This window comes from Cryptomeria japonica, chromosome 4, assembly GCF_030272615.1.
Source record: "Cryptomeria japonica chromosome 4, Sugi_1.0, whole genome shotgun sequence".
In the NCBI taxonomy this organism is placed as follows: domain Eukaryota; kingdom Viridiplantae; phylum Streptophyta; class Pinopsida; order Cupressales; family Cupressaceae; genus Cryptomeria; species Cryptomeria japonica.
This window is the reverse complement of record NC_081408.1, coordinates 557,848,029-557,992,207: the sequence shown is the minus strand read 5'-3', so window position 1 is coordinate 557,992,207 and position 144,179 is coordinate 557,848,029. Positions and strand designations below refer to the sequence as shown.

Sequence of the window (144,179 nt, the reverse complement as noted above, 5' to 3'; positions counted from 1 at the left end):
TTAACGCTTTTGTATTGTTGTAAAAATATTTTCTTTTAGCGCTTTTGTAATATTCTAGCGCGTTTGTGTTAAAGTAGCGCTTCTGTTTTCACACAGACTAGCGCTATTGTAACAGAACGTTGTAAAAAAAGGTCTTGTAATTGATAAAATTATTTTTCTTAGGTTTGTGAGAGGCAGAATATATATGGAATATAACTTTAAGTATAAGAGGAAAAGAGAAGAGGAAATGTCACTTATACTTTAAGTTATATTCCATATATACTTTCAGGATGTTTGAGAGGGGTTTCAGACCTCTAGGAGTTGTAATGCAAAATCTAGTTTTTGGAAGATCCTCCAAATTTCAGACTTAGTCAAATTTCAGAGCATTTCAGAATCAGGATTTGTAAAATTTGTAACCAAAATCAGAATTTAGGCTTGTGTAAGCCCACACTAACATTTGATCACTGATTGTGTGCAGGTTCTAATCTGTTTTGTGCAGGGGAAGGAGTTAGTTTAGAGGCTTTAAGTTTCTTTTTTTTAACTTTCTTTCAACAAAAGTTGGTTAAAAAGAATCCATTCTCCCTTCTTGTACAAGTTAAAATAAACCTCACATTTTATTTTGGAGTGCATAAAATGAACCTCAAACTTGTTTTTGGTGCTTAAAAGAAAATTCATCTTTCTTTATTGCAAGGTAAAAAGAACAACAACTTCAAATTTGCTTTCATTGCAAGTTAGGACTCATTTTCTTTTGGTGCTTAAAATCAACAACACAAATTTGATTTCCTTGCATCAATTTGGACCTAAAATTTATAATCCACACTTCAAAATTTTGGTGCAAATAAAATTCACAATCAACTTGTCTCAATTTTGCAAAAGTGAATTACTTCAAGCAAACGTGTTTTTCATTAAGTTGACCAGGATTTCAAATTCTAGAATACAAAACACATTGCTTTTTGAAGTTAAAAAGAACACCATGACTGTTGGAGCAACATCTCCAAATAGTTAGATCACATTTGCAAATGCTGGATTAAAAAGAACAAGTGAATTTGGTGTTTGGCACGCTTGTGCACAAAAGTCAGTCGGGTGGTCCTACTTCTAACACACACTATCCTCTCCCTTGGCTCTCGTGGTCCTAGGTGCAAGAGAAAAGTGTTAGTAACACTCAAATTTTATCTTTTTAAGAGAGGCTTGCCAAGGGATCGATACTCTTGGGAACGACCTCGAGCGGTAAATCCTTCGAGCCGCTATAGAAATCAGGTGAGAGCGAAAGCTGTAGCTTTGGGTATAGCTGTTCCTACAGTGTAACTGGCTGAAAGGACAAATGGGCCCCACCGCCAGTTACAAGGCTCTTAAGTGAGTCACTGCAGAATGAACTTATGTCCAAAACCATCAAACATGACTAAACACCTTTAAGTAGTAGCCCACCTGTTCTATTGATTGAGGATATTTGAGGTATAATTTAGTGCAAGAGCATAGAAGGTTTTGCTCCCAAGATACTCACCATACATATTTCCTTGAGTAAAAACATAGCTTTTTGAAAAGTCACTTGTGGCTTGATAAAAGTGGTGACTCCCCCATCATAGGGATCATCTATTTGTTATGCTCGTGCAATACTTAGTATATCACATCCTTACCTGCCACGACGGGATTCATAAGGTATGTAGTACCAAAGTCGAAGAAATATCAAGATGTGGGCTAAATTTATCACAACTGGCCATTTGACCTTAGGGATAAAAAGTGTTTGAAGTGTGTTCGTTTTACAGACCTAGTACAAATTGAGCCGACTTCAGGCTTCGGAACTACACCTTAAAATAAATCTAAAAAAAGGGTCAAAAACAAGTCCAAGAATTGGGTTGATCTAGACCCATACTCATTTGTGCCTTTGAGGCAACATTCTGGTGTTTGTGTGCTTGCTTTGTTTTTTGTCAAAGAAAAATCAGAAAATCAATCCCAAAAACAAAGTATTCATCCAACCAAACATCTGTCAAAACACAACCAAAAATACCAAAAGCAAAGTGCAAACAACACAGAGTCACAACTTTTATGACCATTCTTCACATCTTGCGAAAGAAGAATTGTCATCAGAATATCAACTTGAAAAGGAGACCATTGAGCTCAAAGGCTTTAATCAAAAAGAGGAAATTCTTCTATATCAATAGACAAATTTTTGTCTCACATAGAGTCTTTCTACATCGCATGCGTCTATACCTTCAAGGTAAAACAAACGAATTTGATTTTGAATCATTAAACCGCAGAGCTTTTATGCAATATAGAGCTCTAAGTTATCACAAAAATCAAGGAGGAAAGATTAATCCCAACTTTTTCCCCAACATCTGTATCACCTACAACACAGCTCGAGAAGTGCCAACAACACCTGAAAGGGAAGAGGTAGAGTTTGTCCCATTTATAACCCAAAGTTTTTATTGAAGTTGAAAAACAAAAACATCCATCATCTCACTCATACATCATCACTTCATCATCAATCCATCCCAACTCTCAAAACATTAAGAGGTTCTTGTCCCAAGTTCTCTTTTAGATATTGCTTGAAATCAAACACATCACATCACTTTTTAGATTGTTTCTACATCTAGGATAAGCTCATCCTAAGAGACACATCTACACAGGTTAAAACTAGTTCATGAGTGAATCCTCTCATTACTAGGTAGTTAAATCTGTAACACATCTCAGATTTCTCTACACCTTATCACACCAAATCTTATCAAAACAAACAAGCAATTCAAAGAAGGAATTTCGGTTACATCTACCTTAAAGTGCTAGAGATCCCCATACAACACAAATCACCAACCATCAATCTTTCATTTCATCACCAACTCATCATCATCTTCAATCAACTTCAATACAAACTTGCAAACAAAATGGCTCAAACCCGATCACGATCAAGGCAATGAGAAATAGAAATTGAGGAAGAAGAAGACAACCTCAATGAATTTCAAGAAGCACTTGGAGGAAATGTGAATGACGAAAACCCAAGTACTCCCACTCCTTCAACAATCGAAAGGGTTCAGCATAACCCTCATTTTAACAGATTATTTGATGAAATACTAAGGAGCAATGCGGATGCTCACTTCTTAAAACTCGCTCAAGAAGGAACCAAACTCCCCTCGGACTTTGATCTTGCCCAATTAAGACAAGCATCAGAAAGACAAAGTCGCCATAAGGAGGAAAGGCGTAGAGATCCCATCAGATATAACATCCCTCGAGGTAACCCACCACCTCCTCCTCCAAATGAAATGGAGATGTTGCGGCAACAAGTCAAGAATCTCGCCCAACAACTTCATAGTGGTGTTAAGACCAATCAATTTTCACTTAACGACATCTGTCCCTATCCGTTTGATAGGAATCTTTATATGCCACCCTTTCCACGCGGGTTCGAAACACCAAAATTCAAAAAATATAGAGGAAAGGGGGATCCCCGTGATCATGTCCAAGAATTTCATTCTGCTTGTCTTGAAGTGGCATATGAAGACACCTACCTAATGCGCCTTTTTCCCCAAAGCTTGGGAGGAACAACCACATCATGGTTTTCCCGACTTCCAGGTGGCATAAGAACATTTGAGGAACTCATCCAGAAGTTCCTATCTCATTACTCTTATAATATTGAACGCGACATCACCATGGCTGATCTATGCAACACCAAACAAAAACCAGGTGAATTATTCTCAGTTTTCCTGCAACGATGGCGCCAAATGTCTAGCAGACGTTCTCTTCAGTTACCTGAACGAGAACTAGTGGAAATTTTCATTTCCAACTTAAACGAAGAAATGGAATTTCACCTGGATGTCAAAGATACAGATTCTTTTAACGATATGATCACCAAAGGTATAAAATGTGAAAGGGCACTCATCAAAAAAGGACTCATCAAAATCTTTAATGAACCCAAAGATGGTCCTCACCCGCGCTTCAATAGTGATAAACCGAACTTCTGGAACAAGAATAAGAATATCGTCAACGATGGAGTTGTGGATGCTCGGACTGTCCAAAATGCACAACCTGTGGTTCGGTTTGCAGGACAAAATCCTCCACCTTAAAATAACACAAATGTTCCTCCTGATCAAGGTCGCATCACGTCTCATGATGAACCAAGACCTCGTCAGCAAAAACAAAAATGAACATACACTCCCTTAGGGGAACCCATTGAAACAGTGTTGCGACAACTCCTCTCTCAAAATTTGGTCACTCTACCTAAGCTATCAAACTATGAGCCTCAAGTCAAACCAGCATGGTGGAGAGATACTGAACACTGTGAATTCCATCAAGGAAGAGGACACAAGACAAGTAATTGTCACCGATTGAAAGATCTCAATCAGGATCTTATTGACCGAGGAGAAATTGAAATTGAAGGACATGACCCAAAAACAACCAATAATGATCATCAGATGTTCAAGAATCCACTTCCATCGCAAGATCAAAGGGGTCCTTCCACTTCCAGACGAGGTCCTGATACCACTGATTATATGCAAGCTGCGTATAATTACACTGTCAATCACCTGTATGATGCCAGTGAACAAATTGCAACTATCACCTTCAAAAATCCCACCTCAAATTGCAATGTTGTTACACGTCGTGGCAAGGTCACCATAAAGGCAGCTCCACAAGGCGCCACCTCCATCCCAAAGCAATACAATCTTGTGGAACAATTAGACAAAACCCCTGCACTTATATCCATTTTGGAGCTTTTGCGTCTGTCACCCTCTCATAAAACAATCTTGGATCAAGCACTCCAAGAGGCGTCAGTCCCTGCAAATCTGAACACGGACCAATTTCAAGCCATGGTTGGAAATCTAAAGTCATCACCTTGTCTCACTTTTTCCGAAAGTGACAACTCTTCATTCCAACAACCTCATAACGCCTCACTCCACATTGAAGGCTTTGTCAACCAACACAGGATCAAGCGAGTCTTGATCGATAATGGAGCAGGCCTAAACATTTGCACACTACAGTTGGTCACAACATTGGGATATGCAATAGAATCAGTGGATCCTCGCAAGAAGATCACCATCAAGGCCTATGATGATGCAGAGCGTTCATCCAAAGGAGCTGTGGTACTACCAATCCGAGTGGGCCCCGTGGTAAAGCACATCATTTGTCAAGTTCTGGACCTTCCTCTGCCATATAATCTATTATTAGGGAGACCTTGGATACATGCCATGCAAGCCGTTCCATCTACCTAGCATCAATGTATCAAGTTCTCACATAATGGTGCAGAGATCACAATCCTGGGCGATGCAAATCCCTTTGCATTTTGCCATAATATCAACCATCAACCAGAAATTATTGTTCCTAATAATAGGGAAGCCATTTCCTCCACATCATATATAAATCCCGCCTCTCTTGCCAGTTCGAACACTACTATGCCCAAGCAAGAAAAGCTTAAGATGAAAGTAGCAGAGGAAGGTCCTGGAGAATATAACTTGAGTCAGCTCTTTTGTGTGGGACAAATGCCCACTTCTCCTAGAACTCATGGTAAACCACAACAGGTACTCCAGCAACCACTAATCATGCTAGCATGTGCCTTGACGCCTTTCGTCCTTGGAAAGAGTCAAGAGGAAGAAACACAAGATGAGGACCTAGCGGACTGGATCTATAAAGATCCCATCACCATTGATAAACCGCAAGTTACACTTCCTATGAAACAATATGGCAAAGGCCTCCTCATTATGCAAAGAATGGGATATGATGGTTAGAGTGCTTTAGGATACTGCAAACAAGGACGACATGAAGCTCTGCTACTAGAATTCAAGCCCAAAGGTAATACAGGCCTAGGTTTTGAAAAAGAGATCCTTCCTAAACTCAGATTCAAAGGAAAACCTAGCAAACCATTTTGCCTGCCTACTGCAAAGAGGACACCTTTCATAATCAAAGCACCATCAAGCGCTATCCCCATTGCCCCATCGAGGCTCACAACTCCACCATCTACAAAACCAATCATCCCACCAATCAAACCAGTAATCCCATTCGCAACAGCCATTACATCCATAGTACCATTAGCAGCAGCAACTATATCAGAACCCGCAGCAGCATCTATGGCACCAGCCATTCCAACAGAAGCCACTGAGGCAACACTGCCAATACTTCTTGTACCAGATCCTTTAAACCCCATCACGGTTCCTGCAGCACCGATCACTACAAAGATACATAAACCAATCACACCTGCCATGTTTAACTCCAAAGACATCCCAGTATGGTATAGCAATCGGATGCTGGAGAGTGATTCAGAGACCGACTCACATGAGTGGGAATTTGATTCTGTACAGCTTAACACTTCAGATGAGGAAGACACATCACCACCTCCGCCCCGCAAAGACATCCCTGTTTACGGAGAAGCACAGATAAAGACCACTTGGGTACCTGAGCTGGAAACATCTTCCACAGACCCTACGTCTCATCCTATGCCTGATTCTGACAGGGAGAGTACCATCAACGACCTTCACCACACTGTCTTAACCCTCACTGATACCTCTAACGAACTTAACCTAATCGATGAAGTAATGCCCATTATCCACCCTGAACTCATTGAATGGAACCAACCAAATCCCCCATGTCTTGACCTCTTCCAGAACGATGAGGCTATCATTGACTTTTTGGAATTACGGGATAATCTACCAAGCGGGGATCACAAAGCTGGATTCGCCATTGAACTTAATAGCGCAACATACTTCGGGGCGGATGCCAAACCTTTCAGCTGCAAAAATATAACAATAAAACATGGATCTTTCAGTGAAAACCACACTGTGGCACTGTTTGATCCAACAAAAGTAAAAAGAAAGAGCGTATCCAATGGTGAAAACCTCTTTGAGGCGCCTGAGGATGAAGGGTTTGACATTCTCCCTGCTAGTACACAACAGGAACGATCTATGATTCTTATTGAGGAGACCAAAGAATACAATGTGGGGACTCCTGAAAACCCTCATATCATACATCTGGCATCTCTTCTCACTACAGAGGAACAACCTCAATTCATAGAGTTCTTCCAGAAGCGTCAGATCAACTTCGCATGGTCATATGCAGACATGCCTGGGCTTGATCCTGATTTAGTCATGCATCACCTCACCGTAGCAAAAGGAGCCAAACCTGTCAAGCAGAAGCTTCGTAAGATGGATCCCCAGATTGCAGTGCTAGTCAAAACAGAACTCAAGAAACTTCTGGATGTTGGTTTTATTAGACCAATTGATTATGCAGAATGGATCTCCAACATTGTGCCAGTCGGCAAACCAAAAGGGGGCATCCGCATTTGTACAGACTTCAGAGATCTGAATAAGGCATGTCCTAAGGATGACTTCCCCCTACCAAATATCGACATCATAGTGGATCTAACAGCGGGACATGCCATGCTTTCACTCATGGATGGCTTTTCAGGATACAATCAAATAAAGATCGCACCAGAGGACCAACATAAGACAGCCTTCACATGTCCATGGGGCACATACTGCTGGAATGTAATGCCTTTTGGTCTAAAGAATGCAGGAGCGACCTATCAAAGAGCAATGACCACCATCTTCCATGACATGATGCATACTATGATGGAAGATTATGTGGATGACTTACTAGCAAAATCACTTACTAGAGAAGGACATCTCCACATCTTAGATCAAATCTTTGATAGACTGGAACAATATCATGTTCGACTCAACCCAAAGAAATGTGTCTTTGGAGTGACCTCCGGGAAGCTTCTAGGATACATTGTCTCAAGCAAAGGCATTGAGGTCGATCCAGCAAAGGTTAAGGCAATAATGGACATGCCACCTCCAAAGAATATCAGTCAGCTAAGGACATTACAAGGGCGACTTCAATCCATCCGAAGATTCATTGCACAATTGGCTGATAAGTGTCACCCATTCACACACCTGCTACATAAGAACATACGCTTTCAATGGGATGACAGATGCCAGCAAGCATTTCAGGCACTTAAAGACCATCTCATGAATCCACCCTTGTTGATGCCACCAGATCCAAGTAGACCGTTGTTACTTTATATCTCAGCAACAAGTACAGCACTGGGTGTGCTACTGGCACAACATAATGCAGAAGATAAAGAGTGTGTTGTATACTACATCTCTCGCACATTGGTTGGCTATGAACTCAGTTACACACCTATCGAGTGAGCTTGCCTAGCAGTAATCTTGGCAGCCACTAAACTGAGGCACTATCTGTTAACACACAAGGTGCAACTCATTGCAAAGATTGATCCACTCAAGTATTTACTCAGCAAAGCAGCATTGACAGGTCGCTTAGCCAAATGGGTAATGATTCTAAGTGAATTTGACATCGAGTATGTGGACCGTAAAGCTATCAAAGGGCAAGTCATTGCAGATCAGTTGGCTGATGCACCACTCATAGGTGATCATCCCCTCATTTCCAATTTTCCAGATGAAGAGATATTCATGATCACAGAAGTACAACCATGGAAACTATATTTTGATGGTTCATACACTAGGCACGGCTCAGGGGCAGGCATTCTGTTTATCACACCTCAAGGTGATAGCATCCTGAAGTCTTACAGGCTCACATTTCCATGCACAAACAACATAGCAGAGTATGAGGCCTTGATCACAGGACTGAGGTTAGCCGTACAATGGAAATTACAAGAACTACAAGTATATGGCGATTCCCAACTAGTCATTCGACAAGCAACAGATGAATATCAGACCAAAGATGATAAACTCATGCCATATAAGCAAATGGTGGACACTCTAAAGACATCATTTACTACTATCACTTTTGAGCAGATACCAAGAGATCAGAATCGAGCTGCTGACGCTATGGCTACCATCGCATCTCTACTAGATCTTCCACAGAATTCAACACGCTACGAGTTCTTGGTAGAACAACTTTGGATCCCCGCTTATGATATCCCCGAATCCGAAATGATATGTCGCCTTGTTGGTTCTGAATCCCCATGGTACGGTGAGTTCTACACCTATCTCCGCGATCATACCCTTCCTCCTAACCAATCAAATAACCAACGTAAAACCTTCATTCGCCAAACTGCTCGATATACCATTATTGCCGAAACCCTATACCGACGCGGTCTTGATGGTACTCTCCTTTGATGTCTGGAACAAGATGAGATAACAAAGGCCTTAGAAGAGATACATGAAGGAATTTGCGGGACTCACTCAAGTGGTCCATCACTAGCCAAGAAGATCATGCGAGCTGGATACTATTGGCCATCTATGGAAAAGGATTCCTACTACTTTGTCAGAAAATGCAAGAAATGTCAAGTTCACGGTGACCTGATACATGCACCAGCACAGGAACTGCAACCAATCACAACACCATGGCCTTTTTGTCAATGGGGCCTTGACCTTGTGGGTAAGATTCATCCATCTTCATCCAATGGCCATAAATTCATTATTATCGCCACCGAATATTTCACAAAGTGGATCAAAGCTGTTCCACTTACTCAAGTCACTGGCAAGCAGATTGCCTCATTCATCCTCAACTACATCATCTACCGATATGGTGTGCCCATGTCCATCATCACAGATAATAGTCTTCCTTTCAAAAATCAGGATGTCCGTGAGCTTTGTGAGAAATTTCATATCCAACACCGCTTTTCCACTCCCTATTACCCACAAGGCAATGGTCAGGCCGAAGCATCCAATAAAAACATATTGAGAATCCTAAAGAAGACAGTCAATGATGCCGGTTGTGATTGGCATGTTCAATTGAATCGAGCATTATGGGCATATCGAACTAGCATTCGAACCCCTACAGGTGCAACTCCTTATTCATTGGTCTATGGTGCAGAAGCTATCTTACCTATTGAGGTTGAGATACCATCATTACGAGTTTCCTTGCATAATCTCATCGATGATGAAGCATACAGACTCTCACGCCTTCAGGACTTAGAGTTACTTGATGAGAAGCGACAAGCTGCATACAATCACCTCAAAGCCTATCAGCAACGCATGAGTAGAAGCTACAATCACCGAGTTAGACCTTGTACATTTGAGGTAGGTGATCTTGTTCTTCGAGATAATCCTCGCAACCAACCAAATAGAGAACATCAAGGTAAGTTTGAATCAAACTGGCTCGGCCCATATGTTGTCACTGCTGTATTCGGGTCCGGGGCATATCAATTGGCTACATCAGACGGAGAACCGCTCGCAGATCCAATCAATAGCATGCACCTCAAACGGTTTTATACCTAAGGTGTACAAGGCATCAGGCTCCCCTGCATATCAGAAAATACCAAAAACATTCAGAAAAATGTCCTAAAGAAAATACCAAAAACATTCAGAAAAATGTCCTAAAGAAAATACAAAAACATTCAAAAAAGTAAAGAAAAATCATGCATCCAAATGGTGAACAACCACTCCAGTGGCACCTTGGGTAAGTACGATGGCGAAAACCTGGCAAACAGGCGCCACTCGTAAAGGCAATGGCTGCAGTATCTTTTAGGCTCGTTGCGATCACATTCATACATACGCACATCCATCCATCTAACCATGGCTTGTTATTTGATCTGTAATCCAAGAAAGTACTTCATGCGTCTGGCATCCCGCTTTTTCATAAATCATGTCCGACTTGGGGGCAATGCCCTTACAATCTAGATGATGGAAGTGGATTCTACATTACTGGTGATTCATTGGCAAAAACATTCAAAAATGTCTCGCAAAATACAAAAACATTCAAAAATGTCTCACAAAATACAAAAACATTCAAAAATGTCTCGCAAAATCCAAAAACATTCAAAAATGACTCACAAAATCCAAAAACATTCAAAAATGACTCACAAAATCCAAAAACATTCAAAAACTATTACACAAAATCCAAAAACATCGAAAAACCCATCGAAAATCACACAAAAACATGGCAACACCTTGTACATATTCATTCAAGCAGATGCAAAACCAACATTAACATAGTACTCACACAATGACCATTTATCAATCGACCACACAATCAACATCAACAATCACAAACTGTCTTCAACAAGGATGCATCCTTCCTTACCAAAACAAAGACAAAAGTGACATTTTCTTTGACACGAAAATTATGTTAAGCTATCAAATGCTTGGTTGATTCGTGAGTAATTCATTTGTTTATCTGTATCGGGATCTTTCAGCATTGTTTTGTATCGTTTGCGCATTATTTCCGATGAAGTTCTGGGGCATGTACTAATGGTGTCTACGTGGGAAGTTCACCAAGCTACGTGATCTTATGCAAAATGCAGTCATAGATCACTACGGCTTGCTGACTACAGCGTATACCTCGACCATATGAGCATGAAACATTACCAAGGATCCTTATTCTTTATTCTTTATGTATATACTGTTTGTTTACAGATACAATGTTCATTCTTTGGTTCCTCCTCATCCAATTTGGATAAAGGTTTTATTTCTTAGTACGGTATGTACTTGTCTCAGGATATGATCAGCCTAAGATCAAGGAGGACGATCCAAGTCATGCATGAACGGAGATAATCCTTGTCTGTTCCGCAAGCAATACTCAGGTCAACTTGATCCATTATATCAAGTTGCTTGTATTAACTTGCTATATCAAATCCATGTAAGAAATACTCAGGTCATCTTGAATCATTATGTCAAGATGCTTGTATTCTCTTCCAACATTTTAAAGCTCAATGATGAAAATAGAGCACTATGGATCGTCATTTCATCTCATCTATTTATATATTGCATTCCGTTGCATATCACCCATCCGTTCACTTATTCATATAGATGTTTTATATGCAAAAATGAGAAAATTAAGCTGGTCTTGGATACAAATCACAAACGAGTACTCTGATACATCATCAATGCATCATGCAAAGTCTTAAAAACCTTGCATTCCTCATGGTCATATCATCATTGCATTTAGGTGCATCTTGCATTATGTCCATTCATGCCATTTTTAAACTTAAAACATTGCATATAGTTCATTATTGACATTAGTTTTCATTAAAAAATCATTTTCATCATTGCATCAATCATAAATAATTAGATTCATTCATGGGATCAAATTGTCTTTGGTTGTTTTAAATCATTTACTAAACATTTCATCTAGTGTAAATTATCCATTATCATCTTATCAACTTATTATTACACACATCCATTTATCCATTTAGTTACAAAGTGCATTCATTCATTCATTAATAAGCATCTTATTATGTTCATTTTAGGATTCATTTCACATTGCATTCATTATCCTCTTTTTAATTGTATTAAGGTACAGTTATTACAAATATTAGTTATAGTATCATCCCACTTTCATATTTAATGCATTTTAGATTCATAAGACCATTTGTTTACAAAACATTGGTTCATACCATTTCATATATCCATTTTACGTATGCATTCATTTAAAACACATTATCATATAAACAATTGTACTTTACATTTGTTTATCCATCTGCATTCATTTAGACATTATCATATAAACATTTGTACTTTACATTTGTTTATCCATCTGCATTCATTTAGGCATCATCATATAAACATTTGTACTTTACATTTTGTTTCTCCATATTGCATTCATCTAAACACATCTAGATGCATATTCATACATAACATCATTCATTCAAACATCGTCACATAAATCATCTCATCATTACATTGCAATAGGAAACATCAAAAATCCTGTTTATGCATCAAGCATAAGCATATATCATCATCATGGCATTCCATACATAAAGCATTACATCACAAATCAAATACATCATATATATATAAACCTGCATTCATATGTCAGTATACAACATCATAAATCATCATAAAAACATGCATAAAAAGAAACATATCATCAATGCATACATATACACATATCCATCTCAGCAATAAATCAACATCATGCATAAACATCCATCCATCATCACATGCATAATCATCACAATATGGGATCTCCTCATATATATCATCTCATATATCAGAGTACAATGAAGTCTACAAAAATCGGCTACCAAAGAGCCATCCAGGATACAGTCCAAAAATAGACAATGATACAATACATATATGCAAAAATGCTCTCTCAAATGCCACTCTGGCCAGATGCTGTACCACCACCACCACCTCTACCTACTCCACCACTGGTACCTGCACCACCTGACCCATCTCTCCGTGGAGGCCTCATCGAACCCCCACTCCCTCCTACATCCCCTGATCTCTCCTGCCGTAGAGGACCCATCACACCCCCACTGCTCTGCATCCTCTGTGATCGCTCGGATCTGGCCTGTCGCATCTGTGAATAGCTGAGAGCTCGCTGGCTAATCGGTACCACCTGCTCATATAACCCCCGCCAATACTCTATCTCCGCCTGAGCTCACCGCATCTCCCTCATAATCTCCCCTGAAGGCCTCTATGCACCAGTCCGCACTCTCTCCTGCAGCTCCGCCAATCTCTCCACCGCAGTATCTCTCTCCCACAGCACCACTGTCAGCTCTGACTCACGTGCAAATAGCTGCACATCCCTAGCTGCTATCTCCTCCTCTAATCTCTCCACCCGGGTCTGCAAATAACCTATCATATACTCCCGCAGATCCCCAGTAGCTCCCTCCCCCATGTCCATGGCTGCCGCACCTGTATCACCCCCTCCACTAGGTCCCTCCCCTGCACCACCCTCCCCTGCACCTGTAGCCATCGGGATCTCTCTCTCCATCCCCCTCCCACTCAGCTGCACTCCTCCCTGCATCAAAGGTCCCTGTGATATCTGAAGAGGTAGTCCACCTCTCCCTCTCCGCTACCTCGGCATCCCCAAACCCCCTCCCCCTCCTCCTCCTCCTCCATCTCCTCCGCCACCTCCATCTCCACCTCCTCCTCCTCCTCCTCCTCGACCTCCTGCTCTCCGTCCTCGTCCCCGTCCCCTCTCATCCTCAAAAGCTGGGATCGGCTCTGCTGGGTCTGATATCCGTAGGATCGGGTGCGCCGCTCGATACTATGTATACTCTGCTGTCACACCTGCATCAACGAACCTCGGTCGTAGGTCCCATGGCCTCGCCTGCAGTGTTCGAAACTCTGCCAGTGCCTGATCATACGGTAGCACCGGACCCCATGCATACCGCTCCCGAATCACTCGTGCATACTCCCCTGATCCGCTAGGCAGTCCCTGCTGCCGTCCAAACTGCCTCATCACCCGTCCCGGCACCTGTCTCTCCACATGATAAGAGGTCCTCCCAATGAGGAATCGGGTCATGAAGCAATACGGTAGTGCCTCCACATCATCCTCCCATGGCTCACACTCCAAGTATGGCCGCCAGATCACTGCATCCAGGTCATCCAATGCCCGCCGCCACCACTCTAACTTCCCCAAGTGGGGCTGACTCATCATGCCACTGTACATAAACATGTATGGCTGGTCCACGGCTCGGAATCTGAGACTCACTGGTCGAGTCACTGGTAAGTGCTCCCATGCCCACACATGCAGCAACGTCATGCCCACTGCAAGAGAACCTCTCCCCCTGTACACTACCTCGTGTAGCTCATGATACATGTGCGCTAGCACGCACGACCCCCATGCAAATCGGGTCCCCTCAGTCATCATCATCTCTATCACCTGTCCCCATCCCACCGCCAATCCATGTGACCGCCTGTCTGGACACAGAAGTCCTCCCATGATCCCTGATAACACTGCTGGAAGGGGCTCATATAGTGCCGCTATATCCTCCCATGCGATCGAACCATGATCAATGTATACATCCTCCTCAAAAATCCTCTGACAAGACACCGTCCCCCAGGATCTATCATATGTCACCAGCTCCCCCCAAATCGGAATCCGAAGGATACGCCACACGTCCTCTAAGGTCACCGTCATCTCTCCCTGGGCTAGATGAAACGTGCACGTCTCACTGTGCCATCGCTCTGCCAAGGCTGTAATCAGGCCGTGATTCATCCGAATCACGGGCATGTGCATCACCTCGTACAGGCCAGTAGCTGCAATACAGTCTATCTCTATCTGCGTCAATTGATCCCGCAACCCCTGTGTCGCAGGGTGGCGCTCGCGTAACTGCAACACGCGCAGATCCTCCTGCACATCGACATTCATCAAATCACCATCAGTTGTTTTGTTATCAAACTTTCTTAAGTTTAAACTTAGACTATCATCAGATACTTTGATCAAGTATCTTTGGGTCTCAACAGGTAAGCAATCATGGCCACCTAGACTTCAACAGGCATTTATTCTAACAAATGACCTAAGTCTCATCGGGCTGCTATGGTTCAAAACAACTCCCACTTCACCTCGCCATCCATCAATCGTTAGGCATCAGGAGATTTATTTTGTCCGACATTGGGGCATCTCGTTATCCTAAGGCAAAAGCGTTATTTTATCTACAATAGCGCTAATTCTACACAATAGCGCTACAACAACATCAATAGCGCTACAACAACATCAAAAGCGCTCAAAAAGCTCTACAAAAGCGCTACAAAAACAAAAGCGTTCAATCCGCTATACAATAGCGCTATTACACATCAATAGCGCTCAATTAACCCTACCATAGCGCTACTTTGTCAAGTGCGCTAAAACTTGCCTACATTAGCGCTAATGAACACAAAAGCGCTCAAACTAGACCACAATAGCGCTATTGCGGCACAAAAATGCTAATTCATAGAGCAAAAGCGCTAAAACCATAGTTCCAGCGCTCTTGCTCCGACTTGACTTTGACTCAGCTAAAAACCTATCAAAAATGCATAAAAAGTAAGTTTTCGAATTTGCGTACCGCTGGTCCATAGTCGGCTAGGCGCTGGAACCGTCGGACTCGCTTGAATCGGTGCTCGGTAATCGGAATCGGCATTGTAGCTCCTCCTTGCTCCTCCAAATGTCACTATCAGAGCTCTCGTTTTCAACTGGTCGCGGTCACAAATGGTCCTGTTTTCACCCCTTTCACCCCATTTATACCCCCCGCCGTCACCGTAACTTCGCCCCGCTCATCGTCGTGGTCCCCGTGAACTTCCCGAGCCCCCCATTTCTCCATGTTTCCCCCGTTTTCTTCTATTTTTCCCCAGTATGCCTAACTTCTTCTCTTCTACCACCCTGCTAATTTTCATTTTTTTTCGAGAGATCGCCCGATTTTTCGAAATTTTTCGGCCCATCTCTCGAGGGGGCATACCACCCATTAAATTTACATTTTATGGGGCATTTCTTCACACCTATTTTTCTTTCTTTGAAACGACGCGATAAACCACACCGTCTCAAAGAGGGGCAAATGTAGTCACATAAATCTGTCCAGCTTAATTAAATAAATATTTGCTATTTATTTGATTAAAAATCTACTAGCCATCAATATTAATATTTAATTAATTCATCCCCAAACATTCTTCTATTAATTAAATAAATTATTCAATTTATTTTAATTAATTCATTAAATCCAATTCAAATCAATTAATTAAATAAAATCAATTTATTTAATTAAAATCCCCCTATTCCTCTTTTAAATAAATTAAATAAAACATTTATTTAAATCATTATCCCCACCCCACTTGCATTTTCCTACAAATGCAACTTGCACACATTTTGGAATAAATGAATTTTTATTTTTAATAAAATCCTATTTTCCCTCACCCACCAAATCCACTTGCAAAATCTAATCCCCTTCTAGATTCTTCTAACCCCTTCCTAATTAGCCTAATCCATCCCCTAATTATTGTCACATTCCTAAGCAAAATGGAGTCACTTCTCAAAGACTCCAAAGTCTTTGAAAAACATTTAATGCTTTGTGTGTTCAACAAATTAACCCCCAAAGTCTTCCAAGACTACTAATGGCTCTTACATAACCATTTATGGTTATTTCAATCTTGTCTCCCCAAACATTTATTGTTTTGACCATATTCATCCATTTCACATTTGCACAAGAGTTTATCCATTTGATAAAAGCTTTATTCTTTGAATAAAGAGTTTATTCATTCAACCAACCTTGACTCAAAATCCCAAAGTCATGTCAGGCATTTAATGCTTATTCTCTCTCCTCTCAACCTATCTCACGTTGACACTTGTCATCCTGGGATTGGGTTGAAAGCCCTCACATGGATTTGAAATCATTCAATCCTGACCCTTGTTGAGATTACTCAATCTCAACCATCCATTGCTCCATTTTTCCTATAAATAGAGCCCATTCCTTCATAATCCAGATCCTGAAAACTTGTATGCATTTAGGCTATAGACATTTTTAGAGAGCATTTAGCATAGCATAACTAAAATCTTGTCTTTTTGGTAAAATCAATCATTTTAGCATCAATAGAATAGTATTTAGCTTTTCATTTCATATTTGAAGCTTAATATTAAATCTCAATCCTCCATAAGCATCCATAGTGCAAAAAGCTGCTGAGAGCTACACTATTTTGGAACTTGGAGAGGAGAGGAACAAGGGAGAAGGAACTAAGAGTATGTTAGGAGGTATTTGGAGATGCCTCATCATGTTTGCTTTGATAGTTAAATATGCTTGCATACTTGTAGTCTCTCTTTTGGTATGCCTTCATAGTTTAGTTTTAGATTGATTAACACTAATGTTTTGTGTGTTTTTGTGTTATTTGATCATAGACTAACCTTGTGCCATTTAGGAGGGCATCATATATAATTCTGGAAAATTTCATTTTCTCATAAATTCACTCAAAAATTTCTGAGTCTGTTGTTATTTAGAGAGGGGAATTTGTTTGTTTTGAATAAAAAAGAAAAAAGAAAAAAGAAAAAATATATTAAAAAAAATGGAGGGGGTTGATTGGAGGGACCATAGCCCTCGACCCATGGTTGGGAAGAGTGGTGGCTTCCCCAAACCATGGGGAGAGGCCATGGTTGTGGAGACCATGGCGTAGTCTCCACATAGCCCAGGCTGTTGGGAGACCACGTCATGGTCCCCACAACAACCATCCCTTTGGAAGGGAAGCCCACATGGGAGACCACGTGGGTGGCTATGGTTTGAAACAAAAAAAATATAAATAAAGTTTTTAATGTTTTTTTTTTTTTTCAATAAAAGTGGCATAGCCACTAAACTTTATTATATTATTTTTTTAAAAAGATTATACAACGGGTTCAAAAAAAGGCATATCCGCAGGAAAGAACCTGCAAGAAAACCTCCGGTTGTTGCCTTGAGAAAGAAACTATACTACCCTTACAAAATAGGAGGATCCTGATGACCCAAAAACTCACCCATACCCATATAGATGCCCTGTGTACATAGACCCCATAGGGCATATATCTCAACTGATTAAAAAAACTCAGTTGGTTACAAAAAGTGGGGCTGAATTGCCAAAAAATATACAACAAGAAGAGCCAGGAGCCCATCAATTGATAACAGCAGCCAGATATAAAAACAAGAGGAGCATGCCGAGATACCAAGAAGTGAAACCAAGGAGGACCAAAATTGGAACAGACCGAAAATCTCCAACTCCATAGAATTGAGAAAATGAGAACTATCCAAAATCCATCTCAAAAACAACCTGCAAAAAATATGAGATATTTGCAAAAGGTGGGAACAGTTAGTCCAAAAACCAATTACTCGAGCTTTCCTCCAGAGGAGAAGGTCAGGCATCCTGAGGAACCAGTGACTGTATAGGGATCGCGGGGAGAGGAGTCGCAAATGAAGCAAAACAAAAATTAATTAGAGCATGAAGACCAACTAACACTTCCCGTGCTCTGACCAAAACCTTAGGAGATATAAAACCAGACAAACTTTCCACAGATTTTAGAGCTTCATCAATAGTGTCACAGATCAGGCCCATTCTAATTTCAGAGAGAAAATGCCCATAGTGCCCATCTTCCAAAAGATTAAATTAGTTATTTTATTTTTTTAGAAAATGGAAATGATTATTTGATTTGGAAATAATTTTCAATATTATTTATTAATTTATATTTTCATATATTTGAAAGTATATAGTTGATTTGGAAATGATGAGAGTAGATAATTTATTTCGAAAAAGAATGGAAATGATGATTTTATTTTGAAAAATAAATATCAATTTTAGTTAATTAATATATAAATTAAATTATATATTTATATGTATAGCATATAAATATAATTATATAAGTGGGATTTTGGTTTGAAAATCATTGTGGGGTGTTGATATTGTTTAATGGTGTATATTGAAATATAGTTGAATTAGAAAACCTTGGCCGACTTATATTTTAAACAGAATGGAAAAATGATTGTCATTATGGATTAATGTAAATGCGTGTTTAATCTCTGTATTCACATTTGATTTCAAAAAGGCAAGTCCTTAATTGGGAGTGTTTGATGTTGTCATGTGGTTGATTGTAACTGGTCATGTCTCTAGTCAGAGAATCATCAGTTAGTACACTTTGTGTGAGGACTTGTTTGGACAAGTGGTTTTTCCTACCGTATGGAACTCCGTATACTTATTCTTGTGTATACCTTGGTTTTGGGAGTCAGTCTAAGTTGTGGTTAAGTGTCATATGGGAGAGTGGCTTTCAAGTGGGGGTCGCACCCAAAGTGGTAGCAGGGTAACCCATCGAAAGTGTGTCTAAATAAGTGATAACTTAATAATATATTAGGGGAATTGGTAGATGAAAACACTAAGTAAGATAATTGTGCCTCACGCACGGGATGTGTGCTAGTACAGACTCAGGATGCAGTGAGAAGGCTTGGAATGGAAAACCAACAACCTTGTCTTCATGAAAGGATGTGTTGGGTCCACATGAGACTTGGATGGGGCCGGAGGTTCGGGAGAGGTTTCCAGGGTAACCCAGTGGATGGGGTCGGGACCTATGGAGGCCTGCCATGGTAACCATACCAAGCTATGTGATGACACTCATCCCTTATGTTCACTAGTGTGTAGTTTGTGTTGTTTTCGCTAGGAACACTATTGTGGAGTCATATCTGATTGCTTATGCCTTTGAGAGTACTTGATATTCATGTTAGACCATGGGATGCTTATGATGGGTTGCGAGGATTTAGTTTCGTTGGTGCTCCAATTGTTCTTTTGTATTTGCTCCATTGCATGTTTCAGATGGATTCTCTTTCTTCTTCTTGGATCATTCTTGTATCTTTTGGACTGATGTGGTCATATGTAATATTTGTTTCTGTACGCCTTGATGGCAGGATGTAATGGGGTCATATGCATTATTTGTTTCTGTACGCCTTGATGGCAAGATGTAATTGATGTGATCCTTATGTATTCTTTACCCTATTATTTATTAGAGGGGTCTTGTAGTTGAAGCAGACCTGGAGATGTAGCCCATTAGGGGTGAACTCCGATATCAATTTGGTGTTGTGTGGTGTATGTGTTTATTTGGTTCCTTTTTATTTTGGATGTATGAATGGAATTATGGTCAAAATGTATAATGTAGATTAGATGATATTAATCTTAAATGCATGTATGAAGCTATCTAATTAGATGTCGTAATATAGATCATGAAGAATGTAGGTTTAATGAAATGCAAAATATTTATTATCTTATAATGCAAACAAAGTTTGTATGGAAATTAAATGTATGGCATATGTTTTAATTTTAAGATTGGATGTAATGTATGGTTAAATTGCAATGAATGAACTTAATCATGTTATCTATATTTTAACCTATTGAATAGATTTAACCATCTATTAAGTGTAATTATGTTATTAAGTTAATCATCTTAATTGAAGTAATTAGTGTGAGTTGAGTTAGTGGTGAATCAAGTAACCACTTTGGGAAACCCCTTAGGTGTTAGTTAAGTCTTCCGCTGTGTAATCTGAACTTAATGTTAACTCAATTTATCATTAAACTAATTAAAGTTTTAAAAAATAAATTATTTACACTCTTATCTAGTGTTTTAGTTTTATTCCTTTGGGGTTGTCCTGGTGGGGCATTACAATATGTTCTGACCATTAATTGCTTATATGGATACGTAGCATGTTGATATGTTGTTGGATATGTTTTGATGATTGCAAATTGGTGAATTGATCTTTAGGAGATGTGTTTTGGTTCTCTCTTTCTCCTAGATTAGATTAGGATGTGTATTTTTGGTCTAAAAAATTATATTTTGGTTCAGGCTAACTTGTTTCAAGATTTGATGATATATCTTGCATATAAGGATGAATGTGATTGAGTTAAGTGTGTGATCAGGTGTGGAAAATAATAAGTGAAAGAGAGAAGAGTGTAGATCCGAAGATAATTAGTGAGGTTCGGTGAAGTACAGAGAAGAAGAGTTGTGTTTGAATGATATGCAAGTTGTGTTGAGACAGTAGCAAAGGTATGAGACAGAGTGTTGGTAGTTGAGGTTTGATTTGTGTGTGTTCTGATGTTGGTCTCTTTATGTAGAGTTCAAGGACAACTTCATGACCAGGAGATCCTTCTTTTCATATCATTTATGTATCTTGCCCTGAGTGTAGTTATCTTCAAGCTTTGCAAGTCCTGTTTTGTATCTTGCGCCATCAGTAGTTAGCCTTGGTTTGCAAGTTTAGAGCAGTGAGCTCTTTTCTTTATAATCTAATATACATAGTGGATATATTATTATGGGTAGGTGGTCACCATGGTTTTTCCTTGTTTGGGTTTTCCATGTAGAAAATATTGGTGTTAGTGTGTTGGATGTGTGTTGAAGTTTAATTGTTTATGTTTTGCATTTAATTTTTGTTTTGGACTAATTCACCCCCCCTCTTAGCCCTACCTTGGGTTCAATAATATTTCCAAAGAAATGTTTTACGTAGTGATATGATTATTACATTAAATTTACCTTTTTTTTTCTTCTCTTTTATCAAAATTGATGGTTGGGTGCATTTCATTATACACATCTCTTTCTCTCTCTTCCTCTCGTGTACCTCTTTCTCTCAATCTCTCTGTGTGTGTCTCCTATTATATCTCTATAAATTTATCCCTCACTTTATCTCTATCTCCCCCAGGTTCATCTCTTTCTTTCTCCCTCCTTATCTCTCTTTCTAGCTTTATATATCTTTATCCCCCAATCTTTCTATTTAATTGTCTCTATCTGCCTTTATCTTTGTTTCTCTTCCTTGATCTCTATTGCTCTCTTTACCCTCTCTCTCTTGCTTACTCCATCTCTTTTCCTCTCTCTATTTCTATATTTCCTCTTTGAATATGTTTTCCTTAGAGGTAGTTCATTTCTTTAAAGAATTTTTCTAATATTGGTAGTTCATTTCTTTAAATACTTTTGCTCACTCCATCCCTATAGTGTCCTAAATTGTAACCCCTTAAAATTTCATACCTCTTTTTGGTCCCTTGCTTTAGCATGCCTCTTTCTAGGTCATTTCAAACCTATTTTAGCCTTCTCTCAAACAAAGTGTCATCATATGCTCATGAGATAACCCAATCCAATGTCCCGAGCCTATGTACTCTACAACCACTTGTAGGGACCCAAATTTGAATATATTAGAGTGTCGTTTCTTGGCATTTGTGATTTAATCTCGATATTTTGATATGATGGTTCAATCAACATAAATGTGAAAATACCTTGAGAACCTTATATAAAGACATCATCTCTAATTCATTTGATCATCTTTTCATAATCTAGCAATTCAATTTCAAGTCCCAATTTCTTCATTCAACAGCAGATTTGAGTACAAGGAGCATCAAGCTACAACTTATCTTCAAGTATGTTTTCATGATGGATTTTGTTATGATTTATCATGTTATTGCATAAACACATGGGGGACTTATCTAAAGAGAATTGCATCACCGCCATTATCAATCCTAAGGTATAATCTTGTCAATTCAACATTTCAATTCAAATTTAGCCTCTATCTTACTAGGGGTAAGCTCTCTTTCATCTATTATTGTTATTATGGAAGTGGAAACACTTACACAGGGCTTGACTTAGGCAAATACCTATACATCACAACTATGTGTGTGTGTAGGTTACAGATCCAACTACCAAAGTGACAAAACTGTTCAAAGCAGACTGAGACACACAATTCTAGACTTTAAACAGGTGAAAACTTCAGGACTAATTTGGTTAGCTCTATAGTTTGATGATTTTTGGCTAATTTTTGGAGAGAAAAAGCTACAAAACTTCCTAATTCTCAATATTTGAAGCCTCACCTTGCGGGTTACCTACCTGGACTAAGGCGCCTAGCTCCATAGTCTGGCTATTTTAGGCCTAGATTTCACACATGTTCCTCTCTGAATCTCATTTCTAGATCTATACTTTTGAGTTGATTTTCAATTTGTATCTGTCCATTTATGTTGATTATTGTCAATTTCCTAGCATTTTACATAGTCATTTCTTATTCATACCAAACTATATCAAATACAAAAAGATGAAATAACCAAACATGGCATCCAACTCTCCTTTAGGACTCAAGTTGGATTTTGTTGGCTATTTCCTCCAATGAAATTGATATTGCTTTGAGATCTTATTTTAAATCTCTAGGCTAGGACCCCGTTTCCCATCATTTCAATTCCCTTCTAGAATATATGCCCAATTTGATCGGAGATTTTTGGTTTTTTTTTTTATTGTAACAAATTCCTTTAGATAAAATTAGAATATAGAAATTTTGCTCTAAAATTTTATTGAGCCCCTTCTCTAAATAATTTTCAAGATACCCCTTTTCAATATTTTTTGGATTTAATTGGTCTACATATTGCTTTATTGTGAATGAATCTAGAAGATCTAGTAAAATTTTACAAAATTCAAATTTAACTACCTAACTCTCATTCCAAAGAAATCTACTCATACTACCAATGTAATGCCCCCTATTCAAGAATGCCATAATTTGGCCCTAAATCTCAATTTCCAAATAAACAAGTTGGGTTATGTTCGCACATATTTTTACAAAATATTTTTGTGCTATATATGGATGCTTTTGCATATAGTTTCATCATAGGAGCATTTATTGCTAGATTGTATGTGCAAGTGATATGTTGCAGTGTCTTCATCAAAAGGCATCACTTGGGCATATTCAAGGGAAGTGTTGAGTATGATGGCATTTTGGCAATCCTCATCTTCAAAATTTGTTTCATTACAGAAGCACTTTTTGGAAGGTCAGCATAGAGAAGGGTTGAGAGCATGTTCAGAGATGTAAATGGTGTGGGAGATATCTTTTAGTATGGTTATTAAAAGATGCATCCATGGAAAGGGGCTTCTTTTGTAAAAAATGAATTTTTTTGCTTATCGACATAAGTTACCTCGATGAGATCACACAAGGAGAATGAAGTATGTTGATCGGAGTAACTCATGCCGATGATGTTTCCTAAAGCGTGAGCAGCGGGAAAAGGTGCGACTAAGTGGAAATCCATCAAGGCGAGTTACAATGATGATATGATAGGAAGTTGGAGTCATCAGAGTAACATACACTATTGACAATGAGGAAAAAATGTTATCCCGATACCTGATGGGGTTATCGGTGGAGCTCTTGCCGACAACCAATGGGGTGATGTATTCATAGCAATGGCATCGGGTTATCGGGAGGTCCTAATTTATGTTACCCCGATACCCGATGCACTAAATGGAGAAGGCGACTCTATCAAAGAGACTTTCTCCGATAAAGTGGTACCAAGCAAGAAAGGGAGCAAGACTCATAGGGATAATATACATTATCGGGGATATACATTTTGAGTTATCCTGATACCCAATAAGGAAGATAAGCTCGTCACAAACAAAGTGACTACATCGGGAAAACCTATGCCGATAGACTGAAGCAACCCGATAAGGAGAGTAAGGTACAAGAAGACTCATCGGGATAGCTTACGCTACTAGAGAAACATTTTTAGAGTTGTGTCGATGCCTGATGGGAAGAATGCCACAAAGGGCAAATCTATCAGGGAGACTATAACTATCAGAATCAAGGAAAATATGCTACGCTGACGCCTGATGAAGTAATCGGTGAAAGTTACGCCGATCAAAAAGAAAGTTAGATGTCATGGGACCATTGGATGAAGTATTAAGTGACCTCATTCCAAAGTCTGATGGAGCGACTGGAGGGATAAAAAGAAGGAGGCTTCATCAGAGAGACATACCCTAATGTAATATAAAGAAAAGCTGACTATTAGAAAGGAAAGGTGGATCCATCGTGATAAGTCAAGCCTTGAGGATAAAAGTGAAATGGCCAGGGCGAGATCCGATGGATTGAACGGAGTGACCTATACCGATTAGAAAGACAAAAAGGTAATTGAAGGAACACAAAATACAGGTGGTGCCAAGTAATTGAATTATCGAGTAGGGTTACGCCAATTAGCCATTAGAATGTCTGATAGGACAACCATTATTTAATGCTCGCGATCAGGTGGGTTGGATCCGCATGAAGAAAATCTGATGAGTTTTTGATCGTTACAGACTCTAGCCGTTGCATATCCAACATAAAGAAAGAGTTTTTGTGCCATAATTATTCACAGTGTTTTCAGCCATCAACATTGAAGTTGCAAACAAGAAGCACGGGTAATTTGAAAGTTCAAACATTTAATCATGGAGGCTTCTAGTTCACAAGGGAAAAGGAAAGCCATAGATATTTCAGACACACAATTTGCTAAATCAAAAAGGAGGAAGTCTATAGAGGGTGTGCAAAAGCAAAAAATGAACTAGGACATGAACGACCAAATGGAGTCATCTGGTGCTAAGTCAAGGAAGTCTAAAGCTTATTTGCTGCCCAAGGATCAATTGGAGGACAAGTACAAAGGGGTTGGAGATATCTGGACAACCATAAGGGGCCACAAATTATTTCTATATCACTACCTGAGGCAGAACAAGGAGATGCCATTGTTGAACCCTTAGACGACAAATTTGGGCAAACTAGTGGTCCCATATGTTTTTCTAAATCTTAGATTATTGGATTTGCTTACTAGGAAGTACAACAAAGAAAAAATATGCATCCAATTTCCCAATGGGGATCCATTCATCTGGATATCTGCCAGGTCTATTCAGGAGGTTTTTGGCATGTCTTATGAGCCCTACATGCCCCTATCCTTTATAGACCTAGAAGGAGAGTATACCCGAATGGACACCGCTCACATAGTGCGGAAGTTAGCAATTCAAAAAAAGGAGAAGGGATGACTCACAGAGCAGGATGGTCCTCCTTTCAAAATTACTCTGTTCAAACAATACTTGCAGTACACATATTGGACATGCGACCAAGTTTGCGGGGAAGAAGTTCCTGATGTTACAAGAATAGGCCCATTGGTGTTGGTTGCAGACATTCAAATGCATGAGCCCAGGCCATTTGATTATGCAACTTACTTGGCAGAGAAGCTGCATGAAGGATTTTTGAGTTTGCAAACAAAGCCTAACCCTACTTTCAAATTTTACTCATTGCTAATGCATATGGTTTTGTTTCATGGTCAGATGCAAGGTTTGTGGCCAAGAGAATTAAAGGTGACTTCCAGGAACAAAGAGGGACAAAACCAGCCAATTCAATTATGGGTATCCCTATGGGACTCAAGGTTCGACAAATCACACTATGTGTTGTTTGAAGAATATTTTGTCAAGCCCTTGTATAGATTGTTTGGAGTGGAATGTGATGGGTCTATCTCACTGAAGATTAAGAGATTCTTGAGACCCCATGCTTTTGGAGACACTAGGGTCAACCACAATTGGGGTGATTGGTTTGTATGCCAGAATTTCACTTTTTTCAGGGTTTATGGTTTTGAGGGTGTTCCATATATGTTGCCTACATTAGTTCTTGACAGGATTGCCTATTTAGAGATTGTTAGGCAACTTAGTATGTCAAATGCAAAGCATTTGGGTGGTGCACACAAGCAGGTATTTATGCCTGGCACTTTGCATTTTGGAGACTTCACTATTGTATCTACCAAGGCTTATGAGATGATAGAAAAGAAGTTGGTAGAGGAGTACAATTTGTATGGACACTAGGATCAAAAAAATTATGATCCAGAGGGGTATATCCACCACTGCAGGAAGAGCCAGAACCTAGGAGAATATTTGCATATACCCATGGAGGGTGAAGATTTATTTAGAAACAAGGAACGGGGCAAGGTTGATGCAATCTTAGAGGGATTAAACCAAAAATTAGAAGAGCAGAAGCAGAGGCTTCAGGAACTAAAAGAAGAAGGAGATTCTGAGAGTGGGTCTGATGAGAATATAGTTGTATCAACCCTCTGTGCACCTGAATTAGAAGAGGTAGCAGAGAGCCAAGAGCAAGCCATGGTGAGAATAAATGCCAACACAGATGTGAGAATGGAAGAGCATGCAAATTTCATTGTAGATGAAGTTTTTGTGCAATCCAAAAAGTTTAAGTAATTCTTGTACCATTACAAAGGGAAAAAGTTGAGGGAAAGCATCCCAAATGTTACCCAAGAAAATGAAGTAGAGATGATTAAAAAATTGAAAGAAGACATTGATGCAGAAGTGGCCACAATGACACCACAGAGAGGGAGACAAATTCTCAGTGACACAGGCATCATTTTGTTCCTAGGATGGGATTTAAGTGCCTCTTTCATTTTGGACAACTTGTTGCATCATGATATAAAGGATGTAAAGATAGACATACAGGGTGTTGATGACATTTTTATTGGATCGAGATATGATCCAAATGAAGAGGAAATGTTGCTTTGAGCCCTATACCCTCCAAATAAAAGACCCAAGATCATAGATGTAGATAAGGCATTTGGGAACATGATGAAGCTGAAAGTGGGAGAAGTTAATCCAATTGTCACCGCAGATTTGGGGATTGACATTGCAAAGTTGAATAAGGCCCAAATCAAGTGGGTGTTAAAAGAAGGTAAAAAATATATAAAAAATATATGAAGACCTGTTGAGAAGTCATGGTAATGAAGTACCACAGATAGCTGATAGTGGTACTCTATGGAAGAAGAAATATGAAGACCAGATGAAGGAAAACATTAAGCTAAAGAGACAAATCAGGATTGTGTTTTGTTGACAAATAGGTTTAAGCATTTGTTGGAAGTTCTCAAATAATTATGGACAAACTGTCAGAAAACCCAGGATAATATGGCTTCTCATGAAAGAAATTTGAAAAGGCTGAAGGCATTGTTGAGAAAATCCAGAGAAGGTTGAACAAGCATAAGGCATTTGGTGTAGACATTAAGCAGGAATTTACCGATTGTAAATATATTGTTAGGTATGGTGTACCAGATATTGTGGATGATGCAGAGCAGTTAAATGACAAAGGGATTTGGATTGCAGAATGCCAGAATGTACTTAACACATCCCTTAATGTTGCTTGAGCATTTTTTTTGGATATGAAGGAGATAGGTGAGCAGATGGAGAGATTGGTTACCATGGAGATCGCTGTCAGGGATACTATATTCAACACTAGCACTCACAAGGACAATAAGTATTTGGAGCACATACAAAAGTGTGATACAATGCTGGATGACCAAAACTAATTTTTATTATATTTTGTGTCTAGTAGTTAAGCAATTAGGTGTTAGGTTTTAGTTAAGCTTAGTTTAACAAGATGAAAGGGTGTATCCTTTCATTTGAATCCTTTGGCTCACATATATGTAGCGAGTCACTTTTGTATCATAAGGGAGATAGATAAATTATGCCGCTGGCTGGGCTGCAAGTGTTATGTTTAGAAGGGTCTAATAGAAATGAGGATTTTATTCTGTGCAAACTAAATATACTAGAGTATTTGTAAGTGCAATTTTTGTGTACATTTGTATTTCAGAAGTTAATATACAAGGTTTCATGTTTTTATCTTTAGATCATTGTGTGCAATTTTGTGTTTGATAAAATCATATGTCCTCTTGATAAATCTTTTGGATTTGCTGTGATGTGCCATCACATGATGTTGTATTGAATGTAAAATTGGGTTTTATTGTTCATGCAACACATAATGAAACCTTCACAGTGATGGTCTTATAACTGTCTCTTGAGTTGATAGCGATTCTTGTCCACAAAGTTATTCATTAATTATCGGATAAAGGCACTGGTCTATTATTAATCTTTGTTGAATAAGTTTGTATGCATTAGGTCCTTATCAAAGAAACAAATCTTCTAATTTCTATAAGTACTACTCTTATTCATAATGGCTTAAAGTCCCAACAGTAATCTTTTACATAACGCAACTATATTCACACTTATTTTATTAGTTTTAAAGGCATTCAATAAAAAGAACTTCTGTTAGCATAGTTGCAGGAAAACCTTTTTTGCCATCCCTGCAATTGCTAGTTCCCATAGTTTAAATTCACTCAAAACATACCTCTTTTGTGCTTGAGAGTGTAAGGTACACCCACCTAGGTCTAGTGGAGCCTAAAGTGCAGAGAGATTTGGTCTTCGACCATCCCTGTTCGTTGGCCAAGGCTGATTGGATCAACTGAGGATTAGGCAAGTCTTTGGTTTCCCAATCTATGGTTTTGGGCACCAACAAGTTAGAAATACCTTTGACTTGATTGAAGCCCTACAAAACAAGTTAGAAACCATTTACAAAAATAATTCAATAAGTAGACCATCTTAATTAAGCATCATTAAGTTTATAACATGAATATCAATTTAATCATAAGGTTTTTAAATATTTTTTGGAAATCTCAACTATAAGTGAGATGGCCTGTGCAATCCATATGAGGTGGTGTACCCAATAAGGTGTCCCACGATCATTCCCCTCATCTTGCCATCCATTTCCCACTTCCTATGATTGGACTTCTTGGTGTGTTGATTCACCATGATAAAGGGAGGAGGTGTATTCACAACAGGGTGCCTTGAAAGCCCATCTTTTCTAAGCCCAAAGCCAATACCCTTTGTACCCCCTTGGCCTAACGGGACCATTTGGTCACCACATGAGGTGGCATACAAGTAGAAGAGTACCCCATCAGTGTACCCCTCTTGAAATACCTCATTTCCTCTACCATAGTTGGCTTTATTAATCATTCAGATCATATGAAGATTTCTAGGATTATGCATGTGTTTTGCATATAGTAAACATACATACACAATAGTAAATCATTAATCAGATACAATTAATATTCACTATGATATACATGTAATCATAAACAACAATGCATCAATAATATGAAAAGATATATGTATGTATACATCATTTACTTTGTCATGTACAAAGAACTCATACCAAATTATAGTATTGAATCGATTATTGTGTATTTCAATATTTTATCAAATGCCAAATTTGATTCCTCCCATGTCCTTCCCTTGGGTGTTGGAGTGGTTATTTGTATCCTTCCATCGGTGATGGGAAGTCATGTCTCTTTCATACAGTTACACTAATAGAGGGAGACATGACTCTTTATTGTTTAACTATTGGTCCTTTCATAACTAAATGCTTACCTTTGGAGTTTCCTTAATTATATGTTAACCAATCTACCTAGTAATAATGCATTTAGCTAATTGTTTTCACCAATTATTGTGTGCTTCTTGTCATATAGGAGAGGAAGCAATTAAAGTATTATACTCAACCATGAACATTATCATCCTCTATAGCCAATCGATCCTTTGTATTGCTATGGTTCGAACTAGGCTTCCAAAAAATTGTGAAGTCTCTAAATGAGATGATTTTCTGCTCATTGGTGTTTCTTTGATTTATTTATTTTCTATTTTTCTCCTTGCTTGAAAATGGTTAAGGGTTCTTAGTAGATGGGGCATGACAACCTTTTAGGACTTCTATCCCATATTTCTTTGTAATATGATTGGTAAAAGTGTCTTGAAAGCTATTGTAGAATGGCTCTACCTTTTTCTGCTAGTTATTATATTTTAAGAATGAGGTGCCGACAAAGATCTTGGATTATATTTTTCATAGTCATGAAGTTAATAATTATATTCATAATAGAAATTTAAGAAGAATGGTGGTTAAGTTAGATATTGTTAGAGCTTGAGTAGGGTGAACTCACTATTTCTTTACCTAGTTCTTAGATCCCCTTGGTGTTGATATGATTTGGTTGGAATAGACTTTGAATATAGTTACATGGTCTTGGTTCTTAGTTTTGATCAATGTCATCCCCTTTTGTTTCATTAGTTTCTCTAGAGGTATTAGATATGGAAATCCTCTCTCTCCTCACCTATTTATCATCATGGTGGAAGCATTGGGCAAGCTCATTTTCCATCATGAAGAAGTGGGTGATGTAGATCAAAAATCAAGAACTCCAAAATGGAGAGTTGATTTTTGCAGCCATCATACATCTCCTTAAATTTTCTCAATCAATAGAAAGTTTATAGGCAAAGAAATGAACCTAAAAAATTATTAATGACCATCCATGATCTTTTTTGAAAATATGTGCAAAAAAAACTCTTCACTGACATTTTCATAAATTAAATTGATTGAGAAAATCAAGTCTTTAATTTAAAAATTTGCACAATAAAAGCTCTCACATTTGTCTACAAAATTATATGCTCATAAATTTTTTTCTTATAACAATTACGTGCTTTATTTTGTGCTAAATATACTAGGAAACCCATTACAAGCCTAAAATGATGCTTTCCAATCAATAATACACACGCACTGCCAAGAATTTATTTTTACTAAATTCAGTAATTTGGGCATTATCATTCTTCTATCTCTATCGTTTTGCAACTTCTAGCTTATTCAATTAATACTCATTATTAGGCATTATGTAATACCCTTCCATGTTTTCTTCCCATTTTGCTTCTGTTGGACTCACAGTTGACTCTATGTTTGTGTGGTTATCTTTTGGATCAATGTGTGGACATACTTACTTGATTCATGTCGATGGAATGTTTCAGGACACATTGATGTTTTTGATGTTTTATTCTACGAGGACTTATGATGATATTAGGGTTTTATGATTATGATCTCTTGATGGCTACATGTTAGATAATGTATTATATTTATGATGTATTAACATATGTTTTGATGATTCTATTTGAGGATTGGTTATGATTACTAGCATTATTTGTCAAATGTATATATGGATATATGTGTTGTGTAGGTGTTTTGTGTTTGAGTGATGCAGGTACCAGTCATCGACTCCACCTAGCTTCATAGGTCTGAGCATGCCTAGAAATCCCCAATTGTGGTAATGGAGATAACATTAAGGTCCACATTGACTTATCCCTAGCCATTGTCTCATGTCAGGGCAATCACCTTGGTCTTGAGATTACCTGTTTGAATTGCCATAAAGGCAATGTTCGTATCCCTAAGTAAGTTTGCCTTGATTATGTGGTGCATGATGTTTCTATCATGGCTATGTTCAAGTGCATTCATAGGTTGGATTTTTTTATAATATTTATGAGTTGGTAGTGTCATTTATGGTGTGAGTGTTTCTGATTATTATTAGTATTTCTATTATTATTATTATATTATTAATATTTTATTATGTGATATTAATGGTCTATGCTAATATTATAATATTTGATTTCATTTTGGGAATTATGAGCATATTAATATGTGTCAATGAATTTGTGGTGGTGGTGTAATTTTTAATTAATAGTTTTAACTTGAGTGATTATTTTGGAGTGGGGTGAATTTTATGCATTGGTCATTGGTATTTATTTATTATTATTGGTGGGACTTGGTTGCATGTTATGTGAAGTTTAATTAATTGATTTATGTATTGATTTGCATAGTTTTGTTTTGGGGGTTGGTTGTGAATTCCCATACATTATTGTGTGACAAGAATTTATTATTTGATTATTAGTTTTTGGAAGGTAAGGCTAGTAAATCCTAATTTTTTTTGGGAGAGATTGAATTTGATGTGATTGGAGAGGGTTTGGAAGGGATTCTTCCTTCAATCTTTAGCAATTTTGAGATGAGACTCTTGTAGTTTGTTTGCATTGTTGATTTGAGGATTGGCTAGAGGAATTGTTGCTATTATTTCTTTGCTTGTTGGTTGGAAACTCTCTATTATTCGTGGGAGTGGATATGTGCATTGTTCCTCATCCATTCTTCTTCATTCTTTTTGTCTTCGCAGGACCAGAGTTAGGGTTTGAAACCCCATTTGAATGTTATTTGATTTTCTTTGCTTTGGAAATGGAAGAAAGTTGCATTAAGTGTCTTTGATTGAAATCTAAAAGTGTTTTGAATTCTGGATATTTATGTTTAGTTTTTCATTAAAATGTTATTCTTTTCCTTGAAGTTTTAAGGGGTTATTTTTAGGTTTTTGATTTTTTCTTTCAATTCACGTTTCTTGGGATCAAATTGAAGGGTTTTTGGAAGGGAGATAGGCATCCCTCGAATGGTTATTCACTTGATTTTTCTTCTAGGGCTTTATTGATGCCCAATTTTGAGCCCTAAGTGGCCCTTTTCCATTTGTGCAGTATCAAACTCAATTGCATAGTTAAAGCCATCAACTATGCAGGTTGAAGCCTCAACTGTGCAAGTTGAAGCCTCAACTGCATAGGTTGAAGCCCCAATTGCGTAGTTACTAGGACAATTATGTAGAAGTCATGTTTTTGCCTTGTTTGGGTCGGTTCTTGTTCGTGGGGTTCTTAGGTGAGTTCCAGAGGCGTGGGATGGGTTTTTTATCTGTTGTTTCTATGTTTGGGGCTCTGTATGACCTTATTTGAGTTGACTCATATTTTTATATGTTTCCCTATGCTTGGATGTTTGGATGTTCAATTGTCATTTTATTAGAAGTGAATTCATTGATGTATCTTGATGAAGGTCTAGAGAGAGGCCTATGTATGTTTCAAATTTTTGATTATGCACTTATGTATGATTAATACATGAGTTATCTATGCTATTGATATTTATAATACCTTCAAATGGAACCATAGGGTAGAGGTGTCTAGGTGCAGTTTAGGGTGAGTGGCTCTCAATGGGGGTTGGGGCCTTAAAGTGGCTAGCCTAGATAACCCATTGTTTATTTCTTAAACAAGTGAAAAATTAATAAATAAATTGGGGTAAAACATTAAACAAGATAATTATGGTACCCCTCCCATGGCCTTGAGTACTCATACAAACTAAGGATGGGAGTGGGAAAGCTTGGTCATCCTAAGGGTGTTGATCTGGCATGATCGAACTTCCTTGTCTTCATGAAAGGATTGTTTGGTTCCACACGAGTTGTCAAATGGGGCCTAGGGTCTAGAGAGACTGCCAGTGTAACCCATGTTGAGGCTTTGTGATGACACTCTTCCCTATTTGTACTCTAGGACCCTTTCCTATGTGGTTGTGTTAAAAGTCTGTCGTGGAACCTTGTTGAGTATCTTACTTATCCTTGTGTATATTTGGTTTCCTTGGTTATGGTGTTGTGTTTGTGAGTTGGCCTAGTTTTCTTGTGTGTGGGGGGCCTAGTGTATCTATCTCCAAAGCATAGTGGGATGGACCTGAGGGTTCCACATGGTCAAGTAGTTGTTGCCAACCTCTATTGGGGACCAGTGGACTTGTTTGTGTGCATCAAATGGATCTTGTTATCTTCTTTCATGTACCTATTTTTTCTTGATGCAGATTATTTGGTTATTACATTAGTACATGACATGTATTATTGGAAATAATTATAATTGTCCCATTATTATTGTATTTGGAAAATCCTTAGGGAGATTGATGTAATATAATTAAAAACCAATGTAATCCTCGAGTAGTGTTTAAGTGGTTCGGTGTTGGTACCAGATACTCTTATGTGGATGGATATTTAATCATATCTTATGCAAAAAGGTTATCATGGGAACACTTAGTTTGGTGTTTAAAATGAACCTAGGGATAGATGTGAATGTTCTTACATTATGTAATGTTATTATTATTTCATTATGGTTTAAGTTTCTTAGAGCTTATTTAGGAGCATTGCATAAGTAGCGACGTTAGGGAACTCGCAAGAGGACTTAGTTTATGTGATTGTTTATCTTCTACTTGTGCATTTGTTATAGTTAATTTCATGACGAGTTTATGAATTTAATGTAATTTATTAAAAAAAATATTTCTATGTTAATTTGGTTAGTTAGTTGTTGTCCTTTGGGGTTCCTTAGCAGGGTGTTACAATTGGTATCAGAGCCCATATTTTTACACTAGGAATTCCGGTGCATATGTGCCCATTATGCTATCTTTTGGTAGGTGTCCTTGGATCATGTCCATTGATTCCTATCTTTATTTTCCCTTTATTTAGTTTCACCTTTAGATTATTTCTTTATGGTTGATTTATATTTGTATTAGGAGTGATGCCTTCTAAGGATAGGGATCGAGGGCGAGGTAATTGTCTAGGCACCTAACTGAACCTGCATTAGGATGATTACTAGGAGTCTCATCGAGAGGACTCCCAAGAGAATTACCATGAAGAGAATCATGGTGTTCATTAGAGAAGTTAGAGGGGAGAGGATAAAAATGATGTGTAAGGAGGTCCTTAGGTGCTTCACCTCTTACAGGAGATTATTGTCCATTTAGGGCCCATGCAGGAGGCTTCTCAACATGAGGAGTCCCATCACTCCCAACATCAGGAAAGGGAGAGGGATCCTACCCCTCCTTGAAGGAGAGATTGTGAGTCTCCTCATAGGAAGGCCACAACATATGATGAGGTTTCCATTCTAGTTGGACATATGGGAGATATTCTTAGGTCTCGACCACCCACCTTCGATGATTATAGTAGTGGTTCTAAGACAGAGACTTGGCTTATTGACTTAGATAGGTATTTTTATATGTACCCTTATAGATGTAACATGAAGGCTAAGTGTGCCATCATGCACCTTAGAGGGTTTGCATCCAGTTAGAGGAGAAAAATCTCCATCTGGATATTGCTTCCATATCTTGGGAGATGTTTTTAGATATGTTTCGAGATCATTTTTTGTTAGATCATTGGAGATAAAGACACATTGATGAGTTCCATGATTTGCAACAAATGGCCATGTCTATAGAGCAATATCAACACAAATTCTTTGAACTTAAGTAGTATTTTGTCATCACAGATGATGAGGCCATGTTGGTTCAACATTTTGTTAGGGGCCTCAATGCCTGTATTAGTGGTGGATTTTTGAGTCTTCAAACTTAAAACCATGGAGGTTGTGGTGGAGAAGGCTTAGTTGGTTGAAGAAAATTTGGGCATGGCTCTTGGAGGTCAAACAAGTGTTCAGATTGGTAGTGCCCCTCCCTTAGGTCCAATGGGTAGGGGTAATCAGTCTTCTTCTAGGAGCCACCATGCACCCTCGAAGGGTGGACAACAACAACATCAATAGAGGCAGAAGAAATCTCAAGGTCACCAGAATGCCAATGCCAATGGTTCTTAGTCTAGAAGGGGTTGCAATTGGTTTCATGCTAGGTGGAATTAGTCTGGTCATCTTGCTCAAAGTGAACTAAACTCTAGTAGAGGTAGCTTCAACTAGTCTAGTGCACCTCCTAGAGGCAAAGGTTTTGGCAGAGGGGGTTGTTTTTCTTGTGGCCAACATAATCATATTATAGTATAGTGTCCTTATAGGACTTCATATGTATTTAGTCAAAGACAAGACACTTCAGAGCCTATAGTGGGTGACATAGGTAGATCTCACAGTGTTTGCAGTGATTGATAACCATTAGGCAGACCATTAGGGCACTGTAATTAAGACTTCAAGTACGTTAGGTGGTATCCCTATCTCTATTTTGTTTGACTTAGGTGCTTCTAATTCCTTTATATCTCCTACTCTTATGGAGCGATGTGGGCTAGTAAAAACAAAGCAAGTTGATAAGGTGGTAGGTTGAGTTGGTTATTGGTTCTAGGGTGGAGGTTAAATTATTGAATATCCAGGAAACTGAGAGGGAGGGTGAATCTGTTGACAATTATAACATTCTTTAAACTTTATTCATAGATCTAGAACAACTAGAAAAGTTAATCAAGATAGATAAAACATGAAAGCATATACACATACTAAATCAGACACAATGAACACCAAGATTTACGTGGAAAACCCAAGAAGGGAAAAACCATAGAGAAGGCCAATTCTCAATATGAAAACACCGGTTAAGGTGAAACTAGTTAAGGTGATTTTTACAAAGGATGTCTCATTGCCAAAATGCTCACTGTAGGAGGGCTCACTGCCCAGAAAGGCTCACTGTTGGAGGGCTCACTACCCAAAAAGTCTCATTGTCTTAGAAAGAAAGACAAAAAAATCCACCACTAAAACACAATATGCACTACCAAACTCCTTTTGATAACTATCTGCAACACACTTAACAACAACTGGATTCTTGTAACCTCTCATATCTTCTACACAATTATCCATTCACAAAAATGCCACACTAACTCATCTAGATCATACACATACATATATTGTCTCTGGAAAAACATAATATTCCAAGTCGTCCAAGACAAAGATCTAAAATAGATCAACACTAAACATTCTGGTGGTGGGAATGAATGGGAAGTAGATCACATCACAACGTTCTTCATCAAACACATCAACACACTACATACATTACCAATACCGAACCCAAATTATTATGCACATACTATATAGATGTCGTTACACAACCTCGACTTCCGGATCAACACCTTCACTTATGGATCAAGTTGGACCCAAAAATAGCACTAACATCAACAACACATCTTGTGAGAAGCCAAATATTCTGGCAAATCACCAAACAACCATTGACATCACATACATACCTATCTTTTACTGTTGCTCAATATATCACATCCGGACCTAACCGAACGACAAGATTTGACATCAATAACAACATATAACATAATGCTAACAAACTTCTCCTTTGTCATTGATGGAAACATCCATCAAGATGATAAGCATATCAATATAAACACATATCATACTCTCTCTCCCCCTTTGACAACAATGACAAAGGCAGACAATACTCCCCCTATGAAACTCACTCATGCTCCCCCTAAGAGGAAGCACTCAAGCATCAGTCCAAAAAAATAATAATATGCAAGCTGCTCACTAGACCAATGCACATTTGTTCAAACTAGAAAGGGGTAATACCCCTAACTTCTATTAGAGATACTCAAAAGTATCTTTACACAATGCCTTCATGAAGATATCTGCAATCTATTCCTTTGTAGGTACATATTCAAATCTTACTTTATTATCCAATACTTTTTCCCTCAAGAAGTGGTACCGAATGGATATGTGCTTTGTTCTGGAATGTTGTATCAGATTCTTTAAAATATTTATTGCACTAGTATTATCGCACATGATTGAGATAGGGCCATCAAAATTTACACCAATGTCCTTGAAAGTCTACTTCATCCATAAAATCTGTGTGCAACATGAATATGTTATAATGTATTATGCTTTAGCTGTAGATGTTATCACTAAGGTTTCACTCTAGCTAAGCCTAGACTCAGCTAACCTGTGACACATGGGACTACTTTCAGGTTGTGGGTGAACTATGATGAAAGTAGACTTTCAGATAAAGGGTTGGTTTCCTTCGAAAATCACCTAAACTACTTGCTCTACAAGGAGAAGGGATAAAGGACGCATATAAAATGAAAACTACAACTACTTGAGGTGATGCACCAGAATACTTGGAAAGATTACAAAAGGATTAGTCAAGATCACCTTGTTCACAACTTATTCAAACTTAAAGGACCACGAACATTTCATATGTAGGCTACCTATCTCAAATTTGCATAGATGATGAAATTCAGACAATAACAAAGTCTACAACAAGATTTCGCACAACATATAACCTGGTCAACTTTAAGAAAACTTGTTTTAAACATAGTAAAGATGCATAGAAATTAAAGGATTCATGCTAAACCACATTGAATTTCATGATTACATACAATACTTATGAAATTGATACAAGAGAACATGAAGGAACAACAACTTTTATTGATCCTGAATAATCTGACTACAAAGAATGGAAAATAGATAAACTCAAAATGTTTGAGTTACAAACAAGTTTCACTGATGTGTACAAAATATGAAAAATGAAAGAATGAATTATGCAAATGAATTGAAGTTGTCTTTTATTGAGAGCTACTCCTGAATTTTAAAATTTGAAAAATTGGCTCTCTTTGGCTTGTTGACTAAACTCATCTGTTGGAGTAATGGTTGTTTCTTGTCCCTAAAATCAGGTGGCTAACTGATTGAAAATTTTAAATACCACTTGAATGACCCTACTTGATGATCATACTTGAAAATCTCTCAAAAGGGAGTTAGAACTGAAGATAAGGAGTTGATTTTGCTCCCAAAACTGCCCTTTGATGATGACTCACCCCTTGAGGCCTTCAAATCAGGAGTGGGATTGCTTTTTATCCCTCAAAGATCTCCTCAAATCATGGATTTCCTTTTTGGATGAACCTTCTTGATTTGATTTGATAATTAGGCTTGTATTGATGACAAATTTGAATTTAAAATTGAATTCTTATCATCATATGTGGGCTATGTTCACCATTAATGATTATGAAAAAACTCACTATCCATTGCCTTTTTAATGAAGACCACTATTCATACTCTACCCTACTTCATCACTGAGAAATACATTTAGCCGCTCTATCTTATATGCTTTGACAGTCTAATATGGGGTTGCACATATTATCAACCTTGATGTTTTCAATAATCCATGCATTATATTCATCTTGTAATATGCATCTCATTGTTGGCTATCATCATATGCCATCTTTTAATCCTTGAAAAATCATAAATTAGGATGATAGACTATCCTAATTTAATCTCTCTACAAGATCACCATCATTATCATTCTTTTGATTATTCTTGAAGCTATATTACTATGACAACCTTTATTGATATGTGATCCTTTGTGCTCTGCTATTAAGGACAAACTGATTGGTGTTGTAACAGTGATTAAAGGCCATAATAATCCATGTTGATGCTTTCTACTAAGGGTGTCTCCATGATTTATTCTCAAACCCTAAGGGTCGCAACTCCAATATTTTGTAGACCTTTGATCTATTGAGTGACAATGATCACTCTTATATTGATTCCTTTTCTCTCTGCTACATTCTTGAAGCAATCCTTTCACCTTAATGAACTCTTGTTCTCAGTTTACTCACTTGGATCTTCAATTTGATTCACCATGTTTGTAGTATTGATTGCATTATTATTGTCTCAAACTTATCCCTCTGAGTTCTTGTAAGTGCAAATGCTTTGTTGATCTTTCGGTGCTTGGAAGACTGCAACTCTTAAAGGATGCTCTCATTGTTTCTTGAAACTGCACTGTCAAAGAATGATCTGTGATAATTGTTCTAACTTTGTTGATCTTGACTGCTATGAGGTCTGCACTTATATTCCTAAGTCTGTACTTGTCTTCATACTATTAGTTGTTCAAGACCTTAGGCATTGTCTTTGATGAAGCTGAGTTGTCTACTTTATGAGACTGTATGATTGGACTTTTTCATTCTCTATTTTAACCTTTATTTTCTCTTCAAGATTTGAGACCTTTATCACTACTATTGACTATGAAAGTTCCTATTTGGTTGGGACTATACCATGTTCTTTCATGGTCTAATTGTAACCTTCCAACTCTCGTCAATTCATAAAAGCATTTATGACTATGCAAACTAATATTTTGGTTCCTTTATAAATTGGTACACTGTCCTTGGGTGTTTTAAGAGCATTGGGGCTTGTACCCTTATATAGAGATATCCTTTGTTGGTTGAGCTTTGACTGTCATGATAGTGAATATCCTTATTTTCCTTAACCCTCCAATGTCTTTTATGGAACTATACTTTTAGGCTTTATTTGTCCTTATGAGTGTTTCGAGGATACTTTTCCACAAGTTTTGAAAACAAGAATAAATGAATCCTCACTATTTTGAATACAAACTTTGATCGACACTTTGCTCAATATACCTTTTGACCTTACCACTATACCTTGTCACTATGATTGAATGGCTTTGTGATTGACATAGATGCTTCCATTTTTGGAGGGCTATATCCTTCACAGATTACTCTTTGTATATGAGCTCTTAGTGCCACCATTAAAATCCTTGGCAATGACTGTTATATTGCAAATATCAAGAATGTCTTTCCCTGGGTCTATGGTTGATGACCATTTGAAGGACAACTCATGATAGGTTTATAAGGACTATGCTTGGTGATTGCCTTTCATGACATGGGAATGACTTAGATGAGGCTTGCAACCCATCCTTTGTTGACTATCTTTTTAGATTGTTTCAAAGGTGATCTTTGTTCATTGCTCTTTGATGCTAATAACCCTTTTGGGTTGTGATCTATGCCCTTTGTGATATGATCTCCTTGTTGACTGACTGTTATGAATCCTTTTCAAGTATCTTGATGCCTTGAGTTGTCTCTTTTGTTTGTGGTCATTGTTTTCTCCTTTTTCCACTATCTTGAGACTAGATTGTGTATGGTTCTTTGAGTGCTCTCATTAGTACCCTTGTCATAGTTTTGAAGCTCTCAATGGACTGTGGGATATCACTGTATTTTTTTTGATACAGTGATTATTCATGACCCCTAAGAATGACTACTAGGCTGTGTTTTCTCTCTGAGGTCTGATATGCAATTATCTTTATGGCTTTTATTGCTGCACTCTTTGGTATGAGACAAAAGATCACTACTTTGAATGATATGAATCAAACTTTTGATCTTCACCAAGGCTAAGAATATTGCTGCATGGGATTGTTATGGTGTTCTAAAACATTTTGACTGCATTCTTTGCCTGTGATGATAGTGCCTCTCTATTTTGTGGTTGCTCCTTGAATGTTCTTAAGGTATCATGGCATTCTTGTTGTGCAAATGTTTGAACTTTCAAAGGATGCCTTTGTATATTCTCTCTTGGTGGAGATTTCAAACCCCTATTCTTCTGTGGTTGTAACCTTTGTGGACTGCATTTTGCTTATCCTAGGACTATATTTAATGCCTATGATCATTCCTTGGATCTTCTCATTGTATATTCTCCATGGATGATCATGTTTGAAGCCTCTTAAAAGATTGATCTATCTACATTACATGGTTATACCTTGGTAGAAAGTGATATTGTTTTCATAGTATTAGTCCACCTGTAATTTTTCCCTTTTAAATATTCAAATTCGCGGGTTGCCTTTTGTGCCTTTACTTCCATTGGGTCATTTGTTCTCCTCATACTTGAACCATTATCTTTTAAAAAAAAAGTTCGAATGGTTCAAGGTTCAAAGCATGTTTTAAAAGAGAGCCGTTTTTGGTCTTTGTCACCGTGCGAACAAGTGCGCTTTTGTTTGTGGTCATTAAAGTTTTGAACCCGTTGAACCAAATTTCAAGCGGTTCAAGGTTCAAAGTTCAAAATGCCTTTTGATGAGTTGTGGCAATGTATCGTTATATGATGAGCACGAGTCCTTATGTTTTAAGTTGATATGCGACCTTGAACCCTGAACCTTGAACCAAATTTCAAACGGTTTAAAAGGTTCAAGGTTCACGTTTAATAGTCTTTTTCTTTTGTCGCTCATTCCCAATGTTGTTTTGTGTGTTGCCCACTCACTTTTATATTTCTTAAGTGAACTTGAATTGATGAACCTTGTTGTCAAACGGTTCAAGGTTCATGGGTTCATTTCAAAACTAACTCTAAAGATTTTTGGTGAAAATAAAAGTGGTGCAACAAGAAGGAATATTCCCTTATTTGGCAATTTAAAATTCTAAAAGTGAAAAGTAATCATGAGAACATCAAATTACTTATGCAGAAGGGATGGATAATTAAGAAGGTGTCAGTTTGTGTCATTTCACTTTTACTTCACATGCTTGGGTAAATCATGTTGAAGCATGTGTAGCTCTAAAGATATTTATTCGTCCGATTGAAGAAAATGTGTATGAATTTATTTCCATATTTAAGAAGGTCACAACTGCCATACTTCAGTAAATTGGAGGCGTTGAAGGTAAAACCAACTTTGTTCTTCGGAAGAATTTCCAGTTTTCATGGTGTTAACAGGTGTTTCAAAGCCCGTTGTAGAGAAAATTCAACCTAGAAGGACGAAAAGGTCACCATCTTCTGGTCTCACAGTTGCTTGAGTAACTCGGTCCAGAAGCAAAAAGAAGAGTAGGGAGCCCATCCTGAGACAGGTTATTGTAGACTTGGACCCCAGTGAAGAGCTTGAACAAACAATGGATTCACAGGATCAAAGTGAGCCCGAGATGCAAGAAATGGACACAAATAAAGAAGTGGAAATTCAACAGGATCCCATGAATACCTTGGTAATTGTTACTTCACCAGATGCATGGACCACTCCACCACCTAAGGAACCTAGAATTGCACCAAGATGGGTGGAAGCCACCATTGGAAAAAAAAAAGGAGTGTGGTGCCGGTCACAATTACAATGGAGGAAATGATTAGCAGATGCTTGGGAAAGACATCAAAGCCAAAAAAGCTCAAAACACAAGCAATGCTTGATATGGATGACACAATAGGTCACTGGACAACCGAAGTTGCCAAACCCATTCCTGGAAGAGATGCAAACAAAGCTACGGAGGAGGATTTCACTGTGGAGAAGATAGATTTGGGGATTGCTTCAAGGACCATAGATGTTAAGCATCTGGAATCCTCCATGAAGAGGATAATTTCAAGGACTTGGAAAGATGAAAAGGATAAAAGAGAACTGAAACAAGTTGTCACACAGATGGCTGAGTACATCAATGCTATCCACAACCCAGACCCCCAACCATTGTCGTAGATACCATTGTCATTTGACCCTAAATCACTAGCAAACCAGAAAATGCTAGATCAGGTTCAAAGGAACAAGTTAGTGACAGAGATGTTTAATAAATGGCTGGACCTGATAATACAACAAGGGTCAGATTATATTAGTAATCTGGTTAAAGTTTATAAGGATGCTGAAACTGTGAGTAAAGAGCTTGAACTAGAAACGATCGCCTGGGAAAAAGAAAGGATTAAGTGGGTAGCAGTCCTCGCATAGATGAATGATGTTCATAAGTATGGAGTGATGAAATTCTCGGCTGAGAAACTGATGGAGAACTTGGATGACAATGTGTTGTACGTGTCAAGGAAAAATGTGGAATGGCACAATTTGATCATCAAGCAGGGCCATGAATAATCCACTAAGCTGCTCAAAGGATTGACTAACTTAATTGACACGATGTAGAAGGACCTCAAGTGTATTGATATTCAACTCATGAAGGCAGGCACCAAGGTAATCGAAGAAGCTACAGACATGACTAAGGTTTTTCAAGAAAGGATCCAGTTCATTCAGACAACAAAATCCTTGACCATTGATGACGTTTCAAAAGTGGCAAGGATTGAATCAATGCTCATTGTTTGTTCGGACCATTTAGAGGTTCACAAGGCGAAAGTTACACAGGTAAATATGGACAAAGAAGTGTGGAAGCAAAGGATCCTGCACATCGGTCTACCCTATTTCCAAGTCATCTTAAACTTCTCAGCAACATACCTTGAATGGCGTGCTTTTGCAGCAAAGCAGGACAAGCCCGTAACCTCCTTTGCCATGGTGGAAGCCTAGCTGATCCGAAAATGGAATGTTATCCTTTTAGTGGCTGCTAATTTAGTTTTCTTTTATGTTGCTTTAAACAGTTTCTTTCACCTAGGTGAAAGTAAATGTTATTTGATTATGTAAAAACTATGGCCTGGTAGCTATTTAAGCTGAAGAGCTTGTCTTTGTATGGGTTCCGAAAACTGTGATTTTGGGAGCAACAGATAAAATTTTGGTTTCTGATATGAATTGTTTTGATGATACAATGACTGGTTATCAATGAAATGTTGTGTTATCTTTGAATCTGTGCGTTCTGAGATTCATAATCTTTCTTAAGTTGTTATGGGCACAATATAACTTAGTGATCAGTTATCTTTGTATTTCTTCTCAGTTCCTGTTTATTATTGATTGTTGGACGACTCGCATTGTATTGATTTGCTTGATCCCCCTTGCCCTATGAGGCATGTGAGAGTATCGATCAAGCCATTAGTTTTTGCTGAGTCCCTATGTTGTTTGGAATTTATACAACAAGTATGTTATAAATCAGAGTCTGTGTACTCTCCTTTGAATATTCTTTGAGACATTTTCCTATGTTGCAGTTTTGAAGGCATTTATTTGTGTTGATGGATAAATGTTGGAGCCTTTCAATGCTTTCTGGTTAAAAGTGTTAGCATATTGTATAATAAATTCATTGTAAATCATACAAGGAGCTGCCCTCTAATGCAGAGGTTGGATTTTCATTAATTCTTCCAACTGTTGGTATAATTGTTTCTTTTTAAAGGGTAAAACAGAGTCATATTTTGCTTTAGGAAGATAATAGTTAAAATTTCAAGAAGGAGACAAATATGTTAACCAACACATAGAAAACCTAAGATTATTGAAGAGAGGTCGAAAAAGGGATGACAACATTACTTAATAGGACTATTACATTCCTCTTAGAACTTCCTATTTGAAAAGGTATTACTACACATGGATGAATTCCTTAAATAAAATAAGTGAAAGATAAAGAACTAACCCATGGCATGTATGAGGCTAGTTCTCAAAAGAAATCTCTTAAACCCATGAAACACGTGGGCTTCTTTTTCTATAGTCTCTTCAACACCCACTTTTGTGCATGCAATGAGCTACTTTATCTTCACTCTTTCAATACTAACATGCAAAAACAACTGCACAACAACCTCTTCTCAACTTTGGCTGCCATTGAAGACCTTCTTTGGACTGGAACTTGCGAGATAAGTGTGAAAAATAGGGTTCAATTGAAGTTCATGACTCAAGTCAAGGATGATCTCGACCAAACTATAGCCTATAATGACAAATTTTGCTTTTTCCCCTGCAAAGTGGAGTCTTCTCTCTTGATTTATTTTTTAGACTCCCTCTAAAGCCATGCATAGCTTTTAATTTAGAAATGCTAATGCCTTTTGGATAATCATTGATTTGTATTCAAGACATGTGCCCATCTCTATTAAAACACTAAGACATAGGAATGTGAAAGGTTTTAATAGTCTATTTTTTTTTACCTTTTATACTTTTTAGATCTACTTGAAACTCTTGGGCCTTTTAAAATAAGACATGCTCAACTAAAAGGCCATTTTTGACCTAGAGACAAAAATTGGATAACAGTATCTATAGAGACATAGAGTCTTGATTCTTACTTGATCAAGCAATCGATCAGGAGCCAAGAAAGAATGCTCCTCCACTTGTACTTTTCTTGTCATCAACACTTTTGACCCAGTATGCATCTGTATAAGCCGTCAAGTTAAAATTTGAGTTCCTAGGATACCACAAACCAAACTCTTATGTTCCTTTCAGTTATCTAGAAATCCTTTTTACTACCACAACATGTGATTCTTTCGGTTCTTGTTGAAATCTGGTTGTCAATTAAACTGCATACATGATATCTGGTTTTGGTAGTAGTCAAATATAATAGTCAAGTCCGATCATTGACCTACACTGACTTTCATCTGCCTTAGGAGATTTATCATCTTTGGTTAACTTGCATCTGATGGTCATAGGTGTACACATCGGTTTGGAATTATCCATCCCAAACTTCTTTAACAACTCTTTGATGTACTTAGATTGAGAAATGAAAATTCCTTTATCATTCTGATTAACTTGCAAACAAAGAAAATAAATTTATCTCACCAATCACGGACATCTCAAATTCCTTTTTTATCTCATTAGAAAATATTCCACACATACCTTCATTTCCTCTAAAGATTATATCATCAACATATACTACAACAATTAGGATTTTACCTGAATCAGTCTTGAAATATAAATTGTTGTCAACTGAATCTTTCTAAAATCCTTGATCAACCATGTATTTGTCCAGCCTTCCATACCAAGCTCTAGGGGCTTGTTTCAGTCCATACAGAGCCTTCTTCAATATGCAAACAATGTTTGGATAATATTTCAACTTGAAACCTTCCATTTGTTAAATATAAACTTCTTCTTTCAATTCTCCATTCAAGAGTGTTGATTTCACATCCATTTGATAAACCTTGAAATCCTTAAATGCTGCAAATACCAAGAAAATCTTGATTGCCTCCATCAGGGGCGTAAGTTTCATCAAAATCATTACCTTCAATCTGAGTATAACCTTTGCAGACCAACCTTCCTTTGTTTCTTACAACCTTTCCATCTTCATCCAGTTTGTTCCGGAATATCCACTTAGTTTCAATTACATTCTTGTCTTCCAGTCTGTTAAGTAATTCCCATATCTGATTTTTCTCAATCTAATCCAATTCTTCTTTCATTTCCTTTATCCAATTATGATCATTACAAACTTATTCTCCTATCTTTGGCTCAATTTCATAGAGTAAACACAACAAAACTTATTCTTGAGCTACTTTGCTTCTTGTGATGATACCTTTACTTTTATCTTCAATAATCTGATCTTCTAAATGATTCTTCTGAATATATCTTGGGGTTTTGGATGTAGATGTCAGAGCATATTTAACATTCATTTCTTCTCTTCTAGTTTCCTCTTCCTTTTTCCTTTCACCACACTCATCAGATTCATATCCTGCCAATATCTTCGAGTCTTTTGAAGTACTTTCATCAACTTTCACATTTTCACTTTCAACAATCTTATTCAACCTCTTGTTGTAACTCCAATATGCCTTACTCTTTGTTGAATAGCCTAAGAATATGCCTTCATTTGCTTTTCTATCAAATTTTCCAAGATTATTCTCATCTCTCCAAATATAGCACTTGCTTCCAAATACTTGAAATATTCCACTGTCAGAATTCTACCATATTAAAGTTTATAGGATGTCTTCCCATATTTCTTCTGGTATAGAATTTTGTTGAGAGTGTAGGCTATTGTGTGAATTGCTTCTCTCTAGTAGACTTCTAGTAGTTTTGCTCCTTTCATCATAGTTTTAGTTGCCTCTTGTATAATTTGGTTCATTCTTTCTACTACACCATTCTGTTGCGATGTTTGGGGGGCAGATAACTCTCTTCTAATGCCATATTTCTCACAAAAATCATTAAACTCATCAAAAATAAATTCTCCTCCTCTATCAAACCTTAAACACTTGATTTTCCTATCAACCTCATTCTCAAATTTTTCCTTGAATATCTTTAATTTTTCTCGTTCCTTAGACTTCTCTCTTAAAAATGCAACCCAAGTCATTCTAGAATAATCAATGTGTCGACTAGAATTTCATTTTCAGAATACTACCTGCAACATATTAGTTTCACAAAATACAAAGGAAATGCTACAGGAAATCCAAACTCAACCAATGAAACTACATGAAATGAATATTAAAATAAAAACCATATTATTACCTTCATGATTTAAGTCTCATTGTGTCCTAACTCCACTGTTCCTGGTTGCAGATGATTTTCTCTCAGACAAGCACTGGTAGCTTCCAAGATGGCATATGAAGAATGGAATGATAACTAATAGTTAACTGATACTATGATATGCAATGCAAATGATTTAAAGCTAAATGATTATGCTAAATGAGAAATGCTAAATTGCTAATTGCTTCAAGATAAAACTCATAGATGCATAAGCTTTTACTCAAATTGTTAACTTGAAGACTAACTCTTTCTCAACTCAAACTCCTAATTTTATAGACTTTTGAGAGGATAAGATGATGTGTCCGAGATCAACGGTCATGATCAGATCTATAAATTTGGATGGTTGTGAGCAAAGGTGAAGGTTGAGAGAAAGGGGGAAGGAGAAGACAAGTGTCACTCATCTCACCTTGATTGGGTTATAGACTGAGGGAATCTTGAGATGGTTGGAGAAGATTTAGGCATGAGAGGACAAGTGGACTCAAGTCCTTCCTAAGATATAGGGATGTTAGAGAGAATATAGAAGAAGGTTAAGAAATATGTGTACGTACACAATATTTCATTTATTTTGGAAGTTGGAGATAAGTGGCTAATAAATATTTTATTTATTTTAATTTTGTTGAATTAATTTAGCCACATGATGGATGAGTTGGCAAAAGAAAGATGAAGTGGAGATGGAAGGTGAGTTGGAAAAGAGATTAGAAGAAAAGGATAAATGAATTAATTAATAAAATATTTTAATTAAATTAATTAATAGAAAGACATGAAATGAATTAAATAAATTAATCTTTTCAAATTAACTATTTAATAGAAGAATAATTATTAAATAAATATTAAATATTTATTTAATTGCTCATAGCCATTTTTATGTGTATACATTTTGCCCCTCTTTGAAATGATGTGGAGACAACATTGTTTCAAAGATTAAATCAAGTCTTGATAGTGTGCTTGATGAAGATAAAAATACTGATTGTGTGCCCCCTCTCAGGAGATTGATCGTGAAATTATTGAAAAATTTGGATAAGCGATTGATCTCGCGATAATTGAAAATGTTGTTCAATTAAATTTATTTGTGAAAAATAAATAAAATTGCCCCCCTTAAAAGCATTAATTACTCTTCCAAATGGTAATTATGAATTAACCTACCCTTCCAAATGGTAATTATAAAATTATCCTACCCTTCCAAATGGTAATTATAAAATTAACCTAGGTTAATTTTATCCTCATTTGCATCCTTGTCAGCTTGTGGAGTGAAAAGAATTGCCTTGGTGAGCTAGAAAAATGGTGATTTCATTTGAGAACCATTGATTTGAGCATGTTCGATGGTATCAGTGACCTCATAAGTATGGTTATCCGGTATGTACCTTATCCCAAGCTTGTTTGCAACTTGTCGTACCAATTTCCTTGTTTTTCGGCACGTTTTATGTTTTGTTTTTAATTTTTCGATTTTCGATGTTGCGTGTTAGCGCTTTTGCTTTGTAGGTTTGCATATTTTCTTTGTAGATTATCACTTTTGTTAATTTAGCGCATTTAATTGTTTGGTTACCGCTTTTGAATGGGATGCTAGCGCTTTTATAGAATTCATGCTTTTGATCCATGTGTTCACGCATATGTAAAAAAGGTTTGCATTTTTGAATGATTTAGCACTTTTGACTTGTCCATTAGCGCATTTGTTGAAAAGGTTAGCTCTTTTAAATGATTTAGCGCATGTATTTAATAAAATAACGCTTTTGTTGAAAAGGTTATCACTTTTGCTTTAGATAAATTTGTTTGATTTTGTCCATGTTAAAATTCATTGAGATGATTTGATTTAGGCATTTTGATGCACAAATGTGATTGATAAGTATTCAATTAATGTCTTGATTGATAGAAATTTTGATAATGTTGATTGATAGGATAAACGATTGATAGATTAGCTCTAAGAGATCGATTCAGTTTCTGATGAAGAGCATTGCAGAGTTTGATTGAACTCATTGATTGATATAAAACCATGATTGATAGTTTTAGGTTGATTTGATAGCCTGATTTGCTTCATTGAAAAGATGTACCAATTATTGAGGTGATAGATTAGCGATCTCTTTGATTTGATAGATAAATGATTGATAGAGATCAAATTCTCTTGTTAAACAGGAGAAACTCGATGTTCTCCAGTGTGGGGAGAAATTCCTGACCATGTGACATTTAGTGCTAGAGCTTACCCAGGCTAAGATTAGACATATAGATGCCTGTGGATTATGTCATTTGTTATGCATGCCTGATATTACCCATAATAGGTGATTGTTGACTGCCTTAGCAAAGAGATGGCATAGCGAGCATAACACTTTCCACCTGCCCACTGGTGAGATTAGTGTGACACTCGAGGATGTCTACAAGATTCTTCACATCCTTGTGACTGGTGAGTTAGTCCAGTATGATTTTCAGGATCATGGTGGGACAGAGGCTTGTAGAGCCGTATTTGGTGATGAGAGCATTTCCAGAGGAGAGATCTGATGGGAGGATATGATTCTGTACTATGAGACTCTCCTAGTGATTCTTGTAGGTTTGATTGACAGATTCATCTGTCCAGATAAGAGATCTCAAGGTTTCGTTGTTGGTTGGGATGAGATTCTTCAGAGCATGATGCAAAATCGAACTCGATATGCGTGGGGTGTTTGCATGCTTGGTCATTGTATCTTGATCTTCATCAGGTTATTTTTTATGATAGTGCTAGTCGATCTATAGGATGCACACTTTTACAGATCTGGTGCTTGGAGCACATTTCTATTACTTGACCTATCCATCATAGAGTTCATGGTGAGAGGCAACCATATGTCTATATGTCTATTTATATGTAGGTATACTTACTCAACATAAGCTGGGTAAGATGGAGTATTGGCGTTGGGTTTTGGATTCACTGGATATCATCATTTGGAGACCTTATATCGATTGTGAGCCATGGATGGATGATGCACGAACATTACCATATATTCTATAGAGTAGATATCTGATTGGTCATACTCCATACATTATTGAGCGGTAGTTGATGAGTCACATTTTGAGACAGTTTGGTATCATTCAACACATGCCTACTGGTGTCACTATATATGCACGACGATACAAGGATAGGCAAGATTGGGGACCTTCTTTGTCTTTTGAGATAGCATGCGTAGAGTTTCAGGCTACTCCTAGGGTGGCTTATGATTTGAGATTACACATTCTAGATCCTAGGGTGATTGCGGATTATGCTCTGTACATGCTTGCACACCCTTTTCCTTGGATTACTGATCCAACAGACCCCCCCCCCAGCTCAGGAGATGAGGAGGATGATTAAGATGATCCCATCATTAGGAGATGAAGACAAAGACAAGAGCTTAGAGATGATTGAGAGGCTTGAGGTGAGGGAGATGAGGGAGGAGATGGAGGCGGAGGCGGTAGGAGACCCAGATGGAGAGGAGGTCGATTGAGAGTCCATGGACCTTTTGGATCAGTTGGCAGGGTTGGGAGACCACTTCCCATGGGTGGGAGAGATGCAGGACAGATTGGAAGGGAGACTGGCAGGACAGGTATGAGATCAGTGAGAGGATTACCCTTTATAGGAGGAGGCAGGAGCATTGGATTGGATGTGGGCTATGGGAGAGGCATTGATTTTGCTCAGATTCAGCTAGACCCTAGGGTTATTGTAGCTCATGGTGGAGAGGAGGAGGATTCAGAGGATCATTTTTTTCTCATTAGATGACGGGTTCTGAGAGCTATTCAGGTTGAGATTCCAATAGGTGGAGATGAGAGGATTCAGGATCATGTTCCTTAGCAGGATGTGCTAGAGCATGATACTTTGGATAGTCTCAGAGCATAGATAGATTAGCTTAGAGCACAGGTGCAGACACTCGTGACAGAGAGAGACATGGCTGTTAGGAGATAATAGGATACACAAGGTCTTCTTGATCATATTCAGCAGGTTGGATCTGCTACTCTCTAAGCTGATACCGTCAGAGCACTATTTTGGGTCGAGAAGGAGACATCACATTGGCGACGATTATATGAGGTATTAGTCACAAAGAGTCAAAGAGCAGGTAGCTATCATACTACTATGAGGATGGATACTAGCAGTGATGGAGTCATGGGACCTCCTCAGAGGAGTGGTGATCGTGGGGGACATCCATCTGGAGGATCTTCTCTCCCACAACCACAGAGACAAATAAAGTCAAGTGGTAGTGGCACAGGGCAACCTTGACTTGATTTATATTGATGAGGCGCGTGTATTTTTTATCTGATATCATTGTATACTTGGACTTTTTATTATTTTATGATGATCTATATGCAGACATGGACTCTATATGATGATCTTTGGTTTATGCATGTTACTCTATATGATGATGATCTATATGCATTGATTACATGGATGATGTTATGATGATCTTTTATTACCTTTATTTTCATGATGATGATGTTCTATATGATGATGCAATGATGATGGAATGAAAATGCTTTTGATTTTTGATTTTGATGATCATGAATGCAAATGAAAATGATTACTAACTTAAATGATATGTTGTACTTAAATGATGCAAATGCAATGATCTATATGAAAATTCTTCTAATGATTATGCATGCAAATGAATGTTGATTGAGTTTTTATTTTTATAATGATGTGAATGTTTTTTATTTTGATGATTTAAAATGCAAATGATGATTATGAAATGCAATTTATGGATACTTATATGTAATGGTTATAATGATAAATGAATCTAAGTGCAAAGATGCAACTAAATGACCTTAAGAACTACAATGATAATGATCCTAATGCAAATAATAATGATGATATACTACATGATTATGAAATGCACTTAATGGAATGTAAACTAATGCAATGATTGAAATGCAGCTAAATGAACTGAATGATGATAATTTAAATGATTCTTAAAGATAAATGCACCTACAATGATCAAATGCAAATTGTTTTTGTTTGTCCAAGTATACTCAATCTTTATTTATGACCATTGATCTCTGAATGGAATGAAATGCAACTAATAATGAATGCTTATAATGCAAATGATAATGAGATAATCTAAAAATGATCTAACTAAAATGATACTTCCATTCTTCATATTTTGTCTTATAACAGTGCTTGATTTCATCATTGAGCTTTAAAATGTTGTAAGAAAATACAAGCAACTTGACATAATGATTCAAGCTGACCTGAGTATTTCTTACATGGATTTTGATATAGCAAGTTAATACAAGAAACTTGATATAATGAATCAAGTTGACTTGAGTATTTCTTGCAAAACAGACAAGGATTATCCCCTTTCATGCATGACTCAGAACGTCCTCATTGATCTTTTGCCGATCATATCCTTAGACAAGTACATACCTTAATAAGAGATAAACCACATACATCAAACAAAGAAAATAATCATTCCCCATCATAGATTCTCTAGTCATGGACATTCTTGAGTCGCATAGAGTACATGATTAGCAATAAAATCAAGATATAAACACTGAATCTTGTATGTCATTCACATGTTCTCATGGTCATTAACTGATATAATCATCTTGATGAATAATCCTTAATAATCTTTTATTACTTAATGGTTGAATATTTGTATCCCGAGTTTCACAATTTAGTTGTTACAAAAGGCCTTGATCTTCGTTGCTCTGTTGCTCATTATTTGTTTCAAAATCCTAGGCGTTTTTGGTTTTTCGAAGTTTTCCAAATGTTTTGGATTTTCGAAGATTTAAAAGATCACCTTAGCAAAAGGAATTAAGAATTTGTCCCTAGCGGAAACAAAAATTTATTATGGATATATGAATTGATCAAGATCCAAACCATGGCGGGATATAATGCAGATTGATTGATTCTGATAAAATCTAAGACAGTGACTACGACAAGTATGTCAAATATTGATAATTGTTGGTAAGCCGCATATTTCCTGCTAAATGGTTCAAAGCAATGGATGTGAAAAATGAAATGGATGAGATAGGATAGATGGAAGCGGTAGATGCGATGGGATGGAATGGATAGGTGTGCAAAGCGATCTCATAGATGGAAGAACTCACTTTTTTAGATAGCGCATATTTACCAGGTTTTTACTATCTAAATTTATTGCATTTTTTCCATATTTTGATTATTTTTTTTCTTCTTCTGTTTTCACTTTTTTTTTTAATGTTTTTTAGGGATTTTCTGCTTTTTAAATTTTTACTGATTTCTTCAGGACTTTATATGCTTTTTACTGATTTTCTCCAGGACTTTATATCTCAAGCATAGAATTTCTTGAGATGGATGGAATTGATAGGGTCATCAAACCAATCACCTTCAGGGGTAGATAACTTGTATGCTCCTAAGCCATATGTTGCTACTATGACAAAAGGACCTAACCAATTTGGTTCAAATTTACCCTTCTTTTCTCGGTCTTGTTGATTTCTTGGATTCTCCCTTAGAACTATATCTCCAATCTGAAAAATGTGTGGCTTGACTTTGTGATTATAACTTCTCGCAATTCTTTGTTGATATGCTTTCAAATGATCTGTTGCATTTTGGCGATGTTCCTGAATCAGCTCAAGTTCTTAAAGTCTAGAGAATCGTTGTTCTTCTTCAGGTATAAGACCTTTCGAGGAAACTCGTAGAGAAGGTGTCTCTACTTCTACTGGTCATATGGCTTCTAATCCATAGACTAAGCAATATGGAGTTTCCCCCGTTGGTGTGCGGATGTTGGTTCGGTATGCCCAAAGAGTAGGATTTAACTGAATGTGCTAGTCTTTTCCAGCTTCAATGACTATTTTCTTCAGGATTTTCAAGATAGTCTTGTTTGATGCCTCAGCTTGACCATTTCCCTGTGGATAATATGGTGTAGAAAACCTATGTTTGATATGGAATCACTCATATAGTTCCTTCACATCTTGATTCTTAAATGGTCATCCATTATCAGTGATAATGGCCATAGGGACTCCATAGTGATAGATTATATAATTCAAGATGAATGATGATATTTGTTTTTCTGTCACTTTCGTCAAAGGTATTGCTTCAATCCATTTAGTGAAATATTCAGTAGCAGTCAAAATGAACTTATGTCCATTAGAGGATGAAAGATTTATCTTACCTACCAAATAAAGGCCCCATTGAGAAAATGGCCATGATCCTACCATAGGATGCAATTCTTGTGTTGGTGCGTGGATGAGATTCCCATGGATCTGGCATTGTTTGCATTTCTTGGCATATGTGAATGAATCTCTCTCCATAGCATGCCAATAATAACCCATACGAAGAATTTTCTTAGCTAGTGTTAATCCACTTGAGTGTGTGCCACAAATACTTGCGTGAACTTCATTAAGAACTTTCCAAGATTCTTCTTGTTCGAGACATCTCAATAAAGTGCTATCTAGACCTCGCCTATATAAGGTATCAACAATAATAGTATAGTGGGATGACTGACGGATACAATTTCTTCTCTAATTGTGGGATAGGTCAGGAGGAAGGATATTCTCTTTTAAGTATTGATAGGTTTGGCGGTATAAGGATTGATCGGTTCCAGATATATGAAAAATCATGTGGGTATGCTAGGATTCAATGGTAGGTTTCAAGATATCTTCCACCAGGAATTCATAACATTGTTGATTCTCTTGATTCTGCAATAGAGATGCTATTGCAGCCATTGCATCTGCTACTTTATTCTCATTTCTTGGGATCTGAGTGAATGATACTTCTTCAAAGTGTTCTTTAAATTCTTCTACCAACTGTTTGTAGGGCATGAGCTTGTCATCCTTAGTTTGATAATCATCATTTATTTGGTTGATTATAAGTTGTGAATCACCATAAACATGTAATTCCTTAATGTTTCATTCAATAGCCATTTTGAGCCCAATAGTCAATTCTTCATATTCTGCAATATTGTTTGTGCATGGAAACCTTAGTCTATATGATTTTGGAATTGTGTGTCCCTATGGTGTGATGAACAAAATTTCTGCGTTTGATCCATATTGTGTATAGGGACCATCAAAGTACAACTCCCAAAATTTTGTACTTATTGTCAGAATGTCTGCATCAGGAAATTCAATGTGCAATGGTATGTCATCTTGTAAGGGTTCTTCAGCTAATTGATCAATAATGACCTATCCTTTGATAGCTTTTCGATCAACATATTCTATATCAAACTCACTTAGTACCATAACCCATTTTGCCAATCTGCATATCAAAGTTGACTTGTTCAACAAATACTTTAGTGGATCTATTTTTGCTATCAGTTTCATAGAATGAGAGCATATAATGTCACAGTTTCTGAGTTGCAAATACAACTGCTAGACATGTCTTCTCTACTGATGTAATAGAGTGCTCTTTATTTACCTTCTTCATCATGTTGTGCTAAAAGAGCTCCCAATGATACATTTGTTGGTGAGATATAAAGTAACAATGGTTTCCCTTTGATTGGTGATACAAGTACTGGAGGATTCATGAGATATTCTTTGATTTGCATAAAAGCCTCTTCACACTTCTGATCCCATTTGAATGGAAAATTCTTATGTAAAAGATGAGTGAATGAATGACATCTATCTGCTAATTGAGAGACAAATCGTCTAATTGATTGCAATCTCCCTTGTAGAGAATGCAATTGACTTATGTTCCTAGGCAACTCCATTTCCATGATAACTTTGATCTTTTCTGGATCTACTTCAATTCCACGACCTGATATAATGTACCCAAGAATTTTTCTAGGGGTTACTCCAAATGCACATTTCTTTGGATTGAATCTTAACTGATATTGTTCAAGCCTATCAAAGATCTTGCCCAAGATGTTCAAATGTTCTTTCCTTGTATGAGATTTTGCAAGTATATCATCTACATAATCTTCCATAAATGTATGCATCATATCATGAAAAATTATTGTCATGGCTCTTTGATAAGTTGCTCCTGCATTCTTAAGCCCAAATGGCATAACATTCCAACAGTAAGTACCCCATGCACAGGTGAATGTTGTCTTTTCTTGATCTTTAGGGGCAATTCTTATTTGATTGTATCATGAGAATCCATCCATTAATGAAAACATCTCATGTCCTGTTGATAAGTCCACAATTATATCAATGTTGGGTAGTGGGAAATCATATTTGGGACATGCCTTGTTCAAATCTATGAAATCAGTGCTGACTCTTATGCTTTTATCTGGCTTTGACACTAGCACAATGCTTGAAACCCATTTTGGATAGGCAACAAGTCTTATGAAACCCACATCTAATAGTTTCTTTAGCTCAACTTTTACAAGGAGAGCGATGTGTGGATGCATCTTCCTTAGTTTTTGTTTAATTGGTTTTTCTTTTAGCTCCACATTGAGATGATGCATGATAAGATCTAAATCAAGTCCTGGCATGTCTGCATGGGACCAAGCAAAATTTATCTGTCTTTTTCTAAATAATTCTATGTATTTTTTCCTCTCTTCATTTGATAATGATGCAGTAGGATGAAGTATCTTGGGATCTTTTGGTGTGCCAATGTTTATTGCTTCCATTGGCTCTATTAGAATAGCAGATCTCTCCTGAAAATATGCAGGGAGGATGTCAAATTTTCCATCTTTTGGCACCTCAAAGAGGTTTTCACCGTCAAATACATCTTTTATTTTTCCTCTTGATTGATCTAGTGTTGCCATGAAATGGTTTTCAGCACTAGGTCTTTTTCCTTGTTTTATTTCAATTTTGCGATTGGAAAGTTTGGCATTCTCCTCATTGCAAGAAATGTTACTTGATTCCATGATGGAAGATATCTTAGGTGTTATGGGTTCGACAACATTAAGATATACAACTAAGTCATGGTCATTGGAAAAGACATTCAGTTCAGGGTTTTCTAGGTTATCCCAATCAATTAGTTCTAGATGAAGAAGGGGTAATTCATAGTCATCGTCAATGTTAGGTGCTTCAAGGTTCATGACATAATAGTCATAGTTTGGCGTAGATTAGGTAATGTCATAGATAGAACGCTCTTGAGGATAGTCTCTCCCAAGTGTTCTCCAACTAGTTCTAACAAAATTAGTATTGGTATTTTGTGGTTCACACTCAAGTGACTCTTCATCTGACGTTTGTCCCTCAAACGAATGAATTATATCAACACATACATCTTTAACACTGCAAGTTCCTTTATTAATTTCAATAGATTCATTTGTATTTTGAAGTTGACATACTTGTGTACATGACATAGAGGATTCTTTTGCTATCTTTTGTCTTCTTTCAAACTCAGCTTCTTCTGGACTAATAGTCAATCCCGCTTGACTATCTATTAGTTCTTCCATGGTTCTTCCATACCTTGGTACATCTTTCTCATCATTTGATAGAAATCTGATATTTCCTGATACTTGATCAACAATTTTTTGTGTTTCTTGTGGTGTTACTTCTCTTTCTTTTTCATCCTCTTTCTTTGGTTGTCTTGTGTATGCCTCTTTTCTCTGAATTCTGAGTTCTTCTTGTCTTCTTTCTAACTCTATCTTTTGTTTTGTGAAAGACAAGTCTTCATTTGTAATAGTTGTAGACACCTAAAAATGTCTCATTGATCATGTACTAATTATTCCTCTAATTGATTAAATAATTTTTTAATTATTTAATTAAGTTAATTAATCTTACTCTTCTAATTTCATATTTCCTCACGATCTTACTAATTATTCTATTTTAATTCTATCATCGTTTAATCATTTAAACCATTGTCTAATGTTAATTAAATATTTATTATTTAATTAATTTTGATTAATCCCTCAATTTAAACAATTTTTATTATTTAAATAAATTCATTTTTAATTTCTATCTCTATCTTTAATCCTTTAATCACTAACCCTCTTCTAAATATTAATTAAATATTTATTATTTAATTAATTATGATTTAATTCCTTTAATTTAAATAATATTTATTATTTAATTAAATTAAATTTCTAAATAATTAAATAGTTTCTTTAAATTATTTAATTGAGTTAATTAATTCTTCTAATTCAAATTCCAAATCCCCAAATTCTAATTTCACATTTCTTCTAATTTCATTTAATTTCATATTTCTTTTAATTTCACCTAATTTCAAATACATGTGCATGATTTCAAAAATCAAATTGGAAATCAAAGTCAAGCTAAATATATTCAAATACCAAATTGAATTAAAATAAATTCAATATTTGAATTAAATCTCATACAAAGATCAAATTGAAAATCAAAGTCAAAGTTCAAGCACATGCTAAATTAATTAATTCAATCAATCAATTAATTAATTCAGTTATCTCTTCAATCTCTATTTCTATCTTTTAGTTAGCTTTTTCTAAATAAAGCTCTCAAAAAGCTTTCAATCGGTTAACTATCTCCTCCTCTTTATTTCCTCCAATCATTCTTTTTCATCCTTCAATCAATTTTTTCTCAATCAGTTGACTCATTTAATCTATTCAATTAATTCCATTTCACCTCCAAATCAGCAGTTCAACTATCAATCAGTATGTGAGATCACCTGAATTCCACCTCTCAATCAATCCTCTCCATTAATCTATAAATCGAGCATTCAATTCCTCACAATTCCTCTGAATCACGAACTTTGAATCTTTGTGTCATTTGCAGGTTGCCAACGTGATATCTGAGAGCCACCATACCACAAAGAAGAGAAGAACAATGGAAGCTACATGCGATCATGAGATATGGAGAATTGATTGAATATTTACATTCCTATTATTTGATTGTATCATTTCATTGAGTTTGTTTGAATTCTATTAGGATAGGGATTTGTAATTTCTCTTATTTCTAGTTGATTACATTATGAATTTCAGCATATGACATTTTGGTGAACCCGACGTGAACTAACAACAATTTAACCTTCTCTGTTTTCTGTGTGATTTTGCAGATTGTATGGATTTTTTTTTCATTTTTTTTGCAAGTTGTACGGATTGCATAACAAAGTCAGAATCATGCAATTGAGCATACAGGGTCACGCATTCATGTGGAACCCATCATGCAATCATCTAGATACTGTCACGCAATCAATTAGATCTTGTTATGCATTCGTTAGCTGGTTTATGCGTTCTGTTTTTCTGTTTTTTCTCATTATCTGCACTATGTTCTGTCTGGATTCTATAATAAATTTATTAAATCTGAATATGGTTTACATTTATTGCATGCTTTAATTATGACATCTTATGGCACGTAAGGTACAATTCAAGATTTCAGGTGCAAGGAGGACGAAGGAACAAAGAAGACAAGCTAGACACTATCAACAAATCCTAAAGGTAGAAAAGAAGATACGAGATCTAGAGGACCAACCAACCATTGACAAATACAACATCCTAGTTCTCTCGTATAGAGTAAAATACAATTTTCTTAACATAGAGTGGATGATGAGAGATCTTGCTAGGGCATCACAATATGATTTGTAGGTTCCAGATCAGAATTAGCCTTTTTTTTTTCTTTGGTCTGTCTGTGTATCACACATTTGCCTAGACAAAATTACGCAATTGTTCTATCGAAATCACGCAATCGTTCTGTTAGAATTATGTAATCTCTCTGCCAGAATTATGCAATCGGTCATACAAGATCACACAATTGCTCAGGTATCATTACACATTCATTTTTTTTAATTGTTAATCTTCTATTTTCTGTGGATTTTCTTGGGTTACTAATTATTTGTTTGCAGCATGTGGTGAATTTATAGAGGATCAGATTATTACTGAATCATAAACACTCATTCTATCACACTTCAATTTTGGGCTTAAAATAAACCTAGTTAAAATGGACATGCATGTTATCACACTTCAGTTTTGGGCTTAAAATAAACCTGGTTAAAATTGACATGCATGTTATCACATTTTAGTTTGGTGTTTTAAAATTGACATGCATGTGCATATCTCACACCTAAACTTTGGGTTTTAAAATTAACGTGAATCAGGCTTATCAATAGAATAACTCACACTTCATTTTATTTAAGGGAAAGAGATTTTCATCGTGTTTGGGGTGGACCTACTGTTGCATCAACTACCTTTCCACCCGCCTTCGGGGTCTTGGGAGAAAGGGAGAAGGTGATAACAACACTCAATTTTTTCATTTTAGTAGTGAGGGGTATCTTTGACTGGGGATTTCATCACCCCATAGAGGTACTTCGAATTGGGATGTGTTGGGGATATCATCTCCCAACGTACTCTTGAGTGGGTTTTTCAAGTTGCTATATAAATATACTGGTCAGGCGGCTAGAGTGTTGAGTGAATTCGACATATGTGGAGGCCTTCCCTGCATCGATAAGCTCAACTAAAGTCTTAAGTGGCTTGCTCTGAGAATCCATCGTTGGATCAGGACCCCTCAAAATTTTACAATAAGAACCAACTTAGTAGCCCAAATCCTACAATAAGTGATTCTGGGAGTGTGGATCATACCTCTTAGATACCCCTCATGTACCTTGCATTATGAGACATAAATCCCTCGGTGATAAGATCTTCAGATCTTCGGGGTAAGAGAGACTGGCATGCCCGACAAGTGTGTGTCATGGAGTGGAGCCAGTGTTGCCAGACTCTCTATCTGTTTGTCTTGTTTTGGTATTTTGCTACGGGGGCCTCATTGAATGGTGTCCACTTTCCAGCCTAAGATTGTATTATGTTCTTTTATATGTATCATTATACCAGACCAGTATTGAGTCAATATTTGGGCTATTTTAGGCCCTATCTTACGTATCTCTGAATTCTCAGAGTTGGTCAGAACACAGTTCAGTCAACTATACCTATCTTCAAACAACTATTCTCAAATTTGGAAAAAAACAAACTTGTCCTACACATAGAATTACTGGAAACAAAGTTCATCTTGAAACATAAGACAGTCCTGTAAACTCAAAATTTTACATACTTGTGACCATAGGCAGTCCTTGCATAGTCCTCATAGTCCTCATTTATGTCCTCTTTATCGTCCTTAGAAGTTGCATAAGTCCTCATTTACGTCCTTATTATCGTCCTTAGAAGTTGCATAAGTCCTCATTTACGTCCTTATTATCATCCTTAGAAGTTGCATAAGTCCTCATTTGCATCCTTATTATCGTCCTTAGAAGTTGCATAGTCCTCATAGTCCTCATAGTTCTCTAATTCCATTCATTGCATTGTCAGCCTTCTCAAAATAGCTTACTATATCTTCTCCTTCTTCCATCTTCAAGTTTTCATACCTTCACTTAGTTGTTAGCCTCTTTGTCAACTTAACTCTCATTTCCTTCATATATTTCTTTTAGCTCCTGCCAAACCTCATAAGCAGTATTTAAGGAAATAACTTTTGTCAATTCAATTTTTGATAATGCATTGAAGATAGCGTACCTTGCCTTTTCATTTTCTTCATATGCTTGAATCTCATTTGGAGTAGTAAGACCATTTTCTTGTTGAACATACTTATTGTCCACCTCCTTCCAAGTTTTGCAACCTAGAGAAACTAGATAACCACTCATCTTTACTTTACAAAAACTATAATCAGATCCTTCAAAGATAGGAATAGATAATTTGTGTGCTATTGGATCAGGATCTACCTCAAGCCGTTAAGCTCTATATCAAGGAACCAAAGCTCTGATACCAATTGTTGAATATCTAGGCAACTAAGAGGGGTGGGGGGGGGGGGGTGAGTCAGTTGACGATTAAAATCTTCTTTAAACTTTACTCATAGATCCAAAACAACAAGCATAGTTAATCAAGATAGATAAAACATGAAAGCATTTGCACATAGTAAATCAGACACAATGAACACCAATATTTACGTGGAAAACCAAAAAGAATGCTAATTCTCAATATGAAAACACCGGTTAAGGTAATTTTTACAAAGGATACCTCACTACCAAAATGCTCACTTAAGGAGGGATCATTGACCAGAGAGGCTCATTGCCCAGAAAGGCTCATTGCCAAAGAAAAAAAGATAGAAAAGAAAATCCACCACTATAAAACTCCTTCTGGTAACTATCTGCAACACACTTCACAACAACAAATGGATTCTTTCAACCTCACATATCTTCTACACAATTAGCCATTCACAAAAATGCCACACTGACTCATCCAGATCATACACATACATATATTGTCTCTAGAGAAACATAATCTTCCAAGTTGGCCAAAACAAGGATCTAAAATAGTTCAACACTAAACATTTTGGTGGTGGAAGGAATGAGAAGTAGACCACATCACAGTGTTCTTGATCGAACACATCAACAGATTACATACATTACCAATGCCAGACCCAGAACATTATGCACACGCTATACAAATGTTGTTACACAACCTCAAATTCCGGATCAACACCTCAAATTCCATATCAGGATGGGCCCAAAAGTAGCACTGAGTAACATCAACAACACATCTTCTGAGAAATCACCAAACAACCACCGACATCACATACATACCTATCTTCCACTGTTGCTCAATATATCAAATCCAAACCTAACCGAACCACAAGATTTGACATCAATAAAAACATATAACATAATGCTAACATATTCCTTTGTTGGTGGTTGTGTGTTAGACGTAGGTTCCTTCACCACCGTAATTGACCTTCGTATTCTTCCTTTGGGGTCCTATGGTGTAGTATTGGGAATGGATTGGTTGGATGCACACCAAGCTTGCATTGATTTCCAACATAAGATAGTATAGCGTTTGGATGATTTTGGTAGGAAAGTGGAGGTAGTAGGTGTCTAGAGATCCATATCTCTCCATATGATTTCAGCCATGTAGTTGAAGTGGTGAATGCGACAAGGTTGTTAGCTGTTCGTACTCTTAGTTAATGATCTTGATGAGGGTGATTTTTGGGAGGTTTCTCTTGATAGTCACCCTATCATTTGGGAGTTTGCAGATGTATTTCCTAGTGATATTATAGGTATGCCACCTAAGCGTGACATTGATTTTCACATTCATCTTGTACCTGAAACAACACCTATTTTCAAAGACCCTTATTGTATGACCACTCAATAGTTAAGTGACCTCTGGTTGCAGTTGGAGGAATTGTTGGATAAGGGTTTCATTCACCCTAGTGTTTCCTCATGGGGAGTACCTATCATTTTTGTGAAGGAGGATGGGTCCCTTAACCCATGTATTGACTACTAACAATTGAATAAGGTGATGGTGAAGAACCGATATCCCTCACTGAGGATAGATGACCTCTTTGATTAGATGACAGGGGCCAAGGTTTTCTCAAATATTGACCTTAAGTCAAGGTACCATCAACTTTGCATTCATGAGGTTGACATTCATTAGACTGCTTTTCATACCCACTATGGACACTATGAGTTCATAGTTGTTCCATTTGGGTTAACTAATGCACCTTCAATTTTTATGAGTTTGATGAATGGGGTGTTTCGTACCTATCTTTATCAATTTGTCGTTATGTTTTTTGATGACATACTAATATATTTGTGGACTATGGAGGAGTGTGAGAATCACTTGTGTTAGGTTTTGCAGTGTCTCTGAGATAATCAACTTTATGGAAACTTGGCCAAGTGTGAGTTCTTTAAGACTGAGGTGAAGCATTTGCGACATGTCATTTTAGGAGAGGGTATCACAGTGGATCCCTCTAATATTTAAGCAATTGTGGATTGGCCAACACCAACCAATGTCTCAGAGGTCTGTAGTTTTATGGGCTTGGTAGGTTACTATAAACACTTTGTTCAAAGATTCTCGAGGCTAGCTCATCCTTTTACTTGTCTTCAGAGGAAAGGGAAGAAGTTTGTTTGTTCAAAGTAGTTTGCAACGTCTTTCAAAGTTCTTAAGGAGAAATTGACTAGGGAATCTATTTTGGTAGTACCTGATCCAACAGGTGACTTTATGGTGTGTACTGATGCATCTTTGGAGGGTTTAGGGGCAATTTTTATGTGGAATGGATGTGTGATTGCCTATGAGTCTCACAAACTCAAAGATCACAAGATGAACTACCCTACCCATGATTTGGAGTTAGCAATTTTCATTCATGCTCTTGTGCATTGGAGACACTTTCTTTTGGGTCATTGGTTTGAGTTGCACAATGATCATTGTAGTTTGCAGTATATTTTTACTCAGTCGAACTTGAATGTTAGGTAGTGTCATAGGATGGAGTTTATTTATAAGTATTATTTTGAGGTTTTCCATATTCAGGGGAAGGAGAATGGATCCTTGGAACACTTCCTATGGGTTCTTGGTATTAGGAGGTAAAGGTAGAGATAGAGTCAAGGAGATTCTTGGAGGGAAGGTTATCAGGGTATTCTTTGGAGGCATATGGGTTGTTGAGACATCTTGGTCATATTTATGTTCCAGCCACATAGGATCTTCATAATTTGATTTTGTTAGAGGCCCATTGTGCATCCTATTCAGCACATCCCAGTGTCAAGATGAGGTATGCAGACCTCAGACAGTTATACAATTGGTCAAGGTTGAGGTGTGACATTGTAGACTTTGTTTCTAGATATTTAGAGTGTTGGAGGGTGAAGGTGGAGCATCAACATCCCACAGGTCTTTTGCAGTTGAATCTTGTTTCGAAATGAAAATGGGACATTATTTCGATGGATTTCATAGTGGGATTGTTGATTTCATATTGGAAATTATTCGAGTCATTGTTAGAAATTGGTTATAGGTTGATCAAGGTGCTACATTTCTCACCTATTTGGTTATCTTATATTGTGTCCATTGTGGCTCGGGTGTTTATGGAAGATATTGTGTGCTTGCATGGGATTCCCCACAAGATTATTTCAAGTCGGGATTCTATCTTCACTACTGCATTGTGGACTTCTCTTTATCATGCTTTGGGAGCTCAGTTCAACATACCACCCTAAGACCGATGGGCAGATGGAGACGGTTAATTAGGTGTAGGAGGATATGATTTGCATGTATGTTATGGATCAATAGTCTCATTGGGAGGACTACTAATACCCAGTTGAGTTTTCATATAACAATGGGTACCATAGTTCGATCGATATGTCTTCATTCTAATCTTTGTACAGTTGTTCTTGTTGTACTCCTTTGAGTTGGGATCATTTGGAATATCAAGTTCTTTTGGGTCTTAACATGCTTCAGGAGATGGAGCAATAGTTAGATCACATTCGTCAACATTTAGTTGTGGCTCAAGATCGACAGAAGAAATTTGACAATTCTCATAGGGTGGATTGCTAGTTCTCAGTTGGTGATCGTGTGTTCTTGAGAGTGCGCCCACAAAATAGTTTGAACCGTTATGGAAAGGGTTCTAAGTTGGCATTAGGATTTGTTGGACCTTTTCAGATTTTGGAGAGGATAAGTCATGTAGTCTATTGTCTTGCTTTGTCACCGAGCCTTCCATGTTTGCTTCCGTTTTTACTTTTTTTGGACTCATGGTTGACTCTATGCATGTGTGGTTTTCTTTTGGATAAATTTGTGGACATACTTATTTGATTTATGTTGATGAAATATTCATAATATTTCTATGTTTCAGGACACATTGATGTTTATGATGTTTTATGCTCATGAGGACTTATGATGATATTAAGGTTTTATGATTATGATATCTTGATAGCTACATGTTAGATGATGTATTATGCTTATGATCTACTAACATATGTTTTGGTGATTCTATTTGAGGATTGATTATGATTACTAATGCTATTTATTAGATGTATATATGGATATATGTGTTGTGCAGATGTTTTGTGTTTGAGTGATGTAGGTCCCAGACATCGACTCCACCTTGCTTCACAGGTCTAAGTGTACCTAGCAATCCCTGATGGTGGTAATGGAGATAGCATTAACATTCACGTTGACTTAGCCCTAGCCATTGTCCCATATTAGGGAAATCACCTTGGTCTTGAGATTACCTGTTCAAATTACCATAAAGGCAATGTTTGTATACCTGAGTTTGTTTGCCTTGATTATGCGGTGAATGATATTTTTTATCTTGGCTATGTTCATGTGCATTCATGTGTTGTATTTTTTTTATAATATTTATAAGCTGGTGTAGACACCCATTTATGTCCACTTAATTAAAAAAATACTTGGTATTTATTTGATTATTTAACCATTGTTCAACTATTAATTAAATTAATATTTAATTAATTCATCTTAGTCCTCTTCTCCTATTAATTAAATAAATTATTAAATTTATTTAATTTAATTCACTTAACCATATATTGACAATTAATTAAATAAATAGAGCATATTTGTTTAATTAATCCCATCTCTAACATTTAAATAAATTAACTTTTATTTAAATCTCATCTCTCACATTTAAATAAATAAATATTTATTTAAATTCCTAAATCCCTCATCCACTTGCATCTTCTAGAAAATGCAAGTTGCAAACTAACCCTCTGTAGCGTCCTAAAATTGTGACACTTGCAATTTCGACTGCATTTCGGTCTTCACGATGGCGACGCAACACGCAACCTGAATGGAGACCCCAAAACTTGTTCGCGACTCTGAAAACTGCATTTTTCAAGCACCCTGGCCTGAACCTCCTTGCACCCTGCTCTCCCGGGAGGTGGGACCAGGGCGCCCAGCGCCCTGGTCCCTGGGTCCTATTTTGGGCCCGGTCTCCTAAGGGGCTCGGGTCTTTTTGTTTGCAATTTGGAAATTACATTTCCTGGTCGGCCTAAGGTCGGGAAAATCAGTCTATCAGCCCTAATTGACAAGTATATAAACTACATTTTTCCTCTCTCATTTGGGAACACAGATGAATGACGGAAAAGGCGTGGAAACTATACTCAAGCATTCAAGCATTCAAGCAATTGATCATTTCAAGTCTCCATTCAAGGCTAAGTGTTGCATTCAAGTCAAGGATTCAACCATTGAAGAGGAGATCACATACTACATGCTACAACATACAACATACAACATCTATACCTTCGCACATAAGGATACAAACATCCTTAGAACAAGGTATTCGTACTTGTTTTACAGTCATTTACATTTACAGCTCTTGCTCATTTCTTGGTTAATTCCAAAACCGGGGTTTGACCTAAAGGCAAACCCCTAATCCCTAACCCCCCAATCGTCTTCGCTTTTCTATGTGTAGGTTGCAGGTACACGGCTGAAATTGAAGATCTGGAATCCTTGTGCAGAGACGAACATATCCCCCTTTGTTTCGCGGATTTTTCGGAGGACCGTGGCGCTGGGCGCCATCGTCCCGACAACTTTTGCTCAAATTTGCAGGACAACGCCGTATCGACATTCTACTGCTAATTCCAGGTCCGCAGCTTCATCCTATAACCCGAACTCAGTTTATAAGCGAATCTTTATGACTTTCTATGCATGCTTAGCTTAATTTCCTTAACAACATTCTTTACAAAAGAGGGTAGCCTTGCTTTCCTAACCCTTGAAATTCATTTAGCATCCAATCTTACATTGTGTGGGATTGGATCTTATGAGTTTCAACCCCTCTTTTGAATGTAAAGTCTCTCCCCTAAGTGAAAACCATCGAATCCTAGCAAACCTCCCTTCTCTCTCCTCGGAGTTGGAAGAGGGGAGAACAACTAGGGTTCGAACGCGATTTTCCGCTTTACACCCTCTTCCTAATCATTTCTAAAATCCCTATCATTAGCCTAATAGCCCTTTAATGGTTTGCACATTCCTAAACCGAAGGTTAACCCAAAACCCATCAACTCAAACCTTTAATGGCTTCTTTTAAAGTCTTTAAGCCTTTTATGGTTTCATTCTAGAGTCTTCTTAAGCCTTTAATGGCTTCCTTTAAAGTCTTTAAGCCTTTAATGGTTCATTCTAGAGTCTTAAGCTTTTAATGGCTTCCTTTAAAGTTTTCAATCCTTTAATGGTTTCCTTCTAGAGTCTTCTTATGTCTTTAATGGCTTCCTTCAAAGTCTTCAAGCCTTTAATGATTTCATTCTAGAGTCTTCTCAAACTTTTAATGGCTTCCTTTAAAGTCTTTAAGCCTTTAATGGTTTCCTTCTAGAGTCTTCTTAATCTTTTAATGGCTTCCTTGAAAGTCCTCTTAAGCCTTTAATGGATTCTTTCAAGTCTCCAAGCATTTAATGCTATGTCCCCCTTTCCTCTCAAGCCTTTCCTTGTTGACACTAGTCAACATGTGATTGGCTTGAAGGAGAGCACATGGATTGAGAATTGACACTTCCTCAAGAAATCCTAACCCTTCCTCAATAAACTCAATCTCAACCCTTCATTTTCCCATTTTCCCTATAAATAGAGCTCATTCTTTAATTGTTGAGGGTCACACACACAAGAGTTATCCATGCATTGTTACTTTGCTTATAATTTTGAAGTCTTTAGAGGAAGGATTTATTATGTTTTAGCTCTTCCACAAGTTAGAATTGATATTTAGCATTAATACTCTATTCACATCTTCAAGCATTCAACACTTCACATAATCAACCATCTCCCATCCTCCATTTGACATCCATTGTGCTAGTGCTCAAGCTGAGGGCAAACTTCACATAGCAACAAGATCTTGTAGAGGAGGAGGACAAGAAGAGCCATGTCAAGGGAGTGTCATGAGGGAGTAGTATTCATGTTTCATTTTTTTAATTTCCTAATTAGCTTCTTGTACTAATCTTCCTTGAAAAGGCTTCAGATGGATTTGTCTTCATGTTTTGCTTATGGTTGAAAGTTCATTAATAACATGATTTCCTATTGGTTTATGCTAACCTCCATTTTCACAATGTTTCACTTGGTAATATCAGTTATTGTGTGAGTATTTATGATTATTATTATTGGTATTATTATTAATATTATTAATATTTTATTATCTTATATTAATGGTTTATGTTAGTATTATAATATTTGATTTCATTTTGGGAATTATGAGCATATTAATATGTGTAAATGCATTTGTGGTGGGGGTGTAATTTATACTTAATAGTTTTAACTTGAGTAATTATTTTTGACTGGGGTGAGTTTTATGCATTACTCAGTGATATTTATTTATTATTATTGGTGGGAGTTGGTTGCATTTTATGTGAAGTTTAATTAATTGATTTTTGTATTGATTTGCATAGTTTTGTTTTGGGGGTTGGTTGTGAATTCTCGTACATGATTGTATGAGAGAATTTATTATTTGATTATTGGTTTTTGAGAAGGGAAGGCTAGTAATTGCTAGAAATTTGTGGGAGAGATTGAATTTGATGTGATTGGAGAGGGTTTGGAAGGTATTTTTCCCTCAATCTTGAGCAATTTTGAGAGGATATTCTTGGAGTTTGTTTTCATATTGATTTGATGATTGCTTGGAGGAATTGTTGTTTTACTTTTCTTTCTTGCTAGTTGGAAACTCTTTTTTGTTCATGGGAGTGGATTTGTGCATCGTTCTTCCTTCATTCTTCTTCATTCTTTTTGTCTTCGTAGGACCTAAGGTAGGGTTTGAAACCCCATTTGAATGTTATTTGATTTTATTTTCTTTGGAAATGGAAAAGTGTTGCATTAAGTGTCTTTTATTGAAATTTGAAAGTGTTTTGAATTCTGGATATATATGTTTAGTTTTTCATTAAAATGTTATGCTTTTCCTTGAAGTTTTAAGGGGCTATTTTTAGGATTTTGGGTCTTTCTTTCAATTCCTGTGACTTGAGATTAAATTGAAGGGTTTTTAGGAAGGCAAACAAGAATCCCTCAAATGGGTCTTCACCTAATTTTTCTTCCAGGGCCTGATTGATGACCAATTTTGATCCCCAAGTGGCCCTTTTCCATTTGTGTAGTATCAGACTCAACTACACAGTTAAAGCCATCAACTGTGCAGGTTGAAGCCTCAAATACACAAGTTGAAGCTTCAACTACGTAGGTTGAAGCCTAAATTGCATAGGTTGAAGCCCCAACTACGCAGTTGCTAGGCCAATTGCATAGAAGTCATATTTTTGCTTTGTTTGGGTCGGTTCTTCTTTGTGGGGTTCCTAGGTGAGTTCTAGAAGATTGGGATGGGTTTTTTCTATGTTGTTTTTGTGTTTGGGGGTTTGTATGGTCTAGTTTGAGTTGATTCATGTTTGTTTATGTTTCCTTATGCTTGTATGTTCAAATGTTCAATTATTATTGTATTGGAAGTGAATTCACTGATGTATCTTGATGAACGTCTAGAGAGAGGCCTATGAATGTTTTAGATTTCTGATTATGCACTTATATATGATTCATATGAGTTATCTATGTTATCAATGTTTATCATACCTTGAAATGGAACCCTAAGTTAGAGGTGTTTAGGTGCAGTTTAGGGGGAGTGGTTCTCAATGAGGGTCAAGGCCCTAAAGTGACTAGCTAGGATAACCCATTGTAAGTTTCTTAATCAAGTGATAATTTAATAAATAAAATGTAAAAATTAAACAAGATAATTATGGTGCCACATCCATGGCCATGAGTACTCGTATAGACTAAGGATGGGAATGTGAAGGCCTGACAGTCCTAGGGGCGTTGATCTAGCATGAATAAAACTTCCTTGTCTTCATGAATGGATTGTTCAGTTCCACATGAGTTGTCAAATGGGGGCCGGAGTCTAGAGAGAGACTGCCAGGGTAACCCATGTTGAGGCAATGTGATGACACTCTTCCCTATTTGTAATCTAGGACCCTTTCCTATGTGGTTGTGTTAGAAGCCTCTGGTGAAACCTTGTTGAGTATCTTACTTATCCTTGTGTATATCCAGTTTCCTTGGTTATGGTGTTGTGTTTGTGAGTTGGCCTAGTTTGCTTGTGTGTGTGGGGTCTAGTGTCTATCTCCACAGAACGGTGGGGTGGACCTCAGGGTTCCATATGGTCAAGTGGCTATTGCAAACCTCCATTGGGGACCGATGGACTTGTTCATGTGCGTCGGATGGATCACGTTATCTTCTCTTGTACCTCTTTATTCTTGATGCAAATTATCCAGTTATTACATTAGTAGATGACATGTGTATATGGTGAAAATGGATAACAACAATATTGAAAGACCAAATGAATTCAACCACAAAACCCTAGCCTGACAACAACAAAGATCCACCATAACATATGAAGATTACCTAAGACAATGCAAATCAAATGAAATCACAAAGATTATACCATCACATGTCCAATAGGGTTTGGATCTCCATTCTTCCTATCTCCATTGATCTTGCTTGATATATTTGCTCTCAGATTTTATATGTGCACAAGAGCTCAACAAAGAACGGAAATGTGGTTGCAAGTAGGATCGCATGTAAAAGGCGTAGTGTAGTCGAGTGCGCAATTGAGTTGGGGTTGATAATAAAGGAAACATCTCCTTATATAGAAGACACTATAAGAAATGGAGGGATAAGATTGAGAGGTGTAAAAGATAAATGGTCGGCTATGATTAGAGGGTAGGTAGAAGAAATAAGAAAATAATGAGAGGGTAGGTAGTGTATGAATTAAGAGATGAATGAAATGTGTCATAGGTGGAAAAGGCTAATGAATTAATTAAATAAATAAAGATTTATTTAATTAATAGAAGAAGTGGGATCAATTAAATAAATAAGATATTTATTTAATTTAGAAAAAGGATAATTTAAATAAATAAAAGTATTTATTTAAATGAGAAATAAGGCTAGAAGAGGATAAATGAATTAATTAATTAAATAAAGATTTATTTAATTAATAGAAGAATTAGGCTAAAGTAATTAAATAAATAAAATATTTATTTGATTAGATCGGAGAATTTTAGGTGTCTACATTTTGCCCCTCTTTGAGACAATGCAGCTTGTTGCGTTGTTTCAAAGAAGATAAGATGAATTGATACAAAGTTGCCCCAAGATGGGAATGATATGCCCCCTCGAGAGATTGGATGAAAATATCTGAAAAGATCGCAGACAATCTCTTGATAAGAAAGAAAGGCTAGAATGGACTGACAAGATAAAGTGACAGAGCAACGGGATAAAGAAGACTGACTCGAGAGACGAGGGCTAGGGCAGTCTATAAAATAGACCACGAGGGGAATGCATCCTCATTGTCATCCACACATCGAAGAGATCAGAGTGCAGAGAGAGAATAGAGTAGCAACAATCAACAGCGATGGCATTGGTGCATAGATTCGATCACGTTCATCGATTTCAGAGGCCAGCCGACGCAGGAGAGCCGGTAAGTACCACAAAACCTCTTTGTACTTTGTCGCAATAAATGTTGTCATTAATGTATGCTAGGTAGTGCAAGAAATGTTCTTTAGGATAATGTCAAAAAATGTCAAAACTGTGTAGGCACGTCTGTGTTGGTGCCAGGCGCGTCTATGTTGGCTAGGTGCGTTTGCGTTGGTGCCAGACATGTTTGCGTTGGTGCCAGGTGCATCTGCATTGGTGCCAGGCACGTCTATACTGGGTAAAGCGTCTGTGCTAGATGCGAGCGTGTTTGCATTGTGCAGGCGCATTTGTGAAATGTGGGCACGTCTGTGCAGGGTAGAGGCACGTCTGTGTATTTCAGGCGTGTCTGTGCAGAGTAGGCGCGTTTGTGCAGTATTTAAGCACGTTTATGTCTTCAAGGTCGAATCGGCAATTCTATGATGAACATACGCTATCGATTGGATAAGCTGCTGAGAGGATACACTCAAGCAGGTCCTCTAGGGAAGACTAGGATAGCGGATAGTGCTAGGATTGATATTTCTATGATAGAACATACGTTGCCAATTAGGAAACTACTCAAGAGGATACACTCAAGTATAGCCCTAGGATAGGATAGATCAAGGCACTTTGTGATGAACAGTGAGTACCAAGACATAGTACTTTGTGTTGAACAGGGAGTATCAATAGGAGCAGCACTTTGTGATGAACAGGGAGTGCAAATAAACGAGCAACACTTTATGATGAACAGGGAGTGCCACTAGGATAGAATGCCATAAGCACTAGTGTAATAAGCAGTATTTTGTGATGAATAGGGAATGCCACTATGACTGACATGATTGATTTGCTTGACTGCAGGAGGACCTACCAATGTTGGAGTCATGAGAGAGATTCCCATTGACTCAGAGTTTGCGAGCAGAGCTGACAGTTGAGGAGAGAGCAGCGGTTCAGGCTATGGGTTTGAGATTCATTCTGTATGTGCCTGAGTTTCGGATGAGCATGGGGTTGTTGACTGCTTTAGCTGAGAGATGGCACTCAGAGACATGTACTTTTCATTTGCCTATGGGTGAGATGACAGTCACCTTAGAGGATGTGTATAGGATACTGCGGATACCGATCAATGGGGAGTTGATACCCTACGATCGAGAAGAAGACAGGGATGCCCTGAGATGAGTGTTTCAGGATTCGGGACCGGAGATGAGGGTTGGACACGTGGCATGGGACACAATGACAACGACAGGACTGGCGCTACCAATAGTGCTAGGAGGAGTGATCAGTGTGTTACACTATTCGGATAGGGCAACACGAGGGTTGGCAGTGTAGCCATATGTATTTTGACATCATTGTATAATGACATGATTTTTGATATATATATGAGTGTAAAGCGGAAAATCGCGATCGAACCCTAGTTGTTCTCCCCTCTTCCAACTCCGAGGAGAGAGAAGGGAGGTTCGCTAGGATTCGATGGTTTTCACTTAGGGGAGAGACTTTACATTCAAAAGAGGGGTTGAAACCCACAAGATCCAATCCCACGCAATGCAAGATTGGATGCTAAATGTGTTTCAAGGGTTAAGACAGCAAGGCTACCCTCTTTTGTAAAGAATGTTGATAGGAGAATTAAGCTAAGCATGCATAGAAAGTGATAAAGATTCGCTTATAAACTGAGATAGGAATACAGTATGAAGCTGTGGACCTGGAATTAGCAGTAAAATGTCGATACGGCGCTGTCCTGCAAATTTGAGCAAAAGTTGTTGGGACGATGGCGCCCGGCGCCACGGTCCTCCGAAAAATCCACGAAACGAAGGGGGATCTGTTCGTCTCTGGACAAGGATTCCAGATCTTCAATTTCAGCCGCGTACCTGCAACCTACACACAGAAAAGCGAAGACGATTGGGGGGTTAGGGATTAGGGGTTTGCCTTTAGGTCAAACCCCGGTTTTGGAATTAACCAAGAAATGAGCAAGTGCTGTAAATGTAAATGTATGTAAAACAAGTACTAATACCTTGTTCTAAGGATGTTTGTATCCTTATGTGCGAAGGTTTAGATGTTGTATGTTGTATGTTGTAGCATGTAGTATGTGATCTCCTCTTCAATGGTTGAATCCTTGTCTTGAATGCAACACTTAGCCTTGAATGGAGACTTGAAATGATCAATTGCTTGAAAGAATGCTTGAATGCTTGAGTATAATTTCCACGATTTGTACACATATCCTCTACATCCCAAATGAGAGAGAAAAATGTAGTTTATATACTTGTCATTTAGGGCTGATAGACTGATTTTCCCGACCTTAGGCCGACCAGGAAAGTTAATTTCCAATTTGCAAACAAAAAGACCCGAGACCCCTTAGGAGACCGGGCCCAAAATAGGACCCAGGGACCAGGGCGCTGGGCGCCCTGGTCCTGAAGGACCAGGGCGCTGGGCGCTCTGGTCCCACCTCCCGGGACAGCAGGGTGCAAGGAGGTTCAGGCCAAGGTGCTTGAAAAATGCAGTTTTCAGTGTCGTGAGCAAGTTTCAGGGTCTCCATTCAGGTTGCGTGTTGCGTCGCCATCGTGAAGACCAAAATGTAGTCGAAATTGCAAGTGTCGCAATTTTAGGACGCTACATTTAGCCCCCACTTTAGCGGGAGTATGTATGCTCATACTTCCGGTAAAGTACAAGGAAACAACATTGAAAGACTTTCACCACGTCAAGGAGGCAAGATACACCAAGCCCCCAGTGGACTAAGGATCTTACGACTTCGATTGACAAAGTAAAAGGGAAGATCACGAGGGAGAACCATGACTGTCAGTAGTAAGGCTCCCTCACTATGAGTCATGCAAGAAAGATATCAAAAATTTTCAAGGCAAAGCTAAATTTGCCAAGAAATTTTCAAGTATCTTGAAAAGATATGAACGGGATGTATGCCCCCCTACGTTAAAGCGATCGCACACGCCTCACCGGGGGTGATTGCTTTAAGGTAGTGATACATATAAGAAATGAGAAAGGAAAGGAGCACGTTATCGCAAGGATTTAGCCCCCAAGTGTGAGATAAGCCCAAGGATAATAGACACAAAACACAAAGCACAAGGTGACTTCGCTTTCCTCGGGGTCAGTATGCTGTATGATAATTCATGTATATCATATGTATGTATGCATAATTGTTCTTCATTCCCCAATCAAGGAAGGTCACCTAGAAGAAGGGAACACATGTGTCTTTTGAGTCAACATGAGAGAGATCGAGAGATCTCAATGCTTTGCATCGTCCTCAAGTAGACAACACTAAGGACAACAAATAGAAGAATGAGAGTAACATATAGAAGAAGTAACAAAAGAGAGGGGGAAAGAATCTGCTATGCTAATGAAACTAGTCTAGCACGTCATCTACCCCCCGATCTTGCTGATCAATGTTTCGGGAAGGCAGGGAACACGCTAGAGGAGGAACATCCAACACAGCAGATGGAGCTATCACAAGATCCAAACAAGGGCTATGTTCATGTTCCGAGCCACATTGTTCTTGTCTAGGAGCTAGGATAAGTGCTTTAGAAAATTCATTAGATAAATGGTTATCAACATCAACAAGTTCATATTCACTATCAGAAGCAAGAGGAGTAACATTTTCATCCATATCATCATCAAGATTTATAAAAATAGGATCTTTAACTCGCACCGGATCAAGACCATCATGCATCTTATGTTTAGGAGATTTCGGCTCAATTTCCGGTTGAGGAGAAAATGGAATAATGCTTGTTGAAGGTGTTTTTGGAGATTGCAAAGTTTGAGAAGCAGCTGCCTGAGCTCTAAGACGACGCTTTCATCGGCGTTCACGTGCAGAACGATTTCGTCTAGTCTTAGTAGGAAGTTGAGAAGATTGAGGAGGAGGAATGTTCTCATCCTTAGCACTTGGGTGTTTAGGTTGTGGTCTCTTAGGCTAGATAATAGGAGAAGAAGAAGGTCTCTTCTCTCTATAAAAAGAAGGAGGAGGAACTGCTCCATACAAAGGAGGAATATTTGGTTTAGGGAGAAGACCAAGTCCATCATGACGAGGAGGTATAGGTCTACTCTTAGGAAGTTTATTAGGCATAGACATAGTCACATCCATAGGGATGGGTTGAGAATCTTCTTGAGGAAAGACATTAGTTTTATCTTTCAAAGGAAGAACTTCCTTCTCAAGAATGATAGGAATATCAAGTTTAGGTGCTCTAGGTTCACTTAGAGATAGGATCATATCTGTTTTCCACTTTTAATAAGATTTGAAAAGATGATCACTTCGCGGAGGAAGAGATTGGAATTGTTTAGGCCAAAAGTAATCAATAGGAACACTAGAGGTTCTTTCAGCTGGTTTAAAGAGACTATGATTGACAGTAACAACTTCACCATTATGGGGAAATTTCAAACACTTGTGGATAGGAGAAGCAATAGCTTTCATGGAAGATAGCCAAGGATAGCCAAGCTTCACACGAAATTGTTCGGAAGATGGAATAATAGAAAAGTTCACATCAAGAGATTTGTTATGGACCTCAATAGGCAATGTAATAGAACCAATTGCAGGAGAAGAAAATGCATCAAATAGTTTCACAATCACATCTGTTTTGTCATATATCACTTGATTCAATTGCAAAGTAAAAAGATATTCTTCAGTAATAACATTAACCATGCACGAAGGATCAATAAGCACTCCACGGCAAGGTGTATTCTTAACTTTTGCAACTATGTATAAAGGACCATCAGGTGCCCTAATGGTTTCACTGGAATCAAATGTGATGGAAGGTTCTTTAGGGATTTCTTGCTGCTCTACGAAGTTAATCACATTCGGAGTCATAGATACAAGACCATCAAATGAGAGAGAGGAATCATTAGCCTCAATTGCATTAGAGGTATGAGAAGGCAATGGATCAGTGAAAATCTGAAGATTTTGGTTAGGAGGAGCTACAGATGGGTTGCCTTTATCATTCACTCCAGAAACAGAGATAGTATTGTTATCAATCAAATCTTGAATTTTACCCTTTAAAGAAAAACATTTTTCAGTATCATGCCCAGGCTGACGGTGAAATTGACAAAAAACTTTGTTATCAAAATAAGGTGAAGTAATCTTTGCAGAATCAATTTGTCTTATAGGAGGAAGAGTAAGCACATTTTGTTCCAATAACTTATTCATAATACTATGCAATGATTCATTCAAAGGAGTATACTTTCTTTCTTTCTTGAAAAATTTAGAAATAGGAGGCACACCTGATGCTGCATTCACATTGTTGTTGATGATGTTTTCATTGAATTTGATGGAATCTCTGTTCGGTTTAAACTTCCCAAATGGTTGTTGACTGCTATCACCCTTATCACTCGGAGCCATAGGATGTGATTGTTCCATTTGACTCACAGTCAGTTGATAATTGTGAAGAGTGGCACACAACTGTTGGAAAGAAGTAAACTCAGAAAACAGAAGTTTGTCTCGAATATCTTTTTGTAAATTAGAAATAAAGATTCTTTGAATATCATTGTCAGGCACTGGAAAAGAAATTTGAGCATACAAATGCTTATATCTACCAATGAAATCAGTCACTTTTTCTTTAACACCTTGTTTACAATGCATTAAATCAATCAAAGTAACTTTAGGACTTATATTGTTTTGAAATTGTTGAATGAAAGCATTTGCAAGTTGTTCGAAAGAAGTAATAGAATAAGAAGGCAACGAGCAATACCATTGTAGGGCTTTGTCTCTTAATGTTCTAGTAAACAGTTTTGCAAGCAACCTTTGGTCATAAGCAAAATCGGTACATATTGTTTGAAAAGTCTTAACATGTGTTAGAGGATCTCCTTTACCATTATAAAGTTCCAAATGCGGGATTTCAACATGTTTAGGAGGGATAGCTCAAACAATGTCAAGAGAAAGAGGGCTCACAACATCAAATGTGGGCACACTAAACTTAGATTGATTCATAGAGGCAATTTGTTGCTGTAAAGAAGAGACAGTTTGTGCAAGATTGTTAATGGTCGCTTCAGTCGAAGATTTCATATTGGATGTGTTAGATTGAGATGGAGGTGTTATGTTATTGAAAGAAGGTAAAGAGTAAGGTGGTGGGACTCTATGATAATTAGTCATAGGAGATGATTGGACAGGAGGAACACTACAAGGAGGGATGGAATGGTTAAATGACTTGCCCCCTTGCGTCATGTTCATTTGTGGAGATATAATAGGGACACTCATTGAAGGAATGAATGAAGAAGTCGGATTGAATGAAGGAAGAGGGTTAATTGAAGAAGAAGGGTTGCCCCCATGACTAGTAATCACGGGAGGAATGTCTTGTATAGAAGTAGCCATGATGTTTGATGTAAAGGTAGGTATACTAGCAATAGGAATTGTCAAAGGAATAGAATGATTGACTTGAGTAGGAGGTTGTGTATAACCTAAGGTTTTGGCACAACTTTTCATAGGCATCACATTCGAATCCACAATGTGTGCAATACCACGCAAAATATCAATTCCATTCTTATCACTTTGAAGCATACGTTTTAGACCCTCAATTAAAGGAAGAGCTTGACTATCAGGGTATTCTTGAGACATCCATTGTCAAAAATCGTCAAATTGGTTATCCAATTTCGAAAGTTGTTCTTCAGAAACCTCATGGAGAGCTTCTTCATCATTAGGAGGATTAGAGGAATTACCCATGTCCTCGTTAAAAAGGCTATTCAAATTAGGTTCCATCTCCTCAGTAGTTAAACCTTGGAAAGACTTAATTCTACGGCTTCGTCTAACGGGAATAGTGTAAGTAGGGCTTATTGTTGTAAAACTCATGCACTAGAAAGAGAGAGAAGATTTTGAATTTAGAGGTAGCAATTTTTAGTAAAATCAGCCGATCTTCTGGATTTAAGCTGTTAAATGCAATCACAACAGTCTCCCGAAATTTCGGAAAAAATGCCCGGGACCGTGGCGCCCGGAGTGCAACACGGTCCTTGCAACTTTTTTCGAAATTTGCAGGGATGAAAGGTATGATGATTTTAGAGCTAATCTGAAAAAATTGAGTGATTTTACGATCTGTAGATAGGCCAAATTAAAGTTGTAATCTCAAAATTGAACCCTATCAAGATTGTCGAAAAATGCAAAAATTTGAATTTTGAAAAAGAGAGGGAAACTGAAATTTTGAATTTTGTGATTTTAGAGGGAATATCCAGAGCAATGCAAATTTTGGAATTTGAAAATTGACTCAATTTCACGCAAAATTCAATTTTGAAAGCGGAAATCAAAGTTGTTGTAATTAAGCACTTAATTTCAAAAGTCACAAAATGCAAGAATTTGAATAAAGCACTGAAATTTTTAATGAATGATAACACGCTTTTCAGATTTAGGACAATAAGAACACAATTTTGACACAAAATTTCAATTTCAATGATTTTTAAATGTTTAGAAGCCTTAATCCAAGCAATCACAAGACCAACTTTGACTGTTATTTTGAAGGTGTTAAAATTGATAAAATCAGCCAAAATTCTGGATTTTAGCAGGAAAATACAGTAAGATCTCGCTCCCGAAATTTCGGAAAAAATGTCGAGGACGATGGCGCTCAGTGCCACGGTCCTCGCAACTTTTTTCCAAATTTTCAGGGATGAAAGATATTGTGATTTTATTGCGGAATCCAAAGTTACAGCTGATTTGGAGATGTTTTGATCAGTGAAATTGTCGGACAAAGGTTGAATCAAGAGGGTTTCAAAAATTAGGGTTTTGACAGTTAACCACTTAATTTTCAGAATTAAAGCACAAATATGAATTGAAAATTTTTAATAGAAGGGCAGATCTGAAACAGGCATTAACATTTAGACATTTCGCAGGTTCAATTACTAAAAAGAAAATTTAGGGTTTTTATGCAATCACCTCTAAAATTTTGCGAAAGATCAAACATGGAAATGTAATCAATTTTTTCAGATCTAAGCATGAAAAATCAGAAAGGATGTTCATGTCGGGTTCACCAAAATGTAAAGCGGAAAATCGCGATCGAACCCTAGTTGTTCTCCCCTCTTCCAACTCCGAGGAGAGAGAAGGGAGGTTCGCTAGGATTCGATGGTTTTCACTTAGGGGAGAGACTTTACATTCAAAAGAGGGGTTGAAACCCACAAGATCCAATCCCACGCAATGCAAGATTGGATGCTAAATGTGTTTCAAGGGTTAAGACAGCAAGGCTACCCTCTTTCGTAAAGAATGTTGATAGGAGAATTAAGCTAAGCATGCATAGAAAGTGATAAAGATTCGCTTATAAACTGAGATAGGAATACAGTATGAAGCTGCGGACCTGGAATTAGCAGTAAAATGTCGATACGGCGCTGTCCTGCAAATTTGAGCAAAAGTTGTTGGGACGATGGCGCCCGACGCCACAGTCCTCCGAAAAATCCGCGAAACGAAGGGGGATCTGTTCGTCTCTGCACAAGGATTCCAGATCTTCAATTTCAGCCGCGTACCTGCAACCTACACACAGAAAAGCAAAGACGATTGGGGGGTTAGGGATTAGGGGTTTGCCTTTAGGTCAAACCCCGGTTTTGGAATTAACCAAGAAATGAGCAAGTGCTGTAAATGTAAATGTATGTAAAACAAGTACTAATACTTTGTTCTAAGGATGTTTGTATCCTTATGTGCGAAGGTTTAGATGTTGTATGTTGTATGTTGTAGCATGTAGTATGTGATCTCCTCTTCAATGGTTGAATCCTTGTCTTGAATGCAACACTTAGCCTTGAATGGAGACTTGAAATGATCAATTGCTTGAAAGAATGCTTGAATGCTTGAATGCTTGAGTATAATTTCCACGCTTTGTACACATATCCTCTCCATCCCAAATGAGAGAGAAAAATGTAGTTTATATACTTGTCATTTAGGGTTGATAGACTGATTTTCCCGACCTTAGGCCGACCAGGAAAGTTAATTTCCAATTTGCAAACAAAAAGACCCGAGACCCCTTAGGAGACCGGGCCCAAAATAGGATCCAGGGACCAGGGCACTGGGCGCCATGGTCCTGGGGACCAGGGCGCTGGGCGCTCTGGTCCCACCTCCCGGGACAGCAGGGTGCAAGGAGGTTTAGGCCAAGGTGCTTGAAAAATGCAGTTTTCAGTGTCGTGAGCAAGTTTCAGGGTCTCCATTCAGGTTGCGTGTTGCGTCGCTATCGTGAAGACCGAAATGCAGTCGAAATTGCAAGTGTCACAATTTTAGGACACTACAATGAGATGATTCATCCTTGCGGTAGCTATATGCATGTGTACCTATGTGATGCTTCTATATGTTTTATGATGCTTATGATATGGATGCAAATATGTACATAATGAAATGCAATATTTTTTATTTTTTATGTTTTATATGTTATGCCAATGTAAATGTGAATGTATGAAATGCAGATGAATATGATAATGCAAATGTAAAATGTGCTCATATGTGTTGTGTACAGGATGTGATGCAATTGTGATATCTATATGTATGTATGAAATTCTTATATGTGGTAATGCAGGTGCAAACTACATGAAATGCAAATGTTTTTGGCGTGTCATTATACTCCGTCATGTGATAACAGGCTACACAGACTCAAGAAGGACGATGGAGGTCAATCAAGATAGGGGGATAGAAGGTAGAAGATATGAAAGTGAAAGAGCTTCTTGTGCATTATCATCATTGAGCTTTATTATGGCAAGTAGGTTATGACAATTGAGGCATATGTTCGACCCAGAAAGTCATTGTACCTATTTGCATGGAGAGTAGACAGTTAGAAACAAAGAATACCCCAGTTCATACTAGACTCTCAGTGTCCCCATATCCTTGGACAAGTCAAAGCATTACTAAGAGATAATCCACAGACATCAAATACAAATAGGTGATGATACCCCATCCTCGCCTTTCTAGTCAAAGACATCCTGGAGATAGAATCTCTAGTCAGAGACATCCTGGAAAAGCTAAAAGACATGTCACCAAAAAGATAAAATCAAAAGAAAACCAAGACTCGACACCAACATCCACTATAGTCCTCAAGTTTAGTGTCTCTTGTCACTTATGTAAGTCATATTTGATTATGGTCACAATGCTTACTTTCACAAAAAAGATAGATAGCACTAAACCATAATGTTGTCTGAGTCTGTTGAAAGATTTGATTTGTTGAAGCCCATTGTTACTACTGTGTCTCATTTGAAACTGACTGAATCCATGAAACTGATACTTTATTGCGGAGAAGACGGAACTTTATTGCAGATTGGCGATGCAGATGTTGCTTTATTGTGGATTGTGTGCGTATAGATTGAAAAAAACTGGAAGAAACCGTACTCCTCGAAACATGTGATGTTCTTAGTTCCACACCCATCACTAGACTTAGGATTAGCCTTAGCCAAAGATAGGATTTGATTTATTATGAATGGAAAGGGATGAAAAGGAATGTTTATTATGAATGGCTAAACAATCTTGGGTAGATCAATAACAAGCCATGATGGGAATGTGTAAGTTTATTATGAATGGCTAAGCTGTGAGCGTGTGCAAAGTGAAAGGATGAAAGTGAATCCTGAAGGAGGGAGAAGCAATGTCTCTACACATGGCGCCGGTGACCCAGTTTTCACCATGGTACTTGCCCAGGGCGCCATCGAAGTGGTTTTCACCGTTGGATGAAATGTTTTTCTGTTTTTTACTTCCTTTTTTTTTCAATTTTTTTGTCACAAGGCGCCTGTTTGCTAGGTTTTCACCAAGTAACGATTTTTTTATTTTTATGATTTTTTTGTATTTTTGATATTTTTTTATTTTTTTTGTATTTTTGAATTGGGATACTCTGAAGAGCTATGTAAAACCTGCGAAGGTGCATGCTATTGATGGGATCCTCCAAAGGTTCACCCTTTGTGGTTGAGAGTTGATATGCACCAGATCCATATGCTGTTGTGATGATGTAAGGACCAAGACAGTTTGGTTCGAACTTGCCCTTCTTCTCTTTGTCTTGCTGGTTTTTAGGATTTTCTCTGAGAACCAAATCACCTACCTCAAATGTGTGAGGCTTGACTTTATGATTGTAGCTGCATTGTTCTTTGACTGAATGATGTGTAGCTCGAGTGATTGTCTTCCTTGATAAAGGAATTGAGATAGAATTACTAGTGTGTGGACTACAGAGGCCCATATGCGTGTCACCTGAAGAAGTTTGGGCATCCTTGATAACAAAGTCTTTCAAGGAAGCTCCATTAAAGGTCCATGATGTATCGCCAAAAGGGGATGGATGTGTGGAACAAGTGGATGAGTTATGAAGGCTTATGACTATGAAAAGAAGTGAAAGTAGGATAGCATGATGGAGACTTAGGATCAACAAGTGTTCTTTTTTACTTGAAATTGTAGAACTTTTGCCCCCAGTTATTTTGATATTAGAGGAGATCAACTCTTGTTCCTTTTCTTTCATAGGATTTTTATCCTTGACTTTGATTTTTGCAGAGTCCAATAGCTTTTGATTTTGATTTGGACTAAAGGAATTCTCTTTATTTTTGACTTTTAGAATTTTATTTTCAAAGCTTGATTTTTATCCCCAATTAGTAAGGGCTTTTCTAATTCTTGTTGATCCAAGTCTAGGAGCGGAGTGGAAATGGAATGAGTGGATGAAATGGTAAAGCTATGTGATTTCTCAAGAGGGTTGGCGATACGCTCAATAGATTCTTTGTTGGATCCACTCTTAGGACTATTGATATCAAGAGTTGCTTGCACCACTAGAGGAGATTTGTATTCAGACTCAGTAGCCACAACACTAGGTGGTTCACATCCAATTCCTTGCAAATTATTTATAGATTGTTCCTGTCGACTGAATACCTTAGGAGATAGTGGGAGTTGATCAATATTGAATATATACTCACCACATCCCATGTCTTTAAACATGAACTTTTCTTCCATCTCTGCTTGTTTTGATGTAGAAGCTTTCAATGATTCTGGATCCACATATGCTGAAGATGGAACAACTTCTCGATTGACTGGGATTGTTATTTCTGATCTAGGTTGCAAATTGTTGCAATATATGAATGGATTTGGATCACCATTAACTGTTATTTCAACTCCATTGTGAGGAAACTTAATGCATTGGTGATATGTAGATGGGACTGCGCTCATCTCATGAATCCATGGACGTCCTAGCAATATGTTGTATGTGAGATCCGGGTCTAGGACTTGACAAACCACATCCTTTGTAATTGGCCCAAATCTGAGAGGCAAGGTGATTATGCCTTTGGATGAATGCTCTTCATAATCATATGCCTTGATGGTAATTTTGTTTGTAGCTTTCACAACTTTATCTGAATATCCCAATTGTTTAATAGTGCTCAATGGACAAATGTTTAGACCTGCTCCTCCATCTATCGGGACTCGTTTTATCCGATGTTTGTGTATGAAGGCTTCAATGTGTAAAGGTGCATTATGTGGTTGACTCACGGAGGCGTCATCGACTTCTGTGAATGTAAGGGAGTGTGGAACAGAAAGGTATCCCACCATGGCTTGAAACTGGTCCACATTCAGATCAGTAGGGACAATAGTGTCTCTCAAAATTTTGTCAAGGATAGCTTTATGCACGAGGGATATGCGTAAGAGCTCAAGGATGGAAATGAGCACGAGTGTCTTCCCTAACTGTTCTACAAGGTCATACTCACGCTTGGTTGTCAAGGAAGTAGTATTTTTAGCTGGAGCACCTTGCAAAGTGAATTTACCTCGACAAGTTGTAACATTACATTCAGGGGTAGGTTCGGAAGAAGATCCAATGCCTTTTAGGACAATCTTGGGTCTTTGGGTAGAAGTCTCAGGCGTTTTGTCCTTGATGATAATGGTAGAGACATAATTGTCCATCAAAATGTGATTGATAGTTGAATCAAAGTTATAGGATGCTCTGGTATAGTTGGTTTGGTCATCTGTGGCTTTAGATTTTCCTTTGTCATGCTTTGGGAATGGTTCCTTAAACATTTCATGTTCTTGGTTGGATGAGTGTCCTTCAATCTCAATGTCACCTCTATCAATGAGATCTTGTATGATGTTCTTCAGTCGATGGCAATTTCCTGTCTTATGACCTTTGCTCTTGTGAAATTCACAATACTCATCATCATTCCACCAATTTGGTTTGACCTTTGGCTCATATGGAGGAAAATCTGGAATTGTGATTATCTTGTTTGCCACTAGCTTCTTGAAAACTGACTCAAGTGGTTCTCCCAATGGAGTGTACTTCCTTTGTGACTTTGAAGTTGTTTGAGTATTCACTTGATTGTTTGTAGAGCTTGATCCAGAAAAAAATGATTTTGGGTCGCATTGTATTGGCATCAACAACACCATCATTGACTATGTTCTTGTTTTTGTTCCAAAATCTTGGCTTATCTTTTCCTTTATAGTCATCTTTGTTTTCCTTGAGTATCTTAATGACTCCTTGTTCAATTAGGACCTTCTCTATTGCTAATCCTTTTTCAATGATGTCCTTAAAAGTGGACAAACAAGCTTTTCTTAGGTCATAACCAATGTCTTTGTTACCATTTTGGGTGAACATCTCTACCATTTGTTTTTGTGGAATTTCACAAGAGCATCTGCTGGCTAGATTCCTCCATCTTTGTAAAAATGATGAAAAAGATTCTCCATCCTTTTGCTTGGTATTGCACAAGGTAGTGACTGATATGTCTATCTCTATGTTGTATGAGAAATGTTGGATAAATGCCTCTGCTAAGTTGAGCCATGACTTAATACCAGGTGGAAGTTGGGAGAACCATTCCATAGCTTGATCACCTAAGCTTTGTGGGAATAATCTCATCAAATATGTCTCTTTTGCTGCTACCTCAATGCAAGCTGTGAAAAATTGTCTTATGTGTGCCTTAGGATCCCCTTTGCATCTATACTTATCAAACTTAGGCGTCACAAAGTGTGTAGGAAATGGAGGCATTGAAATGCTCTTGTCAAATGGATAGGGACATATGTCTCTCATTGTGTAAGTTGGCTTCAGTGTATTTATGTACTCCATTTTCTTTTGTAAATCCTTGATTTGCTATTCCAAATTGTTCTTAGGTGGAGATCGACTTCTTGGACCATATCCCATTCCTGAACCACCGGGTGGAGGAGGAGCATGTTGCATATATGGATGATATTGATCATACACATGCTCATATGGAGGAGGTCTATAATGATGTTGCATATATGGACCACTTGGTATAGAGTCATGATGAGGAATGGAATATATGCTTTGTCCATGTATACCATACTCTACAGGAATGTCATGAGTTTGTTCTAATGTGTTGCCCCCAAATTTGACACGGGGTTTGCTTGTGTCCAAATTTTGAGCATGCCTTTGGATATCCAATTGCTTTGGTGGTTGATCCTTAGCATTGGTATGTGATTGAGTATATTTTTCTGCATAAGACCTCCATAATGGTCTGCGAAGGTGAGTATCATATGCTTGACCATGCGTGTATGGGACCTCTGGTTTTTGAAACAAAGATGATTGTGATTCAGGCACCATATGTAGTCCTCTATTGCCTCCACTATTAGGCCTCCTTTGATCCATGTTCGAGTGAGTTTGTTGCAAAGGTCTATGTTCCATTATTTGAGACATGTCAAAATCATGAGGGATCTTGGCTCCACTTTGTGCCATCACTTGTAGAAAGTATTGTCCATCTCTCGTCATTATTTCCTCAACTAATCGATTGAAATGGGGATTCATAATGGTGCCTTCCACTTCTTCCGAATGTACTGAAATATTGTCCATATTGTCATTATGTGTACCATTGTTGTTTGTAGTGTCCATGTTCTAGATATTTGGAATGTTTCTATAGGCATCCATGTCAGGTAATGTAGTATAATCAGAATTGAAAAAGATATCATTGGCATATTCATAGGAACTCATGTTTGTTGACTCTTGAGCCTCTTTAGTTTCTCTCCTAGATTTTTGGGAACGGGTTTCAACCATGAACTAGATATTGACCAAGATGTGTGAGACTAGATGAAAATGGAAAGAGTATGGAAGACCAAGGGTTGGATGAAATGTAAATGAATCTGAGGTGTACTTGCAATGTCCAAAGTGTAAGACCAAGTATGTATGTAGTAGAGTAGGTGTGACTTCCAAAGAGAGGATAGTTTTTCTTGATGAGGTAAGTTGACCTTGACTCTAAGTAAGACCAAATGAAACCCAAAGGTGATAGACCTTGATGAGGGACCACTTAGCAAAATGTTGTTGTATGTAGTGTGTTGACAAAATAAGATGAGGACAAGCAAGTGACCTTTTGACTCAAGTTTAGACAAATGTGAATGTAATGTAAGGTGTAAAGCAATGATGGACTTTGTGAGACCCAAAGACAGGTTGAATGCTAGATGGAAAACCCAGAGAGATAACCTATGAAGCTCAATAAGTCTGAAATTGACTGTTCTTGTTTGCTGAATTATGAAAGTTTTCAATCCTGAAAACAGACATGCTTGTATACTTCACAGACGCGCTTAAAGGACACAGACACTATTCTGTCAGACACAGACGCGCTTAAATGACACAGACGTGGTTCTGTCAGACACAGACACATTTTTGAGATATTGCAATGTTGCTCAAAAGGCACAGACGTGTTTCTGCCCTTCACAGACGCGTTTAGATGACACAAACGTGGTTCTATCAGACACAGATGCGTTTCTGCAAACTTTGTGCAATTTTTCCAATCTGTGAAGTTGTTTTGTTGTGACCAAATCTAAATGTTTGACTGTTTTTCATGACAAGAGAACACAGTGTTGATGAGGACTCAATGTTTGCAAGTGTTTAGACTCAAAATGACTCAAAGAAAAGTGTGTTGTTTGATGTAAAATTGTTTTGCATACACTTGAAGACACAAAAGACACAATGTTTTGGTGTTTGGTCTTGAATGTTTGATTGTTCAAAATAAGTCAAGCACAATTCTTATGGTTGGCTAGGACAATAATTGTTGATCCCACATGGAGTTTCCCCCGAGGTTATGCTATTCAGCACGGATACTTAGATGCTTGACCCCACTGGCTCCACCCTTGGCACTCACTTCTCGGGGTAGCCAAGCATCAGTCCCCACGAAAACTCCTCATGGCGAACTTTGTATCTCTACTAAGAACTGTATGTGTGTGGGCCACTACCAGAGGTCCGACCTCCTGCCCCAACAACTAGAAGGAGTTTGGCTTCTAAAACAAAAAGGTGCTAGTACTTGGGCATTCGCTCGTGTGGCCATACATGTGGCACTTTCAACTCTGTAAATACAGAAGGCTCCCAGTCGGTAGGGGTTACGCCCTACAAATGATCAAATAAATTTGATCAAACGGGTTTATGAGGAGACATAGTGTCAGTATGAACTAATCAACACACATTATCCATAGTTTTCACCATGAATACAGTTATTTATAGTGGTTTGGAAGAAGATGGTTTTTCTTTTGCTACCACTTGGGTCATTCTCTCCTCGCTAGTAGTCCTAATGACCACACGGGAGACGGACCCTCTAAAGATTAAACAAAAAGAGCCTATTGCTCAAGACACAAAAGACAATGGTTCAATTTTAGTGCACCAATTGAAGTGTTTGTTAATCTATGAAAACAAGGCACACAATGAAAGATCAAAAACCCTTGCTAAGATCCTGCAACAAAGATTCGTTAGTAGTTTGGATTTGTTTCAAATGATCACCCCTTCATGCAAGCACACAAGTTAGGTAAATTTTAGATCCAAAAGACTTTGTGAAAATAGGGGCCTTTGACAAAACAATTTTGCTTTCAAGACAAGCTGCACTAATTTCATTAGCTAGATCTGAAGATGTTAGCTCAAAATAAACCAAATCTAACATCTGAATGACGCAAAACCGAATCAAAGAAAAACTAAAAATGTAACAAATTCACACAAACACGGTTATCAGAAACACAAACACTATAAAATTTCGCAGACGCGCCTAAAGCTGACACATACGTGGTTCTAGAACATAGACGCGCCTGAAAACTCCATAGACCTGACTAGGGAACACAGACGCGACTTTCAGAATCTGCAGCAAAATAAAATACTGTCGAGGACGCAGACGCGATTCCAGATGTTGCAGACGTGGCAGAAAATCAAAAATGCGATTCAAAAGTACGCAAATGCGAAAATATCAAAATGTTGTCGGAAATGTCAGATCTGCAACTTCAAAACACAAAATCTGCAACAAAAGACGTTAAATGCAAAAGGGACAAGAGTCCCACCGGGTGTGCCAAAATGTATATGGTGAAAATGGATAACAACAATATTGAAAGACCAAATGAATTCAACCACAAAACCCTAGCCTGACAACAACAAAGATCCACCATAACATATGAAGATTACCTAAGACAATGCAAATCAAATCAAATCACAAAGATTATACCATCACATGTCCAATAGGGTTTGGATCTCCATTCTTCCTATCTCCATTGATCTTGCTTGATATATTTGCTCTCAGATTTTATATGTGCACAAGAGCTCAACAAAGAACAAAAATGTGGTTGCAAGTAGGATCGCATGTAAAAGGCGTAGTGTAGTCGAGTGCGCAATTGAGTTAGGGTTGATAATGAAGGAAACATCTCCTTATATAGAAGACAATATAAGAAATGGAGGGATAAGATTGAGAGGTGTAAAAGATAAATGGTCGGCTATGATTAGAGGGTAGGTAGTGTATGAATTAAGAGATGAATGACATGTGTCATAGGTGGAAAAGGCTAATGAATTAATTAAATAAATAAAGATTTATTTAATTAATAGAAGAAGTGGGATCAATTAAATAAATAAGATATTTATTTAATTTAGAAAAAAGATAATTTAAATAAATAAAAATATTTATTTAAATGAGAAATAAGGCTAGAAGAGGATAAATGAATTAATTAAATAAATAAAGATTTATTTAATTAATAGAAGAATCAGGCTAAAGTAATTAAATAAATAAAATATTTATTTAATTAGACTGGACAATTTTAGGTGTCTACAACATGCATTATTGGAAATCATTGTAATTGTATCATTATTATTTTATTTGGACACTCCTTAGGGAGATTTATGTAATGTAATCAAATGTAATTAAAAAGCAATGTAATCCTAGAGTAGTGTTTTAAGTGGTTCGGTGTTGGTACTGGCTATGGATATTTAATCATATCTTATGCAAAAGGGTTATCATAGGAACACTTAGTTTGGTGTTAAAAATGAACCTAGGAATAGATGTTAATGTTCTTACATTATGTAATGTAATTATTATTTCATTATGGTTTAAGTTTCTTAGATCTTGTTTAGGAGTGTTGCATAAGTAGTGACATTGGGGAACCCGCAAGAGGACTTATTTTATGTGAATGTTTATCTTTCTCTTGTTCATTTGTTATAGTTAATTTCATGATGAGTTTATGAATGTAATGTAATTTAAAAAAAATAAAAATTATTGTTATGTTAATTTGGTTAGTTAGTTGTTGTCCTATGGGGTTCCCTAGCGAGGCATTACAATTAAAAGACTCTCTCTACAAATTACTTCCTAACAACCCAAACCTGGAATCACTTCCAACAATCCTTTCTTCATGTGTCTAGTTATATATATTTTCTTCATTCTTGGGCTGCAAATTAATAATAAAAATCATTCCTAATGTGGCATTTAGAACCCATGCAACCCACTACTTGCAATCTATCCCAAAAAATACATGCATAAATGTAACTCCCTTCTACCTAAAATCTCCCTCCAGCAAATTTGGATCCCAATTAATGTTTCCAGTTGCAAAATGACATCCAAGAAATGATATCTAACAATTTGGCATTACATTTTGTCCTCATCAATTTTCACAAACTAATAAAGTTTTTCAATATTGGATGTTGGATTTTCATTTCCATCACTTGGTTACATTTTGCATATTAAATATGCATTTAATAAATCAACATTGATAGTCACATAAAAATATATTTGTGTAATCTTAACCCATTAATTCACCCATATATTAACATTAATATGCCTTGCCAATTTAATTCACAATATGCTAGATGTGTGCAAAGAGTGATTGGATCCTTGCATGCAAAGATGAAAATAAAAAATAAAAACAAAATGAATTAAAACTTTTCTTTTTTTGGTTGTGTAGGATTGCTCGTGCACCTAGATTGTTCATGCATGAAGTGGGTTTGATCAAGTATATCTCTATTTATATGTAATTTGGTTCTTCTTTCCTATCTTAATTAATGTATGATTCAAAACTCTTTGGGGAAGCCTTTGTTTTAAACTCCCAAGTTTTTAAATTAATTCTTTAAATTTATGGTTCAATGTCAAAACAATACATTAATGCAAGAACATCTAATATCTTTTTTTTTAATACAACGCCTATATTTAAATGTTATTTCATGAAGTTTTAGGCTTATAACTAGCAATATCTCCCTCGTAATTATCTTAGTGTTAATCTCTTTTTATGGTGTTTATAGATCTAAATTATGGGTAGATACAATAGAGAAAATCTAGGTCAAGGTGGCTTCTTGGAAATGAGATGGCTTAGTTTAGCAAGAAGATTAACTAAAATCAAGGTGTTTAAATTGGCTTGTTATTCATGTTTATTTTGTTTATCTATTCTTTCCATCCTTAAAACATCTGTCATAAGTTTCTATTGTTTATAATCATTTTCTATGAAAAGGTAATACTATGGAAATAAAATTTTGTGGACTCATATTGGTGAAGTTCTATCAAACAAAAAATTAGGGAGGGCTAGGTTCAATGATCTAGAGTTGAATAATTTAGCTCTAGGTGTTAGATTAGTGTTGGTACTTCCTTGCGGAACCTAATTAATGTAATAGGTCCTTTTCTATGTAATAAATATAAGGTTAACCTTATATCCTACATTTGTTTTCATAAGATAAAATTCTTATTGGTTCTTCCATTTGGAAACTTTTAGTTAAATTGAGGGAATTATTTGTGTCTTAGCTACCTTGGGTTCTAGGTGATGTTAACAATGTAGATTTTTGGTGTGATTTTTATGAATATCACCCCCCTATGCAAATTTCTAATTCTGAAGGAGACACGTGCTTGTTTGAGTGAGCTTTGGGTATTTGGGTAAGATTTGGGGATATGGCTTTGATGAGTATTGGGATCAAGTGTGGAAGGATAGTAGGATTCACCAACATTGGAGTTCTTTTGTTTTGCTTTCTTTTCCCTAAGAACAACAATATTTTATTTTTCCATATACGAAGCATATTCAAGTTTTATAGATGACTAGAAAGGATGAAATTAGATGTATTGGTGATCCTTGAGGTTCTTATAAGAATAATTTAGGCTATACACTACTCAATATTAATATTTACCTTATTTGTATGATGGATCAATTTAAATGATTTGACTCTGAGGCTCGGGTTTGCCCAATGCATGTGGCTTGCGGGTGGTTGTGTGCATCCCTAGAGGACTAGTCTCACCTCAGCTCACCCCTTCCTAACCCCAACTTGGCAGTAAATAAGACCAAGGTAAGGCAATTTGGGCGCTGGGCTGGGTCGGGGGGATACCTCTAGAGTAAAAAATAAATAAAAATTAAATGGTTTGAAGTAAAAATTCCTCTTATGATAGTAATTATTTTAATCTAGAGGTTTCTCTCAACAAAAAAATACCTTAAACAATTTTGGGAAGTGAGGTTTTCATGGTTTATGTCAATGTGTGCTATGTAAAAAGGAAAAAGAAGCTACAAACCATATATTGCTTTACTATATGATTTATCCCATGTTATTTAGTTTTATCTCTCAAAGGCTTGGAATGGTTTAAATGTTTTTTTGGAATGATGAGCCAACACATGTGTTGTTGACATATAGGGTCTAATAAACCAAACTCCCTATGGTATGATTTCTTAATTTCCTAATTGTGGGGTATTTGGATTAAATGTAGTAGAATACTTCAAGATAGGTAGTGTGCGTAGCAACAATATTGGGGATCCCATCAAGATAGCTAGTGTACTTAGCAACAATATTAGATGAATATTGGTTCTTTTATTTGTGCCTACACACAATATGTAGTTTCAAATATTGAGGTGAATTTATCTCCTACTAAGATTTCTCTATTAAAAGATTGAAATATTTCTATCTAATCCCATATTGAAGAAGAAAGTGATAAACAAATTATTTGTAAATAGTTGTACTAGGGAAAGTTGCCTCTCTTTTTCATAAACTTTACTTTAATGTTTCATCTAGGTGGAACTTGGGAGATGTTGAAAATGGGGTATTAATGTGATGACAAGGGTGATTTTGTGAAGAGTGGGTATATTTTCCTAGGCACTCGAGTATTGATAATAAGGCTAGATGAATGGTGACTTTAGAAGAACTTGTAATGGGTAAGGAAGTTGAATGTAAAAATTCCAATGTTGAGGGGGATTCCTTGGTGGTTATTTTAGGGTTGTCCAAGATACCTTGTCTAAGTTGGAAGGAAAAAAGTTTATTAAATGAAGCTCATTATGTGTGTAAATTATTTGATAATGTTATCATTACTCATTGCTTTTGAAGTAAAATAAGGTAGTAAATCTACTGGCCAATACAATGATCAATCGATCTCCTTTCTCAACTATTGAGGGAGGTAAAAAATAAAGAAAAAAATGAATCAAAACGAAGATCGAATCCTAATTATAATGCTACTACTAGCTTTGATGAAGAAAACTAAGCATACAAGTCTCAAGTGTAAAGCTTGTTAGGAATATGATTGTATAGCAATAAACAATAAAAAACGAATGCAATAATAAAACACAAAAAACAATATACAAGAGACTCATATATATGTGGTTCACCCACTATGGGCTACGCCTACAAAGAAAACAATCAATCCTTCCTTTATTTCATCTAGTAAAATGAAGGGATACAACCTACAACACATTCGCCACAGCTCCTTCATTCTCTCAAAATACACAACTATAATGTAATTCCTTCACAAAAGAGAGTTGCCTTCAAGGGAAAAATAATTCCAACATATCCTCTACTGTTAGATCTACAACCTAATTATAACTCATCTAGATTTACTACATCAAATTCCCCCCTAGTCCCCCTAGATTTGCTTGGATGGGCATATTTTCAATAGAGAAGATTTTTTGTAGGAACATGCCCTCAGTTGTAGATTCCCAAAGACATGACCGAAATTGTGTGGTCTTCATGCTTGGAAGATAAATCACCACTATTCGTTGAAATTTCCCACAAATCACACCATAAATGATGAAAGAAAGTAGTAAAGAGGAGTGGTAAAATTTGTCTTCGAATCCTTTCATCTTAAAGGCAAAGGATATGTCTATTCAAACCAACAATTTGATGTTTTTAGAGATTATCATGATGAAGAAATTCATCTAAAGTTGCAAGCCACATGAAAGCATTAAGTTTTGTAGACATTTAGGGTGCAAGACACTTAAAACCAAATCTTAGCGTTCATATCATTTATGCCTTTTTAAAAATAGATTTATAACTAATTTGCACCATGTAGATCCTAAAACTTTTGAAGTCTCAACCAATAATATTTTAATGTCTATATAAAGAGATTTTTTGAGGTGTTAAAATATGAGCTAATCGGTTAATGAGAAGAGTATATCATTGATCTAGCCAAATGTGTTTAGGTTTCTATTTCCAAATCCTCAAACCATCTTGCATGAACTCATAATGAAAATAAAAAATACAACTCCAACCAATTTCAACACATTTATATTTTAATTCAAGGAGATCAAGTGATTCCATACTTCATGCCAAAAAAGAGCAAGGTCACCCTTCCCCACAATCCAAAAAAGGCTAGTTTTAATCAAATTACTACCCAACCTCATTGTTTTCCATATTTGAGAACCCCTACCAAGGGTTAACATCCTAGGAATGAAAAACATTTCTCCAAATTCAGGTACTTAGAGCTTAGGAATTCTACCCCAAAACCATGTTCCTCAACGCACTATCTCCAATATAATTCGGTAGCAAATATTATTGTCAAAGAGGGAAAATTTTAATATCTTATTTGTCTCTATTTATCATAACATATTTTATCCCAATTAACCAAATGCAACTTCTCTAAATTTCCTTCACAAATTAAATTTCTCATCTTATATTCTGAATCATAGTGGATGCTTTTTAGAGTCGCGAGAGTCATACATCTATAAACCAAGAGAACTGGACTCAACAGTTTAAGGACTATATATCTAGCCAAAGAGAGGCACCTATGTGTTGAATAATTAATATGGCACTAAACACAACCTAATATAACATTTTAATCCCTTTTTCAAAGGAAAATATGATAAAAATCTAGATACTTGAATATTTCAAGGAGAAGCAACTTAGAAATAAGAAACTTAGTAATTTGTGCCTAAAGACGAGGGTTTGTATGGAAGAAAACTTGAGATTTATTTTCATTAAAAACTTGACCAAACACATTAATATAAATATTAAGAGCTTTCCCAGGAGCAATAGCTTACCCAAAAGTGGTATTTCCCATCAAATAGGCATCATCCACAAATTCTTGGGATCTCTGAAGTTGTATTTCCTCAACTTCTTCAAGAACTAAGACACTTAAAGACTCACTAAGTCTTTTTGCTAGAATATGAAAAAGATATAAAGAGAGGATCTCCATAATGTAGTCCTCCTCCAAAATGAAAAATAGCATAAGAACCATTCATTATCACTGAAAAAAGAGAGGTGTACCAAGTCATGTCCATTGAATCCAATTATGATAAAAACCAAAGATGCATAAGACATCTCCAAAATTTTCCAAGCAACCATATCACAAGCCTTAAAAAGATTTCATAGAATTTTTCTTGTTAACATGCATAGAGTTAATAGCTTCTTAGACAATCACAACACCTCCCTATTATAGAGAAATGAAAGGAGTTGTTTCAATCACTCAATAATAGTTTATAAAAAATCCTACAAACAATATTGTAGAGGGCTTGTGCCCAACATTAAAAAATTCAAAGCATAACCTTTCTTATGAATCAAAGCCAAAAAAGAGTTATTAAAATCTATTAACATTTTCTTAGAGGTGTAATTCCCTAGAAGCCTCCAAATTGTTATATTTGACAATATTCCAAAAAAATTGAAAGAAAACAAAAGGAAATCCATCCAAACTTGGGTTTTTTATCTTCTTTTAATCATAAACACCACCCTCTCTAGCTCATCCATGGAAATATAACCATTGATGAAGGAAATATCTAGAGGGAAGATAAGTCTACAAAAACAATCCTAAATGATGTGTATTATAAATTGAGATATCCATGGGGATTTTGAACAACTCACAAAAATGAGAAACAATGCCTTATTGGATATCTTGAAAGGATTAATTCTTTGAATAGTAGACACTTAAAATCTGCATCACCTTCGTTCTCCGTTTTTAACCTTATCACGTGTATGATTTTCTTTATTCCCATGATTTTGTCTCGTCTGTTCCTTGATTAGATTGTTCCCTTCTCTTCCCATTTCAGTTTCGGGATTACATTTTACCCTTAACCTTGTCCTTTTTGTGTCAGTTCATTCCCTTGTTACTTTTGCAATGATGTTTTGCCTAATTGTGTCTCGATTAGGGTTTTTTGCTCCTAATTCGGCCCTCTCGTTTAGCCTTTTTCATGATTATCTAGATCCTTCCCCTCTCTTCTCACTCCTGATGCAAAATTTGAATTTGACCTCTACTTCAGCCCCCTTGCATTGGATTTTTCCCCTCGTCTTCGACAGTGTCTATTTTGACCATTTTCTCTGTCTCGATTTTAGAGTTTTAGGCCTGCTTTTTAGGGTTTTTGTTGCTTCTTGCCTTCCATTTTCGATCCCCTTGGATCCCCTTTCCTGCTCATTCATATGAAAAAGATGCATTTTGACCTCTTTTCCAGTCCCATGGTGTTGTATTTGTCCCCTCTCTGTTCTGTGACCCGCTTTGACTCGATTTACTTGATATTGCTCGGTTTTGCCTGGTTTGCCCTAATTTATAGTTTTTCACTCGAAATGCCTCATTTCCTATCTAAACTTTCCCATTTTTTCTAATTTAATCTATTTTGACCAAAATTGACTTAATTTGACCCCTTTTAGATCCCCAGACATCAATTTGACTAATTTGCCCTTTTAAGTTTAATTAATTAATCAATTAATTAAGCCCTTTTTTTACTAATTATTTTACCCTAATCTTTCATCAAACCTCTTCCCCTTTTTAAAATTAATTAATTAATATTGCATTATTTGATTAATTTTGATTTATCCCCTTTAATTAAACAATCTTAATTGACTAATTAAAGGTTAATTTATTTTAACCTATAGTTGAATAATTCATTTAAATTATTCAATTATCTAATTATGTCTTCGAATTAAATAAATATATTTATTTATTTAATTTTCCTAATTATCTTCTCCCATGAGGATAATGTCCGCTTTTTCAAATTTTAATTGAAAATATCTTCCCAAAATTTGAAAATGGCAACTTTGTCTCAAGATTCATCTTTGATTTTCAAAAATCTTAATATCAAAATATAATTCAATTTTTAATTCGAAAATGAGGTATGCATCCCCAAATTTATTGATTTATTTTTTTCTTTTTCCTTCTTCTCCTTCATCCTTCCTTGAATGGCAACTCTATCATGCGTTTGATCTCGTCCGTCCACCATATAAAAAATCTTTTCGATCTTGCCCGTCTGTCGAGTCTCCAGTTCTCTATAAATTGAGGACTCCCCTTCAATCAATTCATCTAACTTTCATAAAATCATTCTATCAGTTTATGTGGCACATCTAACTTTCTTTGCATTCTTACTTTGTCACATTGTCATCTAATTTTCAATAGCTTAATTAAGTCTAGTTAATCATCAACAGTTAGCAATTAGCAATCATCTTTAATCACACGTTCCTAGTAAGGTTCGCCCACCGATTCCTTTTCTTTCGTTATTTCATGCACCTAGCTTCTTGAGAGTGACATATCTTCATTAGAACCGAAAGGAAGAGCAGTGAGGTCAAACTTAAGGAATAATGGATAGTTTGCATTCATTTTGTATTTCGTTTCAGTTACTTTGTTGGTAGGACTAGAAAATATAGTATGCAGTTTAAGTTTTTGTGATTAACTTAGGAATGATTACATGCATGTTTTTGTTTTCCAAACCGATTCTCATTTTCCTCGTCTACAAGAACTATCCTCTCTTTGAATCTCCTTGAAACCATTAACATGTTTCTATGCCATAACAAAGTGGAAGAAAGAAGAATTCTTGTTCCCTACCTATAACCATTTAGTCCAAGATTTTTGTTGCCACATAATTTCTCCTAAGGCTCATTTTTTTGAATTCATTTTAGAGTTTAAAATATTGAGTTAAGAGATCTTGATTAAGCCTAAATAATGCCAAACCTAACTATTCAATCTTACACCCTTCATGTGGGTATGTGATTGGGAGACATTGTTGGCAATTTCGAGGAACTGTTTATGTGTTGCATTGATGTTTTGTCATTGATGGCAACAACGATTGTTTTGGTTGTTTACTGGTTTCCGGTTGGTTCAGGTAAAGTGGTTGGATTATGATATTGATCTGGTATTCTCTGGTATGCTTTGATTTGTGGAATTGATTTGGATCTGTCATTCATGCTATTCATATGTGTATCACGATTAGTTGGTTCGGGATTTGATGACTTGAATAGTATCATTTGTTCTAGTAAGCTTTTTTGTCACCGGTAAGGGTTTTACCGGCAGAGCTTTGTTGAAGATTTTTTGATGCATGTGATAAGTGGTGTTGGTGTGACTTCTAGATGGCTTTCAAGATGTTGTTGGTTATCTTGTTTGTATTCTTGTTGATCGGTGGTGTTGCATTTAGGACCGGACCTAATGCTATCTTATTCAGCTAGGTTTTGGACCAACTTATGTAATGTGTTGATGGGTGATCCCGATGCGTTACCAGATGGATTCATTGATTGGATTATGTTGTTTCAGTCTTAGGCCAACTTGGTTGATCATTGGATTGCGGGTTTATGTTATGAATTTATTGTATTATCTTTTAGGTGGCCGACCTAATTGTTTAGGTCTCGGATTGGTATATATATGATGTAAGACTCTTTGTAGATTATGGTTATGGGATGGTTATGCGATTATCTTTGTCCCATTAATGTTGTAATCATATGCAGGAGTTTTGGTCGATCATAGGTGATTGAATTGGGTTGGTAAGAAAAGTTTAACACCTTTGGTACTGAGCTTAACCGAAATTGTACTCAGGCATAGGAGATGTTATATTTGTAGTTCACCCTTCTTTCCAGATTGTAGTCTAGATTTATTTTGTAGTCAGTGAGGCTACTTTTGCAATGAGCAATGCACTCTAGGTTGTTGGCCTTCCTGCATGCGTAGGCCTCTCATTTTGCAATCACATACTTACTGCAAAAGTATTATCTGATTGTGGGTAGGCTTCCCACCATGCTTTTTCCCTTTACCGGGTTTTCCACGTACAAATCTTGGTGGCACGTGCTCTGGATGGATGGTAATTGTTCTGTAATTTATGTTTATGATTAATTGCTATATAAGTTATTCTGGTATTTTCTTTATGCATTCCGATATTGGGTTTATGTGTTCCGGTAATAAGAATTTGAATGCTTAAAATACTGTAATCTGTTGACAACTAATTAACACCCTCCCCCCCCCTCTCTCAGTTGTCCTCTGGTTATCTTAGTTGTGTAACAATTGGTATCAGAGCTTGGTCCTCTTTGCAGAAGCTTAACCGCTTGAGGAAGATCCTATGGCAACTAACAGTTCAACTACATCTGTTTTCAGGAGAGAAACCCCTAAGCTTGATTCGACAAATTACAAGGTATGGAAGATTCAGATGGAAACTCATTTGAGATGTATTGGGAAAGAGATTTGGTAGGTCACGAAAAAAGGCTATACTCCTCATAATCTGACATCTGACAATCCTCCTTCGAAAAGTTTGGATAAGGACATTGAGCATGATTGTAGAGCTAGAGAAGCACTTTTAAGTGCACTTTTTGATCAACAAATTATGGGATTGATTGATCAATCATCTACGAAGGCTATATGGGATAATTTGGAGGCTCTAAATGAAGGTAACACTATTGTTAAAATTGCTAAACTTGATGGTTACCGAGTGAGGTATGAGAATCTGAAGATGGAAAGATTACTGCTTTTATGGAAAGAGTTAATGAAATTGTTATGGGAATTCAATGTTGTGGTGGATCTTTGAGCAAAGATGAGATTGTTTCTAAAGTATTGAGAGCTTTATCGTTGGCTTACAAGATGAAGGCTACTGCAATTAATGAGCTGAGAACTATGGCAAACACCTCTGTTAATAGGGATACCTTGGTTGGGAAGTTATCTGCTTTTGAATTTGAGGAATTTGGACCTTCTGGAGCTGTAAAATATGAACCTTCTTTTCATGCATCTACATCATCTACCGGCAAGAGTAATTGGAAAGATATATATGCGAAGGAAATAGAGGATATCAAGAAAGAAGATGAAAAGTTTGAGCAACTTGAAGCCTTATTTGCTAGAAAAGTGCCTAAAAGACTGACAGGAAATAAGTATGAATGAAAATCACCTTTTAAATGCTTTGCATGTAATAAGATAGGCCATTTTTCATCTAGATGTCCTGATAGGAATTCAAGATTTGAAGAAAGAGCTAGAATATCTTTTAGGCCTAACCATGATTATCAGAACAAACATAATTATAGGAGAAACAAAGACAAATCATGTTACTATGTGGATAAGGAAGGTGTGACTGATTCTGATGATGAACCGACACAAGATTTAGCTAGTGGATCCAGCAATGGAAAGGAATGGGCATTTTTGGCTATTAAGGAAGATGATCTGGTACCTGAAGAGAAGGCCCTTGCTCCTAAAATTGAAGACAAGGATGAATGGGTGATTGGCAGTGGATGTTCACATCATATGACTGGAGATAAAAGGAAGTTTTTATCTTTACAAGAATTTGATGGTGGTCTGGTTAGATTTGGAGATAAATAAGCATGTATGATTAGAGGAAGAGGAACTATATCATTGGATGGTAAGCATAACACTTATAATTTTTATTATGTTGAAGGTTTAAGGAATAATCTTGAGTGTAGGATAGTTTGTGGATAAGAGATTTCAATTACAGTTCAGAGATGGAAAATGCAAAATCATTAACAAATCTGGATTGGAGATTGCAACCGGTACACAGACTAAAGATAACATCTTTCATTTGAACTTCGGTGAAAAGACATGTTTGATTGCACAAATTGATGAGAGTTGACTATGACATAAGAGGTTGTCATGTGATTTTTGATTGCATTGTGAAGATCAGTTCTACTAAGGTAGTTAGAGATATACCTAAGATCTTAAAGCCTTATAATCTGGTATGTAAGGAATGCCAAATAGGAAAGCAAGTTAGAACTTCTTTTAAGAGTATACAAGACAAATCTAATGATGTTCTTGATCTTATTCATATTGATTTGTGTGGTCCTACTAGAATAAAAAGTTTTCAAGGTGATAGATATTTCATGCTAATCATTGATGACTATTCAAGAATGATGTGGGTTACTTTTCTAAGGGAGAAGTCTGAAGCATTTGAAAAGTTTAAAATCTTTAACGCTAAAGTTGAGACAGAGACATGATTGAAGATTAAATGGTTAAGGTCATATCAGAGTGGAAAATTCACATCCGGTGAATTTAACAGCTATTGTGAGAAGAATGGGATAAGGAGACAGTTGTCTACACCTCAGACACCTCAACGAAATGGAGTTGTGGAAAGGAAGAACATAACTATCTTGGATGCAACTAGAACTATGATGATGTAAGCTAATCTACCTCATGTCTATTGGAGAGAAGCTATAAGCACGACAATATACACATTCAACAGAGTTCATATCAAAGGAGACACCGATAAGACACCTTATGAGTTATGGTTTGGCCATACACCGACAATTAAGTATTTTAGAATCATTGGTAGTAAATGCTATATCAAAAGAGATGATTCAATTGGAAAGTTTGATCCTAAATGTGATGAAGGAATATGTTGGCATTATGAGAGCTGGCATGAGCCTTATGTAAACTGGCATGAAGACAATGATATTGTATGTTGTCATTGATGTCAATATGAGACATAGTGTGAACCGGCACATGAGATAAGAGAAGAAAGAGATACCGACATATGTGTGAACCGGTATATGCCTAAGTGAAGCAGCACATTTGTTCAAAGTGAACCGACATGCAGTTATGGGAACTGGCACATGGACGCACTGTATGACTACAGGTTGGTAAGGCAGCTTCCACTTCGGGGTTTCTGGTTGGAGTATCTCAAGTCTATGTGACTCAATCCGTGATCTTTGTGTGATGAGTCAGTAGTATGATGGAGGATAGATCGTGTTGCCACGTAAGCTTTGTGCGCGTGAAGGATCTTGCATGAAGAAGACTATTCCAATCTACCTCGGGAATGTGCGAAGTCTGTCAAATAGTGATAACGCGTGATAGGTTATCAGCCGCCATGAAAACAGTGGATAATGGACGATGGAGAATGTCTTGAGATCAACTCAAGACTGGTGCATTCAATGCAGTATGTTTCAACGATCAGGATCGAACCGTTTGAATTGCTCAACCTAACAGGTTTAGGGTTTAGGGTTTTTGCTACCAACCTGTATGTTCCCTATAAGGTCGATGTTAGGTTTCTATCTAAAGTTGTTGGCAAAAAGTAGTGAGTGCGTATCCAACGAAAGTGATACAAGTTTCTTGCCAAACCATAGGAGAAAAGAGATACCTACAAAGTGTATGTGCAGAAGGAGAAGAGGAGCCTAAACGGATCTGTATTAGTATTAAGTACTGTTAACAGATCATTGAAATACCTGTTGATCTCTAACCACTTCAACAATTGCAAAATCCCCTAACAGGGTAGCTTTAACTGACTTGATTCAAAATCCCTTAAATCGGGTGGTCTTAACCGGCTTGTTGTAAATCCTTAACCGGGTAACTCAAAGCTAATGAGTTCTGAGAAACTAGAAAAGCTTAGGAGATCCTTTCAGCTATTGAGTTCTTAAAATCCTCTAACAAGGTGACCCTACCGGGTTTAACCCTTAACTGGGTATCCCTTAACCAGGTGATCCCTAATAGGATCGGTTCCTACCATAACCTATTGTAATGTTCTTAACCGGACAAGGCTCCTAACAGAGCGGACTTCTAAAGAGTTCAAAAAGCAGCTTGTGGGTATTCATCCCCACTGTGGTTTTTCCCAGTTGGGTTTCCACGTGAAAAATATGTGTGTCATGTGAAATGCTTTTGTCTTGTGATGCTTTGTTTTATCTACTATGCACATGAAGTTTCTATGTTTTATGTCTGTCTATAAAACATATTAAACTCACTGTTGTGAAGATTTGATGGTTAGGTCTACTAGTTCATACATGAGAATATTGTGATAATGTGGTATTGAGCTAAGAGAAAAGCTTAGCAAGTAACCGGTTCATGACTGATTGAGTTATTCTGGATGCTACCGGTTGCACTCTGTTTTACCAGTATCTCTGTTTATCAGTCATTGAGAGTGGTTGCTGTCAAACCGGTTTTGAACTGTATTTGTGTCTGTACTGAATCAACCCCCCCCCCCCTCTCAGTACCGGTTTGGTACTAGTGGTTCATCATTGAGTTATCAATTGGTATCAGAGCACTCCAGGTCCTCTGTGTTGTAAGCTTAATCGCTTGAGGAAAAGATCCTAGCCAAATGATAAAGAGGGAAGGTCCAAAGTTCAAGAGGGAAAACTTTGGTATATGGAAAGACAGGATGAAGATATTCATAAAAAGTATGGGTGTTCAACACTAGAGTTATGTTGAAAATGTATATGTTGTTCCTACCGGTACTCTCACTGATGACCAAAAGAGAGAGATACAAGAAAACGGGCAAGTCATGGAAGCCCTCATCAGTAGTCTATCTGACATTGAGTTTATTGATGTTAAGGACAAGGCAAATCCCAAAGAAGTATGCGATGCTCTTGAAAATATCTATGGTGGTGATGAGCATGTAAAATAGGCTAAGGAAGAGAGCTTGAGAGGAAAGTTTGAAGACATGAGAATGGTTGAAGGAGAGACCACAGCAGTATGGAATAAGAATCAAAACAGTTGTTGGAGAAATAAAGAGTGCAGGTGGCAAAATAGAAGATTCCACTGTGGTAAGTAAAGTCCTGAGATCCCTGTTGTTGGTCTATGCAATAAGGGTTGCTGCTATTCGGGAGCTGAGATCAATAGACAAGTCTAAGACATCCTTGGACTCCATCATAGCCAAGTTGACAACCTATGAGCTAAATAGATTTGATGGTAGTGTTCAAAAGTCAGAATCAACTTTTAAAGCTTCTGCTATACCATCCAGAAAAGGAAAATAGGCTAGCACTAATGGGGAACCTAGTCAAAATAGAGAGATGAAGGATGAAGAGTTTCTAATGGAATTTGAAGCTCTTCTGACCAGGAGATTCCCAAAAGGAATTGGTAAATACAAAGGTAAGCTACCTTTGAAATGTTTCTCTTACAACCGGATAGGAAATATTGCTATGAACTGTCCTAATAGTGACAACAAGGACAAACCGGAAAGGTTCAAGAAATTCAAAGGAGGAAATCAGAGAAATTGTTTTGTGGCAGTTGATGAAGGTGTCACAGATGAGGAATCTGAAGATGAAGAAAATGAAGACATTGTGTTCATTGCTGTAAAGGAAGATGTGACAGATAAGAAGGCTCTTGTCTCCCGGTTTGATGATTCCAATGAGTGGATCATTGACAGTGGTTGCTCTCACCATATGATTGGTGACCGGAGTAAGTTTCTATCATTAGAAGAGTATGATGGTGGTGTGGTTCGCTTTGGCAATGATGCACCATGCATGGTCAAAGGCAGAGGGTCCATCTCCTTAAATGGAAAGAGTAGTGCTGACAATGTGTATTGGGTTGATGGTCTCAAACACAACCTTCTAAGTGTTGCCCAGTTAAATGATAGTGGACTCGCTCTGCAATTCAAGAATGGAGTTTGCAGAATCAAAGGTAAAGATGGTAAATTGGTAGCCACTGGCATGCAAACTAAAGGTAACCTGTTTCATCTAAATGCTAATATAAGTACATGTCTTATGGCTAAGCTTGATGATAGTTGGATATGGCATAGGAGATTCTGCCATGTGAACTTTGACAACATTGTGAAGGCTAGTAAGACCAAGGTAGTTAGAGGGTTGCCGGTGCTGAGCAAACCGGATAATACCTTGTGTAGAGAATGTCAATTGGGGAAAATGTCTTCCTCAACTTTTAAAGGTAAATCTTTCACTACTGACAACTTGCTTGATCTTGTGCATACTGATTTATGTGGTCCTATGAAAACTACAAGTGTGTAGGGTGATAGGTACTTCATGATTCTCACTGATGATTGCTCAAGAATGATGTGGGTCACATTCTTGAAAGACAAGTCTGAAGCTTTTGGGAAATTCAAAGCTTTCAGAGCATTAGTGGAAAAAGAAAGCGGTAAAAGGATCAAGTGTCTCAGAACTGATCAAGGAGGGGAATTCACTTCCAGTGAATTCAACAAGTACTGTAAAGAATTTGGCATCAAGAGACAGCTGTCTGCCCCCGGGACTCCATAGTAGAATGGCCTAGCAGAGAGGAATAATCAGACTGTGGTTGAAGCAGCTAGAACTATGTTGATTCAAGGAAAGGTTGCTCACACCTTTTGGAGAGAAGCAGTGAGCACTGCAGTTTACACTATGAACCGGGTACTCATCAAAAAGGGCAAGGACAAAACTCCTTATGAGTATTGGACCGGTAAGACCCCTGTGGTAAATTATTTTAAGGTCTTTGGTAGCAAATGTTACATCAAGAGGAGTGAACATCAGGGCAAATTTGAAGCTAAATGTGATGAAGGAATATTTCTAGGATATTCCACCAAGAGTAAAGCTTTCAAGTGCTACAACAATAGGACTCAGAGAATTATGGAAAGCATCAATGTAAGAGTTGATGAATCCTCTGAGAAGACTGAGAAAACCGGTAGTGAGCAAGTTGTAAATGAACCGGTTGCAACCTTCTGGGAACCAGTTGTCAGTCAAGCGAGCACCAGTAACAGTGTTCCTGAACCGATGAATGTTGATACTGATGAAGATAAGGATGAAGAAGAAAAGCAAGAAGAACCAATTAAGACCATTCCTCGGTATGTCAAGTTGAATCATGATCCCAAGCAGATCATAGGTGATAAGGATGCAGGAATCCTTACCAGAAGAAAGATCAGAGAAAACTTATGCATGATCTCTGAATTTGAGCCTAAATCATTCAAAGAGGCTCATAATGATAAAGACTGGATCAAGGCAATGGAAGAAGAACTTGACCAGATAGAGAAAAATGGTACATGGTCCTTGGTACCCAGACCATAGCATAAGAATGTCATTGGCACCAAATGGGTGTTTAGAAATAAGTTGAATGAGGATGGCACAATGATTAGGAATAAAGCCAGACTGGTATGCAAAGGATATGCTCAAGAAGAAGGTGAAGACTATGGGAAAACCTTTGCTCCTGTAGCCAGATTGGAAGGAGTTCGTATGCTTCTTGCATATGCAGCTTTTAAGAGATTCAAGGTGTATCAAATGGATGTAAAATTTGCATTCCTAAATGGTGTACTTGAAGAGGAGGTATATATTGAGCAACCTGATGGGTTTACCCTGTCTGAAGATAGTGACATGGTATGTAGGCTACACAAAGCATTATATGGTCTAAAACAAGCACCTAGGGCATGGTATGAGCGTCTACATTCCCATCTTGTGAAGATTGGATTTGAGAGAACAAGTGAAGATAGTAATATCTACTTAAAGTCTGAAGAAGATCATATCTTGATCTGTGAAGTCTTTGTTGATGACATCATCTTTGGTGGAGATGACAAGATGAGTCATGAGTTTGTTGATGAGATGAAGAAAGAGTTTGAAATGTCACTCATAGGGGAGATTAAGTTTTTCATTGGACTGCAGATCCAACAGATGAAAGATGAAATCTTCATCACTCAGTCCAAATATGTCAAAGAGGCGTTGAAGACTTTTGGCATGGAAGATAGAAAACCGGTTGGTACACCGATGGTGACCAGTTGCAAATTGACAAAGGAAGATGATTCTTCACTGGTTGATGAGAAGGAATACCGATCAATGATTGGTAAGTTGCACTATGTAGTGCATAGCAGACTAGATATTGCACATGCAGTTGGCATCACTACAAGGTTCCAGAAGAGTCCAAGAGAATCTCACTTGAGTGCAGTCAAGCAGATTCTTAGGTATCTGAAGGAAACAATTGACTATGGATTGTGGTACCTATACAACAATAATTTCAATCTAAAAGTATTCACAGATGCTGATTGGGTCGGTAATGTGGATGACCGGAAGAGCACAACCGGTGGTACATTCTTTCTCGGTGGTAGACTGGTCTCATGGATGAGTAAAAAGCAGAGTTGCATCTCTTAGTCTACAGCGGAAGTAGAGTATGTTGCAGCTTTCATGAACTGTACTCAGGCAATCTGGATGAAGCATGTACTGGAAGACTTCAAGATCCCTCTACCTGAACCGGTAAGTATATTCTGTGATAACACAAGTGCTATCAATATATCAAAGAACCCGGTTTTACATTCTAGAACCAAGCATTTTGAACTTAAGTATCATTTCTTGAGGGAAAAAGGTTCAGAATAAAAAGATTACACTGGAGCATGTGTCCAATAAGGAGCAGTTAGCAGACATATTCACCAAGCCTCTCCCAAAGACAACATTGGTGCATTTGAGAGGTGAATTAGGGGTATTGCCCCTTCAGGAGGTGAACTAAAAGTGGTAGTTCCACATCAGTCAGGTACTGGATAGACAAATCTTTGGTTGATTGGTGTGTTTAAGGATGCTACTCCGCAGGGGGAGCAACATAAGGAAACAGTGGTGATTGTACCTCCACTTTGGCATTGTTGTCAAAGGGGGAGAAGAAGTGAAACGAAAAGACATCTGCAACAACTAGGGAGAAGATGTGAAGCAGATAAGATATCTTTTGTATATTGCCATCAATGCCAAAGGGGGAGATTGTTGGCATTATGAGAACCGACATGAAGACATAATGATATTGTATGTTGTCATTGATGTCAATATGAGACATAGTGTGAACCGGCACATGAGATAAGAGAAGAAAGAGATACCGACATATGTGTGAACTGGTATATGCCTAAGTGAAGCGACACATTTGTTCAAAGTGAACCGGCATGCAGTTATGGGAACCAGCACATGGAAGCACTGTATGACTACCGGTTGGTAAGGCAGCTTCCACTTCGAGGTTTTTGGTTGGAGTATCTCAAGTCTATGTGACTCAATCGGTGATCTTTGTGTGATGAGTCAGTAGTATGATGGAGGACAGATCGTGTTGCCACTTAAGCTTTGTGCGCGTGAAGGATCTTGCATGAAGAAGACTATTCCTATCTACCTCGGGAATGTGCGAAGTCTATCAAATAGTGATAACGCGTGATGGGTTATCAGCCACCATGAAAACGGTGGATAATGGACGATGGAGAATGTCTTGAGATCGACTCAAGACTGGTGCATTCAATGTAGTATGTTTCAACGGTCAGGATTGAACCGTTTGAATTGCTCAATCTAACAGGTTTAGGGTTTTAGGGTTTTTGCTACTGACCTGTATGTTCCCTATAAGGTCGATGTTAGGTTTCTATCTAAAGTTGTTGGAAAAAAGTAGTGAGTGCGTATCCAACGAAAGTGATACAAGTTTCTTGCTAGACCATTGGAGAAAAGAGATACTTGCAAAGTGTATGTGCAGAAGGAGAAGAGGAGCCTAAACGGATCTGTATTAGTATTAAGTACTGTTAACAGATCATTGTAATACCTGTTGATCTCTAACCACTTCAACAGTTGCAAAATCCCCTAACAGGGTAGCCTTAACTGGCTTGATTCAAAATCCCTTAAATCGAGTGGTCTTAACTGGCTTGTTGTAAATCCCTTAACCGGGTAACTCGAAGCTAATGAGTTCTGAGAAGCTAGAAAAGCTTAGGAGATCCTTTCAGCTATTGAGTTCTTAAAATCCTCTAACAAGGTGACCCTACCAGGTTTAACCCTTAACTGGGTATCCCTTAACCGGGTGATCCCTAACAGGATCAGTTCCTACCAGAACCTATTGTAATGTTCTTAACCGGACAAGGCTCCTAACAGAGCGGACTTCTAAAGAGTTCAAAAAGCAGCTTGTGGGTATTCATCCCCACCATGGTTTTTCCCAGTTGGGTTTCCACGTGAAAAATATGTGTGTTATGTGAAATGCTTTTGTCTTGTGATGCTTTGTTTTATCTGCTATGCACATGAAGTTTCTATGTTTTATGCCTGTCTATAAAACATATTGAACTCACTGTTGTGAAGATTTGATGGTTAGGTCTACTAGTTCATGCATGAGAATATTGTGATAATGTGGTATTGAGCTAAGAGAAAAGCTTAGCAAGTAACCGGTTCATGACTGATTGAGTTATTTTGGATGCTACCGGTTGCACTCTATTTTACCGGTATCTCTGTTTATCAATCATTGAGAGTGGTTGTTGTCAAACCGGTTTTGAACTGTATTTGTGTCTGTACTGATTCACCCCCCCCCCCTCTCAGTACCGGTTTGGTACTAGTGGTTCATCATTGAGTTATCAGAATATTTCTTGGTTATTCTAATAAAAGAAAAACATATAGATGTTATAACAAAATATTGCAAAGAATTGTGAAGAGCACAAATGTCATAACCGAACCGACGGATGAGCAGAACAAAAATCAAATCAGAACTTATGAGAGAGAACCGACAGTGGAAATGATCATAACAGAACCGGTAGCACCTACACCGAAATAGAATGTTGACCTAGTTACTCCGACAGTATCAAAAAATTAAACAGTAACTGAAGATCAGGGAGGAGGAACAAAAAGTCAAAAAGACTCCTAGATATGTAAGGTTAAATCATTCAGAAGATCAGATCATTGGAGACAAGAACAAATGAGTAATGACAAGAAGAAGATTGACAACTGATGAGGTATGTTTAATTTCTCAAATTGAACTGACATCAGTTATTGAAGCTTGTAAAGATGAATGTTGGATGAAAGATATGGAAGAAGAATTAGATCAGATAGAAAATAATAACACATGGACTTTAGTTCCTCGGTCTAAAACTAAAAATGTTATTAGAACTAAATGGATTTTTAGGAATAAATTGAATGAAGATGGACAAGTTGTGAGGAATAAAGTTAGATTGGTTTGTAAAGGATATTCTTAGAAGGAAGGAATTGATTATGATGAAACATTTGCACCGGTAGCTAGGATTGACGTTGTGAGATTATTTCTTGCTTATGTTGCACATAAGAACTACAAAGTTTATCAGATTGATGTTAAAGTGTACATTTCTGAAAGGAGATCTTGAAGAGGAAGTTTATATTGAGCAACCTGATGGATTTTTACTTTCAGATGACAAAAACATGGTTTGCAGGTTAAAGAAAGTTTTATATGGATTGAAACAAGCCCCTAGAGTTTGGTATGCAAGACTAGATAAATATCTTTTGAAACTTGGTTTCACTAAAGGTAATGCTAACGGTAATTTATATTATAAGATCACTGATGACGACATATTGATTATTAAAGTCTTTGTTGATGATATCATTTTTGGAGGTGAAGATAACTTGTGTATGGAATTCTCTAACAATATGAAGAATGAATTTGAGATGTCTATGATTGGGGAGATGAAATTCTTCTTAGGTTTGCAGATTACACAAACTGATAAAGATATTTTCATCTGTCAAACTAAGTATGCTAGAGAGTTGTTGAAGAAATTTGGGTTCAAAAATTCTATACCGGTTGGTACTCTGATGGTTACAATTGAAAAATTGGCAAAGAAAGATGCATATGCACCGGTAAATCCTACAAGGTACAAGTCTATGATTGAAGGTTTGTTATATCTGACTTAGACTAGATCGGATATAATGAATGCAGTTTGTATTGTATAAAAGATATCAGAGTGATCATAGAGAAAATCATGAGAGTGCGATGAAAAAGATTTTCAGGTATTTGCAGGGAACAACTGAATATGGTTTGTGGTATCCTAAAAATGATGACTTTACATTATGTGCATATACAGATGCAGATTGGGTTGGAGATGTTGATGATTGGAAGGGCACATCCGGTGGAGCTTTCTTTCTTGGAAATAAACTTGTTTCATGGATCAGCAAAAAGAAGTCATGTACCTCTTTATCTATTGTTGAAGTTGAGTATGTTGTTGTTGCTACTAGCTATACACAAATTCTATGGATGAAGCAAATGTTGAAGGATATAAAGGTGGATTGTAATGAACCGGTAGTTATTCACTGTGATAACTCTGCTACTATTGATATATAAAAGAATATGGTATTTCATTCTAGGACAAAGCACATATCTATCAAGTATAACTTTTTGAAAGAGAAAGTGGAAGCAAATGAAGTCAGTCTAGTTTATTTGAACACTAAAGAGCAGATTGTAGACATCTTCTCTAAACCTTTGCCTAAAGAATCATTTGAGTACTTCAGAGAACAGATTGGGGGTTTTTGCCCCTCAGGTAGAGACCCGAGTGATGCTGATTGACATCAGTTCGGTATGTATTATCAAAGCTATTACTTATTTCGGATTAATGTGGTGGTGCTACTACTCAGGGGGAGTAGTCAACTGTAAGAATCAGAGGATTTATGATTTTTCTTTGATATTTTTTCAAAGGGGGAAGAGTTATTCTTGTAAAAAACATAAATGAGAGATATATTCAATAGGGGAGTTTAGTTCAGAGCTTCATTGCTATATCATTTTGTGGGAGATTGTTGGTTGTCTTCCATAGGGGGAGACTTGTTTGGCATTTCTTGGCACTTCGATGTTTTTCACATCTAGTGTTGCTATCAATGCCAAAGGGGGAGATTGTTGGCAATTTGAAGGAATTGATTATGTGTTGCATGATGTTTTGTCATTGATGGCAACACCAGCTGTTTTGGTTGTTTACTGGTTTCCGGTTGGTTTCAGTAGAGTGGTTGGATTATGATATTGATCTGGTATGCTTTGGTTTGTGGAATTGATTTGGATATGTCAATCATGTTATTCAAATGCGTATCACGATCAGTTGGTTCGGGATTTGATTACTCAGATACTATCATTTGTTCTAGTAAGCATTTTTGTCACTGGTAAGGGTTTTAGCGGCAGAGCTTTGTTGAATATTTTTTGATGCACGTGATAAGTGGTGATGGTGCGGCTTTTAGATGAATTTTGAGATGTTGTTGGTTATCTTGTTCGTGTTCCTGTTGATCGGTGGTGTTGCATTTAGGACTGGACCTAATGCTATCTTATTCTGCTAGGTTTTGGACCAACTTGTGCAACATGTTGATGGGTGATCTCGATGCGTTACCGGATGGATTCATTGATTGGATTATGTTGTTTTGATTTTAGGCCGACTTGGTTGATCATTGGATTGTGGGTTTATGCTATGAATTTATTGTATTATCTTTTAGGTGGTCGACCTAATTGTTTAGGTCCCGGGTTGGTATATCTATGATGTAAAATCTCTTTGTAGATTATGGTTATGGGATGGTTATGCGATTATCTGTGTGCGAATAATGATATAATCATATGCAGGAGTTTTGGTCGATCATAGGTGATCGAATTGGGTTGGTAAGAAAGGTTTAAGACCTCTGGTACCGAGCTTAACCGAAACTGTACTCAGGCATAGGAGATGTTATCTTTGCAGTTCACCCTTCTTTCCAGATTGTAGTCTAGATTTATTTTGTAGTCAATGAGGCTACTTTTGTAATGAGCAATGTGTTCTAGGTTGTTGGCATTCCTACATGTGTAGGCCCCTCATTTTGTAATCACATACTTACTGCAGAAGTATTATCTAACTGTGGGTAGGCTTCCGACCGTGCTTTTTCCCTTTATCGGGATTTCCACGTACAAATCTTGGTGTCATGTGTTTTGGATGGATGGTAATTGTTCAGTGATTTATGTTTATGCTTAATTGCTATATCAGTTATTCCGATATTGGGTTTATGTGTTCCGGTAATAAGGATTTGATTGCTTAAAATACTGTAATCTATTGACAACTGATTCACTCACCCCCTCTTAGTTGTCCTCTAGTTATCTGAGTTGTCTAACAATTGGTATCAGAGCTTGGTCCTCTCTGCATAAGCTTAACCACTTGAGGAAGATCCTATGGCAACTAACAGTTCAACTGCCTCTGTTTTCCAGAGAGAAACCCCTAAGCTTAATTTGACAAATTACCGGGTATGGAAGATTTAGATGGAAACTCATTTGAGATGTGTTGGGAAAGAGATTTGGGAGGTCATCCTCATAATCTGACAATCCTCCTCCAGAAACTTTGGATAAGGACATTGAGAATGATTGTAGATCTAGAGAAACACTTTTAAGTGCACTTTCTGATCAACAAATTATGGGATTGACTGATCAATCATCTGCGAAGGTTATAGGGGACAAGTTGGAGGCTCTGAATGAAGGTAACCCTATTGTTAAAATTGCTAAACTTAATGGTTACCGGGTGAGGTATGAGAATCTAAAGATGGAAGAAGATGAAAGGATTACTGCTTTTATAGAAAGAGTTAATGAAATTGTTATATGAATTCAGTGTTGTGGTGGATCTCTGAGCGAAGATGAGATTGTTTATAAAGTATTGAGAGCTTTACCACCAGCTTATAAGATGAAGGCTACTGCAATTAATGAGCTGAGAACTATGGCAAACACTTTTGTTAATAGGGATACCTTGGTTGGGAAGTTATCTGCTTTTGAACTTGAGGAATTTGGAACTTCTGGAGCTATAAAATCTAAACCTGTTTTTCATGCATCTACATCATCTACCGGCAAGAGTGATTGGAAAACTTTATATGCGAAGGAACTAGAGGATATCAAGAAAGAAGATGAAGAGTTTGAGCAACTTGAAGCCTTATTTGCTAGAAGAGTACCTAAAGGACTGACAAGAAGTAAGTATGAAGGAAAATCGCCTTTTAAATGCTTTGCATGTAATAAGATAGGTCATTTTGCATCTAGATGTCCAGAGAGGAATTCAAGATTTGAAGAAAGAACTAGAAGATCTTTTAGGCCCAACCATGATTATAACAACAAGCATAAGTACAGCAGAAACAAAGACAAATCATGTTAATATGTAGATAAGGAAGGTGTGACTGATTCTGATGATGAACCGACACAAGATTCAGCTAGTGGATCCGGCAGTAGAAAGGAATGGGTATTTTTGGCTATCAAGGAAGATGATCTGGTACCTGAAGAGAAGGTCCTTGCTGCTAAAATTGAAGACAAAGATGAATGTGTGATTGGCAGTGGATGTTCACATCATATGACTGGAGATAAAAGGAAGTTCTTATCTTTGCAAGAATTTGATGGTGGTCTGGTTAGATTAGGAGATGACAAAGCATGTATGATCAAAGGAAGATGAACTATATCATTGGATGGTAAGCATAACATTGATAATGTTTATTATGTTGAAGGTTTAAGGCATAATCTTTTGAGTGTAGGATAGTTGGTGGATAAGTGATTTCAATTACAGTTCAAGGATGGAAAATACAAAATCATTAACAGATCTGGATTGGAGATTGCAGCCGGTACACAGACTAAAAGTAAGATCTTTCATTTGAACTCCGGTGAAAATACATGTTTGATTGCACAAATTGATGAGAGTTAGCTATGGCATAAGAGGTTGTGTCATGTGAATTTTGATTGTATTGTGACAATCAGTTCTACTCAGAAAGTTAGAGATATACCTAAGATTGTAAAGCCCTATAATCCTGTATGTAAAGAATGTCAAATGAGAAAACAAGTCAGAACTTCTTTTAAGAGTATACAAGACAAATCTAATGATGTTCTTGATCTTATTCATACTGATTTGTGTGGTCCTGCTAAAATAAAGAGTTTTCAGGGTGATAGATATTTCATGCTAATCATTGATGACTATTCAAGAATGATGTGGGTTACTTTTCTAAGGGAGACGTCTGAAGCATTTGAAAAGTTTAAAATCTTTAAAGCTAAAGTTGAGACAGAGACGGGATTGAAGATTAAATGCTTAAGGCCAGATCAGGGTGGAGAATTCACATCCGGTGAATTTAACAGCTATTGTGAGAAGAATGGGATAAGGAGACAATTGTTTGCACCCCCGACAGCTCAGCATAATGGAGTTGTGGAAAGTAAGAACATAACTATCTTGGATGCAACTAGAACTATGATGATGGAAGCTAATTTGCCTCATGTCTACTGGAGAGAAGCTGTAAGCACGATGGTATACACATTCAACAGAGTTCATATCAAAGGAGACACCGGTAAGACACCTTATGAGTTATGATTTGGTCATACACCGACAATTAAGTATTTCATAATCTTTGGTAGTAAATGCTATATCAAAAGAGATTATTCCATTGGAAAGTTTGATCCTAGATGTGATGAAGGAATATTTCTTGGTTATTCTAATGAAATCGAAGCATATAGATATTATAACAAAAGATTGTAGAGAACTGTGGAGAGCACAAATGTCAAGGTGGATGAGCGGAAGAGAAGTTAAATCAAAACTTATGAGAGAGAATCGACAGTGGAAATGATCATAACTAAACTGGTAGCACCTACACCGGAACAAAATGTTGAACCAGTTACTTCGGCAGTATCAGAAAATTCAACAGTAACTAAAGATCAGGGAAGAGGAACAAAAAGTCAGAAGACTCCTAGGTATGTAAGGTTAAATCAATCAGAAGATTAGATCATTGGAGACAAGAACAAATGAGTAATGTGAAAAAGAAGATTGACAACTGATGAGGTATGTTTAATTTCTCAAATTGAACCGGCATCAATTATTGAAGCTTGTAAAGATGAATGTTGGATGAAAGCTATGGAAGAAGAATTAGATCAGATAGAAAAGAATAACACATGGACTTTAGTTCCCCGGCCTAAAAATAAGAATGTTATTGGAATTAAATGGATTTTTAGGAATAAATTGAATGAAGATGGACGAGTTGTGAGGAATAAAGCTAGATTGGTTTGTAAAGGATATTCTCATAAGGAAGGAATTGATTATGATGAAACCTTTGCACCACTAGCTAGGATTGAAGCTGTGAGATTATTTCTTGCTTATGTTGCGCATAAGAAGTACAAGGTTTATCAGATTGATGTTAAGTGTGCATTTCTGAAAGGAGATCTTGAAGAGGAAGTTTATATTGAGCAACTTGATGGATTTTCACTGTCAGATGACAAACACATGGTTTGCAGGTTAAAGAAAGCTTTATATAGATTGAAACAGGCCCCTAAAGCTTGGTATGCAAGACTGGATAAATATCTTTTGAAGCTTGGTTTCACTAAAGGTAATGCCGACAGTAATTTATATTATAAGATCACCGATGATGACATATTGATTATTGAAGTCTTTGTTGATGATATCATTTTTGGAGGTGAAGATAAGTTGTGTGTGGAAATCTCTAACAATATGAAGAATGAATTTGAGATGTCTATGATTGGGGAGATAAAATTCCTTCTAGGTTTGCAAATTACACAAATTGATAAAGGTAATTTTATCTGTCAAACTAAGTATGCTAAAGAGTTGTTGAAGAAATTGTGTTGGAAAATTCTAAACCGGTTGGTACTTCGATGGTTACAAATGAGAATTTGACAAAGAAAGATGAATTTGCATCGGTCAATCCTACAAGGTACAAGTCTATGATTGGAGGTTTGTTATATCTGACTTAGACTAGACCGGATATAATGAATGCAATTTGTATTGTATCAAGATATTAGAGTGATCCTAGAGAAAACCATGAGTGCGGTGAAAAGGATTTTTAGGTATTTGCAGGGAACAACTAAATATGGTTTGTGGTATCCTAGAAATGATAACTTTACATTATGTGCATATGCAGATGCAGATTGGGTTGGAGATGTTGCTAACCGAAAGGGCACATCCGATGGAGCTTTCTTTCTTGGATCAACAAAAAGCAGTCATGTTCCTCTTTATCTACTGCTGAAGTTGAGTATGTTGTTGTTGCTACTAACTATACACAAGTTCTATGGATGAAGCAAATGTTGAAGGATATAAAGGTGGATTGTAATGAACCGGTAGTTATTCATTGTGATAACTCTACTGCTATTGATATATCAAAGAATTCGGTATTTCATTTTAAGACAAAGCACATATCTATCAAGTATAACTTTTTGAAGGAGGTGGTGGAAGCAAATGAAGTCATATTGGTTTATGTGAACACTAAAGAGTAGATTGCAGACATCTTCACTAAACCTTTGTCTAAAGAATCATTTGAGTACTTCAGAGATAGATTGAGGGTTTCTACCCCTCTGGTAGAGACGTGTGATGTTGATTGGCATCAGTCCGGTGTGCATTATCAGAGCTATTACTCATTCCGGATTGATGTGGTGGTGCTACTACTCAAGGGGAGTAGTCAAAAGTAAGAATCAGAGGATTTATGATTTTTCTTTGATATTTATGTCAGATCTTTGGCATTGATGTCGAAGGGGGAGAGTTATTCTTGTGAAAAACATAAGGGAGAGATATATTCATTAGGGGAGTTTGGTTTGGAGCTTCATTACTATATCATTTTGTGGGAGATTGTTGGTTGTCTTCCATAGGGGGGACTTGTTTGGCATTTCTTGACACTTGGATGTTTTTCACATCTAGTGTTGCCATCAATGCCAAAGGAGGAGATTGTTGACAATTTGGAGGAATTGGTTATGTGTTGCATTGATGTTTTGTCATTGATGGCAACATCGGTTGTTTTGGTTGTTTACTGATTTTCGGTTGGTTCTGGTAGAGTGTTTGGATTATGATATTGATCTGGTATTCTTTGGTTTATGGAATTGATTTGGATCTATCATTCATGTTATTCAGATGAGTATCACGATCAATTGGTTCGGGATTTGATGACTCAGATACTGTCATTTGTTCTAGTAAGCCTTTTTGTCACCGATAAGGGTTTTACCAACAGAGCTTTGTTGAATATTTTTTGATGCATGTGATAAGTGGTGTTGGTGCGACTTCTAGATGACTTTCAAGATGTTGTTGGTTATCTTGTTCATGTTCCTGTTGATCGATGGTGTTGCATTTAAGACCAAACCTAATGTTATCTTATTCTGTTAGGTTTTGGACCGACTTATGTAACGTGTTGATGGGTGATCTCAATGCGTTACCAGATGGATTCATTGATTGGATTATGTTGTTTTGATTTTAGGCTGACTTGATTGATCATTGGATTGCGGGTTTATGCTTTGAGTTTATTGTATTATCTTTTAGGTGGCCGACCTAATTGTTTAGGTCCTGGATTGGTATATATGATGTAAGATCTCTTTGTAGATTATGGTTATGGGATGGTTATGTGATTATTTGTGTGCGAATAATGATGTAATCATATGCAAGAGTTTTGGTCGATCATAGGTGATCGAATTGGGTTGGTAAAAAAGGTTTAAGACCTCCGGTACTGAGCTTAACCGAAACTGTACTCAAGCATAGGAGATGCTATCTTTGCAATTCACTCTTCTTTCCGGATTGTAGTCTAGATTTATTTTGTAGTCAGTGAGACTCATTTTGTAATGAGCAGTGCGCTCTAGGTTGTTGGCCTCCCTACATGTGCAGGCCCCTCATTTTGTAATTACATAATTACTACAGAAGTATTATCTGATTGTGGGGTAGCTTCCCACCGTGGTTTTTCCCTTTACCTGGTTTTCCACGTACAAATCTTGGTGTCATGTGTTCTGAAAAGATGGTAACTATTCTGTTATTTATGTTTATGCTTAATTACTATATGAGTTATTCCGGTATTTGGTTTATGCATTTCGATATTGGGTCTATGTGTTTAGGTAATAAATTTGAATGCTTAAAATTCTGTAATCTGTTGACAACTAATTCACACCCCCCCCTCTCAGTTGTCCTCTGGTTATCTAAGTTGTCTAACAGACATATTTGGGAATACCTTTCTTCCACCTTTGTACTATTATCCAAAAACTATTATCTTCCAAGTCCTCAAATCTAGGAGAAGCGAGGGGGATTCTCTTGTAGAGGGCCCATCCATGGATGCAACAAAATATAAGAAATGTCAAGTCAATTGATGATCGACCTCTTCATGAATAAGATGAAGCAAAACTTAAGCTAATGGAATAGTAGACTAAGCAATTGGAGTGAAAGGTGGATGGGGCTCATGGATAAGAGTTGATGAAGCAACAAGAGTAGACTTGCACTAATTGATCAAAGAACTAACATTCAAAGGAAAGAACCAAAATCTTTAGAATATTTATCATCTTGAGAGGAATCAACAATAGGGAATCAAAAACATAAATAGTTAGGAGGTCTGTGTAGGCATTTTCCATGTTGTTGCACCCTTGCACTGGGAGAGTGGACATTTAGAAGCCAAGTGGTCAATATCATAGCATCATCTATATGTAAAGGAGAGACCCTCATAATCAAGTAAGGCCTATGACCCACCATCAAAACAATATCCCCACGAAGATATCAATGTCCAACAAAATATGAGCTAATGTAGTGTGGCCCATGTAGTAAGTGGTAGAGTCAACTTTCAAGAAATGAATAATAACATTGCTAATGGCTTGACAACAAGAATCTTCCTAGAACTAAAGACGGAGACTCACAAGAGTCTAACATTGAGTGGTTCAAAAAGGATCTTGACTAAGAGGGAGTGGTCCCCCCACATCCATAACTTGTCATTAAGCACCAATCCCTATCCTTTGAAGTCAAAAGACAATGAATGATGGACAATTGCACAAGGGAAAAGTTTGATCTTACTAGATCAAAGACAAGCTTCTAGGAACCGAAAGCCCACTTGTGAAGGTCAAGAAGATAAAGCCAAAAGTTGTTGAATATATAGACCGAACTCAAACAAATGTAAAAATCTTTGTTTTTAATCATGTCTTGTCCACAAACCAACACATGGGAGGATCATGAACAAATATGAGGTTGAATCTTGTCATGCTACAAGGGATGGGCAGGATCCCTAGAGCTAGCAATGGAAACAAAAGACTATTAGCAACCCAAAGTAGAAACATGCTTCTCACCCGCAACAACACAATGCCCGAGAGGATTTACAATCATCAGAATAGTCTTTAGGAGGAGAGGGGTTAGTAGCCAAAACATAACCACCAACATCAGTTGAACTATGGTTGACATCGAGAATGGCATGGGTAGTGATTAGTGCGAGAGTCATCCCACCACCAACAAGAAGCATTAAGATGAAATCGACACCTTGGAAAGGTGGAGAAACACTTGTAGGAGGAATAGAATTCACGAGAGCCATTTGTAGCAATGGCATTGGAAGACACAACCCTAAACCAATAGACGTGCCTAAAACAATGCCCAGTGATCACTAGTTGCAACAAAATTGAATAAGGAACTAACAACAAACGAGTATCAAGTCGAAGAGGAAAAAAATCATTGGAGTAGAATTTGTGGGAACCCCATTTGCATAGTGTTATCAAATGAGGAAAGGTTCTAGCTTCGATTTTTTATTTAACAAAACATAATTTTTGAAAAACAAAACATGCAAAGTAGCATCATGATGATGTTTGCCTTCTTGCCAACAAAGTCTAGTATTTTCTTCTATTTCAACTTCTTCTAACCACATGAGCTTCAATCTAAACTGGTTATTTTGAGGCTTAAAAGACCCTTCCCAATGCAAAGTTATATTCTTGAAGAGAAGCTCCTCTACGAACTCAAACATTTGTCTTAGAGCTTAATATTACCATAGAGATCTTGGGGAGCACAACAATTAGGGACCAAGACATTAAGATTGTGAGAATCTCTTCTAAAGATAGATCACCATTACAACAAGAAATTTTATATCTAGAATCCCAGTCACTCATAAGACAACTTGTTAGACCATTAGTAGAAATACAACCAATTTTTTTAGTAGATTCTTTGGGAAGGTTAGTTTCTTGAATTAATAACATAAAATTTTGATCTTAAATCATTCTTCTAACAACATTTTGTTTGGGCTTGCTGCTAAGCCCTCTTATGGTAGATGGGCAAGGAAGGGATGAATCCACTTGGTTGAGAAGACCTAAAACACACGTGTTATCCATATCATGGTCAATTTGATGACATGCTTTGAGTGCCTCTTATCTCCCTTGCTTTTTATTGACTTTGTTTAATGCCAAAGCACAGGTTGAAAAATCTTTAAATGATTCTAGTTTCTCAATGAAAAAAACAAAACATTTTTTGTTTATATTAGTTCATGACAAGGGTTTCAAGCAAATGTTCAATCTTTTCAAAAGCAAAAATAGATTGTTGAACTTCAAGAGTTTAAGACTTGTTAAGAATAAAAAGAAGGTTTTAGGCAAAAACAATAGACTAACTTGGCACCAAAGGAGCATGGTAGAAATTAGCAATGGCAACAAGCATATTTGAAATCCCCCTAAAACAAAGTTACACAATCTTGCTTCTCATTGAAAAATCAGCATCCTACAATTTACCAATTTTAGCTCCTCAAGATTTTTAGAAAGTTGAGCTTTACTTTCCTAAAAGTCATGAAAAAGCCAATTTTTCAAAAGGACCATTTGATTTGTGTTAAAGACAATCACAAAATGGATCTTCATAATGTAGGGTTTGTTAAGAAAAATCTTACACTTGAAAATTAAGAGCTTTGAGCAGAGATTATTAAAATGACATTCAACCTAGATTCAAGTATAACCATTTTTTTCCTTGGGGTAATTTTTGAGGTACCCAAATATGAACCCAACAAATCACCCAAACCTTTAAAAATTTATCTTTTAAAAAAACAACAATGACAAGTCAAATAAAGGAATTAAAACAAGAACCTTGTAGGGGAGTTCTATTGTTGGAGTAAACTTCAAATGCTAGAGCTTCATGAAAAGACTAGCATGCTTGAAAAAATAAGGACCTGCTTCAAAGTTTTAGATACAACTAAAAATATTTATTTAAAAAAACACAAGATACCCATAAATTTTCAGAAATGACTATCCAACCCCTAGGATGCATAAATACATAAACTACCCTCATACACCATAACTTATGTATTGCTTATGTATTGGTGCATCCTAGGGGTTGGATAATTGTTTCCTTAATTTTCATGTCCTCTTCAATCAACCAAACTTTGAGTCGAACTCTCTATTGCCCTCAAATTCAATCTAAATCCCATTAATTTACAAATAAGTATATGTTTCTATAAAAAAAAAATTAAATCTTATATTATAGACAAGATTAAAAATAATTATGAAAATGTTCTTACTTTGAGAAATAAAACCATTTGATTGCATGAAATGACAAAAATGAGAACCAAACTCAAGTTGCTTAAAGGACAAACAAAAAAGACCCAAAGACTTATGTGTATCAACCATGAAACCACAACCTAAAAAATGACAAGGACAATAAAAACTAGAATAAAACACCTACAAAACATTAATTAACACATACACTATTAAATAACAATATATACAATCACCCAACTTCATAAACTATATTCACTCATCAAAAACCCAACATCACATTTGTATCCTCGAAACTAATCAAAGTTCTATGCTCATATAAACAAGGTACTCACTTATTTTTAATGATATGATTCTTCTCATTAAAAACCCAACTTCATAAACTATATTCACTCATCAAAAACCCAACATCACATTTGTACCCTCAAACCAATCAAAGTTCTATACTCATATAAACAAGGTACTCAATTATTTTTAATGATATGATTCTTTTTTCAAGGAAAAAAATCTGACATTATTCAAAAAAATACCCTGGGGCAAAAGTCACATTTATGATAATGAATACTTGCCCACCCATCACCCATAAAGACACTGTCATAACCATCAAATCCACCAACTCTGTTGAAGTACTTGTTATGTAACTGCTAAATAAATTGAAGATAAATATATTATATTTGCGTGTTATCTGTAGAACAAGAATATAATAACAGCCAGGTGAGGATAAATGAATTGGTGATTTATTATTTAAATATGGGTGGAAACATTAAGTTCAATATTATAAATGATATGCCTCGTCTTAAAATACTATCGAATCAACTTTAAGAGAAAGTCGTCTCCTCTTATAATGCAAAACGTAATTTTCAGATCAAATACACGCACCATATGGTCATCGTATCAGAATTCCTTTTAAATGACCAAAAAGATACTCATTTTCGTCTATGAACCTATGTTTTTTTCAACTAAGTAGTCATGTTATATTCCACCTTGTTTTCTTCTTATAATATAATTCCTATTTAAAAGGGCAAACAAGTCAGGTGCCATTATGCAGGAGTCACAATTTATAATTCTAATACTTTTGGGTGGGGCAGAACACCCACCTCACAAAAAGGCAACGTTTTTCTTTACAACCATCAGTTCAGCCTGTAGGGTTTTTTCAATTTTTAATAGACATTCAGGAGAGCAGTGACAGCTTCTATTTTGAACCCCACAATCATTGACACTTCTACAACCAAACTGATAGTCTGGGTCAGGGACAGGTATCTCATGCAACCTAGTATATCAGTGGTATAGTCTATAGTCATACATCCAACAAATGCATGTTACCAATAGCGCAGAACTGATTCATGCTTATTGTAAGGGATTCACAGCATTGATGAAGCACATTTAATTTGTTGACTCTATGGGATCTGTCTTGCAGCTTTTGTAACAAGGTTGAAGCATTTATGATATTATCTTTACCCCATTTTTAGCATGTTATCTATTGCGCAGGACTGACCATGCTTATTTATGGTAAGGAACATCAGCACTGATGAAGCACATTCAACTAGTTGATTGTGTGGCCTGTGTCTTGTAGCTTGTGTACGAAGGTGGAAGCGTTTCTGATATTATCTTTACCCCAATCTTTAACGGCATACAAAAATAGTGACCATTTGGTAAATTTTGTTTCAAATCTCACATGAAATAATAGTAAATGGTAATACTAATCATCTTGAATACATCCACGATACTATAATGAATATGAACCTTTCTTTAAGAATTCCAGAAAGTTTTTAAGTATGATGCATATTGAATTATTCGATCCTATATTTCCTGATAATGCCTGGTAAAACCAGATCTCAAATGCCATAGATGAGAGTGAACTTCCTAATTAAGAAATGCAGAATCACACTAGCTTTTGATACAGTTTATAAACCTAAAAATACATCTCTGGTATTCTGTAGGTCTGTCTCATTTGCAACTTCATTAGATTTCATCTCATTAAGACCCTCTGACCCAAGTCAATATTAATGAATACCGAGATTGTATGATACAAAACAGATTTCCTAACAGTTGCATAACGCGAGAATTTATTTTTCAAGAAGATGTATCTCCACTAGGCTTGGGTGAGTTCAAAGTAAAAAATTGTCTGTGGCAAAGCAGAATTGCTAATAAGTTATTTTTTGGAAGGTAGTAGACTCTTTGCAAATTCGTGCATTAGATACAGCCGTTAGCCTTTGTGGTCTTAATGGGACAAGACTCTACATGTAACCATGTTCCTCAGCTGATACATCTATCATTTCTTTTCATGTTTTATAGATTACATTTCTTCTTAAAATAAAAATACTTGGGCGAATGTTAAAGATAGATATATACTGGTTCAAAAATCAGCATCCTGTGAATTAATGTAAAAAGAAGTACAAATTTGAAAATAAAGTTGAAAGGTAAAGGTGGTCTTTTAGGGCATGGTCAAGCCAGATGCCAATTTTATGTATAAGAAACCCCTTAAAGAAATCCAACAAGAGTATTTCCTGCCAAATTTTATAGCCTTCGGTTTTGACCTCAAAATCAAGCTTGAAACTTGAAAGTGTACAATGGTTGCAGATGTGAACCAATTCTCAGTGTTCCCAAGAGACGCCCCTCAAGGCCTTGACACCCATCCCAGTTGTTTGGGAATTTCACAGGAGGCAAATTCTACAATAGGGCATGACATCCTCCCGTCCCCCTTTTTTCAACAAAACTGCAAATCCCCAGGGTGTTCTTTTATCTTTTGCTAAAATTGGGAGCACTCTAGCATCCCCAGGACATCAGGGAGTTCCCCAACAAATGCAACTTTTTTACAACAAGGGGGAATGTGGAACATTTCACGTGAGCTTGTAGCGACTGACAACAAGCTTTCTCAGGCACGGTAGAAAGGAGAGTGAGGAATCTAGGTAGCCTCCCAGATTTAAGCAAAGCTAAATTGATAGCACTTACCTGTTAGAACTTGTCTCATGAGAAATTCCAGCCCATTTGCACAAGAACTGGGAAGACTCATTCCATGGAGCTAGCAAGCTCTGTGATTCTTCGCCAAGGTTATTCTTGAACAACATCAATGTTTTTCCTTCCTCAGTCAAAATCCAGTTGAACTAGAATGCATTCACAAACAAGATGATAAACATTAGCTCTTTGGCATCCATTTTGCTTTATAAAAGTAAGAATGTAGGCAGGAAAACCTAGCTGGTTAGAAGCAGAGAATAGAAAACGGAGCCATTTATTAAAGTCTGGTAGACCTGTTGAATGAAAATCAAACTTGTGATCTCATCTTATTGGTAGTGGTCAAAGGTTTGTTCAAATGCCACCTGAAAGCTTCCCACAAAAGAGATCATTATTTGAGTCCCTTTTAAACTGAAATTGACTCACCTACGTGGTTGCCTACTTTCAATTGTAGAAAACCTTTCCAGAGTTATGAACTTACATACTTTGAATGCACTCATTATGATAATATGATGTTTATTTTTTCATTTAGATATATTCAAATGTTCACCTTTTTAAAAATTCTGTCTCCTTCAGTTTATTTGAGTTATTTTTAATTACTCATATTTTGAAAACTTAAAAATTAAATTTTTATGTAAGATTTTATTTGCCCTCCCCAAATCCTGGAACACTTCATGTTTCAAACTAGTATTGGATATCCAGGAAAAAAGAAGCAAAAAGCACTTGAGGGTTAGTTTACAAATCTTTAGTCAAAATACAAAAACCTACTTGCATCTCAGACTTCAAAACACTGAATTTTAATCTTCGTAAAGAAGTGAATTTGTGCTCTCGTAGCGAGAGCCACAAAAACCTACTTGCATCTCAGACTTCAAAATACTGAATTTTAATCTTCCTAAAGAAGTGAATTTGTGCTCTCGTAGCGAGAGCCACAAAAACCTACTTGCATCTCAGACTTCAAAATACTGAATTTTAATCTTCCTAGAGAAGTGAATTTGTGCTCTTGTAGCGAGAGCCACGGTACTAGAATTTATAAAAATTTAGACTAACACAATGATAACATCTTGAGGAGCAATGATAACATCTTGCACAAGAGCAATTATTGGATGTCTGGCAACATTTAAAAATAAACCTTAATCAAGCAGCTTTTCAATTCGCGAATCAATGTGCGCCTCATGGTCCTCCAGACGCCCTGCAATGGCTCCATCTTTCCAGCGGGCAAGTGTAGGTAAACCCTTCAATTTAAACCGTTCGTCAGCCCTCCACGGATGGCTAGGATTCCGCCACGTGGGCCTGTTCCCGGCAAAAGCCCGCAGCAGAATTACATCTTTCTCAGACTTTTCTAGGGTTTTATAAATCACAGGCTCCGCCCTAACACAATCTGCAGACTAATAACTTAGGATTTTAGTTATCAATTTAGGGTTTTAGTCGTACCATCAAATTCGGCATGGTTAATAATTAAAACTTTAAATATTTCTCCAATGTTCTACAGATTTAATTTCTAGGTCATCAATTGCTGGCTCGATTAGTACAACTTTCGGTCTTGTTTTTTAGGGTTTGTAACTAAAGTGAGGAAGAAAACATGTAAGCGAGCAAGAAGAAATAAGAACCTGGACACCAGCTAAGGCCAGAAGAAGGATCTTTGTCGGCCAAAAACAGCAGCAGCGTGATTCGATCCTTGCCCTCTTCAATGGATTTGAACGAGGTGGAGAAATTGTCGAGGTTTGCATCAATCTGAGTAAACCCCATACTTCTCTATCTCTAATGAATGTGCCTTTACTAAAACGAGCCTACTGTTTCTGGTTTATTTCGATTGGGGTTATAACTACGAAGAAATTTGTATGTACGGAAGAGTGTTCGGTTCTATGGAAGGGTTTTGGGCTCTTATTGGATAGGGGAAGGGTTACGGGTCATGTTCAAATCACCGTACATTTGATTTCGTTAATTAGAAGTTTACTAAAAAATTATCTAGTAGGTCAGTAGTTGAATTTTTGAAGTTTCCACACTTCATAATGATTTGTTTGTTATTCTTTTCATTTGAATATGTAGTTGTCAATATTTCGGATCAAACACCATGATCCATCATCGGGGCAATAGAGCAAGAGAGCAGAATATGAGGATGTTAGCAGACCTCGTAGATTAAAAAGATGGAAGAACAGGCACAAGGATCATATATTGCTCTCTTGCTCTCTCACTTGCTCTATTGCCTGGATGATGGGTCATGGTGTTTGATCTAAAACGTTGGCAACGTAAAAATCTACATGACCGAATCCAAAAAAAATAACAAACATGTCAATAGTCGTCCATTGGTATATTCAACACCTTGGAAAAAAGTTACTAATAAGATCAATTATGCAACTTTGTTTGTACAAATAGTCCATGATTAGCGGGGCACTTGTGCATAAGTACTGGATGAGTTGTGCAAATTTTGTGGTAGCAAAGCAAACAGTTAACGAGAGAATAAGGAATATGTAAGGGAAGTCAACTCAAAATGACCACTTTTTGACCCCTGCGTGCATAACAAATCCTATAGTATTTGTTGTAACTACCCAACAACCAAAACAATAGCTATAAGCACTTAATTCGCATACAAAGACAACTATATTTTTATTTTATTAAAATCTGATGTACAGTTTCAGAGCTTAGGGTACAAGAAGTTAGTTATAATGGCTATCGGTTCCTTCCCCTAGTTTCTACAAGAATCATGTATTTAATTATTATTTTTTGTTATATTATATTTGTAGACACCTAAAATTGTCACGTCTTTATTTATTTAATTATCTAAGCCTAATTCTTCTATTAAATAAATAAATCTTTATTTATTTAATTAATTCATTTATCCTCTTCTAGCCTTATTTCTCATTTAAATAAATACAATTATTTATTTAAATTACCCTTTTCCTAAATTAAATAAATATCTTATTTATTTAATTGATCCCACTTCTTCTATTAATTAAATAAATATTTATTTATTTAATTAATTCATTAACTTTTTCTACCCATGACACATGTCATTCATCTCTTAATTCATACACTACCTACCCTCTTATTATTTTATTATTTCTTTTACCGACCCTCTAATCATAGCCAACCTCTTTTACACCTCTCAATCTTATCCCTCCATTTCTTATAGTGTCTTCTATATAAGAGGATACTTCCTTCATTATCAAACCCTGACTAACTCACTATGCATTTAGCCCCGACTACGCTTTCGAACTTTGCATATGCAATCAAACTTACTTGCAACCACATTTCCGTTCTTTGTTGAGCTCTTGTGCACATATAAAATGTGAGAGCAAATATATCAAGCAAGATCAATGGAGATAGGAAGAATGGAGATCCAAACCCTATTGGACATGTGATGGTATAATCTTTGTGATTTCATTTGATTTGCATTTTCTTAGGTAATCTTCATATGTTATGGTGGATCTTTGTTGTTGTTAGGCTAGGGTTTTGTGGTTGAATTCATTTAGTCTTTCAACATTGTTGTTATCCATTTTCACCATATACATTTTGGCACGCTTGGTGGGACTCTTGTTCCTTTTGCATTTAACATCTTTTGTTGCAGATTTTGTTTTGAAGTTGCAGATCTGACATTTCCGACAACATTTTGATATTTTCGCGTCTGCGCACTTTTGGATCGCGTTTTTTATTTTCTGTCGCGTCTGTGACATCTGGAACCGCGTCTGCGTCTTCGACGATTTTTTTTTTTGTTGCAGATTTCGAGAAACGCATCTGGGTTCCTCAGTCGCGTCTGTGAAGTCTTCAACCACGTCTGCGTTTGGGAGTTGCGTCTGTGTCAAATCTAGGCGCGTTTGTGTGTTATAGCAGCATTTGTGTCTGTGACAACTGCGTTTGTGTTCGGTTGTTGCGTTTTTGGTTTCATTGATTCAGTTTTTCATCATTCGGATTTCAGATCTGGTTTATTTTGAGCTAACATTTTCAGACTAGCTAACGAAATTGGTGCAGCTTGTCTTGAAAGCAAAATCGTTTTGTTGAAAGCCCCTATTTCACAAAGTCTTTTGGATTAAAAAATTTACCTAACTTGTGTGCTTGCAGGAAGGGGTGATTATTTCAAACAATCCAAACTACTAATAGATCTTTGTTGCAGGACCTTGGCAAGGGTTTTTGATCTTTATTGTGTGCCTTATTTTCATAGACTAGAAAACACTTCAATTGGTGCACTAAAATTGAACCATTGTTTTTTGTGTCTTGAGCAATAGGCTCTTTTTGTTTCATTTTTAGAGGGTTTGTCTCCCCGTGTGGTCATTAGGACTACTAGTGAGGAGAGAACGACCCAAGTGGTAGCAAAAGAAAAGCCATCTTCTTCCAAACCACTATAAATAACTGTATTCATGGTGAAAACTATGGATAACGTGTGCTGGTAGCGGCCCACACACATACGGTTCTTAGTAGAGATATAAAGTTCACCACGAGGAGTTTTCGTGGGGCCTGATGCTTGCCTGCCCCGAGAAGTGAGTGCCGAGGGTGGAGCCAGTGGGGTCAAGCATCTAAGTATTTGCTATGAATAGTATAGCCTTGGGGGAAACTCCATGTGGGATCAACAACTATTGTCTTGTCCAGCCATAAGAATTGTGCTTGACTTATTTTGAACAATCAAACATTCAAGACCAAACATCAAAACATTGTGTCTTTTGTGTCTTCAAGTGTATGCAAAACAATTTTACATCAAACAACACACTTGTCTTTGAGTCATTTTGGAGTCTAAACACTTGCAAACATTGAGTCCTCATCAACACTATGTCCTCTTGTCACGAAAAATAGTCAAACATTCAGATTTGGTCACAACAAAACAACTTCACAGATTGGAAAAATTGCACAAAGTTTGCAGAAACGCATATGTGTCTGACAGAACCGCGTCTATGTCATCTAAACGCGTCTGTGTCTTTTGAGCAACATTTCATTTACAACATCTCAGAAACGCGTCTATGTCTGACAGAACCACGTCTGTGTCATCTAAACGTGTCTGTGAAGGGCAGAAACGCGTCTGTGTCTTTTGAGCAACATTGCAGCATCTCAGAAATGCGTCTGTGTCTAACAGAACCACATCTGTGTCATTTAAGCGCGTCTGTGTCTGACAGAATAGCGTCTATGTCCTTTAAGCGCGTCTGTGAAGTATACAGGCACGTCTGTGTTCAGGATTGAAAACTTTCATAATTCAGCAAACAAGAGCAGTCAATTTCAGACTTATTGAGCTTCCTAGGTTATCTCTCTGGGGTTTTCATCTAGCATTCAACTTGTCTTTGGGTCTCACAAAGTCCATCATTGCTTTACACCTTACATTACATTCACATTTGTCTAAACTTGAGTCAAAAGGTCACTTGCTTGTCCTCATCATACTTTGTCAACACACTACATACAACAACATTTTGCTAAGTGGTCCCTCATCAAGGTCTATCACCTTTGGGTCTCATTTGGTCTTACTTAGAGTCAAGGTCAACTTACCTCATCAAGAGAAACTATCATCTCTTTGGAAGCCACACCTACTCTACTACATACATACTTGGTCTTACACTTTGGACATTGCAAGTGTAGCGTCCTAAAATTGCGACACTTGCAATTTCGACTGCATTTCGGTCTTCACGATGGCGACGCAACACACAACCTGAATGGAGACCCCGAAACCTGATTACGACACTGAAAACTGCATTTTTCAAGCACCCTGGCCTGAACCTCCTTGCACCCTGCTGTCCCGAGAGGTGGGACCAGAGCGTCCAGCGCCCTGGTCCCCCAGGACCATGGCGCCCAGCGCCCTGGTCCCTGGGTCCTATTTTGGGCCCGGTCTCCTAAGGGGTCTCGGGTCTTTTTGTTTGCAAATTGGAAATTAAACTTTCCTGGTCGGCCTAAGGTCGGGAAAATCAGTCTATCAGCCCTAAATGACAAGTATATAAACTACATTTTCCTCTTTCATTCGACATGATGGAAAAGGCGTGGAAACTATACTCAAGCATTCAAGCATTCAAACATTCAAACATTCATTCCAAGTCTCCATTCAAGGCTACGTGTTGCATTCAAGACAAGGATTCAACCATTGAAGAGGAGATCACATACTACATGCTACAACATACAACATACCACATCTATACCTTCGCACATAAGGATACAAACATCCTTAGAACAAGGTATTAGTACTTGTTTTACATTATAGACATTTACATTTACAACACTTGCTCATTTCTTGGTTAATTCCAAAACCGGGGTTTGACCTAAAGGCAAACCCCTAATCCCTAACCCCCCAATCGTCTTCGCTTTTCTGTGTGTAGGTTGCAGGTACGCGGCTGAAATTGAAGATCTGGAATCCTTGTGCAGAGACGAACAGATCCCCCTTCGTTTCGCGGATTTTTCGGAGGACCGTGGCGTCGGGCGCCATCGTCCCGGCAACTTTTGCTCAAATTTGCAGGACAGCGCCGTATCGACATTTTACTACTAATTCCAGGTCCGCAGCTTCATCCTATATCCTTATCTCAGTTTATAAGCGAATCTTTGTCACTTTCTATGCATTCCTAGCTTAATTCTTCTATCAACATTCTTTACAAAAGAGGGTAGCCTTGCTTTCTTAACCCTTGAAACACATTTAGCATCCAATCTTGCATTGTGTGGGATTGGATCTTGTGGGTTTCAACCCCTCTTTTGAATGTAAAGTCTCTCCCCTAAGTGAAAACCATCAACCCTAGTGAATCTCCCTTCTCTCTCCTTGGAGTTGGAAGAGGGGAGAACAACTAGGGTTCGATCGCGATTTTTCGCTTTACATTTTGGTGAACCCGACGTGAACATCCTTTCTGATTATTCATGGTTAGATCTGAAAAATTTGATTCCTTGATTACATTTCCATGTTTGATCTTTTGCAAAATTTTAGAGGTTAATTGCATAAAAACCCTAAATTTTCTTTTTAGTAATTAAGCTTGCGAAATGTCTAAATGTTAATGCTTGTTTCAGATCTACCCTTCTATTACAAATTATCAATTCAAATTTGTGCTTTAATTTTGAAAATTAAGTGGTTAAGTGTCAAAACCCTAATTTTTGAAACCCTCTTGATTCAACCTTTGTCCGACAATTTCACTGATTAAAACATCTCCAAATCAGCTGTAACTTTGGATTCCGCAATAAAATCACAATATCTTTCATCCCTGAAAATTTGGAAAAAAGTTGCCAGGACCGTGTGCACTCCGAGCGCCATCGTCCCCGACATTTTTTCCGAAATTTCGGGAGCTAGATCTTACTGTATTTTCCTGCTAAAATCTAGAATTTTGGCTGATTTTATCAAATCTAACACTTTCAAAATTACAGTCAAAGTTGGTCTTGTGATTGCTTGGATTAAGGCTTCTAAACATTCAAAAATCATTGAAACTGAAATTTTGTGTCAAAATTGTGTTCTTACTGTCCTAAATTTGAAAAGTGTGTTTACATTCATTCGAAATTTCAGTGCTTTATTCAAATTCTTGCAATTTGTGATCTTTGAAATTAAATGCTTAATTACAACAACTTTAATTTCCACTTTCAAAATTGAATTTTGCGTGAAATTGAGTCAACTTTCAAATTTCAAAACTTACATTGCTTTTGGTATTCCCTCTAAAATCATAACATTCAAAATTTCAGTTTCCCTCTCTTTTTCAAAATTCAAATTTTTGCATTTTTCGACAATCTTGGTAGGGTTCAATTTTGAGATTGCAACTTTAAGTTGGCCTATCTACAGATCGTAAAATCACTCAATTTTTTCAGATTAGCTCTAAAATCATCATACCTTTCATCCTTGCAAATTTCAAAAAAAGTTGCAAGGACCGTGTTGCACTCCGAGCGCCACGGTCCCGGACATTTTTTTCGAAATTTCGGGAGACTGTCGTGATTGCATTTAACAGCTTAAATCCAGAAGATTGGCTGATTTTACTGAAAATTGCTACCTCTAAATTCAAAATCTTCTCTCTCTTTCTAGTGTATGAGTTTTACAACAATAAGCCCTACTTCCACTATTCCCGTTAGACGAAGCTATAGAATTAAGTCTTTCCGAGGTTTAACTACCGAGGAGATGGAACCTAATTTGAGTAGCCTTTTTAACGAGGACATGGGTAATTCCTCTAATCCTCCTAATGATGAAGAAGCTCTCCATGAGGTTTCTGTAGAACAACTTTCGAAATTGGATAACCAATTTGATGATTTTCACCAATGGATGTCTCAAGAATACCCCGATAGTCAAGCTCTTCCTTTAATTGAAGGTCTAAAACATATGCTTCAAAGTGATAAGAATGGAATTGATATTCTGCGTGGTATTGCACACATTGTGGATTCGAATGTGATGCCTATGAAGAGTTGTGCTGAAAATTTGGGTTATACACAACCTCCTACACAAGACAATCATTCTATTCCTTTGACAACTTCTATTGCTAGCATACCTACCTTTACATCAAACATAATGACCACTTCTATACAAGACATTCCTCCTGTGATCACCAGTCATGGGGGCAATCCCTCTTCTTCAATTAACCCTCTTCCTTCATTCAATCCAACTTCTTCATACATTCCTTCAATGAGTGTTCCTACTACATCTTCACAAATGAACATGACGCAAGGGGGCAATTCGTTTAACCATTCCATTCCTCCTTGTAGTGTTCCTCCTATCCAATCATCTCCTATGACTAACTATCATAGAGTCCCACCACCTTACTCTTTACCTTCTTTCAATAACATAACACCTCCATCTCAATCTAACACATCTAATATGAATTCTTCGACTGAAGCGACCATTAACAATCTTGCACAAACTGTCTCTTCTTTACAGCAACAAATTGCCTCTATGAATCAATCTAAGTTTAGTGTGCCCACATTTGATGTTGCGAGCCCACTTTCTCTTGACATTGTTCGAGCTATCCCTCCTAAACATGTTGAAATCCCGCATTTGGAGCTTTATAATGGTAAGGGTGATCCTCTAACACATGTTAAGACCTTTCAAACAATATGTACTGATTTTGCTTATGACCAAAGGTTGCTTGCAAAATTGTTTACTAGAACATTAAGAGACAAAGCCCTACAATGGTATTGCTCGTTGCCTTCTTATTCTATTACTTCTTTCGAACAACTTGCAAATGCTTTTATTCAACAATTTCAAAACAATATAAGTCCTAAAGTTACTTTGATTGATTTAATGCATTGTAAACAAGGTGTTAAAGAAAAAGTGACTGATTTCATTGGTAGATATAAGCATTTGTATGCTCAAATTTCTTTTCCAGTGCCTGACAATGATATTCAAAGAATCTTTATTTCTAATTTACAAAAAGATATTCGAGACAAACTTCTGTTTTCTGAGTTTACTTCTTTCCAACAGTTGTGTGCAACTCTTCACAATTATCAACTGACTGTGAATCAAATGGAACAATCACATCCTATGGCTCCGAGTGATAAGGGTGATAGCAGTCAACAACCATTTGGGAAGTTTAAACCGAACAGAGATTCCATCAAATTCAATGAAAACATCATCAACAACAATGTGAATGCAGCATTAGGTGTGCCTCCTATTTCAAAAATTTTCAAGAAAGAAAGAAAGTATACTCCTTTGAATGAATCATTGCATAGTATTATGAATAAGTTATTGGAACAAAATGTGCTTACTCTTCCTCCTATAAGGCAAATTGATCCTGCAAAGATTACTTCACCTTATTTTTATAATAAATCTTTTTGTCAATTTCATCGTCAACCTGGGCATGATATTGAAAAATGTTTTGCTTTAAAGGGTAAAATTCAAGATTTGATTGATAATAATACTATCTCTGTTTCTGGAGTGAATGATAAAGGCGATACATCTGTAGCTCCTCCTAACCAAAATCTTTAGATTTTTACTGATCCATTACCTTCTCATACCTCTAATGCAATTGAGGCTAATGATTCCTCTCTCTCATCTGCTGGTCTTGTGTCTATGGCTCCGAATGTGATTAACTTTGTAGAGCAGCAAGAAATCCCTAAAGAACCTTCCATCACATTTGATTCCAGTGAAACCATTAGGGCACCTGACGGTCCTTTATACATAGTTGCAAAAGTCAAGAATACACCTTGTCATGGAGTGCTTATTGATCCTTCGTGCATGGTTAATGTCATTACTGAAGAATTCTTTTTTACTTTGCAATTGAATCAAGTGATTTATGACAAAACAGATGTGATTGTGAAACTATTTGATGCATTTTCTTCTCCTGCAATTGGTTCTATTACATTGCCTATTGAGGTCCATAACAAATCCCTTGATGTGAGCTTTGCTATTATTCCTTCGTCCGAACAATTTCGTGTGAAGCTATTGCTTCTCCTTGGCTATCTTCCATGAAAGCTATTGCTTCTCCTATTCATAAGTGTTTGAAATTTCCCCATAATGGTGAAGTTGTTACTGTCAATCATAGTCTCTTTAAACCAGCTGAAAGAACTTCTAGCGTTCCTCTTGATTACTTTTGGCCTAAACAATTCCAATCTCTTCCTCCGCGAAGTGATCATCTTTTCAAATCTTATCAAAAGTGGAAAACAGATATGATCCTATCTCTAAGTGAACCTAGAACACCTAAACTTGATATTCCTATCGTTCTTGAGAAGGAAGTTCTTCCTTTGAAAGATAAAACTAATGTCTTTCCTCAAGAAGATTCCCAACCCGTTCCCATGGATGTGACTATGCCTATGATTAATAAACCTTCTAAAAGTAGACCTATACCTCCTCGTCATGATGGACTTGGTCTTCTTCCTAAACCAAATATTCCTCCTTTGTATGGAGCAGTCCCTCCTCCTTCTTTTTATAGAGAGAAGAGACCTTCTTCTTCTCCTATTATCCAGCCTAAGAGACCACAACCTAAACACCCAAGTGATAAGGATGAGAACATTCCTCCTCCTCAATCTTCTTCACTTCCTACTAAGACTAGACGAAATCGTTCTGCACGTGAACGTCGGCGAAAGCGTCGTCTTAGAGCTCAAACTTTGCAATCTCTAAAAACACCTTCAACAAGCATTATTCCATTTTCTCCTCAGCCGGAAATTGAGCCTAAATCTCCTAAACATAAGATGCATGATGGTCTTGATCCTGTGCGAGTTAAAGATCCTATTTTTATAAATCTTGATGATGATATAGATGAAAATGTTATTCATGATGAAAATGCTACTTCTCCTGTTCATTCTGATAGTGAATATGAACTTGTTGATATTGATAACCATTTATCTAATGAATTTTCTAAAGCACTTATCCTAGCTCCTAGACAAGAACAACGTGGCTTGGAACATGAACATAGCCCTTGTTTGGATCTTGTGATAGCTCCATCTGCTGTGTTGAATGTTCCTCCTCTAGCGTGTTCCCTGCCTTCCCGAAACATTGATCAGCAAGATCGGGGGGTAGATGACGTGCTAGACTAGTTACATTAGCATAGCAGATTCTCTTCTCCTCTCTTGTGTTACTTCTTCTATACGTTATTCTCATTCTTCTATTTGTTGTCCTTGGTGTTGTCTACTTGAGGACAATGCAAAGCATTGAGATCTCTCGATCTCTCTCATGTTGACTCAAAAGACACATGTGTTCCCTTCTTCTAGGTGACCTTCCTTGATTGGGGAATGAAGAACAATTATGCATACATACATATGATATATATACATGAATTATCATACAGCATACTGACCCCGAGGAAAGCGAAGTCACCTCGTGCTTTGTGTTTTGTGTCTATTATCCTTGGGTTTATCTCACACTTGGGGGCTAAATCCTTGCGATAACGTGCTCCTTTCCTTTCTCATTTCTTATATGTATCACTACCTTAAAGCAATCACCCCCGTTGAGGCGTGTACGATCGTTTTAACGTAGGGGGGCATACATCCCGTTCTTATCTTTTCAAGATACTTGAAAATTTCTTGACAAATTTAGCTTTGCCTTGAAAATTTTTGATATCTTTCTTGCATGACTCATAGTGAGGGAACCTTACTACTGATAGTCATGGTTCTCCCTCGTGATCTTCCCTTTTACTTTGTCAATCGAAGTCGTAAGATCCTTAGTCCACTGGGGGCTTGGCGTGTCTTGCCTCCATGACGTGGTGAAAGTCTTTCAATATTGTTTCCTTGTACTTTACCAGAAGTATGAGCATACATACTCCCGCTAAAGTGGGGGCTAAATGTAGCGTCCTAAAATTGTGACACTTGCAATTTCGACTGCATTTCGGTCTTCACGATGGCGACGCAACACGCAACCTGAATGGAGACCCCGAAACCTGATTACGACACTGAAAACTGCATTTTTCAAGCACCCTGGCCTGAACCTCCTTGCACCCTGCTGTCCCAGGAGGTGGGACCAGAGCGTCCAGCGCCCTGGTCCCTGGGTCCTATTTTGGGCCCGGTCTCCTAAGGGGTCTCGGGTCTTTTTGTTTGCAAATTGGAAATTAAACTTTCCTGGTCGGCCTAAGGTCGGGAAAATCAGTCTATCAGCCCTAAATGACAAGTATATAAACTACATTTTCCTCTTTCATTCGACATGATGGAAAAGGCGTGGAAACTATACTCAAGCATTCAAGCATTCAAACATTCAAGCATTCATTCCAAGTCTCCATTCAAGGCTACGTGTTGCATTCAAGACAAGGATTCAACCATTGAAGAGGAGATCACATACTACATGCTACAACATACAACATACCACATCTATACCTTCGCACATAAGGATACAAACATCCTTAGAACAAGGTATTAGTACTTGTTTTACATTACAGACATTTACATTTACAGCACTTGCTCATTTCTTGGTTAATTCCAAAACCGGGGTTTGACCTAAAGGAAAACCCCTAATCCCTAACCCCCCAATCGTCTTCGCTTTTCTGTGTGTAGGTTGCAGGTACGCGGCTGAAATTGAAGATCTGGAATCCTTGTGCAGAGATGAACAGATCCCCCTTTGTTTCGCGGATTTTTCGGAGGACCGTGGCGCTGGGCGCCATCGTCCTAGCAACTTTTGCTCAAATTTGCAGGACAGCGCCGTATCGACATTTTACTGCTAATTCCAGGTCCGCAGCTTCATCCTATATCCTTATCTCAGTTTATAAGCGAATCTTTGTCACTTTCTATGCATTCCTAGCTTAATTCTTCTATCAACATTCTTTACAAAAGAGGGTAGCCTTGCTTTCTTAACCCTTGAAACACATTTAGCATCCAATCTTGCATTGTGTGGGATTGGATCTTGTGGGTTTCAACCCCTCTTTTGAATGTAAAGTCTCTCCCCTAAGTGAAAACCATCAACCCTAGTGAATCTCCCTTCTCTCTCCTTGGAGTTGGAAGAGGGGAGAACAACTAGGGTTCGATCGCGATTTTCCACTTTACAGCAAGTAAACCTCAGATTCATTTACATTCCATCCAACTCTTGGTCTTCCATACTCTTTTCATATTCATCTAGTCTCACACATCTTAGTCAATACCTAGTTCATGGTTGAAACCCGTTCCCAAAAATCTAGGAGAGAAACTAAAGAGGCTCAAGAGTCCGCAAACACGAGTTCCTATGAGTTTGACAATGATATCTATTTCAATTCTGATCATACTACATTACCTGACATGGATGCCTATAGAAACATTCCAAATATTGAGCACATGGACACTACAAACAATAATGATACACACAATGACAATATGGACAACTTTTCCGTACATTTAGCAGAAGTGGAAGACACCATTATGAATCCCCATTTCAATCGATTGGTTGAGGAAATAATGAGGAGAGATAGACAATACTTTCTACAAGTGATGGCACAAAGTGGAACCAAGATACCTCATGATTTTGACATGTCTCAAATAATGGAAAATCGATCTTTGCAACAATCTCACCTCAACATGGATCAAAGGAGGCCTAATAGTGGAGGCAATAGAGGACCACATATGGTGCCTAAATCACCATCATCTTTGTTTCAAAAACCTGAGGTTCCACATACACATGGTCAAGCTTATGATACTCACTTTCGCAGACCATTATGGAAGTCTTATGCAGAAAAATATACTCAATCGCATACCAATGCTAAGGATCAACCACCAAAGCAATTGGATATTCAAAGGCATGCTCAAAATTTGGACACAAGGAAACCCCACATCAAAATTGGGGGCAACACACTAGAACAAACTCATGACATTCCTATAGAGTATGGTATACATGGGCAAAGCAGATATTCCATTCCTCATCATGACTCTATACCAAGTGGTCCATATACGCAACATCATTATAGACCTCCTCCATATGAACATGTGTATGATCAATATCATCCATATATGCAACATGCTCCTCCTCCAATTGGTGCCTCAGGCATGGGCTATGGTCCAAGAAGTCGGTCTCCATCGAAGAACAATTTGGAGCAACAAATCAGGGACTTACAAAAGAAAATGGAGGACATAAATACACTGAAGCCAACATACACAATGAGAGACATATGTCCTTATCCATTTGACAAAAGCATTCCAATGCCTCCATTTCCTACACGCTTTGTGACACCTAAGTTTGATAAGTACAGAGGAAAAGGGGATCCTAAGGCACACATAAGACAGTTTTTCACAGCTTGCATTGAAGTAGGAGTAGAAGAGACATATTTGATGAGATTATTTCTACAAAGCTTAGGTGATCAAGCTATGGAATGGTTCTCCCAACTCCCACCTGGAATTAAGTCATGGGGTGACTTAGCAGAGACATTTATCCAACATTTCTCATACAACATAGAGACAGACATATCAGTCACTACTTTGTGCAACACCAAGCAAAGGGATGGAGAGTCTTTTTCATCATTTTTACAAAGATGGAGGAATCTAGCCAGCAGATGCTCTTGTGAAATTCCACAAAAACAAATGGTAGAGATGTTCACCTAAAATGTTAACAAAGACATTGGTTATGACCTAAGAAAAGCTTGTTTGTCCACTTTTAAGGACGTCATTGAAAAATGCTTAGCAACATAGAAGGTCCTAATTGAACAAGGAGTCATTAAGATATTCAAGGAAAACAAAGATGACTTTAAAGGAAAAGATAAGCCAAGATTTTGGAATAAAAACAAGAACATAGTCAATGATGGTGTTGTTGATGCCAATACGGTACGACCAAAAATCATTTTTTCTGGATCAAGTTCTACAAATAATCAAGTGAATACTCAAATAACTTCCAAGTCACGAAGGAAGTATACCCCATTGAGAGAACCACTTGAGTCAGTTTTCAAGAAGCTAGTGGCAAACAAGGTAATCACAGTTCCAGATTTTCCTGCATATGAACCAAAGGTCAAACCAAATTGGTGGAATGATAATGAGTATTGTGAATTTCACAAGAGCAAAGGACATAAGACAGGAAATTGCCATCGACTGAAGAACATCATACAAGATCTTATTGATAGAGGTGACATTGAGATTAAAGGACACTCATCCAATCAAGAACATGAAATGTTTAAGGAACCATTCCCAAAACATGACAAGGGAAAAGCTACAGCCACAGATGACCAAACCAACTATACCAGAGCATCTTATAACTACGATTCAACTATCAATCACATTTCAATGGATAATTATGTCTCTACCATTATCATCAAGGATAAAACGCCTGAGAATTCTACCCAAAGACCCAAGATCGTCCTGAAAGGAATTGGATCTTCTTCGGAACCTACCTCTGAATGTCATGTTACAACTCGTTGAGGTAAATTCACTTTGTAGGGTGCTCCAGCTAAAAGCACAACTTCCTCATCAACCAAACCTGAGTATGACCTTGTAGAACAGTTAGGGAGGACACCCGCGCTTATCTCAATCCTTGAGCTCTTACGCATATCCCCCACACATAAAGCCATTCTTGACAAAATCTTGAGAGACACTGTTGTCCCCACTGATCTGAACGTGGACCAGTTTCAAGCCATGGTTGGATACCTTTCCATACCACAATCCCTTACATTCACAGAAGCCGATGACGCCTCCGTAAGTCAGCCACATAATGCACCTTTACACATTGAAGCCTTCTTACACAAACATCAAATAAAACGATTCCTGATAGATGGAGGAGCGGTTCTAAACATTTGTACATTGAGCACTATTAAACAATTGGGATATTATGATAAAGCTATGAATTCTACAAACAAAATTACCATCAAGGCATATGATGATGAAGAGCGTTCATCTAAAGGCACAGTCACCTTACCTCTCAGAGTTGGGCCAGTTACAAAGGATGTGGTTTGTCAAGTCCTAGACCTAGATCTCACATACAATATATTACTAGGACATCCTTGGATTCATGAAATGAGGGCTGTCCCATCTACATACCACCAATGCATTAAGTTTCCTCACAATGGAGTTGAAATAACAATTAATGGAGATCCTAATCCATTCATATACTGCAATAACCTGAGACCGAAAAATGAGACGATTATTCCCAATAATCGCAAAGCTGTTCCTTCTTCTGCATACATTGATCTCGAATCATTAAAACCTTCGACCTCAAAACAAGGTGAGCTTAAAGGCAAATTCTAGGACAAGGGCATGGGTGAATACACTTTGAATCAAACCATGTACTTACGACAAGTCATGAGTTCACCAAAAGAATATGGAAGACCACATCCTAATAAGCATGCATCTATCATTATACTCAAATGGGACCCTACTATCTTTCAAAGATGGGGTGAACTGGAAGAGGAAGACTTATACAAAATGCTTTACAAAGACCTTGAAAATGATACACAAGATCACATCAATATACCATGTGAAAAGTATGGCAAAGGGTTCAAGATTCTACAAAAATTTGGGTATGATGGCAAAAGCCCTCTTGGCTTAAGAAAGGAAGGCATCATTGAACCTTTACAACCTGAATTGACATTCAAAAAGGAACGCTTGAAGGGACTTGGTTTCGTGACTTCCAAAGTCCACACTCAAAGGACAGAAGAAGCATTACAAATCAAAGCTACCAAAATTCAACAAGAGAATCGCTATTCCACAAACTCCAATGAATGGGAATGGGGTTCAGACAAATCCGCCAGTGACTACGAGCTCACTGAGACATTCAAAGAGCCAGATGAACCCACAGAAGAAGAGGAATTTTATGAAAAATTCAAAGTTGGTCAAGAAACAACCCCGAAGGATCCCATACAGTCCTTGCCTCTAGGTCCTAGGTTGAAATCACATAGAATGAGAACACCTATCCCAGAATGCGCTAGTAGTGATGATAATTTGGATTCATTCACGATCGAGACTGATGAGGAGAGTGCCAACAATGACCTTGACAACTATCTTGACATACCTGAATATAACTGCATCTTCACTCTTAGCCCTGCTAATTTCAAAGACATCAACGGCCTTCCCCTTGTTCACCACCAACTTATTGACTGGGACCATGAAGGACCTGCACAGTTTGACACCTTCCAAAATGATGAAGCTTTTATTGATTATCTTGGCATACGAGATGATCTTCCCCTTGGGGACCATTAAGCGGGATACATTATAGAACTCAATAGCGTGACATATTTTGGTGAGGGTGTCGGGCCTTCTAGTCGCAAAAATGTAAAAATAAAAACAAACCAAGGGTCTTATGGCGAAAACCACATTGTGGTGTTGTCTGACCCCAAAAAAGTAAAAAGAAAGGACGTATCTAAGGGTGAAAACCTCTCTGAGGCACCCGAAGATGGAAGGCTCGACATTCTCCCAACATCATATGAAGAAAAGTCATCCATGTTGGTAGAGGAGACTATCAAAACAAACATTAGCACCGAAGAAGTTCCACATAACATATTCCTGGCACAATCTCTAACAGAGATAGAAAGATCAAAGTTCATAAGTTTCTTCACAGAGCGACAAATCAATTTTGCATGGTCATACGCTAATATGCCTGGATTGGATCCGGATTTGGTAATGCATCATTTGACAGTTAAACCGAGGGCAAAACTAGTAAAACAGAAATTAAGAAAGATGCATCCACAAGTCGCATTATTAGTCAAAGCAGAGCTTGAGAAATTATTGGATGTCAGATTCATACGCCCAATTGATTATCCCGAATGGATCTCCAACTTTGTGCCTGTCAGTAAACCAGATCGTAGTATCAAAATATGTACAGATTTCAGAGACATCAACAAAGCTTGTCCTAAGGATGATTTTCCATTACCAAATATTGACTTGATTGTCGATCTCACAGCAGGTCATGCAATGTTATCTTTGATGGATGGATTATCTGGTTACAATCAAATAAAAATCGCATCCGAGGACCAACACAAAACAACATTCACTTGTCTGTGGGGAACTTTCTGCTGGAATGTTATGCCCTTTGGGCTAAAAAATGCAAGCGCTACATATCAAAGGGCCATGACTACTATCTTTCATGATCTCATGCACGTAACTGTGGAAGATTATGTTGATGACCTCTTGGGTAAATCAATAGACAGAGATACACATTTGGACATACTTTCAGTCGTCTTTAATCAGTTGGAAAAGTATAAAGTAAGATTAAACCCCAAGAAATGTGTCTTTGGAGTAACCTCCGGGAA

General features: G+C 37.3%; 1 protein-coding gene across 2 annotated transcripts; it reads right to left on the bottom strand.

Annotated features, from left to right (window-relative positions):
- Window positions 1-126,493: 126,493 nt before the first annotated feature.
- Window positions 126,494-127,638, bottom strand: LOC131029450 (thioredoxin-like protein Clot). Of its 2 annotated transcripts, none has more exons than XM_057959940.1 (2): window positions 127,320-127,638; window positions 126,494-127,090 (listed from the first exon to the last, which is right to left on the bottom strand). In XM_057959940.1, exons 1-2 carry the CDS (start codon window positions 127,456-127,458, stop codon window positions 126,843-126,845), a joined length of 387 nt encoding a protein of 128 aa, XP_057815923.1. In that variant the 5' UTR covers window positions 127,459-127,638; the 3' UTR covers window positions 126,494-126,842. The 2 variants fall into 2 exon arrangements, with proteins under 2 accessions (XP_057815923.1, XP_057815924.1); XM_057959941.2 differs by having other exon boundaries at window positions 126,494-127,097; window positions 127,320-127,557.
- Between the last annotated feature and the right edge of the window lie 16,541 nt (window positions 127,639-144,179).

Bases quoted from the DNA above. Each gene is read 5' to 3' on its own strand.
- LOC131029450 (XM_057959940.1), bottom strand. From the start codon at position 127,458: ATGGGGTTTACTCAGATTGATGCAAACCTCGACAATTTCTCCACCTCG. The intron at 127,091-127,319 runs GTTCTTATTTCT...ATTAGTCTGCAG, and splicing joins TGGCCTTAGCTGGTGTCCAG to ATTGTGTTAGGGCGGAGCCT.